Here is a 138,570-nt window from a genome sequence, read left to right on the forward strand (position 1 = left end):
AAGAGCTAAAGTCATTTTATTAACATAAAATGAGATCCGCCTCCAAGTGGAGGTCAATGTCAGCCTTTGTGTCGCACGGGTCAGAAATTACAGATTTTTAATAAATTTTCACTTTTAAACGCAACTTTAGGATTTCAAAGAAATTTAAAAAATCCTATTTAAAGCAAATTCGGCACCAATTTAGCGTCGCGTTGGCCTGGAATTGGATTTTTATCCGATTAACCGATTTGTGTTATTCAAAAGTACCCAACCCTTGCCAATAATTTATTTGTAATTTACAAACATACACAAAATGATGTCATAATCTGCTCGATAAGTGAATATCGAAAATAATCAAACCAATCCCAGCTTTATTACATGCATTTAAATTTATTTATTGCACAGTCCAAAAGAACTAACTCAGAAAATTCACTCCGTTAAGAGTGAGAAGGATAAGAAATCTAACAATAAGAATAACAACAATCCATCCTCCTTCTCATTCGTATTTGTATCTCACACTTAACAGAACCAAAACTTATTCAACTCGACTGTATTTTTCTATATTATTGCAGAATATCTCACAAATAAGAAGAATTTAAATAGTAAAAGAAAGGAAGATGTCTATAAGAAAGCAAAGTCCGTGACTTAATAGGTTGGGTTTTTACTCGTATTTATTATTTTTTTACACTCTCTACCACTACAAGAACACCCTTAATTAGAGAAGGGATGGAAAAGCATTGAAAATATTTTTTCTTCTCATGCGCACTTGCGAGCTTTTTCTGTGCATGTGAATGAGTGAGAGGATATTTTGGTATATAAGGGATAGCTTTTCAGATATGCGCTTTTAACGATGAAAAAAATATATATAACCTTCTTATTCTTCTTATTTTCTTGAGAACGAGCAAATTCATCCGCGCTTCATCTTTATGCTCAATATTCTTCCATCTTGTGCTTTTCTTCATCATTGACTCTAATCAAATAACCATATTTTAAATAGAATAATGTCATTACTTACACAGTTCTGTGTCTGGACTTTTTTTCCCTCTGTGCTTATTCATCTGACACAAATGACAAGCTTTTTTTTTATGCATTTTAATTCCATTCGCTTCCTTTTCATGAATAGTTGTTGGACGATCTTAGATGGTACTAAGATGTGAAGGTAATGAACTTCCTTTTTGTTATTAATACTCTTCAATCTTCTCTCATTAAGGAGGAATGAAATGACCTAATTAGTTGCTGGTTGCTAAGTTTAGAGAAAGATTGTTAAGACGATTTTCTGAGAAGATTTTATGGAAAGTTTTTAAAAATGTCTTTTCTTTTTATAGAATTTGTTGATGGCTGACAGATAAGCAGATTAGGTGGAAATTGTAATTTTCGAATTTGTATTAATTTTGATTGAAATTTTTAGAAATAAACTCAGATTTTTGGAAAATTTTGGTTGTTACCAGAGCTATGTTGGATATCCAAAATGGCAACAAAGATTGTAATTCTTTACATTCATATAAGTCTATTAATGTGGCATTTAAAGCAGATTTTAATATACACTTTTGGAAAAAATCGGGGCACTTCTAAGTTTGTAACTATTGAGGTGTTTTTGGACTAGTTTGAAGTGTTTGTAGTGTTTTCGACTTGTTGAAAAATCTGGACATTTTGAGACTTTGCGGGACACAGCAGCAACGCTGAAAAGTACAGCAGCGTCTCAGCAAAAATACAGCTGATGACGCCCTATTTTAATGGCATTTAATGTTGCTTTTTAATTCTTCTATTCTCGCGATAAGTAGCCTTATTAGTTATTTGTCATTAAGCATCTAAATCCTTAGCATGCTCTAAGAACGCAATTAGGCCATTAGTCATTGAGGACATGGCTCACTTCAAGATATGAAAAAGAACCTGGACCGCTTTGGAACCAAGACTAGAAGAGAATTCGGATGACTCCCTGACATGCTCAAAATAAGCTTCGAGTAAGCTGAGAGCACGTCCGCGAGCATTTTGCAACTAATACATTTAAGTAGGGTAAGCTTTTGAAACCATTGTGATTGCATGTCAGGGACATTGTTCATCATTGCTTCCATATCCATGACACATTAAATCCAGAACATTGAAATCCATCCAGAGGTGTATTTCGAGTCCAAAACTTCTCATTATCTATACTTCAGAATAAAATGTGTCCTCAAATATGACTTGCAATACCTTAAAAGTATCCAATATATATTTACTTAATTGTGCTTCCACAGAGCATGTGTTGAAGATTTATTGTCATTTTTTACACGTACCTGAATCGGAAATCAACCTAATAATTAATTTTCTGTTTCAAGTGCTTATCAATATTTTACTTTACTGATGAATTTAAACACACAAAACTGATAATATCATGTTTTTAGACTATAAAAGTAATTTTGACAACAGGATGACATACCAAGGTGTAAAATATTGATTAAAAATTCAGTACAAATGGAGCATTATTAAACTTACTAAAAAATCACCCAAAAATTAATTACATTAAGATGCAAATTTAAATTGGTAATTAGAAGTTGTTTGTAAAAAAAATTTTGGAAGTAACAAAAAAATTCAATGAGGCTTAAATTTCAATTAAAAAATTTACAAGCTGTACAAGAGTGTACAACAAGTTGTTTTACAATAAGTGTTTAAAGTGCCAAAAATAGCTTCAGTTAAATATAGGCATGCTGAAGGTTTAAAAGAATTTTTGTTAAAAATTTAATTGTTGTTGAATTTTTGTAATTTTATAGATTTTTAAAATTTTTTGTGGCTCCTCTTGGGGGTCCAGATACAATGTAACTAAATACAAGCTGCAAAAACTACTTGGCGCAAAACAGTGGTCAATTAAGGAATGTCAGTTCAACTTGTGGACAGAGAATTTTTACAAAACAGCATTTTATTGGGACCTAAGCTGCACAAAGTAGTATGGTTACTGTTAGTAAGTAAATAATATGCATGGTAAAGCTCGTGGTAGTTTAACACATTAAAATGCAGCATACCATCACTAAAACTTACAACTAGAAAGTATTACTTCAAAATAGCGAATCTGAGTAGAATATTTTCGTAATATTACATCTCGAGGGGACAAAAAACCGTTTAAACTAATCCACTAAATGGAGCTTTAGCTAGTTATAACCTATTTTTATTCACTCAATCATTACAAAGTCACCAGTACAGGTGTACAGGTAAATCACAAATTAATTACGCAGAACTCGACGTGTACTGGGTTTTCGAATGCAAATGTACACTAAAGTCAACTCAACTTCACATAAAATTCAAGTCGATTTTGAGCTCTTTAATTACATATCTAACCCTATCATTTAAAGAGCGTGCTCTCAAGAATAAGCAAAGTAAGGTGGGAGCGATGCTTGCGTGTATGCAAATCTAGTGTAATATTTAAAGATATCTAGAAATTTTTAAAGTGAGCATCCCTTTGTCTGTTAGAGAAAGTTACATTATAAGCATAATAGGAGAATAATTCAGCACTAGAGTTGTGATTTTTCACAGGGAATTCATAAATTCCCAATGTTTAAGCAACACAACACTAGAATAAAATTATACAATTTACAAAATAGCTTGAAATCGGCTCAAATTTCATATGAAGTTGTGCCGCGAATCGACTTTTCCACTCAAATTTCAAATCAAATTCAAGCCTAGCTATTTAAATATGTACAAATAAACCAAAGTTTATCAACACAAAGATCAATTAAAACATTTCCATATACCCAAACATCCCAGCAAAAGCAAAACTTCTTCAGTAATTCATATTATGCTAATTAACTGCAAAGAAAAAAAATTCTCAGTCATTAAACTTTTGAGGAACAAGAAGAAACGAAACAAATTTCCAAAGAGATACAAAAACAGTCTTCAAAATGAACATAAAATAAATCGAACGTTCACTTTTAAGAAAAAAATATAATTTTCATTCCTTTATCTTTGTCAATTCTTATGTCTCTTCTATATAGCATCCAAAAACACTCAAATAGAGACACAAAAGACAAGAACAGGAGGAGGAATAAAAAAAAATCAACTCATTTATTATACTTTGTACAAAATTAATGCAAAAACTTTTTATGTGTCTGTATAACATTAAAAGCTTTAACCAAAAATAATGTAAAGAATGGAGAAGGATGGAAAAATCAGCACGAGAGACGTACAAGAATTTTCAGATGAACACGATGGAGTTTCAAATGAAATTTTAATTGTGCATGAAAATGAATTTATGGCAATTGAAGCTTTTTTTGGTAAAGTGTGGAATAGGACACAAAAAAAAATTTGTGTATTTTGCCATTATTTGTCTCTAAAGTCTCATATCACTATAGTCCCAAGCATAGAAGATGTTCTACTTATTGTGTTAGTACTTGTCATGTACCAGAAGATTCTTGGCTTTTTTTTTGTACTCCCATTTCCAAATGAATGAAAGAAAGAGAAAGAGAAGCAAGTTGATCACACAAAAAGCATTAATAAAACATTAAATTCCTCCAGAAATATTTTTCTTATTTTTGTTATTTGATGATGCTGCTGTTTTCCTGTAGATTAATTTTGGCAGAATTCCTTTTGAGGTTATGATTTGAAGGAGATGATCTCTAATTATGGAATTTGAGAATTGGAGTTTTTGACTGAATTTACAATCCTATATGTACTTTATCTGCAAGTCTCCTCAATACTAGGGCTCGAAGTTGACTAACATTGTATTTGGAGTATCCTAAAGCTTGTTAATCATCTGATGAATCTATTAAATTGGCTTCCGTAATGTTCTTTAATCCTTTTTATTAACTATTTACAAGGACCTATTTAGAATAATTTTCCCACCTACTGTAGATGACAGAGCTCAAACACGAGATTTAGAAATGTTTAAAATACATCCTTATGCCCACTTGACTCTAACTTGAGGCCATATTTCATTTGACCTGGACTAAAGCCACAGTCACACTGATCTGAGTTGAAATTTTAGGTCATTTCTTCCTCGTGTACCTTCCAAGAAATCATCTAAAATTTTTAAGACTTTTTCATATATTACTTAATTAATTCGCTTGCTATACAGATCAAATTTGATCAATGGCCACCCTCTGATACCGCCTAAAGCTGGTTCTATAACTGGCTTCCGATTTAAAATCCCAAGTACATTGCTGTTTCTATCAACAGTCTCCTTCCAAGTGCACAACATATCGTTCATAAATTAAAGAGTAGAAGGCTAAACAAATAATCGTAATTGTGGTATATAATGAGTGAGCAGCTCGTCATATCCCTATGACTAACAAACCTTAGCTTCTATGGAAGAAACCAAACTCAAAAATTATCAGTTTCTCTTCATCAATCAAATCTAAAAATGTAACTCATGATTAATCTTTAAATTGTCCTAAGGTTGCAATGCTGACTAACAAATCTCAAATCCTAATCCCATTTCAACTCCAACACTTTCTTATCAACAATATCCCAAAACACAAAAAAATCATGTAAAACAATCAACATGACATTGATTTGACCTCTCTCATAGCGATTATGTAATCAAGTTTAAATCGTTTCAATTTTCATCAGATTTCCAACTCCAAAATTACCATCCAAAATTAGCCGAAGGGCAGAAGCACTGCTGCTACTGTTGCCTTGTATATATCATTCATTTGCAATGAAACAAGCAAAAAGCGATTACATGAACATAAGAATAATAACAGCACCAACAAAATACACACATTTGTCACATAAAAATGAAAAATGTTTTAAAATATCAAAGCTATAACGTTTAGCACGCAGGCATAAGAAGCAAAAAAAAAGTGAGTGAGAGGGAGCAGAATGAAGTTATGTGGAAGAATAAGAAGGAGCCAAAAATCGAGAAGGAACCAAGCAAATTTATTACACTTTTTTTGTGGCACAGCTTCTTATTCATTTTTCTTAACAACAAATTTTCGTTCAGTTTCATGCAGGATAAAATTGCACGAAGAAGAACATAAATTAATGAAAATAAGTACAAGTGAAGGAACGACAAGAAGAATAAGAATAAGACATAAAGAAATATCGCTTTCCACACACAAAAAAATACACGAATTTTTTTTTTGGCTTTATTTATTGTGCAATTTTAAGCAAAAGCGGCAAGCGGGAGTTTAGTCCAATCGCAATCGCTGTGGGAGATGGGCGGAGATATTTTTATTTAAAAAAATATATGTATGTATATACAGCACAGCGAAAAGAAAAAAAAATGTTGTGTTTTATTTTAATCGAAAATGAGATTTTTGTGTGTTTTGCTTTTTATCGTCTTTCTGCTTCTCTTCTGCTGTGTGCTATGCACAAATGTCTTTATACACAACAACAATATATATCAAGCAGATTGAATGTACGTTAAAAAGAGAATAATGAAGAAAAAAAAAACATTATCATCATGTGACAGGAGTCGGCTTTTGGTGCTTGCCGTAATATTATTGGATAATGATAAAGTATTGGAATTGTCTTGTATCCAAACAGACAGCAATGGGTCCCAATTTTTTTTTTCTTTCATTTCTTAACACACCAAAAAAAACTACTTTTCGTTTCTCATCCGAGGATTTTATACATTTAATGCGCACGTCAAATTCATCAACAAGTCAAAAAGGGAATTGTGATGCGAGAGAGAGAAAATGTTGCGGAATTTGTGTGCTCTGCGCTCAATCTCCTATTTATATACATCTACAACAAAAAAGAGGGTTGATGATTAGAGATAGAAAAAAAAATATATAAACAGCATGAACAGAAGCAGCATGAGATTCTTATCCATATGAGATATAATTTCGGGTTTTTTGTGTCATGTCGCATGTCACATGTTGCAGACACATTTTCTCTCACACAAATACATTGACAAATGAGTGTCACAAAGATATACATACAAGTGCGCACAGAAATGACACAACCGAGTTTATCCGATAATGATACGAGATGAGTTTTCCTTCACGTCTTTACATTTCCTGCATTACTATGCTTTTGTTCTTGCATCTATTGATGATATTTATGATGAACAAATGATAAATGTTGCAGATGAAGTCTTTTGAAATTTTTATGAAGTAGGAAATTGGGACTTATTATTATTTGGAATGGAAAATTTGGAATTTTTTGGAAATTTTGGATAGAGTTTTAATATTTAAAGTTTTGAAATTTGAAATTTTTTTAAATTTATCAATTTTTGAAATTAATTTAAAATTTGAAATTTATTAAATTTTAGGTTAATGTTCATAAAATATATTCAAATCAATAACTTTAATTTTTAAAACTTTAAAGAATTTTCAAAAAAAAAAACTCAAATTTATAGATTTTTAAAATTAAAGTTTTCAAAAATTCAAAATATTAAAAAAATTTGAATTTTCAAAACTTAATTAAATTTTCAAATTTTAAAATTTGAATTTTATTGAATTTCAGGTTATGTTTCATTTTCAAATTTATTAATTTCAAAACAAAAAATTTATAGATTAAATTTTTTTTCAAGTTTTTAAATTTTAAATTTCAAATTATTAAATTTCAAATTTAAAATTTATTAGATTTTTATATTTCAATTTTAAAACTTACTAAATTTTTCAATTTTAAAATTTTAAATTTTTTAAATTTTAAAATTTTTAAATTTTTCAATTTTAAAATTTTTTAAATTTTTCAATTTTAAAATTTGATAAATTTTAAAGTTTTCAAATTTTTTGAAATTTTAATTAAACTTAATTTTAGATTTTTATAAAAAATTAAATTTCAGTTTTCATAAATTTTTGTAAATTCAATAAATTCTAAATAAGCATTTAATTTAATTTAATCAATTATTGTCACTTAAATTCAATTCTAAATTGTATTATCTCCAATATTATTTATTTAAACTAATACAATTTTAACTCAATCTAAAAAATCAATTAAAATAACCTCAAAAAAAAAAATTATTTCTACATTTTTTTAAATTTCCCAGAAAATCAATCATTCATCAAAGGAAAAAATTAAGCCACACCGAGTTGATTGATGAAATTAATTTATTACGATTGATTACCTAAATTTAGGACAGCGATAATCTCATTAGATCATCAGCCACACTCACACGTGTATAATAAATTATCAATAATCAAATAACATTCAGGTATAAAAAAATGTTATCATCAAGCTTTGCATATCTTCCGTCAACTTTCTTAACACATTTTCATAAGCACAGACTCTAATTTTATATCTTAAATCTAATCTCCATAAAGATTTACAATTTTTTTTATTATTTTTTTAAACAATAAAATCGTGCCGTGGATTTAAACTCAAAACTCATCAGAATTTCAATCTATTAATATTTTTAAAAATTCCTGCATTAGATTGTGAAGAACTTATTATCATCGAAGTTATGGCTGACTTAAGACTCTTAACGCTAATAATGTTTAATCAGCTTTGCATTAATTCAAGTTTTAAGTCCTAAAATTTAAGGTGTTAATCATCAGTTTTGCAAGAATTTCTTATGTTTAACGAAGACAAAGATTAACAAAATTTTGAATGTTAAACTTTACTTAAATTTAAAAGAAAAAGTCATCGGGAGCATTAACTTGTGATGTCTGTTGTGTTAGAATGAAGTCATTTCTCGTCAAATCTTCTGATTCTAATAATAAGGCTTAGTAGTCGAAAGGTTAGGCCAAAAACTAACAACCTTTAATTTTTACAGTTGCTGATGTTGTAGGTTCGATTCCTATAGATGTTATGATGGTTATTCTTATGATATTCAATATTTACAGATGTGGATGGTTTACTATAGTCACTGTAAGTTATTTCAATCCTCGATCAAGTTATGACTAACTCGATAAAGTTTAGGCTAACTTAATAAAGGTAAAATTGATTTAATCAAGCTGAATATGCCTCGATCAGCTGAAATTAAGATCTAAGAAACTAGTTCGATCAAGCCGAAATGGCTCGATCAAGCCGCTTCGATCAAGATGAGACTAGCTTGATCAAGTAGAGATTGACTCGATTAGCTTGAAATTGGTTCAATTAACCTTTAGCTGGCTTAGTCAAGTTGAATCTGACTCACAAACATGCTTAAAATGGGATCGATCATACTGAAAATTGTTCAATCAAAAGAAGACTATCTCGATCAAGCTTAGGCTGGTTCGATAAAACTGAAAATGGCTCAATAAGCCTAAGAATGACTCGATTAGCTTTATGTTGATTCAATTAACCTAATGCTGTCATGCAACAGCCTAATCTGATCCTAAATCAGGATTTATATTGAATTGATCAATCTGAGACTGGCTTGATCCAGTATAACTTTAGCAAAATTTTATGAGCTTAATTAAGTCCTGAAACACAAACACTTCCATTCCCAATAAACCTCATTTATAAACAATCTTCAAAAAGCTTTAGAAGAACTAATCGGACAGCGACTTTTAAGGTTACTATACTCCTCAATCATAAAAATCCAGTTCACGAAAAATAAAAATTGTTTTGAAATAAACACAAACACGAATTTTTTCTTGTAAATTTTTTTTTTTATTTGAAGGAAACTGATTTGAAGGTAATGTATGTTAGTCACTAAGTCTACGTATTCAATTTTTTTTTTTTTTTGACAATTTGTTATCATTACTCGATAATGTTGTTTGATAAATGAAAAATAGGTTGATATTGTGGTTGTTTCCAAGAACACCTTAAATTCCCATCAGAATTATTATTAGAAACTTACAAAATCATGTCTAAATTCGATGAGATAGACAGTGTGGAGGTAATGAATGTGCTGTGATTATTGAATTTATTTTTTTTTTTTGGGGAATTCTGAATGTGCATCAAATTTAGTTTATAAGCTGTGATAGCAGAGCATGTGAAGGTTTAATATTGAAAAATTGTTCAATTTTGATGATTTTGCAAATTTAAATCAATGGTGGACAACCTTTTTTTATTTTCGCAACATACCTTAGTGGTAAGCCTTGACCAAAGCCACGTACGACATACGATTTAAGGAATTTACAAAATTTTTGGCGGCATCAAGGTAGCTCGCCACTGAATTAAAAACCCGAACTGTCTTTTACGAATCCAACAGCTGCCCGGAACACTTATTTGATAATTGTTGAAATAAAAGCTCAAAATTGGTTCTATAAGATGGGGTCACTCACTTATAATGTCACTAGAGATCAACCCTCTTGCTATGGCATCAAAAATGATGTCAAATCATTTATTGCTCTCATTACTTAATAAGAAACGTCAAGAAAATTTAAAGCTTTAATTTTTGTGGCTATAAACCGAGTTAACAACACTCCAAAAAGGAGGCGCCTTCATTAAAGGATTTCGTGGAGCCCTGACTCCAAAATAAGAGGATTCCTGACTTCAATAAAGACGCTTTTTTGGATTTTTTGTACTGTAAAGGTATCCAGAAGTCTCAATTTTGACGAATTTACGAGACTAGGACCTAGATCGGGATCGAGATCGAAACTATAAAGAAATTCTTGAAAATTCTTCAAATTCTCGGTCTTGGTCCTAATCTTGGTTACAGCCTTAGTCTCGTAGGTGCGTAGGTACGGTTATAATACTCAATAATATGCAAAGTTAGGAATTAAAATTGAAAAATAAAACTAATATTGAATTTATCAATAATTTACATCATATAACTTTATTTAAAATTCACGGAAAAAGCGTTCCGAATCATCAAAAACAAACCCCTTTAGTAGTCAGTTGAAGTCTCTCACCTAAATTGTATCACAATATATCCAATATTCCTATTGTCACAGTACTTATTAAGAAGCTCTTATATACTCAAAAAATATAAACCTACACCGATTCAAGTACATAGAATCATTTTTATCATCAAGCACATTGCATTTATTTGGATAGATTTTTCAAATCACAGAAGCAAAAAAAAAAAAGAAAAAAGAAAATTTAATTTTTTTTTTCTCTTCTCGTATTTTATTCGAAATCCAACCAGTGAACTGACTGTATCACATTGTGTGTTATACGAAAGAAAATAAAATAAAGCGGAGAAGTGCTTCGGATTTTACTGTGTGTATTTTGTGCTCTGTGTGTTATTTTTTTTTTTTTATTTTCCTAAATTCGTTTGCCGACACAGTTGCACAACAGACGTTGATGTGAACGGACGACTATAGTCGGTTTGATTCACAAGTGCCGAGGCATATGAGCACTTACTTACTATTTTTTCATAATATCTACATTTTATATATTTTTTGCTTTACATTATAAAACCCCAGGTTGTTTGAACAAGATAAAGAAACAATTTTTTTTTATAATAAATAAAGTGTTAATCACAGAGAAATAAGAGTGTAAAAAAAATATGAAAATATAAAGTCATGAACAGATTTACATTGTGTGTGAAGAAATTAAAGAGGAAATAAGTGAATAATATTGTGATTCAGACAAGAAAAGAATATTAGAAGGCGGTAAAAGATAAGACATAAAAAAATAATAATAAAATTATTTTAGTTAATTGGATTTATTGGAGCTAAAGCGATTCTCTAAATGACATCAAGTGAAATGAACGAAACTTAATTAAAACGACATTAAAAAAAATTTCAAATTTTAATTTTATTAACAAAAAAAAAAAAGATTTTTTCGCAAAAGATTTGTGTAATATAAAAGAATTATATATGGTTGATTCACTATCAGCTCTTGGACGTGCTATGGATTTTCAAAGTGCAATGGAGACATTCGCTGAAGCATGGGTTGCAGCTAATGTGACACAGGTGAATATTCATATATATATTTTGTGACTAATTTTAACTATGAGGCAATCGAAGCACTTGAAATTATGTGGAAAATTTTATCTATTTTGTGTGTAATTGAGCAATTTCCAAGGACATAACAAGGCATAAGAAATATGTTAAAGGTGTTCATGCCTTCCACAAAAATGTGCATTAGGCAAAAATATTATTTATTTCTACCTAGTTTACGTCCTTTTTACACCTGAAACAGGCAATTAAGGCAAAAAATACTTTTTTTTTGTTTTCTCTTTTCTTTCTATTTGGACTTCCCGAAAAAATAAAGATGGGAAGCCAAAGATCCTTGTTGAATGCTTCAAAATTTATTGCATCAACATTTTAAATGCAGATTGTGTATGTTTTTCCCAGTCGTCCTTACTTCTTTTAACAGGGGGATTAGATTATAAGGATAAGTTGATTTACGTTTTGTTGAGTTTCATTAAGTTTTATATAGGAAGGGATTCTTTCTATTGAAAAGGGACTAAAAAGGTCTCAAATTTTATTTTCTCTCTTAAGGGTTTGATGAGTTTTGATGAATGAACTACTTTTTTTGAATTAGATGAAGCTGATGAAATGTAATTGATGATTTATTGAAAAATTTAAATAAATTTTTAGTTTTGTGAAATCATTTCAATGTGAATGGAATGGATTATATGATTAATTATGCTCAATTTTATTTAGTTTTGTCAATTTTTTGGTACATCGAATGGCAAAAGTTAGTAAATTAATTCAATAATTTGTAATCATTGAATTTGAATCATTGGCAGAAGAACTTTATAATTTCATGAAATTCAAAATTGTAAAATGATTCATATTTAGCTTTATGTATTAGTATAGTAACTAATTAAATAAATATTGAACTCTACTCCGTAAGAATGAGCTAATATATGATCATATTGTTTGCAAAATGTTTAAATATTTCATACAATTTGGAATTTTAAGTATTATCAAGGCTCAGTAAATTAATTTAATTAATTTGCTAATATTCATTTCTTCAGCATAAACTGCTGATCTCTCACTGATAATAGAGTTATATAAACGAATATCACAAGTCGGTTAATCGGATCCAAACTAGTTGATGGCAAGTTAATGTCCAGTTCTAACTTATTTTTGTTCACTTGAGCAGAACTAAACCAACGTGACTCTAGAATTGTTCAAAATTTAAGCCAAATACAACACCAAGTCTAAAATACAATATACATCACATTGGTGTGCACCTAAGCTTTATTAATTATAAAATTCATAGGAACAAATTCTTCCTAATAAATTCATAATTTATTTAATTTTGTATTATTCTAAATTAGAATTCCAACAATTCATCGCATTTTATCATGAGCTGATTGAACATTGATTTATAATCAGGCTTATACAATGAAACCTTAAAAATCCTTAATATTTATAATGATAGAACAAAAAGTCAAAGCTAAAACTAGATCACTGGTCTAATTTTAAATTGATTTGAGTTTTTCATAAAATTAAATAACTGTGGAAGTTAAAATTTTGGGTTTTTTACAATTTTTAATGAAATTTTATAGATAATATTTAAAATTTTATGAAAATTCTTAAAAAAATTCCAAAATTGTATTAAAATTTTATGAATATTCTCACAAATTTATAAAAATTCTAACAAATTTAATAAAAATTTTTAAAAACTTAAAAATTTGAAAAAGTTCAAAAATTTTAATAACTTTAAAAATATTATTAAAAATTTCACAAAAATTCTAGAAAAATTCAAACATCGATAAATATTCTGATCCAGTACCATTAAAATTCCTCATCAAACTTACTTACTTATTTACTGTAACCATGCTCCTATGTGGAGCTTAGGTTACAGCGAAAGCCTTTTAATCTGACTCTGCTACTAGTTCAAAATTGCACACTCAACACTCAAGAACAAGAAATGCCTCAAGTTGTTGAAAAATTCATAAAAATGTTAAAATCCTTAAAACAGCAATTTTAAACACCTCAGACTGTAAGCATCTAGAAGATGACAGAAATAACCACAATTTTCCTCAATAAAAAAGTAGTCATCAGTTAACTATTAAAACACATTATCTGGCAATAATTTCTTCACAAGCAGTGCTTCCATATATATTTTTAATAAGGTAAATTACCTTATTAAAAGCTAGTCTGATTATGATTATTAAATATATTAAATTAATTTAATTACCGTATAAAGATATTAATAATAGAATAATATATGTCGCATCTTCTCAGCTGCTTGCTACTGTTGATCACTAAATCCTCACAATCATTAATAACCAATTTCCTTTTTTTATTGTTGATCAGCAGCTGAATATTGGCACTAAAAACCTTTTCATTAATTGTGAAAGAAAGTTTAACGATTTTTCGTTATCGCTTCTGCACACATAATTTCAATTTTAATTACCATTATATTTTTAACTGATCATTTTTATGTCCAACAAATTCTTTTACACTGATCATTTATGCAATTTTCTTTTACTTTTTATTGACTCAAAACATACTTTAAGGAAACTTTTTTTAACAATCTTTTAAAGAGGATTTGATGATCACTTGATGGATCAAGAAGAAGTGACAATTTGGATTAAATTAACAATTGAAATTTTAATGCCATTTTATGCTGATATAAAATGTATTTGAATTTGAGTAATTTTTGCGATCGGATAAATAGTTTTTTGATGGCAAATCAGACCATGTGATGGATATTATTGGCAATAAAAATCGGCAATCAATGTTCAGTTCAAAATTTGATTTTTTATTATAATTGAGGGATCAAAAGGGGATTTTAATGAAATTTTTATATAGTTTTTGATAGATTTTGGAGGTTTTTGGAGTTGGTGATCAAGCTGGATCAGCTTATGTTATTTGATGTCGAAATTCCTAATAAAAATTCATTTTTGATTAGTTAGATTGAAATAACTGCACAAAATCGCAATAAAAATCAATAAAAATTCATCAAAATCCTGTCCAGTTCATAAAAGCATCAAAAACTCAACAAAAAGAAATCCAACCACACCCTCCTCCCCACAAAATCACTCACACATCCATACAAAAATGATAATTTAACGTCACTCAAAATGTTCATTATTTACTAGAAAATTGCATTTTATAGCTTTTATGCATTCACAATACATAAAAAAAGAGATTCATACAAAAACAATTATCAGTTTTGTTACGTGACGCGTTCTTTATGAATAGAATAATAGCTACTCAATGGATATGTGTAAAGTAATAATGGCTCTTGTAATAAATTAATTAATCGTATAATTATCATCATAAGTATTTTTTTTTTTTTTTGTTGTAGTTTTATAATGGAACTATTTGTATAGGCTTATGTCTCTTTGGTGTTTTGTTATATTTGTTTTGACATTTTGGCGTCTACGATGAAGTCAAAGTCGAAGTCGAATGGGATTTTGTATGGTCAAGTTGACTTGACTGCGTATATAATCGACATATTAGCCATAAAAGTTAAAAGCTAGCTGTATGCAGGTCTTTTTGATGAGATCATTGCTATTAGCTTGTCTAAAACTTAATTTTGACTTTCCTGGTTTTTCTGGTTGTTCTAATTGACTTCCAGCTTTGATATTAACTATATCTAACTATATTATTCAGATTTCAATGACTCTTAAGATCCTGGGGACTAATTTAAATTCTAAACATTGAAAAATCCCAAAGACTTGACAATCTGTAGATCAGTAACTCAATTAATACAAAAGACGCAACAATGGTCACAATTTATGTTTACAATATTAATTTTGACACATAATATGCGTGATTTAAAGACGTTTTTGTAGATTTTTTGAGAAAATTTGTAGAGTTGTGTGAACTTGAGAAACCCAAGAGTGTCTGAAATGATGCAATGACACGAACATGTTTCTTAAAAATTCAAAATATATGAATTGACATAAGAAATGACACCTGAAAATTAGTAAAGGCAAGATTATGAGGATTATCACATGTAACTAGAATTGGCAGGAGTTCAGACTTCAGTTGAGGCTTCATTGTGGATTTTTGGAGTTCGGACTCCCAGATCTACATCAAAACTCGAAGTCAATTTGAATTTTGTATGGAATCAAGTCGACTTGAGTCGAATTTTCCATATAAAATACGATTCGACCTCGAACTTTGCTGTACATCAAACAATCCAAATTTCATTCTAACTAGGAAATTAATAAAAATGTACATTCATCAAAAAAACTTGTTCCCTACCTCAAAAAACCCAAAACAACTCAAAAATAAGAAAGAAAATTGCATTGACATTGGCATAATAGTTTCACTTCTTACTCTACTTACATATACGCGTTCTTGCATACAAGTTAAAATAATTTTACAGAATATACATGAACAACAACTAAAAAAAATTAATGTTCATGTACACATTGTGCAATTATAAAATGAGAATTTTTTTAACCCTTTTTTATATTCCGTTCCTGCAATGTATAACAAAAAAAAAATAAATATGTCATTCCCCTGTCTCGATTGAATGAACCACTATAACAGAAATTGAGCTATTACCTTCTTAAAGAGAACTGCTGTATGTCGAACGATAAAATTTGAAATAAATAAAGGAATAAAAACAACAAACATGAATATACACACACAGAATGTCACAATTTAATGTTTAAGAGATGAAGTTTATCCCTTTTTTATCCTTCATCCTTTTTCTTCTTCTTCATCGTATGTACGTCTATATATGAAGTAAGTAAATCTCTTGATCTCGAGATAGAAAAGAAAAGAAACAGAAGAGGAAGGAAAAATATTTTTACTTCTTGTCTAAATCCATTGTCGACGTCTTTTTTTCCTTTTTAGCTTAATTTTATGTAATAATTGTGCAATGCCTTCACATTGAGCCTTACAAAAATTTACTTTTTCCCATTTACTTTTTCCACAAATAATGAAATAAATTGTTGCAGATTTTTAAGCAATTATGTCCACTTATAAGGCTGATGTTTTCATCAAGCACAAAAAAACGCTTTTGGCAATTTTGAATTAGTCAAATAATTTTTTGAGCCATTAAAGTAGACAGCCATAACACAATTACATCTTTTTTCGTGTCAAATTCACTAAATATCTAATTTTTTTCAATTTTTGACCATTGGATGGGGTGCCTCAGGGTGACATTCGTACCTTAATATTGAAATGTTAAAGCTTGAAAATTTCAGGAATGTTTAGAGTTAGAATAGAATTGGGAATGACTAAATAGGTAGAAATCGATTTGATATTAGGTAAAACAGATGCAAATTTTGATTATATTTGGATGTTTAATGTTAATTTGAATAGGCTTGAAGGCAGGAGATATTACAATGTAGCTAATAACTGAAAATTAACAACGTTTTGTTATAAAATTGCATATTAGTGGCTAATTTTGATTAGAACCCGTACTTAAGACACAATACTTAGGGAACATAAGGACATAATTGTCATATATAGACAGAATGAAGTAAAGAGCTTTATATAGTCAAATTTTGTACTGCAGGATCAAATTGTGTGATTGAAGGGGTAGGCAACAGCGAAAGGGCTTTGTTCTAGATGTAAAGACATTGGTTCGATTCCTGAAAATAGACTGTTCTCGGAAGCATCAATGTAGAACTTGATATGACTGATTAAAGTCTAAAAATGCTTACATCATGAATTAGTAATCCCTGGATCAAAACGAACATATGGGATTGATTCCGAGAATGCAGCAGTTTTAATCCCGACATTGGAACCCTCTTAAGATATCAAAATTCTTCAGACAAATTAGAAACAAATTCAAATTATCACTCAAAATACCAAGCACCACTACATCCTCCTCAATAAGACTCATCACCCATCCATGATCCACAACCCACCGATAATCAATAAGAAGTCAAGAAATTCATTCCCTGATTACGAAAACCGATTTTTATAGAGTGCTCAAAATGATGTGTATAAAACAGCAATAGTATCAGTAACAGTAGCAAAAGCAATACGATTTTATTTTTCCATAACATAAAAAAAAATATAAAGACGAGATGAAAATGAGAATGAATGAAATAAGTCTACATACAGACGATTCACATAAACTCTATAGCGAATATCGTTGTATTATCAATCAAGTTAATCCTTAATCTGGGGATTATGGATTTATATATTACATTTTATTCCATCTCCACTCACACCATCATCATATAGAGTCGCTTTTGGATATATACGGGATATGCGAAGCTCTGCTATTCTAGAAATCCAACAATCCATTTCTGGTTGTATTTTGTTGTTGTTGTTACTTGCTATATTATAGCGTTACGTTAAGCCAGAGAGAGAGTAGTAGCATTTTCATGTGGAATTTATTTCCCTTCTCGCAATAAATCTATGGATATAGAAATGAATGTTAATGTACAATTTTACGTAAAAACCAAACCAACAGATAGATCTTAATGCTATAAGCCATAAGCGTGTGTATAAAAGCAGGGCTGATGGGTGTATATGGATGTGCGTGTGTATTGTTATTCTTATTACCCGAGAGTGAAATGGGAAACAACAATTATATTTTTTTTTGTTACTACCACACAGCCATTCACAGACATATAATCTTTTAACGGATTAGGGATAATCTGATCTGATTTTAATTAAAATAATGATTTTTTTTTTCTTTCTTCCTCTCTCACTGTCTGTTTATGCTTCCTCTGTTCGTCATTGATGTGTTTAAGTTTTTCCCCCTCAATCTCTCAATTTATTTCTCTCACTCTCACAGTCAATGTATGTTTATATTCATTCTGGCATGTAATGCCTTTTTGCATGGATTACGAGACAAAAAAAAATTTTTTTAGCAGCGATGACGACAACAACGATGATGATGTGAATGGTGGATTTGGATAGCAGATTGAGTAAATTGGTGCTGAATTGAGTCATAGAGAGAAACAAACATTTGAATGTGCCATGTACACACATAATTTAGACGCGCATATACACATAATAACATTAAACAGATGGAAGGGAAATGGAAGAGAAGATGAGAAAGAAACGATAATCCTAAATGAAATAATCCCCATATATAGAGTGATATTGAATTTCCGAGATACGCTTTTTTATATATATATGTATAGTCTAAGGTGCGTAGCTGCCTTTCGTATCTTATGCTCTTAATCTTTGTATAACTTTGATCCTATTCATCCCGTATAAATCCATCTCATGTATCACATCAAATTTATCCATCACTTTGAGTGGGGATTGTTCGTAAGTGACGTCAATAGGAATTTTGGAATCTTGACTTCTCTGCCTTATTTTCAAGTACTTCCTTCATAGCATAAGGACTTAAAGTATCTCAAAAATTTAGACATCATTTACCAACATCCCCACCATCACTTAATGGATTTTTTAGCACATTTTCATAGTCAGATGATCTTGCATCATTATTGATTTGTCTGCTTGAGTGGGTGACTAATTAATTTTGCTTTTATGCTGAATAACACATATTACCAGTAATTCTAGATAATACACAATAATGCATTGAGATAATACTCAATTGACACTCAAATTGTTTGCAACAATAAGCAAGAACAATTACATTGTCAATTAATATGCTGAATATTTTTTAAAAAAAAGATTAAAAAGATTCGATAAAATACTCAACTGGAACGGATTAGAGATTATTTTTTTGAAAAATCACAAATTGGAGATTATTTAACATTCTAGACTGAAAAAAAGGCAGATTTGGAGATTATATAAAGCATGAATATTTTGAAGCAGATTATGAGATTAGCGAATGTAGACCTTGATTTTGTTGGTTTACAGTACTGTCGTGCTAGCGATTTTTGAGGGTTAGCTGAAGTTGAATTTGATTTTTTAGAATTTTTTTGGGCTTTTGCTTCTAGAGTTTGATGAACTTTCAAGCATGCTTCATGCATTTTTGGGGATATGCACACAATTTTCCACTCTATCTCAGCATTTTCTCTTCATATTCACTATAAGCAGCATTCCCGCCATCCTCAACATACCAAAAATTTCTAATTCCTCAAAAACTTTCCTTTTGACATTTTTCTCTCCACTAATCATCCATCTCCATGCCTTAACATACAAATATTTACACGAAAAATACAGCAACATTAAGTATATGTATCCATCCATCTATCCAGATATATAAACTGAAGCAATCGCTAAATCCCCTTTAATTCATTCATTTAGAATTTTATATAGAGACGACGAGATACTTAAATTCATCTTATCTCATCTGAGCTTCATCCCATACCTTTCCATTGCCACCCCAAAAAAAATATTTTATTTCTCTTCTGTTCGTTCAGCCGTCGCCGTTTGTCGAACTATACATCACATTCATTAATGTCGAAAAAGGAACAAAAAAAGAAATAAAGACGAAGAAGAAGACAAAACAGCTTCTGCTGTTGCTGCTACTGCTCGGTGTGTGTTTTTTTTTTTCTTTTCTCTCTTGTCTTGTTTCATAAAGTGGGGATGAGACGGCAAAGAAGAGTAAAAAAGATTAAGCGCAAAGCTACAAATTAATATTTTGAACTCGCTCTTAATCCTTTTTACATTCTTGAAGAGTTTTTGCTACAGGATTTCACTTTCTCTCACTTTAGCAGCAGTGGAGGAGATGAGATGAGGAGGAAAAAAAAATTTTTTTTTTTGAAGAAAACTTGAAATCTCATCGTCGTCGTCGACAGCATATCAGGGCAACAACAAGCAATTTAATATTAATTTGTATTATATTCTCGAAAATCTGGAAAATAAATATAATCTGGAAGGATTTAAAGAACACTCGAAACATGTAGATATAAAATTTTTTTTGGAGCTTGTTTAGTTATGACGTTTAATATTGAGGTGGGTGGGGAGGGGTATGAGGTCAAGGGGGGTGCAAAATTGAGACATAATGATTTGGCAAAGGATGGATGGGATTATAGTCAATATTTAGCTATCCAAGGTCCATTGAAAGATTTGATTATTCATCCACGTAGAAATTACGACCAGAATTCGGTCAAAAATACGCCTGAAATCCGACCCAGTTCCATGAGTCACATTCGATTGTTAAACAAATTAAACCCTAAGGAGTTCTAAAGGTTCAATTATGGCTCAATCTCCTTCCTTTAAAGATGTTCCATTCAGTTGTCTTGGCAAACTGCTTAAAAGCTTCAATTAGGATTCGAACTTTTGTTCTCAAAGACAATATTGCAGGTAGGCTTAAAAACCCTAACCATTTGAACGCTTATGACCACCAAGCCACTTCAATCTACTTGAACTTATGCATACATAAAGCATAAAATCTGAAAAATTAAGGATCACATCCAAATAAATCACAATTTCCATATTCACACCATTTGAGAACAACTCCTTGGATGAAAAGTTCATTCCTTACAGTTATTATTATTATTGTTGGTATTTCTTTTCGCCTTGATATAAAGGAACACATAATACTTACGTATATAGCTTATAGCTTATTGAAGAATGTAACGAACGAGTTGGAATAAAAAAAAAAATGAGAAATAAACGAAAAGAGTAAGAAATAAAAAAAAAATTAATACAGATTTTAGCGAATTAAGTTTAAGACAAAATACTAATTTTTCAGCCTTAACTTAGCGCAACGAAGCCCCTCACATTCGCTGTCTGTCTGTGTGTGAAATTTATAATCCGAAATGTGATTTTCTTCTTTTAACATCGGAATGGCATTATGAATACATTATTTTGCTACCCATATACATGCTATAGCAAACACACATTCTAAGACATAGTCAAAGTGTCTATAATAAGATTAATTTATTTATAAATCGAAAATATATGTGATTTTTGCCACCGCACTTTACCGTAATCTAGTTTTCCAGTCTGTGTTGTAATATTATTTTTTATGGGAAATATTTGTGGAAGCTAAAAATGTGAAGAATTTGAAAAAACAAATAATATAATTTTTTGTTGTATCTTCTAGGCACTAAATAAGTGGTGTCTAATGAAAGATACAAAATTTTTGGTGAAAGAGGTTATAAAGAAAATTAAGTGAAACAGATAAGTCGGATTAAATCTTTACCTTTTCTGTCTTTTGTTTAAAGAGATATAAAAGAGATTGTTAATTGAAATAAAAAAAAAATAATATTAGTTAAGCGATTTAAGATTTTTGTTAGCTGTTTAAAGAAATAGACTGGAGAGAATTTTATAGATGAGCAAAAAAAAATTATTTCTTTTTTTTTGTTGTTTTAACTTTTGTTGATTTTGTAGATTTGTGGCTGGAAAATATGCCCAGTTAAGAACACAATGTTATTGTATGCTGTAATAGTTAGGGGGTTAGGTAGGGTTATGGGTTGGGTAGCTTGATATAGGTTGTTGCAAGGCTCAAAGTGAAGATGACTACAACTTAGTTGAGTTCAAAGTTGATTCGAAGCCAAATCGACTTTAATATACAAAATCGGAGTCGTCTTCGAGCTCTGCTTGAAATTTTGGACTGTTTAAGAGACAAGTCAGTGCTTTTTGACTAAAAGATCGTATATTATAAGGATATAAACCTATAAAAGTATAAAGTGAGTACCAAGTTACCTTATATCAACTACCAAAACCTAGAGCAACACTGCCTTACCCTACAGCCTCTTTAAAAGAGCTCCTTTACCGCCCTCGCATCCCACTGCTCCTCTAACAACTCCTAAACCACATAGTAGCTATAGTAGTGACATCCTACACAACAAATCCAAAATTTCCATAGTTTCATCATAAAAATCCCTCTAATATTCAATTTTTCGCCTCAACTGATTGACATATATCACCATAGTAATTCTAGACATCTTAAACTTTAAGTCATAATCTCATAAAAATATTTCGTTCTTCATCTTTCATTATAAAGAGATTAAAAAGTTTTTTATTCATCATAAAGCTTATTTAAATTTTTTTTTTTCTCGCAAAAATCACTAATCAGTCGTTAATTAGCTGGGATGAATCAGAAAATTCCATCCATAAGAAAGACGTTGCGAAAATTTTTCAATCCTCAATATCGTTCAGTTGATGCTTAATTCCAAGAGAGAGAGAATAAAAATACTCAAAGGTTAAGCTGCTTCAATTCGATTCGTAATTCTCGAAGTAGAAATAAGATAAAGGAACAAAAAAAATTTTTTTTTCTTTAAATAGAGGAGAAAAGACATAAAATTATTACAAAGATCCGGTGAATAAGCGCTATTAAAATCATTTCGTGCATTGTATGCTTGTGTATTAGTTAAGTCGCTAATGAAATATATAAATTAATTATTTAAATCCGATTGGATTATTTTAATTTATTGTATGATTAATACCACGTGAGATTACTGAAAGAAGTCGTTTTACTGAAAAAAATCACTTCTTTCCTTCTTTCTCGCTTCTTCTTCTTCTTGCCTTCGTCTTTTCTTCTCTCCGTTTCTGCATTGAAAGAGATCATGGTCTCTAATCACATCACTCGTATACAATGCGATCATCTTCTACATTCATTTCACTTACCGTGTCTACTGTCTTTTAGTCATTTGTATCAAATCTTGTTCCTTGTAGATGCTTTTGATGTCATTTGATACTTCTGTGTGGTTATTTAATAGTGGCTGTAGGGATGATTAGAGTATAAGGTTTGTTTGGGTATTGTAATGTCTCATCAATAGTCTATAACAGTGTCATTTGAAGGAACTATCCAAAACAGCACAATTTGCTTGCTAGGGAGCTACTAAGTTGCCGTATTAACGAAAAGACGCTGTTTTGCCTTGACGGCACCATGACAGAGGATTTCAGACTAATTTAGGAAGCCAACAACTAGATTAAATTGTCCTGTAATTGATTCTATTGTAGAAAAATCCATGAATCCCCAAACTTAAAGAATCAAACCCCAGAAACTCAAAAAACCTACAAAAAATTCAGTCACAACCCATTCACACGTGGAAGTTCACACTATCATCCCATAATTTGATCACATTCGCATTCTTTATCACATATTTTATGATTTTAATGTCGTTGATGATGACTGGCTTCTATTTACTTACTTACTTACTCACTTACTTACGTACTTACTTATTTAGAGCTGAATGACTACTCTAAGTGCATCTCTTGCCTTCTTTATCTTAATATTTTTTTATTTTCTTCTCTTTTACGGAAAAAAAAATGATGCGAAGTAGGATAAATAATTGCATATTATTAAAATGTGATTAAGACTAAAATCCCTCGGCATCTGTAGCTAACTTTGTTGCTTATTTTTCATTATTCTTAATGAAATCTCATAAGAAATCAAAGATGCTTACGATGAGCATTGTGTAAATGCGAAATAAAGCAAAAGAATGAACGAAAAAAATTCTCTTGACGGATATCTCTCGAAAGACATGCGACTTAAAGAATTAGTAATCTTAAAAAATACTCCCGACAATTCATTCTTGACTCTTTTTTTTTTTTTTGAACAAAATAATACACATCTATATAATTTAACAAGTGTGAAAATTAAATCTCTTTCGCGGATAATATAAAGTTTTTTTTTTTACTTCTCGTCATGAAAATATATTCAAACATGAACAAGTTTAATGAGTTTTGATGAAAAATCAATGAAACTTTAAGCGGCTATTCCAACTAACTGTTGAATATTGAAGAGGGGTTGTGAGCATTTAATGTGATGTTGGAGTTGAATTAAGGACGTAATGTGAGTTAAATATGTAAATTATTTTAGAATTGAGCTTTTGGGCCTTCTATATCCTAATAAGCAAACAACATGCTGTCAAGAATTAGTTCAACTTAATAATACTTGATGAGCATGCTCGTTAACGTTGGTTTCACCTTATACTCACTAGGATACTCACTAGAGTGTACCATAGCTCGAGGTCGACCAGAATTTTGTATGGAAAAGTCGACTTGAGTCGACTCGATCTCATATAAAATATGAATCGATATCAAGCTCTGAACGGTTGTGTCTAGAAGAACGAAGGCAAATGAATTCTAGCTGACTATAACCGGCTTAAGTAAATCATTTTGTAGCCGGTTAAAGCCAGATTTTAGCTGATCTTAGACAACTATAGTCAGCTAAGCTCGGCTTCGCGCTCTGGTTGTATCTTAACTATGGCTAGACTATACTTTAAGATAAACCAAAGTCCGTCTAATTAGCTGAGCCGTAGGCAACTCTAACCTAACTCCCTAACACTAAGCCGCTTCCAAAAGGCTCATTTAAGAGAATATCCTCATTGTTTGCTAACAAATTGAACCCTAGAACACCCTAAAACAATCCTCACCTAACACTTACTCGCCCCCTCCTAAACTAAAATATTTAAAAAATATTATTTCATTTTTTTTACATGAATAATATAAATTATAAATAAACATCTCACACTCAATTGTGAGTGAAATGATCTTTCCTCTCATTTTTTTAATTTACAATTTTTTTTTTTTTAATCTGTTGACATCGAAAAATATTTTTTTTTTCTTCTTTTTTACTATGTGCGGAGATGATATTAATTTCATCTGTGGGATTTCATATGAAAAGTTTTTTAATCCTCACACGGCACAAACAAATAATCATTTCTTTTTTTTTTCTTCTCTATGATTCTACAAAACAGTTTATTTTATTATTTTTGAGAGAAATTAGCTTAGGTGGGAAATTGTTGGAATTGCTTTATGGGTGTGGATGGGAATAGAGCGCATTTTTGAGTTGAAGGAAAGTTGGTTTATGGATGGAATTGAAGTTTTTGGCTTTAATGATCAGAAATTAGTTTCTTGAATGTACTCTTGCCATATATTCTAATATCCCAAAAGTATCCTAGGTATATGACTAGGATACACCTGTAAAACTGATATCAGAAGCGAAAATCAGTCAAGAACGTGGTTAGATGACTAATAAGCCTTCCGTTATTGAGCATATAGTCAGTAGAAGTAGGATAAACCTCCTTAGGGTGAACCTACCTTATTTGGTTTAATTATCAGCTTAAAATAGGGCATAATGTAATTATGTAGGCTCAACTCAAGGTTTCGGAACCGATCAGTTCCGCAATTTTAATTCAACCATCGATTTACACACCAAACTTTCAATTTACCTCATTTAAACAGCAGCCGATAACACCTGCAATCCACTACTTAACACAACAATCTTTCAACTTCTGTCCGGCACATTCCAACATGACTCAAACCTCCGCTAACCCAATTGACTTTCAAAAAAATTAAAATAAAAAAAAAATCCACTTTATAAAGAGCCCTGTCAAAAAAAAAATGAGAAATAAGCATAAAGCGATTTAGGAAAACCCGCTCAAAAAAAAAATTCACAAAGATGATACAAAAAAATGGTGTGTGTATGCGAGTCAGTGAGTGAGATGAGTAGAGTCAAACGAAGAAAACAAAAAAAAAAAGTCGGACTTGAAGAATTAAGAAATATTTATTACATTATGACACTGTTGTAGATCCTCCATCCAATCATCTTAATATCTTTTTGCCATTTCACTCCATCTCACTTACTCACTTATTCTTGATCTGTAGACTTGATTGCCTTAACGCCTTAAGCCCATCAAATTCGATATATTTCGTTATGGGTGTTTAACTCTCCAATATGTATGGTATATACCTCGATATGGAATTAATTTCAGCTTCTTTCTTTCTTTTTTTAATGAAAAATCTTCAAATGACTTTTCTTTCTCACTCACTTACTTTTTTTTTTGCAGCTCAGTATTATTGCTTCTACTGCTCAAAAAAAAAAGTTAATTCCTCACGATAAAATTTATTACACTTATCACGATTTTTTTTTTTTTGCGTTTATTTTTATAGAAGAAGAAATGAAATATAAAAAAAATCGCCGCTAATCCATGATATATGAAACAGAAAATTCGGCCTGTTACGTGTTAACATTTATATAGTCAATTAATAAAATCTTGGCACATGGGATTAGCCTCAAATGTATGTATATACACAACAACGCAGGCTGAAATGAAGGAATGAAATAAAATAATATTTGTTGAGTATTAATTCGCGATATTTTACGTTTTGTTTGCTATAGAAAGACGGTATCGCTTGTGTATGATTTTTTGAGGAATTAAATTCTTAATTTTTTTATAGTTAATCCATCAAAAATGTATATTTCAACTACCACGACGAAAAAAAGAAAATTAATCTTAAGAATTGCTAAATATGGGCAGGGCAGGTGAGGAATTCGAATGAGAGGATTAATTTTTTTTATAAATTCAGGTGATTCGAATATTTGTCCTAGGGTATGAAGATTAGTGGATCGTGAATTAATGCTTTTAAGAATGATTCATGTTGGTTGATGTCTGGGGGATTATTTGGATTAATTTTATGAGTTTTAACGGCTGAATTGACTTTAAAATTGGTAATGTGACTCTGGCTGATGACATTGGATGTCCATAATGTGGATTTTTGGTTGATAAATCAGGAGAAATTCCTGAAATATGGTCAGTAGGGATTTGAGGCTCATTTCTACCTTCCAAGGTCCAAATAACCCAAAATCCTTCTTCTCGCATACCCTAACCCTAAAATCCCACATCATCATCATTAACCCTATCCAAACAAATCATTAATTCTCTAGAAATGTCTTATGAATCACAAAAAACCTGTTCATCCTGTCACCTCGTGTTATAATAACCAACGAGACTTTGTATCCTTCCAATCTCCTCTTTTAAGTCAAAATTAAGCAACCACAAAAATCAAGCATAATTAATTCCATTTGTAGGCGGTAAAAAAACAGCGTAAAAATTCCCTCAAATACAATAATACTAATAGTAATTATCGCATTGAACTTAATGCGGTGATGTCGCAAAATAGCGGTATTATTAAATGATCGATTGATTTACGATTTCGATTTCAATTTTTTTTCTTCTATTTATTTGGATTAAGACTTTTAAAGCTTGAAATAAATTGGGTGAGCGCAAGGTTCACAAAGTAATTAATGCCTTTAATCACTTTGTTGAGGTTTATTGAATTTTTTTGAAGGTATCGGTTTGTTTTGGATAAGAATTCAACGTGATTTGAGGTTGGTGATTGTGCTTGATAAGCAATTTTTGAGGGATTTAATGATTTGGGAATGAGGAGGTAATTTTTTTGGGTGGTCAAAGTTTGGTGTTGTGAGGTAATAATGGGTTGTTGGGGTCTGTAGATCTGTTGATGGTACACAGCAATTCATCAAGTCAAAAATGGACAAATAGCTTCAATTTCTAGCAAAATTGATGTCCTCTAGAGCCTAAAATGACCTAAAAATCAATTCCTCAGTTACTACCTGGCTTTAGTTACTACCTCACCAAAATCCAATTCCCATCAACCCAATTACTTCATCCACAAAACTTTCCAAGCAAAATTTCACTCATTAAAATGCACCCGACTGGATTTTCCCCCAGTAGCATATCAAAAGCCATTCCAATTTTATCGTAAAAGAATTCCATCAAAAATTATAAAATTTATCGCCTTAAAAAAAGTAAAAAAAAATGTTCAACTTCTTTTTAGATCAACAAATTAAAATCCAATAAATCATAAATCATTTATACTCTTTTTCCTAATAATCTGATTGATAGATATTTTTATCATAGTCGTGTGATTTCATTACTTTGGAATTTCCAGCTAGTTGACTCAAAAAAAAAAAAGAATTCTTTCACATTTAGGGAGGGTAAATAAAAATGTGATAAGACATAATGGCTCATCCGATACTACACATGTGTCCCCAAACAGTCTACAACATTGTGAATCATATCTAAGGTATAAAATTGTGATTGAAATTCTAGAAATAATAAATATTTATACAAAGAAGTCGATAAAGAAAATATAAAAAACAAGTTTTGGATGTGCCATCAGAAAGTCATTTTGTGAAATGATAATCAAATTAATGTTTACATTTCAACAGCTATGCCTGCCATACAATAAACACATTACGCATGCAATTTTGTAATTTTTCATTATATGTATATTTGCCAATTCTAGAATTCAATGGTTTAATTAAATATGTGTATAGCTGTTCTGTGCCTCACAATATCTTCTTGTTCATTCTCTTTTCGTCTGCTGTTCTTACAGCTCTTTTTCTATTTGAACAGTGTGCAAATGACCACCATCATTTTGCTTCCTTAAATGGCTCAATTGCACAGATAACTATCATAATAGTATGTAAGCATACTCACTCATGTTGTGTGTATTTTTTGAGTTATTTTTTTCGCTTACCTTTTTACGTTTTTCGAGTTCTCTTTTTTCCGCTTGCTCGCTTGCTGTTCACTTCAAGTGGTGACAATTAAATTTAGACACAAGGACTTGATACTCTTTTGTTACTGCGAAGAGGTTAGGAAAGGGAAATGATGGGAATTTAGAAAATTGGCTTAATGAATGCTTTGGATTGATAGTTACTTACTGGAGCCATGCTCTGATGATGAGACTAGGTATCCACAATATGATGTCTATTTGACTCTATTGCTGGCTTTATCACCAAATTTATACAAATTATCTAATTTTGCATCTAACTGACATTCTCTTAGGACTGTTCTACACCATGTTTCTAGCTTTGGATTAATGATTTGAGGGAATTAACGGGATTTTTGAGTATAAATTGATTGAATCCCTAATAGACAGTGAGGATACTCATCTAAATTAGCATACCCAATCAATATATTTGAGAATGCTTAATTTTGTCAGCATACTCATGAATATGCTCCTTGTCTCCTGTGGAATGATTCAAGTAGAAGCTTGAGAATTGCCCAAATGAAGCATGACCCTTCTCTACATCCACTAAGGCGTTGATCATCAAAAATTACCAAGCATAATAATTTCCAGAGCAGAATTTAACATATTTTGACACATTTCATCATCCCCTCAAGCTAATACCTAATTAACTTAACAATTTTTCATCGGCACATGAATTTTTACCGTCCTTCAAATTCATCCACAACCCGACCAAACAAACAAAAATCCATCATTACATATAACAATTGCATTTTTTTTAACTTTTATTTAACAAAAAATAATTCATTCCTTGAGAAATGAGACAAATGACATTTTCATGTTCATCACTTCCTGCACAATGAAAAGAGACCAAGAGAAATAGAAACAAAAGAGAGTGTAATTTGCACCTGTTTGTAAAAGACTAATGTCTAATTTACTGTATGTATACAGTTCACATTACATGATGAACATTTTTAATGTTATTTTCGGAATATGTCGCGCGAGTCGTCTATTTCAATAATAATTGACAAATTTTTAGCTGTTAACCGTTAAATTCGAACTTAAAAAATATTTCACATGGTTTAATGTGAGTGAGATGGAGATATAAAAGAATTATTTAGATAATAGACATGAGTTATTCATGCACTCAAATGACGACAATAATTTACTCGTAAAAAAAGGGTTAAAAAAATGCAATTGAACTTGAAATATAAAATTTATGTGTTGGAAGCAATGAGTTCATGTTTATTGAAGCGATTCGGGTAATGACGCTATTACCCATTGTTCCTAGTTACCTAAAAAAATATTTTAAATTTTTTTTTTTGTCTTTTCCTTCTTAAAAAAAATTCTTTTTTTTCTCTCCCTTTTATGACGATTATTAAAACCAATCAAATGAATCAGGATGATATTTCATTGTGAAGGGCTTAATAGCTTTACAAGCCTTTTTTTCCTACCTTTCATATGCCATCAAACTGATGGCATTTAATCATCCTTCTAGAAATATAAAAAAAAAACTAAAAATTTAATAATAAAATATCGCATATTTATCCAACTATGACAATATAAATGAACATAACTACTTCCGATTATGCTAAAACCTTTCTATTCTTCTTCTTTAAAATTTATAGTTGTTAGAAAGTCATTTGTTAGTGGGGTTTTGGATGGTTAGAGCGCATTGATTGGGATTTGATGATCATTGATTTACATAAAGTGATTTTAGACCGAATAGTCGTAGAATATGAGGCTATCGGAGCAAAATGTGAGCATGGTCATCGCCAGTCGATAGTAAGAAGACTTAAAATAATCTATAAGCATATTATTTGAGCTGCGCGTAACTTTAAGCTTGTCTAAGTCTAATTTTACGATACCAGTCTGTATTAAACTCAATCCGAACAGTACAAGTCGCTTAATCGATCCAAAATATGGTAAAATGCAAGCGAGTCATTGGTATGTTGCCAGATTTGAATCGAATTCTGTACCAAGTAAGAGTAACGCCCAAGAAAACCTTTCAAAGATGAGAAAAATAATCTAATAACCTTGTGAATTGAAATCTAATGAAATTGAAGCATTTTTCTTAACTAGCAATGAGTATACTCAGATGATACAATGATGGTAAGGCACATGGTACCGTACTGACTACTTATGACAAACCATGTAAGCATACTCATTGTCTATTTAGGCATGGTACTCTTAAATGCCTATATTGTTCTATATCACGACTAAATACACTAATCCACCCAAAATGACACTCAAAACTCCTTCAACTCTACTCAAAGAATGCACCCAAAAAACAAAAAAATAATGCATTGTCGTTGTTGCTCTCAATAAAATAATAATAATATTAACTATAAAAGTAAAATGTGCACCTACAAAAAAAGAATAAAAGAATGAAAAGAAGAAGAAGGAGGAAAAGAAACAACAGAAAAAAATAAAAAGTACAAGAGAAATGTATCGCAGCTACTATGTAGGAAGTTTTCACATATCTACCCCTTTTTTTATAATTCACAACACACAGAATTATCCAACATCTATCTTCATACAATCGTTGGTGTGTAACGAAATGCATTGAGGCTTTATTCTTCTTATTATTATTATTATTACATGCTTATTGCTTACTATTTGTAAAAGTGCCATCCGTATTCAAATTATTTAAGCCTGAAATTAATTCTTAACCCTGTGTTTTTTTTTTTTTGCGGATGTTTCCCATATTACTTACATTAACGAATATTTTTTTATTATTATTTCTTTTAACGGTCAGGAAATAATCGAAGAATTTCTATTTCCATTGTTAGTTCTGTTTAAGGGAGTTGGTCTATCGGAATTTAACATTATTCTTTATTGAGATCATTTTAACGTCTTTTTAAATGAATTAATTTGTTTTTATCGAATATAATCGTTTACTGAAGCGTTAAGTAGCTTTATTGTAATTAGCTTGTACTTATTCATGTTGTTAAAATTTAATGAAACTAACTTCTGCTTCTACCAACAGTTTAAAGTTTAATGCTAATAATTTGCATGCTAAAATGTATCAATATTAATAATAATTTGCGTAAATTAAAAATGAAAGTTTTTTTTTTATATTAAAAAGTTCAACTTTGTAGCTTGGGCTATAAGAATTTATTTTATGTGTTCTTGATAACAGTCGACAGCTGACGATAACGGCACATTTCATAATGTAAGAGAGAAAAAAAATTCATGTGAAGTGTCTTACAGTAATTTTTATTTTTATTTGATAACGACCGATGGATTAAGCTGAATTTATTTTAGCTGGATAACCTAAATCCTTTGAGTGATGTCTTTGTTAATATGGCGGGAAAATGGGTGAGTCAGTGTGGTTGGAATGGCGGTGAATTTTGTTTGAATGCTTTGTGGAAGGTGGTGTGATGGGGAGGCATTTGATGTTGAAATTTAGGTATCGGGAGTGATATTCTAGGTTATGAAGTTGAATTTAACTTAATTTGTAGCTTCTTTAAGCATAATTGGTAGGAATTGGGAAGTTTGAGCTTCAAAAGTCCAAAAAGACGCCTACACTGATATTACTGTCCTTCCAACTCTGTCTTTAAGTGTATAATCCTTATGAGATTCTTTAACAGCACACCGTGTTTGCTCAATTTTCCGTTAAGTCGCCGTATTAACGATAATACTTGAAGTTGCTCAGACAGCACAGTGACGGCATATTTAAACCCAATTTTACCGCATTGTGTCGCTCGAAAGTCCCAAATTCTCTAAATATTAGTCGAAAAATGTCTAAAAATGTTCAAAAAATTAGAAAATCTTGGTCAATTCATACAAAAATCTACAAGTTACACCAGCAATCCACACATTAAACCGATAGCTTCTTCGATAGCTCATTAAAAATCAATCCAAACTTATAATTCGATCAACAAATCTCCAACCTATTCAAATCACAAAATAGCAAACATACATGACTAAATAAGATATCTTAAGTCCTTTTAATATGCCAAAGAAAGAGATTTAAATTAAATTAAAAAAGAGCTTCAACATCTCGCCATCATCATCATCAAGAGATATTAAAAAATTGAATCTAATCTGTTTTGCCTCTCCTCACGAATATATTTGTATATGCCTAGCCGATTATTATTAGTTATATGATTGTCAAGAATTTTTTAACTAAATCTTCTCAAAAATCCATATAAGTTAAATAAAAATCAGTCACAAAAACACCTTGAACGAAGAATTTGAGATTTTATTATGAACAAAAACCGCTTTTGAAGCATTTTTTTTTTCAGCGATTAAAGTATAAGAAGTGTCGGCAAATGTCTCTTGATGTTATTTTTTTTTTATTATTTTATTTACTTCCATTTCTTTTTTTACACGCGAATATATGGAACGATTTTTGGATGTGGATTTTTATTATTATTTTTACAGTTGTGGATTAATATTCTGTCATAAAATCCTTTAATACGTAAATGTTGACTAACCCAACTGTAAATGAAAAATGTTTACAATAACTTTTATCTTTATCAATCAATATCAAATGAACCGAATTGTCGGCATATAAAAGTGAATCGTAGAGATTTATACACCATAGAGATTGCGATTCACTTTCATATCTTGTCTATATCTATCTTTTTTTTTCTATATCTATATCTGTATCCATTCACACAATTTATTTACACACATATTAATGTGAATGTAGATTAAATAAATACTACCAACTTGATCTAATTAATTTCTGCTGCTTTTGTTGGTGGCTACTAGTGCTTTACGTACCGCTTTTAAGTAAAGGTGAGGCATAAGATTCAATAAATCTCTTTAATTTCGTTGCCTAAATCCCATAGGTCATTGGAATATTTTATTTCATTTAACTGTGATGGCTGTGAATGGAGTTTGGATTGGTTGACATTTTGTCTAGTTGCTATACAAGTCTATTAATCGATTCATAATCCTGTAATAGGCCGATGTGACTTTGACATTAACCGATTTGTGCTATTCGGGTGTGAATTTGTATTATAATCGTAAAGCAATAATCAGAACTGTGATTTCAAGTGGTTTATTTTTACTGCCGGGTTTTTATAAAAAGCCTTGTAATCAGCACTTGAAGAATAATCATTTCTAATTGCCGTATCTAATTTAGAAAGCTAAACTCTACAGTGAAGGTGCTAGTATGTGCGAAGGTGCTTCATACAGGGTCCTTTTCAAGATTACCTTAGTTTACATACGCGCTAGATTCTTCTGAAGAACCCTAGGTCTTGGTCTCGGCCTCAAGGTCCCTTATATAGCATAAACTCCCGCTAATCCCCAACAACCCCAAAAAACTGCGCTTCAATCCCTCAATTACCCAACAAATCTCACTCAATATTTGCTCACTGCTTTTATTATTAAACACGCAAATAAAAAATAAAAATAAAAAGGCCGAATAAAGAAGACCATAAGGTAAGGCTATGTAAGGCCCCGCAATAAGCACAACTACATTGAAGACAGAGAGAAGAGAAAAGAGTTATAATCCTTTTGCGAGAAGCTTTATAAAAATAAATTTTATGAATATCTCAGAGAGTTAAGCTGACTGACTGGAGGATTAACTTTTAGCGTTTCGGAATTGGCATTTTGGTTCGGTGTACGGACAGTTTTACACACACGCACATATTCGGGATGGGAATTAATTTTTTTTTTTCTTTTTCTTCTTATAAAGCACCATAAAACATAATATTAAGAAGGTGGATGACTATTTCTTTATATTTTTTATTATTATTTCTTGATGTATTTTTATCACATCAACGTGTGTATAAGTAATTCTATAAAAATTTACCTTTGTTCTTTACCGCATTGTGTGGATTTTGTTTGAATCTTATCACAACCAGAAATATTTTTAACTACACGATTAAATCACACATATGATAAGTGCAAAGTCATTTATCCAACCACAATATTAGGCTTTGCATTTTTAATTTTTATTCCTCATTTTTTTTTTTTTGACTCTCGATTTAATATTGTTGTAAAAATATAATATCATTAATATGAGAAAGAGATAGATTGGACTGATGAGGAGCTTAACGTTATTTTTTATTTTAAAGTTATAATAAATAACTTATGAATTCTTTCGAACGTTTAATCCTAATAATTTAATATACTTTTACTGGGGGATATTGGATGGTGTCAGGGTTGGTGATTTAGGTAGATTCTGGTAGTTTATGTAGGATTTTGACCCTAATAGGTACCTAGGTACCTAATTTCCCATTATGGTACCCAATAGTGGTTATAGCAAGGTTTAAGCGACTCTTGTTGATTTAACCCCATATAAATCGAGCTCTGGGATCAAATAAAGTCCTAGTCTTAGTACCTTAATCACTAATAAGGATTTTAGGGCACATAGTTTGACTGCTACTGCCCTATAAGTTTTGAAACAAGAGTTAAGTCTTAAAAATCGATCGCAAGATTTGACCAAGAAAGACATGATGACAGTCAAGTAAGCAATTTAAAAAATACAAAATAAAAACCCAGAACCCAACAACAAAACCCCACTAACCCCTAACCCCTGACCCCAAAGTAAAACAACACTACAATAAAAAACTTTGCATTAAAAGATTAACTTACTGTTGAAGATGAGTGAAATTAACTTGTGTGCTGTTGATACATCGCTGACTTTAGTAGAATTATAATATTTTTAATCTCACATTTATTTTTGTTTCTTTCATTTCACTTGATTGCCCGAGACACACATAGTCACACATATTTTATTTGAATCAAGTGTTTATAAGGTTGCATTTAAGGTTTAAGGTCGGCGTGACTCTACACCAAAGTTACGGATGTCTAAGTAAACTACTTTTCGGCTTTTCTAGGTCGTGTGTCTTTCAGGGAGCTTGAAGAGGCTTTTGATAGTTGCGTCTTTTTGAATTTTTGTCAATATGGTCGATTCTGCCTAATTGCACGACCCTAGATATCTAGCGCAATGATCCGAACCACAATTCTTGTGGAATAGGCTCAAATAGACTGAATTAAATTGCTAGAATAACGACAAAGCATCCAAATCCAACCAGATAAGCCATCATGCTTGATTTATGTCGAATTCAACTTCATTCTGTTTAAGTGTCGAATTTTTAAGCTTATGCAATTCATCTTCATGCTTCTGATGTCAAGTTATATCCCATAATAAACAAAACCTAACCCAAATCCAAGTCTATGTAAGTCAAAATGCATCTCGGGTTTCTTATTAAATATTTTCATTCCCCACAAAAACTTTTCTTTCTACAAAACAGAAAAGAAAAAAAATCATTTTTTTGCGTCTGCCTCATCGCTGAGATCAGCGAAGGCTATTTGTTTCGAGTCAGTAATATAAATATATATATACAATAAAAAAAAGACAATGTTAATCTCAACTTAAGTGCTTGATTTATTCGTCAGATTCGATTGCTAATCTACCTTTAACATACTTTATAATATGATATTTAAAAATATTAATTTTCATCTTCTTCTTCATCATCATCATCATCAGTTTCTATATGGATTAAGTATATTTATAATGTGAATATAGAATATATTTTTTCTACAGTCTAATGCCTCATTCGAATATATATTTTTTATTGTGTGTTATTTGTGAATATTTTTTTTCGTAGACTTAATCACATATTAAATGACAACTTGATAGACCTAACTTGAATTATGTGTGATTCGTGAGGAAAAAATTGAAAAATTGTTGGAAAAATATTTTCTTTCTGTATCTTGTGGAATTACAGTTGAAGTGTGAATTAATTATAAGTATGAGTATTTTTTTAATAGCCGACGAAAAAAAAAACAAGCATGTAGAAGGAAAATTTTTAGCGGGAATTTATAGCTCATGATAAAAACACGCTGGCGCGTGTGGAGATGCATGATGTATATTTTCTTTTCTATTCTTATCGTAATTTTTTTTTCAATGCTCTAGAGAATGAATGAACATAATTGGATGATAGGTAGGCTAGACATGTTGAAGGTGTGATAACTGATGGTGTTGTGGATTGAATGTGAGATTAATTGCTGATATTATGGCTTGTTGAGGTATTTAATTGATTTTTATGGATGAATATTAATGCTAAAATCATTCAACATGATCAACACGATCATAAGTTGGTCTATGACTTGTCTAAGACTTGATGAGTAATTGCTGATTTTTAAAATAGTAAGATTTAGGGTTTAGAGAGCCATAAGAGCCACTAGAGTGCTGATATGTTGCCGTGTTGACAACAAAACGTTTGGTTGCGTTATTGGCTATCTACTTGCTTATTTGGATGATCGTATAGATTAATTGTGGTCCATGGCCTCTCTTAGTTGACGCTTAAAGCTGGCTTTATCACAGGCAACCGCTTGCCATCGACAGCTTCTTGCTATGAGAATTTTAAACGCCAAAGTGAAGCTTAACCTCAATATTTTAAAACCCAACCGCCAATAATACCAAATTACCCCCAAAAGATTCTAAAACCTCTCAACCGGAACTCTCACATTACCTCATAATCTACCAAAAACCTTTACAACTAATCATTATATCGGAATTTAATTAAATATCAAAAGGAATTTTTTTATTCCTTATCTTAACCTTACACTGCATTATCTACAGCCTATATATAAATACATTCCGAATAACTTGATAAAGAAGATCAAAGAATAATCCAAAAAACCATCACACAAGACATGAAATTCCACAAGAAATTCCATACAAACAAGAACAACACAGAAAAATGTTCAGCCCAAAAAAAAAGTAAGACAGCAACAGAAACAATTTATCTTGTCGTCTAATCCAGAAGCTAAATGCGGCAACTGATCATCGTCACAAAAGCTGTAGAAATTGAATTTTGACATTTTTGCATTGCATGCGGAGGCTGAAAATGTCATTAAGAAGAAAAGTCATCATTTTTTTGAGAATTAAGTCTGGTGCAGCTACAAATTCTTTTACACAAAAAAATATAAATATTTTTGTTAAAAAGGACCAAAAACAAAAACGCAAAGTACAAAAAAAAATGATAATAATGATAAAAAAAATGCATAAAAAAAGCTGTGTAACAGCTACTGGTTCTTGCATTTTTGCCTCGATCCTCATCCCATTTTCGTTTCATTCGCATTTTCATTTTGGCACTGAAATCTGTCTACATCGTCAAAAAATAAAAAGATATATTCTCGCGTACAGGGAGACAGAATGAAATGAGACAAAGATGGAGAGATATTGTAAGTATTTTGTATTTACTTCATGAGACATCATTTGAAGCTATATATGCATGTATACCGGGAGAATTGTTTTTTTGATTAATTTGATTCTCTTACATATCTCTACTGTCTTTCGGTCATGTCCACAAGGAGACGACGATCGTACTTAATTTGTTTCATCAACAATAGTCTTATCTCTTTACTCTTTGTTGCCGTTCCAACCCCGTAAGCTCGTTCTTGATAAAAAGTATAAGAATTCGATTTTTTTTCTCGTATTCCACACATTCATCCAACGCAAGAAGCTTAAAAACGCCAAAAAATTATGATGCATGATATATAACAAATCCAGTTAATAGTCCGCGTCGCATGTTGTAATTACTTACCTTGCTATACATGGCATTTTTTTTCTTCTGTGGCTCTCTCTCGTGCTACTGATTTTTTTTTTGTTCCTTCTTTCTCTTATTATTTTTGTTGCCATTCACTTCTGTGTTTTTCCTACTTCTGCCGTTTCATTCTTGAGTGTCGGGATCGATTCAGGGACAGATCATCACCTTACACAATTATTGAATAATTTTTTTCTTCATCTCTCCTTAGTTTTGCGAATGAACAGAGAAAAGCAGATATAATGCATGTCTGTTGCTCGCAGATTTTGCATTGAGCCTCGGGATTTTCTTTTGAAAATAATAATCTCTTGCTTTTTTGGAAGGATGATGATGGGAATTTTGGGGAATGAAGCGCATTTTTGATAACGGAATGTTGATGATGTCTGCTAATGAGGTGGATGTTGCTGAGTGTCTGTAATGGTCGAAATTAATTATTGGCTTAATCTAAGTTGGTATTTTAATTAGGATGAGGCACAGTAGCTATTTCTAGATATTTTCTGGACTCACATGAGTCAAATCATCAAATATGTCAACTTATATGCTTTATTGTCCCTACTGGTGCCCTAGTAGAGCTGTCTGAAATTAGCTGACCTTATGTCTAGTTAGAATCTTAACATTTGTGGAGCTTGCCACTAATTACAGTCTGTTCTATTCGGTTTAGACAGCGAACAGTCAATTACATCGTCAATTTGACATCAAACATCCATAGCAGTGCCTACAAATTCAAAAAATACCTGAAAACTCTACAAAAACCCAAGATTAATACCAAAACTCCTCAATCAGGTGATTCAGGGACCCAAAATGCAGCATATCACCACCAACATCACCTCCAAAAATTCAGCTCCATCCCAAAAAATTAAGAATATTTTTCTGTCCTCATATGTGTATTCAAACTTATGTATAAAAACATCAAATAACAAAAGGAAGCCAAAATTAAATGAAAAGAGAAAATCGAATTTTTAAGCCCGAAGCTAAAGTGAATTAGTCGTTTGGCTGCAATTTACGTTAGGAACATTCATCCTCACTCGTCCATTCAAAACGACTAAAAATTACTGAATGATTACATGAGTTTCTGTTATCTCTTATTTTTTTTTCTGCCTTCATACGATGTCCAAGACTACCCGAAATTGGCCAGAAAGAATTGCTTATGTTAATTTGCTATTGGGGATTTAGGGTGATCAATTTTTTATAATTGCTGTTGACGTTAAATGCGAGCATTAAAGTAAGCAAATTTGCAGCAATATCCTCAGCCTTGAGACATCTTCATCATATTAACAGTTGATCTACTTGAGATTATGTCTTAATATGTGACTTATTAGAATTTCCCGCGCACAAATTGTGTGTGTCTGCTGTCATCACCCAAATGATACTTTTTTAATGATCTATAATCGTAATGCATCAGACAACACAAAACCGCGAAGAAGAAATGGAAATAAAAAAAATATTTTTTTTTAACGCAACGAGCAAAATTCACTTCTTTTAATATTTAAGAATTAATTTTTTTCTCTGTCTCTGTCTCCATCTCACTCACTCACATTCAGTTTTTTGTGCGTATAACGACACAAAACAGAATACACAACATTAAAAACTCTGCTACCGAATTCCTCATTCAAATTATATTACATTTCTTCCTCTTCTTCTTTCATCATCATCGTCGCTTTTTTTTTTTTTTTGCTGCTTGTCTTGTCTCTTGCTGCACGCTGTTGATGATGTTGCTTACAAAACTCACTACTTGTGTGTTGGCTGCTTGTTTTGTGTCGATGATAAAAATTTATATACACTGCCTGAATGTATGAAAATCCTCCTCAATATAAAATATATGTGTGCATAGTTGTTGTTGTTGTTGGTTTGGGACATCAATAGCCGAAGAGCAAATTCGTAAAATGCAGTGCAGAAGAATGAGATATTATTGAAAAAAAAAACAGAAGGAAAAGGAGAAGATGCTGCTAGCATTTTATATTATAGCGACAACCGACAACACATGATAAAATACAATTTCATTTCGATACGATGCGAATTAAGCACAAAAAAATAATATTAAAAAAAATATTCACCGGGGTAGACTCGAAAGAATGAATTTTTTTCGCGTCATAATTTTGTTCCATTCATCTTCCCATTTTTTTTACTTATTTTCCTTGTGATGAGGATTTTGATGAGCTGCACAGAAGATGATTTAAGAAGGACAGGAAATTGATTGAAAATCCTTAGTTTTTTATGCAAGGTTCTTTTAATTCGTTTTTGTATATTTTTTTATTTTTTGATCGATGATTTATTACGCAATTCCACGCAGCACACATGATCATGAATTATTATGGAAAAGCTACTTGTTTATATATTTTTTGAAAGTTTTTTTAAGTCTCGAATCGATGGTGGAGCACCTTAATGGGATTTATATTAAGTAAATACCTTGATTGTCTTTTACTTTATCCTACTTGGCACCTAGAGATGTTTAATTTATTGCGAGATAATTTAAAGGAGATTTAATAATGACTGTGAGGAATGGGATGAATTGGATTGCGATGTCATGGATTGACAATTGGTTATGTTGTGGATTGTGAAGTCTGATTTATTTGGTTTTGTGATGCAATGATGAAATCAGGGGTTTAAGTTGAATTTGGAGCTGATTTTTCACTTTTGGATGAGTTTTATTGAAGGATATACAGTGTTATCTGGTTTCTGACATAGAGTTGGACTTAGTCATCAAATTTCTTCTCTAAAATTGTCAAATCATGGCTGTAAATTATCAAATTATCAACTTTAACTAAATATATCAACAGACAAGGCATATGACAGCCCTTGTCCACCAAGAAGTCAAAATATAGAAGCCAATCCACAGCACAAAACCAGTTCAACCTCAAAATCTCAAAAATACACTTCATCATGCCTCTAAATTCAACAATTTGTCATCAATCTGCAATATTGTCTCACTATCTTTATTGAATCAGATGTTTTCATAGCCATTTTAATTCATAAGGTCAGAATTTAAAATTCTAAGGTGATCACTCTAGTCAACAACAATCTCATAACTCCCATATCTCTACACCATACACTCATCTTCTTTTAATTTTCATAATAGACTCTGAAGGTTTTTTAATCAGTTGAGTATTATTGTATATTTAAATGATCATTGATTCAATTTATTTAAGTAGATTGAATATTGAGAGCAGTTTACTTTAAATGATGCATGAAACTTGAAAATACCGAGATCATCGGGTCAATTTTCAATTGAAAAATCTATTACGATAATAAAATTCTTGAGTTGAGTTGTGTAGATAAAAATTAGTTTTTTGAAGGAGAAATTAAGATCATTTTATGGCTGATTTGATGAATCTCCCATCCCTTGGCATCTCCTCGATCTCCCCCATCATTCATGAATATATTCGTATTCAAATGCTCGCATAAATCATCAATAAAAATGAGAAAAATCCACAGCACAAAAAAATATTTCATAAATGTCAATACTCATCTCTTTTTATATGCACATACAATGGGCATTAAAGATCATCTTTTTACCAGATCATTCGTCATTAAAATTCGTTTTTAAAAGAAGAAATGTGAAGTGCATCGATACATCTATTACTGATGATGGGGAGTTAGAGAGAGAGAGATGTGAAGACAGGGATGGAGTTAGGGGGATATGACTTCGGGTTATGATGCAAAATCTGAAATTTGAGCTTGAGTGGGCAAAATCTAGTCAATGTCCAATTGTTGTCTAATTCTAACCACCCAGGGAGCATGCGGTAATAAAATTACATGTGCATCTTGAAGTCAGAGCTCTAATTGATCATCCAATGCCATATCATCTAAACAACCTCCCTGCTGATCTCCTTGCACTCCTTCCCTGACCTCTTCATTGCCCCTGCAACTCTCCTCCACTTTATCCTTGAGCTAGTCAACCCCCTTAAGCGATCCCCCCTAGATCAGACCCATTTAAAATCCAAATGGAATATCCAACATATTTTTTAACTTACTTATGCTACATAATGCAATATTGCATAAATGAATAAATAATTTATTGATTCCTCTACATTGATTATGAGCATTTGAGGATGATGGATACGAATGAGAGACACAAAAAAGAGACATGAAGATAACGCTCAACCAAATGAAATATTTCATGTGTACAGTTTTTGGACATCTTTTAATGAAAAAAAAAAAATTATTTTTCTTATCATTGATTGATCATCAAGGAATTAGAAGTGCAGAGACATCAAACTATCAGACAGAATATTGAATGTAAAAAGTGGTCCATTATATCATTAAATTTGTCTCATGTCCACGCCATCGAATAATACAAAAAATAAAAAAAGATATTGTCTTCTTCTTGGTCCTGTTCGATGGCATAATTAGAACTCTTTCGCATCAATATATGATGATACTTTGTTATCTGAGTTTCTGGCTAGAATCCCTCAGGACACTATTTTCATGAAAGGCCTCGAAAGAAATATACATAAGAAAAAATTATATATGCTATTTAATACATGTATGAGACGATCTCAAGAGAGAATCAGTGATGGAGGCCAGAAGGAGACTGATGATGATATTTGCATAAAAATGCAACTTCCAATGAATAAAGCAGCAATTATGTCTTTAGTGATTCCTTTTATGATCGAATTATTTTATCTTTAAATATATATGATTCTAGAAAAGCCAAAAAAAAAAATGTTATTTGAATTTATTTTGATGAAAATATGCAGGTCCTAAAGCTACACAAATTCCTTAATCAATCTGTCACGAAAAACATAAATTCCATTTGCCTTAAATGCATCGTAAAACACACACAAAAAAAATAACTTTTTCATCAATTTTTTTTATTGTTGTTGCATCTCAAATGAGCCAATATACAGCAGAGATTTTGACAAGCGAATGGTTAAGGCAAAAAAAAGACAGCAGCAGCAACAAAAAGTCTTTTTATTTATTATATTATTTTTTTGTTGTTGTTGTCCTTCTCATTCGTGGCTCGAATTGATTTAATTTGTTTTGGTTAAAGAGACATTTTCTCATATAATATATCAAACAAAATAAATATAAACATGTACATCCGTAATAAGTGCAATACATTTATCTTTCAATACCTCATTTTCGATCATCGTTCACAAATAAATGTCCATCCAGTCAACGCTGACGAATGAAATGAGTTTGAAATTTGAAATTATAACAAAAAAAATTGTCTTGTGTGCTTTTTGGGGGTTCATGGTGTGACTGTGGTGAGGTGTATGGAGGAATTTATTGATTGGGAATTTTTTTGTGCATTTTTAAAGAACTCTGGAGTCAGAATTGGTCTTAAATATTGCATCTAGTTTGAGTGATACAAACCAGATCGATACACATTCAAAATCGTCAATTGACTACCATTTAGTTCTTAGCAGGATTCTAAGTTTACTACCTTCTCGGAGTTGTCTCAGAGACTGATTACAACATTTCAGTGTGTACCGATAGGGAATGTAGGAGGAGGAAACCATAAGTAGTCCAAATAAGCTCCCAAATTGCTGCAATAACCGAATAATTTCCAAAAGGCTGTCAAATGGAGTATTTTCCAAGTGAAGCTCCTAAGGAAGTCCATTCGGAGTCAAAATAAATTCCAACTTGACTTCCAAAATCCTAACTTGCTCCCAAATGAAGCCTTGTTCATATGAAGTACCCTATTGTTTCAGATTATTGTTCATTTTACAATTGTTGTCCAACTATGGATAAATAGTCATTTAAGTGAATATGCTTACTGTCTTTTAGGATTCAGTGAAGTATTTTTACAATTTCCTTACAATCTAGAATGTCATCAAAGTCATCCTCAAATGCCAAACTCAAAAATCAACCATATGCCATTTAAAAGGTGTCAACAATCCTCAATTAACCATCAATTTATTCATTACTTCAATATATGTCCCCAAAGCATCCCCATCAATAAATTCTCGACAAAATAAATATTTTGAACACCCCAAAAAATACACAAAAATGACCAAAATGAGCCATGTGTATGAAGAAATATTATTCTTAACAAAAAAAGACAGTCCAACTGCAGTAAAAAATGCCAAAAAAAAGAAATAAGTTTTGTTGCTACATAACAACAAAACATGATGAGGAATTTGTATGATGAAAAACACCCATCGATGTTAATAAATATAAAATAAAATAATGAAATGTATTTATTTAGTATAGAGCACGATCTCTGTCTCCCGATAACATATTTTTCGAGAGCGAGAAAGATAAAGGAGAGACAAGAGGGCAATAACACATTTCTTAACTTATGCCATCGTTTTGGATTCGAATTCATGAAAATCGAGAATAAAAAAAAAATTAAATAAAGAATTTTTTCGCGACAAAATGCAACAAGACAAGGAGCAAAAATATTTTTGTGACGAAAAGGAATTGAAATATTTTGATCAGTCAAACAATTCAAACAGGCAGAGCAAATGATCGAAACACTGCAAGAACGAAATATCATCCGATCATCATAAGTACAAACAATTTATATAAATTTTTTTTCGGTGTACTTACGCATAAAAAGTGATCATCTCGACATGTTTTTTTCGATGGACATAACTTTTTATTGGCATTCTTATTTATTGCTTGATTTTCTTCTTCTTCATTCTTCACATTTGCTATGCTGTACATCGGCTACCAACTTACTTACCAAAAAAAAAAAAATAATATTCTCGTGTAGTTCTTCTCTTCCTTCTTCTGGTCTAACCAATGCATATGTATGCATGAATAAGATGAATTACATTTTCAGATATCTTTCTTTACTTCTTTTGAATTTTTATTAAATCGATGAAGTGGTTTAACTTGATCGGAAATTTTATTTTTTATTTTGTTCCTTCTTGCTTTCTTGTTAACAAAATAATTTTTCGGTTTTGTGATAAGCTGAGGAGATTTTTTGATGGTAATTTTTGTGATGAGGTGAATATGCGATGAGGTAAAAGTGCAATTTAGAGGCAAAGAAGCTTTAAAAGGATTGTGATCCTTAGTGGAACAGTCTGTGATTCGTCAGATGTGCATTTAATTGGAATCTTGCTACTACTTGGTATATGATGATAAGTTCCGCAAATATTAAAATTCTGAGGGACACTTTCCTTACTTTAGTGTCATGTCAGGTCTGCAATCCATGATCCGTCTCAGCTAGCACTTAAAGCTCTGAAACTTAGCTCGTTTTATCTCTGACTGCTACATTGCCAGGTCATGCGATGATAGTTCGTCTTAAAGATTGAATTAAAGGATCTTTTTGAGACTTTCTCATTTGCTACATATTCTATATCTTGTACATTAATACCTGCTAATGATCAGTCAAACACTATTGTGAAAATATCGTGCAGTAGAAAGCACAGCGTAAATAACTCATTAAAATTTTATTCACTGGTCATACAGTAACAGTCTCTTATTCCTGCATAAAGAAAGGGTTCATCCAAAATTGCAGTCTTGGGCTAACTATAAAGTGCAGTCTAGCGCATCATAAATGCAGGAAATGCAGCCCTGCGGCTCTCAGCTTAACCCTAATTATGAGCAATGACTTCATCACCCATAATTAAGTAGCCATCAAGACTACATCAGGCATAAGACTTGCCTAAAAATTCCAAATATTTAAATAAATTTCCAGCAATTCATTCTTTGTCCCAAATATCTCAATTTACATCATCAGACATCATAATGACCACCAATAAGCACTTCCCACAACACAAACAAGAATTGTCAACATTCACAACTTATTCAATCTCAATCCATGAGCAATAAAATGAAGTTTAAATTGCCTGAAGCAAAAGGTGCAAAATTTTTAATCTCAATAATTTGAGCATGATAATATAGCCAGAAAACGCCTATATCCTGTGATTATTATAAATTTTCAAGTCTCTCATAGCACATAAAACTAAATCTCGCTTCTGTAATAATAAATTTTACAAAGGAGTCGAATTTTTTTTCATTAAAAATTGCCAAAAATTAAATCAAATGATGATGCTGAGAAAATAAAATAAATAAATGGACAATGAAGTAATATTATTAAATTTTTATATGAAATTTATGATGGTTGCACATAATTTTTTCAATAACGTACAACACAAAAAAAAATTAATAATAAAAACTCGTCCGATATAAATCACCTCAAACAGCTTCTGTATTCCCCATTAAATGCTGATGAGTGAGTGAGTAAGGCAACAAAAAAAAATAAGACAAAAGGCACAGTGAAAAATTTATTCAATCATTCGTCAATCGAGTCAGTCAGGAAACAGCAGTAGCAACAAGCGTCATCATCATTGTGTTGTTGAAGATATAAGTATATCGTGTAAAACCAGATTTCTTTGCATTATTTTCTCCTTCGTACCTTCTTTTATTTTTGATAAATAATCATCACACAAAAATGAGATTTTTGTTGCTCAAATTCTTTAGTTTTTGCTTTATTTCTCGTCCTTCTGTCTCTTGCTTGGTGATGAGACAGAGGTTTGGTGATGAGGCATTCTTTTGGGGCTATTTATAATTCTTTTAGGGCTATTTGGTGGTTATGTATGCATTTGAAGGCTTAGGATCAAATTTAAGACACCAGAGTGAATTTTAAGGCAGTTGATTGGTCAATCCTAAGGTATTGAGTTATCCTAAGGTGCTATTCATGCTAAAATGTGAGAAAAATTGGAATGCTCTACAATTTACCGGTCTTATGCTGTCTATTAAATTAAAATATGCAATAAAAAGTGCCAAAAAATTGACTATTACAACGAAGCATTAAGAACGTTATCAAAATTCTACTAATGTTATCCCAAATAGGAATCGAACCTCTCTCTAATATAGTCTCTTACATGAGTTACCTTCCAAACTATTTCCTAACCAGAAGCTGTATCAAAATGTTGACAAAATGTTAATATGAACTCTTGTTTTGTTCTTACCACAGCTCGAAGATGATTTCAATTTACTATGAAGTCGAGTCGATTTGAATCGACTTTTTCATACAAAATCCGAGTCGACCTCGAGCTCTGGTTCTGAAATGAGAAGATCCAATCATAAAACCAACCAAAAAACTGCAGAAACCAAGATTTACATGATAACACAGCTCAAAATAGACTCTAATCCCATCTCGAGTCCAGTCGACTTAAGTTTACTTTCCCATAAAAATTCCGAGTCGACTCAATCTCGAGTTCAACATAAAAATTACCACAAAATGCCCAGCCCCCCACTAATCTATCAAAATTCACCAATTATCATCAATTGCATTCCCAAAGATGCGCCATAGCCACCAACCATCAAACTCATGATCATTCCAAATTTTTTTTTTATTTCATATATTTCTCGATCTCAAAAAATAATTTTATATATTTTTTTTTTCACTCAGTTCCATGGTCGATGGGATGATTTGAGATGATGTTTTTTATTGCCAAAATTACTGTCGTCGTATTGATTTAAACTGTTCAATTATGATAAATAATTACGCGTAGAATGAAAAGTTTGAGAAAATTCTTCATTTCATTTGAGAATCAACAAATCAAAATGAAATGAGAAATGAAGTAAGGAAAGGAAATAAAAAAAAAAAAATAAAGGCGCGCGGGGAGATAGATGGCTAAATTCTTATTGTGCTCAGCATTACGAATTGTTTTGCTGTAAGGTACGCGAAATAACAATTTTATGAAGATGACTTCGAATCGATGGACAATTTGAATTTTTTCCAGCCACGCTGCGCAGCTGGTGATTGTATTGAATTTTATAATAACGCTCACTCAATTTCTTACATTTTAACATACATATTTGCACAATTGTATATAATATCATGGGAATTGCATTCTACCATCCAGTATCACTTTAATATGCCACATACATAGATATAACTCAACTATTTCATACATATATTGATTTTGAATGATTCCAATGATATGAAAATTTCCATACTCAAATCATTGACTCGATCGAATTAAGCGCATTCGATTAAATGATAATTTAAATGTGTAACAGATATTGTTCGTGATTCCATTTGACATCGATTGACCTTTTTAATAAAATTTCTTCTGTCTTCTGAGGCAAAAAAATGTGTTTTTTTTTTCTTTATTGTGTATAAGCGAAATATTTTCTGAAGAAACTAAGTCAGGCATGTGTGGGATGATCAGATGATGGAGGTTTTGGTGGGATTTGGATTGGATCTAGTGAATTGGAGTTGCGATGTTTGCAATTTTGCTATAAAATTTCATTAGCTTCTAGAAATTGAATTGCTAAATTTGATAAAGAATTCCTATAAAATCTGCTAAATTAGCTATAAAGTTTGCTAAATTTGATATAAAATTTGATAAATTAGCCTCAAAAACAGCTGAATTTGCTATAGTCTGCTTAAATTGCCATAAAATCTGCTAAAATTGCTATAAAAACAGCTAAATTTACTATAAAATCTGCTAAAATCTCAAATATTGCTATAAATTTGCTATAAAATTTGCTGAAATGGCTATAAAACTACCTAATTAACTTCAAAAACGGCTTAAATTGCTATGAACTCTGCTAAACTTGCTATAAAGTCTGCAAAATTTATCTAAATTCTGTAAAAACTGCTATAAAATCTGCTAAAATGGCAAATCTTGCTATAAAGTTTAGAATTTCTTACAAATTTAATCACAAAATTCATTAATATATTGACTAGTCCCAAACCCTAGCCACCCCAGTCGGCATTACTTCTAATTCACAAACAGAAAAAAAATTAAATCTTTCTTAAAATATGTTCATGTGATAAAAAATTTATTTCATCTTCAACTAGAGAAGAAACAAAAAAAAATTCGTCTTAATTCGTGTGTTGTGTAATCTTCATCATCATCACTCAATAAAATAGAAATGAATATGTATATTCACTATTATTTATGTAGGAGATTAGTATTAAGTGGAGTTATATGTCGCGACAATTATAACACATTCTTTGAAATCAATTAATAAAGAAGAAAAATATTCAGACAATTTCACAATAATTTCTGTTTACGACGCTCTTCTGATGTCATCAAAACTGTGACTATAAAAAATTATTATTCTTAGAAATATTTTTTCTATTTATTTTCAATGTCTTTATTATCGTCATCCCCTCATCATAGATTGATGTCTTTTTATTTATTTATTTAAGTTTTTTTCATTAACTCATTAATTGTTCTCAATGAATTCAGTCTGTGACAATCAGAACAATGCACATTTCTTGATGAACTTCTTCTCACAATTTTTTATGTCACTTTAATTTCCTGAATGTCACATTTTCAGGATAAAATATATGATATTGTCTACAAGAGGGTTTCTTGTCTCATTATCTGCACTTTTCTAGCTCTTTTCATGCTTCATTTGATTTTTTTGAGATTTTTGATAGTGTCAGGAAATGTGATTTTATTTATATTTCGCAATGGTTAATAAGGGATGATTTTTTATTGTTTTTTAAGGGGTCCTTTATGGTTCATTGAATTTTTAAGAGAGACTTTATATACTTTTTAAGATTTAGAGGGAGAATTTGAGTTTAAAATGTTGAATTTAAGCTCTTTATCTATTAAAAATTGTTTGCTGATTCCTAGTGGCACGTTGTGACAATTTGGCTGTAAAAGCATTCATCAGGATGTCTTGATGATGGTCAAAACACCGGCAAATGATGATTTTTTGAAAGAAATTGACACATTTCAGGAATTTCTCTTAAATATTGGACAATTTAAGCATTAATGTAGGAAACATTTAAAAAAAAGACTCTGATTCTTTAGGGACCATTACTAATCCAGAGAATGTGACTACGGTAAACACAACACACTCTAAAGACATTTAAGCATCTAGAAACAGCTCCCCATATCGAACATGATAGATCAATTGCGATCCATGGCTTCCGTCAGATGTCGTCAAAAACTGACCCTCTCCCTGACTACCGCTTGCTAATTTCCAATAAAAAATAGCCAAAATCAACAAATTCCACCATAACCAAAGATAACCCAATCATTTCCACATAAAAAATCTCAAATAGATTCCAATATCACCATAAGATCTTGTTATGATCATACCTTATCTTGTAATCAGTCATAAAAAGAGGCTGCAAACAAGACAACTCATATTTAATGAGTAATTTTTTTCTACAACGAATTAATTAACATAAGTCAATCAACTTGGGTAAGATCAGTTAATTCATTTATACATGATAATATCATTTACAACACGTAATAAATGCACAACCAATAATCTAGTTGTATAACCAGAAGAACACGCCATAAATATCACCGATAGCATTTTTTTTTCTAACTGAATGTCTCTCTCTTTATAAATTTATGCATCAAGCTACATGCTTAAGCAATCGTCAAAAGAATCTTTCATCGATTTGTTCTTCATACGACAATAAATATTCATATAAAGACTAACAAAAAAAAAATGTATGTTAATCTGTGTTAAGGCAGCCAAAAGGAATTTTCAATTTTTTTTTTTACTCCAAATCGTCACCGGAATTTGCGAGAATGCCGAGAAAAGTCATAATAATAAACATTTATGATCTATAAAAGTTTTTTTATTGAGTGCGAAATTATCTTTCTTATTTTATTTTTTTTCGGTTCATCATCTCTCATATTTTGCGCGCGGCATTTTAAAGTTTAATGTAGATGTATATAAATATATATATATTCACGGTTAATCTTTCTTATTTGATCTTCTCACTGTTTGTCATTCAGTCGTGGAGAAAACGATAATTCCAACAAAAAAAAAAATAATGTCATAAAGTTAGAGAAATGAGTTAGGAGACGATGTGAAATGGAAACAAATTTTCTTATTAATAATTTTTTTTTTTTGAGCTACTGATACTCGCGACTGTTTTTATGATTTTTTGTATTTTGTCGTGTTTGGGTTGATTCCTTGTGGATGAATTGTGTGAATTAAATTGGTGATGATATTTTGGGATTTTTGGATGGTTTTTTGACTTAAATGGAAAGACTTCTTCTCTATATCTTATGTCTAGGACAGGATACAATCCCGTCAAGACCCGTCATGACAGTAGAAATTTATACACTCCAAAATTAGGGTTTCTATGGAATTAAATGGAACGAGGCTTAAAAAGTTCAATTTTACCACTGATCTGATAAATTACTGACTAAATAATGTCAAATTCAAATAACATAAATCGGTTAATTAATCAAAAATCCAACCCTAACCGGCATGACTATAACACCACTGAATAGTACAAATCGGTTTAAATCCGGAGCTTTACTAGAGTCACGTTGACCTAGTCCGAGAATTTGGGACGATTAATCAACTTGTGCTATTTAGGAATGATTCTCTTTGGTATCAAAGCATGTTGCCTATCAATTACCACACTTAATTCAAGCCAAATGGCTTAGTACCTACACTACATGAGCACGCAACTGCTTTCTATAGCGATATCTAAAAATTTTTGCTCGGGCAAGAATGGAAGGCCTGGAATTTCATAAATTCAAGAGCAGGACACTCTCTAGAATGTAGGAGAGGTCTGTAGTTTTCGACTGTACCTTATAGTTCGTCCAAGTCTGCAGGCTTGCATTTTTGAATGATCTTCCCTAAATATACCTAAATTCTCACAATTTCATGACAAATTCCAATAAATTCCATCCCAATTCCACCACAAGGGTCCAAAAAATGATATTTACTGACACCCATTCAGCTTCCAGTTATTCTTCTTCACCTCTAAATTCTCAACACAAAAAAAATATTTCTTATGTTAAAACAAAAGAAGCAGCATCAAAACTTTATTTCGCTCTTCGCGAAACGATAAGGAAGTAAAAGAAAAAATTTTCATTTCATACCTTTTGGCTAATCTCTCAATTCAAGGCATCTCATTTTGTTGTGAAAGGCACTGTCAAAACTCTAATGATTTATGGAATTAAATTAAAAAACTAGAAATTTTTTCTCTCCAAATTTTTTTAAAATGTAAATGAAAAGTTCAGATAACAATTTTCCACAGCAGCACAAGTTTTAAAATATGAGAAAGAAGTAAAGCCAGGGCAGAATATTAAATGAACATTAATGAAGTGCGCGCACAATGACACAATAATCTAAATCATAAATTAGAGGAATTTCTCATGAAGTGAAAAAAAAAGAAAGGAAAAAGAAAAAGAAATGAAATAAAATTTTCATAAATCACTCAATTGAAATTTGAAATAAAAAACCATAAATTCAATAAAGCGAAAACCCCAAGCCATGAATCGCGTGCTAGACTTTATTTAAAATACGACTATATAAATTGTTATTTTTTTGTGTACGAGGTTGATACAAAGCAGAAGATATTAGTGATGTTAGTGCAATAACTTGCACTTGTTGTTTCTGTTTCTCCGTACCCTCGAAACACAAAAAACAACTTGACAATTGCTTAAATCCACATAAATTAATCTTCAAATGAAGCACATAAAAAAATCACTCACAAAACGTTGACATTTGACTGAATAAATTTTTTTATATTCTTTTTATACGACATGATGTTCATTAATATTGTGGGTGATGCTTGCTACTTGCCTTGTTAATAACGATTTATTTGCATCACTTTTTATATAAATTGTTACAATTTTCATTAATTTATAATTTTATTTTCATCCCGTTACAGACACAAGCTTTAGCACTAACCCGACCTAAAACACCGAAAAAAGAACAATCGGGATCTCCACCTGGCAATAATCGTGAACGTCAATGTGAAAGTTTAAGAAGTCCAGCAACAGCAGATGGTCAACATTCACATTCGCGATCAAGTTCAAAAACACCAATACATATAAATTCAGGTGATGGAAGTGAAAATCCAAATATAGCAGGTGATATGAATTCATCATTGTCCAGTTCAAAATTTACATCAACACCCGTACCGTCAAATGAGAAATTAAATCATCATATTGGCGATAATCCACATAATAATGGTATGAATAATAATCATAATCAGCAATTCCCGAGTCATATTAATGGTCCAGAGAAAATTCTACCGTCACCATCGATTGAGAGGAAGGATTTTGATGTGTCGAAAATGAACTGTGAGTAGATTTTGATTTTTTGATAGAATTTTTGATGTTATGGATGAATGGTTGGAGATCAATGGTTGATCTTGTATTGAATGAATGGAGGTTTGGATGATTTTATCTGCAAAATTGTACTGAGGATCCTCTTACTGTGATAGTCGTACAGATCAATTGGGGTCAATAATCCCCCATGCCCGTGTCGCCTGAAGCAGGCTCTATCGGTGACATTCACTTGCCAATTGCCTAAGGACATGCAGCAGAGGTGCATATAGGGAGAGATAGGGGGAAGTTTGGGTTGGTCTGTGTTTGGAAGGTCTCCTTCCTTTTTTGAAAATTCTCAATCAAGCTACGCCTCAGACATGCATCCATCGAACATTCCAAAAACAATTAACGAAGCCCATCAATCTTATAAAAATTAATACATCTAACGCTATAATTACATTTAATTAAACTATTAAAAATTCTCCAAAAAAAAACATGAACACAACCTGAATATCAACCATTTTATTTAATGATTAATAATTATCATACTTAAGTGACGTGAAATTGCAATCATTTATCAAACAAAAGAGACCTGAAAAAATAAATTTCAAAAAAAATCTCATTTTACAATTGACATTCGAAACAGCAAGGAATTATCGTCATTATCTATCCCCTCTTGACTAAAACTATGAAATATTTTACAATTACATACACCAAAAAAATGTTAAAAACGCACAAAAATCACAACAGATAGAATAAAAATCACCCTTTCGCATTAAAATTTATCATCCTAAAGTCTCAATCCCTTTTTGTTGTTGCTGCTACTGAATATATATCAATCTGATGATGATGAATAAAAAAAATTCTCTATTCAGTTAGTCTTTATTCTCTCTCGACGAATTGGATTTTCCATTTTTAGGGATTTTAATGTGGAATTTATTCATGCATAATGCTTGAGGGATAATCGTAATCTCCTCGCTTTCGGATCTCATTCGCATTTTTTATGTTACGTCATCTATACATATTTTTATTGGTAATATAATAGCCGACGTTGATCAGTCTTGGATGATGTTTTGGTTTGGGAGTGTGAGTGACTGACTTGCTGTCTGATGATGTCTTTCTGCCGGACTACATGACTGTCTAATTGTTTAACTGTCAGACTGTCTGTCTGCTTTATTCTCTGACTCCCTGACTCCCTGATTTCCTAATTCCCTGATTTCCTGACTCCCTGACTCCCTGACTCCCTGACTCCCTGACTCCCTGAACTCCGTGAAATCCCTGACACCCTGACTCCTTGAGACTCCTATACATCATGACTCCCTGAGACTCCCTGACTCCCTGACTCTCTGACTTCCTGACTCCCTGACTCTCTGACTTCCTGACTATCTTACTCACAGATTCCTAGAATCTCTTACTGCTTGACTGCTTCACTGGCTATAATTCAAATTCTCTGACTTTTGACCATCTGAATGCCAACAATACCAAATCAGTCAATCACCCAGTCTCCGTCAATATGTCATTCTTAACGCGGTATTCATACCAGTATATTTTATATACATATTACTTTAAGATGAGGAAATGAGAGTGAGTGAGTGAGTGAGTGTGAGGTTGAGAGTTTATCATGAAAATACATCTGATTCCGAAATGGATGGATAAATGGATGGATGAAGGAGAAGGAGGGGAAGGAGAGGATTTTTTTGAGTTATTTCCTGAAATCCAAAAAATGGGTTTTATACTCATACAAAATATATACAGACATATATCCCATCCATATATAAGAGACGACTAAAGTGAATGTGCGGGGTATAGCTAATGTTTTGTATTATGTGATGTCAGTAATCCCTTAAATCCAAAGCAAACACAATGGAAAATTGTGAGAGAGACACGTTGATATCAACATACGAATTTATACATATAAAAAAACATGGATAGATATAGAAGACGGCAGCAGCATATATATATACATGTGAAGATTAAAATTCGCACACACACACACGCTTTAAGACATACATACGACACGACACAAAAAAAAACGGCAACAGAAGCACAAACAGTAATGTGAAGCACAAAAAAAAAAACGATTTTCTCGATAGAGATTATGGATTTATTTTGTCCCAGTTTCTCTAATCCGGCATTTTTCCGATCTAAGTTACAATAAATCTTTTCTTCATTCTTCGTCTTCTTAAACTTTTTTTTCCTCCACCCCATCCCTTCCACCATCTTTAGCTCTCTCTCATCTCATCTCAGCTCAGCTCTTTGTCTGTGTTTATTTCATTCCTTTTTCTTAAATTCCAACTCAGTTACACGTTTCCTTTTTCCCATTCATGTCACACTTTTTACACAATGAAACTCATCGATCAAAGAGTTTAGCCTTCGGATAAGAGATGGAAGGGAAATAAAGTGTGTGTTTTCTTGTGTGAGCTTTTGTATGAATTTCGCTTAAATGAATGACAAACTTAAACTTGAATATTACTGCGACTTTGTTGCAGTTTTTTTTCTTTTGGGATGAAGAAAATGTTGAGGAAATTGAAAAGTAGAGCAAGAGGATGTTTTGATTGAGGATGGAGATGTTGTGTAAGATGCAAATGTGTGTTATTGAGAATATGGAGAGAATTGATGCAACAATTTATGCTGGGGATATGGGATTAGTTATATTGTGGTACAATGTAGTGTGATAGTTGTTGTTGTGGACATTTGATAGGAGTTTATGAATTTTATTATTAAATGGAAGGTGTTGAAGGTGTGATGATCATATGGGGAGTTCGGTTGAGGCATGGTGAATAGTTTACTACCTAAGGTCGATCTAAGGTGTCAGGGTAAGATGAAGAATCGCCCTTAATCAGATATAGAACTCATACAACAGCATCAACACCCCTAGAACGCACACATAGTATACAAAGTGTCAAATCTCACCACATCGGCCTGGTGTCAAGTTATTCTACTCCATGTGCCCTCCGGGACCATTTCCTTCAAGCAATTTTATCAAGTCTCTTACCACAAAATTAGAATGTCTAAACAAAATCTTGCCTAAAGGGATTAAAACAATCAGCAAAGTCAAGTCATTCACACACATCTACAGACCCCACCATCCCCCCCATCTCCATTCATTATCCAACATCTTAACTCATTTAACACCATCATTAACAATCACACTACATCCAAGAAAAAATCAAATGCAATCACACTGACAATAATGGAGGCAATAACATCAGATAAAGATTGAGATTCATGTACATAAAAAAGGGGTATTTTGAGTCAAAATAAAGGAAGAAGAAAAATTTTTTCGATATAGCATCTCGTACTTATTCCCAAATGTATATGAAATGGAAATCTTCTAAAAAGACGAGAAGAATAAGAAGGAAAAGCATTTTTCCAAATCCCTCTGAAAAGGATTAGAGAGAAAGAGAAAAAACATTCAGTTGAGTAAATCCATGAAAATCTGCAATCATCGTTCTCAAATACATATAAATATATCCAACAAATACAAATAGACTGTTTGTCAATGCCATGTTGTATGTCACACACAAAAAAAGAATAATAAAAGTTTTTAAAGCAAATTGTTGCAGCTACTCTGAGAAGATGTCGAGTTAAAAAAATATTAAAACAAATTCCTATTTTAAGTATGAAAAGAGGAGGTTGGGGGAGAGGATCAGGATCCTGTTGATATTGCCTGTTTTTATGATATGATAAACATTCATATAAGCATGTGATTGTGATAATAGTTTTGTTGTTGACTGTTGCTTATGCCTTTATTTTTTTTCATATTTGTATACATAGATTCATCACCAACTACAGCAATATGAGTCGTTATAGAGACATTGTGGAAAATTTTCAATCTCTAATTCCATAGAATATGTATATATACGTATGTGACATCGAAACAAAATGCATTTCAATCTGTTGCCTTTTATATTTTACAACAAAAATAATTTTCATAAATTTTATCGTATCCTATTTACATTAGGATTACATATCGGAGAGAAACAAGCTCTTTTTTTTTCTCGCGAATAGCATAAAATTTGAAAATATTTTCGCCGCAGTAGAAACGAAAAATTCCTTTTTTTGTTGTTGTTGTTTCCATCAGCAGCTTATCAAATACATTTGCAACAACACTGATCCTCTAAATTAGATACGATGAAAATATATATATTAAAAACTTTTATGTCGAATATAGTTGTGAGTCCCTCAACTGTTAGACAGACAGACAACACACCATAATGTGATTGATTATACGAAAATCTAAATTGCAATTTGTCCTCGCGCGTTGTCATCAGTACGAATGTGCTGTAGAAAGCAATTTTCCGCGAAAAAAGGATTTAAATCTTCTATAAAAACCTAGAACTCGCGCTGACCACTGAGATCTATGTGATGTTAATTATCAATTTTTGTATGTCCAATGTAGATGTCATTTGTGTGAGGAGGATGTTAGGCCTGTTAAAAGCATTTCACTTTGATTCATTTTTGCACCTTTTTATGGCATCAACATACATACAATATTATTAGAATTTAGAATGAAGCTCCAAAGTGGGAAGGGGGTAGTGCAAAAAAAAAGTCGCGCGACATAAAGCTGATGACAGAAAACTTTATATAGAGGTGTTAAACGCATACGCATAATAAAAAGGTATTGAGCAAATAAATGAAGAGAAGCGGAGCTGATGAAAAAAAAATCAGTTGCTAAAATCGCATTGGCAAAAGTATTCCTAAAGCCTTCATCAATAAATTTTTTACCGTGGAGCAACAACTCGTCCGCAACGCGACAGATTGAAAAATATTCAATAATAAAAAAAAAGCCAGGCAACTACTGATGTGTGCTGCACCAAGCAGTTATCTTCATCGTACGCGTACCAAAAATATATTCATTTACTCACCTCTTTTTAATTCTCAATTTTTGTCTAACAAAATTTAGAGAATATGTAGCATAAATGCATACATAAAAAAAAAATTAAATATTTGTCCACAGTCCAAAAAATACTCAATGACCATTCGCGAATAATTTAGGAATATATATCCAATGTATTATTGTTGTTGTTGCATCATAAAATATGTGTTATTCGCAAATAGATTTATTGTCACAGTCTCAACTCTTAGTCTCCGCTACTCTAACAATTTTTTTTTTTTCCTCCAAAAACCCATTGTTCAATGTCGTTTTAGAAATCCCCCCATAGTCGTTTTTTCCATGCCATTTGAAAAAAAAAAAAATATTTTACTGCTATATTGTGCTACTGGCCCGTTCAAGCCTAAGCCTAATAGTTAAGCATTAAACGGATTTGAATTTGAAATTCAATAGATTAACGAGGAGCGTGTTTGTATACACGCACATATTTTTTTCCACACATACTGAATATGTTGTTTGGCAAAAGCGACAAAAAATTTGCCATTAAGGATTTGCGAGTAGCATATAGCAGTAGAAAAGCATTAGCAGTAAAAAATATATATATATCTATATATATATCGGAAATGCATTTGATGGACAGTCCATAGGCATTGGATTATTGTGTCGTCGTCATCGATTTAGAGCTTTAGAGATACAGCAGCAACAGAGGCAGTCATGAGAAATTATTCGGAACAGGAATATAAAAAATTTTCTTTTTTTTTTTTTGGAGGAGAGATATAAACATTCAATAAATGCATACACGTATGGATTTAACAGTTAGAGGCATTTAATAACAACAAAAATATTTCTCACAACACGCACCCCCCACACATATAAAAAATGTGTATGCACATCACTCATTGAATTGATGGATTACTAATCGTCCTCCACAAATAATTTTCATCATCATCATCATCGTCGTTGTGATCCAAAAATATTCTATATAGATTTAATTTGATAGTTGTGATGGCAATAAATGCTTCTATTGCTGAGGATATTTTAGAATATAAAAAAAAAAATATTATTATTCATCGACATATAGCAATAGATGGTATAAAAAAAAAAAAGATTTAAATTCATTTAATAGAAATCAAAGCGAATAAGGGGATTATATATTATCATGAAGGGATGAATATGCATTTCATTTTCTCTAATTAATTCTATTGCAATAATTATACCCTTCTAATAGTCTCGTGTATATACATTTGTGGATGTAGACGAGAATCGCTATCACTATAAAATTTATCTTTCACTTTTTATGCTGCCTTAATCCCATATTAAATTTATCACAAACAACTACAAAAATTTTTTTATTATTTTTTCAAAAAAATATCATAGATTATTTGAAAATAATAAAGCGATGAGTCTCTTTATAGCGTAAGCAACAATAATAGCAGAAATTTTTATCCTTTATAAAATCCATCCAGGAGTAAAATTCCCTTTATTCTGTGTAATGGATTAAAAATTACTTTTTTTTGAAATTTTATTATATCTTGTATTTGTGTGTGTGTATATGATCGACTGTAGATAACGCAAAGTGGTCGTCATTCAATTTCAGAATTTAGTGAAGATGGGAACGTTTTTTTGATGAATTGATGTCAAGGATGGGATGCTAGAGATAAGCTAGAGAATTTTTTGGATTTTTTTAGAAGAGTATCTAGTTCATTGAGATCTAAGTTGCATGAGAGATCGGGATTTTGGTGAGAATCTAGCTCACTTATTCACAACTTACTACTGACCTACTATACTGCTCGTCGAGTATTAATGTTGATCCATGATCTTCCTTATATGTCTCCTAAAACTGGCTCTATTGCTGGCTTCCGTCTTCCAATTACCAATATCAAATGTAAAGCTTTTCTCTATGAGTTCTTGGCCATTCCTCGAGCTTGTTTGTCATCAATAAAATTTGACTTAAAGATCTTGTTCAAAGGAGCTTGCTCAGGTATCTGAACAACATGTTCTGTCCAGTGGAGCTTGTTAATCTTGATGTCTTACTCATAAACGATTGATTTAATCAGTTAAGCTGTTATTGTCTAACAGGTCGATCACCGAGGTTTTAATCTTATATCAGCAGATTTGCCTACATATGACTCAATACCCATGATTCCACTACACCCAAATCCCCCTAAAAAGACAAGGTGTATGCTTAGAAAATTGAACATGCTCAATAATTTTGGTTATATTTGATTATAATCATTAGTCCGATTTTTTTGGCTGCTTATCATCATGGTCTGTGAGGTTGTCTGTTAAGGCACCATTCTATCCTTTAACCACCAACCAACCCAGTGTCTACACCTTGATCATTTCATCAACATCTCACTCATCTTTTATAATCATCTCCCTTCTTCCTTCTCATTAGAATCATCATGATTCTTTCCATTGTTTAAATCACATGCTCATATTGAATCATTCTTCATCCGACTCTAGTGTCAAAGAAAATAAAGACAGACTTTTTATAAGAAATCAAAAAAAATATAAAAAGTTGCGGGGATCTGCACTCTTACTCACAAAACAACAATGAGTGTGCGAACGACAATGAAACGGAAACTCTATCTAATAAATAAATGTATGAGGGAACCGATTTTTTTTTAACAAGCTGCTGCCACTGTTGTTATTATTATTTTGAAAATATACAGCTACATATACACATATACACACGCTTGTGTGCATTGGGAACGAAGGGAATTCTTTTATCCCTTTATCTGGATTTATTCTAATCCCATCAGTTGAACGATTCAATGGATTTATTTTAATGTGCTACGAATATGTTTATTGTGAAATATATTTTATATATTTTTCTATGGATATTCAGCATGTGTGTGTGTGTGTGTAGATGTGAATGAATGAAATTTGTTGTATGCGAATGTAGATTTTGGGTCGCGTGAACAATTCTTTTAATGCTATTTTTTGTGGATTTATGTGTTTTATTCTCTTGTTGTGCAAATCTTCTGAGTTGCCTGATTTGAATTGAATTAGATTTGGGAAATGTTGGGTAATAGGTTTTTGGTAATTAGGGCGGTTTTTTGGGGTGTGATGAGGTGTGTTGAGATGGTTGGTCGGGGACTAAGGGTTAACCAGAACTGGAAGTTGAGTTGGGCTTTGTATGGAGTCGAGTTGACTTCGAGCTCTCAAACTTAAGTCGACTTTGAGCTTTTTGACTTGAATCGATTGTCAATACAAAATTTGAGTCCATTTCGAGCTCTGGGATTAGCAACTAGAGATTTTGACTGAAATTCACACAATTTTGTAGATTTAGTTCCTTAAAATTTCCTAAAATCCTTAAATTACTGAATAAATTTCCCTCAATTCAGCACAAAATGAAGCCAAAATTAATATTAAAAATCCACACCTACTAAATGTACTAATTACCAAATCTATACCAATAATAACATCAAAAATTGAAGAGATTTATCCACCACGCTAATAACCGTCCATCAAATATGAAATGAACATCGAATTATATTGATAATTTTTAATTAATTTAAATAGCCAAAAAATAATAATAATGAAGTGGACATGAATATAAAAAAAAAATTGAGTTTATGTCCATAATAAGCTCATTAAATGAACTCTTTCTAGCTCACAAAAATTGAAATTTTCAGTAGCTGAATATAAATCAACATTTGAATTAAAATAATGTAGTGAAAAAAATATATTAAACTTTATTTGGATGGAGATGATTAAAAATTACTGAAAATTAATATAATGTGCTTAATTCTTAATTCTAAAAATTGTCGGAGGGATTAAAAATTGATGCATTTACACCAACACATATGAAAAAATATTTTGAAAATTTTACTTCAATGAAAAATTATTTTGTCAATCGTAAAAATAGTTGGATTTGTTGATAAACTTCAAGCTTATTTATTAATGAATAAGTGATAATTGAAAGGAACTAATTAGCTTAATTTTCACAATAATTATCAAAATATTAAGAATGTAAATTCCATGAAATATTTAATTAAGGCACTTCAAAATCAAAATCATTAAGGAATTTGCTATTGATACAAAAAAAGGATTAAGCTTCGCATACGTTTTGTGACTTTTCAATATATTTTATCGGATTTGTGTCTCAATATACAGCATAACAAAATTTTACCTCCTCAAATCTCATTTCATTTCTTAAAATATATTAAAAAAAAAATTTCTTCGATAATATTCAAATACAAATTATGCACACATGTGAACTCATTTTAAAGTCACAGCACTGTAAAACTGCAACGTTAAGCTCTCGCGTTTTTCTTTAATCCTCTTATACTTATTAAAGAAAATTTTCTTCTCTTTACAATATTTTACAATTTTACTTCCTTAATCAAATAAATCACTTTTATTGCTATATGCTGTACACACATACATATGTACAAAGATTTTCGAGCACATTTGGTTGATGGATTAAAAAAAAATTGATGTAAATATGAAAACTAGGGAGCAAACTTAGTCTCACAATTCAAACTTAAAATTATAATAAATATATTTAATGTAATTGCATCAAGCATGGAACGAATGGATTTTAAAATAAAATTTTTGTTAACCCTTTTTTTCTTTTGTTTGTTGTTGTTGCTAGCTACTGCTGTTGTTGTCGAGTTGAAGCAAGATTCAAGATTTTGAGGATTTTCTGATGGTTTATGAGATTATTGTTGAGTGTAGATTTTAATGAATAAGAAATATTCTTATTTGGTTATTGCTGAAGGAAACAAAATTTTAAGGGTGAAATGAATGATTTTGGATTAAAATTGGGATTTATTTGGCAGTTTTGTGACTGATTAGGATGAATTTTTGGTGATCGGTGCTTAGAGATCTGTTGAAGCTAATTTTGAGACCTATGAGCTATTTCACCATTATAGTCCCATTCCTTCTACTTATCACAAAATCATCCAAATCCAAGAATACCTCCCATGCCAAGCCACAGCTAATTTCACCCCCATCACATCATCAGTAATGTAATTTACCTCGATACATGATTTTTCAATATAAAAAAATCAAGACTAATAGAGATCATGAGACTGTCTATAAGAAAATTGTCTTTTATGAATGAAACATTTTCTGTTGTTTCTCTCTGCTGCTGTATCTCCTAATCCTTTTCCTTACACCCACTCACACCATCCTCTTCATCTCTTCCTCATGCAATAAGACATTTATTTTCATCTTGAATTTCTGTATATTTTCACAATCAAAATCAAGTTTTGAAGTTAAAGTGAAATGTTTTAAGGTTTTACTCAATACAAATATGGGGAATTGGGGGGGTTGGATGGATGTTGAGTGACGGTGGAGAAGGTCTAGTCTACTTGGACTGAACAGCTGGACTAGAACAGTTGGTATGACTGCCCATAAAGTGTAAGTTTGGATGACCTCCGAAAGACACACTGAATTTGAGTAGAATTTGGCAAAATCCAGTCTGACGTTTGAGTCACAAAGACTGAGACACACCATTGACCCCATGTGTATTTCCGGATTGATCCCCCGAAGGAGGGGCCCCATCAAGTCGACACAACCCATTAACAATCCCCCAAGAAATAATGTGTGATATTTACATACATATGTAGATTTTAAAAGGAAATATATCTATGAAAAGTGTGAGTTGATAAATAATCCTGTTCAACTTAATTCCTCTCCATATTCCAGTCTCTTCCTTTAAATTTCTTTATGCAAGATTCATGTGTGTGTTTTTACGTCTTAGCATGTTGTTTCTGCCTTCAACAAGATTTCGAAAGATTTTCAAAACCATTAAGATATACAATACAATATGGCAATGATGATATATTGTTGTATATACATTGAGCCAGCAACCGAGACGAGATGGAGAGATGAGAATGTAAAGAAAAAAAAAGAAGGAGTTAAGAAAATTATAAGAAATGGCTATCCGATATAGAGCAGCATATATCAGCTTTACGAAAACATAAATATTCAAAAAGTTTTAAAATTTTCCACTGTTGTTGGCTGGCTGGCTGCTGCTGCTGATGCTGATGCTCAAGTACAACAATAAGAAGAGGAAAAATAAAGAGATTTAGTGTATTGAAGATGTGTGTATAGCATTTGAAGAAAAAGAGAGAGAGAGAGAAAGAGTAATATGATGATACATTTATGTATGCTGAGCAGCAGCAATGAGATTGTAAGATTTTCACAAGATAGCTCTTAGCCATCGAAATATTGTGTAGATGGAAGTGAGCATATAGTTCGAGGAGGAGTAGAAGGAGTAGAAATAGTATCAAAGTCTAACAGGATTAAAGCATCCAAGCAGGCGGATTTGTTTCGAGAAGCAAAAGCCCTTCTTAAGTATAAAACATGCTACTTCAATTCACATGTTCCCTTCCATTTTACTCCCTTTCCTTCCATTTCCCATCAACATCATCTCTGTAGCTAGTTAGCCTTAAAAACTTCACACATTCAACCATCTTTTTGCTTGCTGAATATGTATATGAAGAATGTGAATAAACTGGATGATGTTGAGGGTGATTGAACTTCCTGGTTGGTAGAGTATATGCAGAGACATTCGAAGAGCTCCAAAGGGCTTCAATGAAGTCAAAAGGGCTTCAATGAAGTCTAAAGGGCTTCAGTGAAGTCTAAAGGGCTTCAGTGAAGTCTAAAGGGCTTCAGTGAAGTCTAAAGGGCTTCAGTGAAGTCTAAAGGGCTTCAGTGAAGTCTAAAGGGCTTCAGTGAAGTCTAAAGGGCTTCAGTGAAGTCTAAAGGGCTTCAGTGAAGTCTAAAGGGCTTCAGTGAAGTCTAAAGGGCTTCAGTGAAGTCTAAAGGGCTTCAGTGAAGTCTAAAGGGCTTCAGTGAAGTCTAAAAGTGAAGTCTAAAGGGCTTCAGTGAAGTCTAAAGGGCTTCAGTGAAGTCTAAAGGGCTTCAGTGAAGTCTAAAGGGCTTCAGTGAAGTCTAAAAGGCTTCAGTGAAGTCTAAAGGGCTTCAGTGAAGTCTAAAGGGCTTCAGTGAAGTCCAAAAGGGACCAGTTATATCAAAAGAGTTAAATCAAGCTAAAATAAGACTTCATGATTCCAATCAAGCCTGTGAAATCCAAACGATCAAACCCTAACCAGCGCGGAAGTCAATATTCAAACATTTTTTGGATTGCCATAAATAAATTAAATAAACAAAGAATAAATCTTATCTGAGGCATTTTTCACTTGATGTCTTCTTGAAATCTCCTTACAACATAGCAAGACTTTCCCATCCACAAATGATCATTTCCCATCAAAATGAGCACATGAATTATGAAAAATAAAAGTATAAGAGGATGGGCATTACGGTCGTCCATAATCCTTCTATGCACACACATGTTATTTGTATATTTTTGGGAGCAAAAAGGTGAATTTTAATCATCAGAAAAGTCCGAGAAGGGAGAGATATTAATTAGAGGTTCCTTAAGACATTTTGTAAAGTGGGGGATGGGGGAAGGGGTTCAAAAAAAGGTTATTATTATTTTCTTGACCAATCTTCATATACCATTCTCAATCATAATCATCATTATTGTTATGGAAAATAATTTTCCTTCCTTTTCGGACAGTATGGAAATTTTCTTGAACCTAAAATACTTTTAATACCTTTAGGAAATGAGTAAACACCTATCATCTCCTCATCTATCTCTAACAAAATTTCCCCCTCCCTTATTTTCTACTTCTTACCAATAATCTCTTATCAGAGTTTGAGAGAAAATTTCTCAACTTGAGATCTTCTTATAATGAATATTTTAAAATATAATATTGGTATGTTTACGTATGTGTGCGTGTGTGTCTTATGATATAAATCTTGATATAATCATCAATATGTATTTATATTAAGTATAAGAATTTTCTCTTTATTTATTATACAACAAAAACTACCTGAAAATAATCATTTTGATGATTAAAATTAATAAAATTATTTCCTAAATATGTGTGTATGTGTGTGTGTGTAAGATTACAGTAAGAAAACTAAAGGGATTGATCGGATGTTAGGTGACATAAGTGAGGTATTTGGTAGTACAGAAAATATTGGGTGTCTTAGGCTACAAAATGGCTATTTTGGTCATTTTTAAGGTTTTTTGGGTTGACATTTAGGAGGTCCTAACTAAATCATGCCTTACTACACGTCCATAGCCTCAAATCCCTTAAAAACAGCTAATTTCGAACCAATGATCAAGCATTCAATGCGTATCGATGTCTTACACTTCCCTTACCCCCTCAACCGTCCCATAACATCCAAATGACCCCTCCGAGATATCTCCAACATTGTATTTCAAAGAACCAAAATTCCTCATCTGTGTTTACGTAAAAGAATAAAGTCGAGAGAAGAGATTAAGTTTTTTGGAAATGAAAATCTTCTTAAAAAAAATTTTTTTTTATAATAAAAAATCGAAAAGGAATTAAGGGTATGATGGTAATGCTTGATGATGAAAAACTTCCTTCGATTGCCGTCTTATAAATGAAACTTTACATACGTATACAGAAATTCAATCTACTGTTAACAACATGTAGGATTTAGCAGATTGTTTAATGAACTTTAACCTTTCTTTTCCTACTTTATTTTATATTTTATTTCTCAGCGTCATTATTGCTACTTTTTTCTTTCCGATGAATTGATATGAGGAGGTACTTACGCATATAGGCATTATCATTATCTGTGGTCTTATTTTTTTCTCGGTGGAATTCCAAGAGTAACTTGTGAGGAATTGTAATAAAATTTATATTTCTCGATAATCGCTGTATTGTTGCTGGGTTAAGATGAAAAGTTTGTGAAATTTGACTTTATGCTTAGTGGAATTAGAGTGAAAATTTCGGAGGGAAAATTGGATATGTCCATGTTTGATTGATGAGCTGACAATGACGATAGATAAATTCTCCAACTATACACATTGCATGACCCAGGGTATATCAATATTGTGCAACTAATCACAATTTTTTTGTCGCGAATCACACAAATCAGGTTAATTTGGCTAGAACAGTGAAAAGGCACCCAAATTCAATTAGACTATCACTGTAATTGACCCCGGGTCGGTCTAAAAACTAAGCCATTGCTGCTTTTTCGTTACCCATAGACTGGCATCATTTTGGCTTTAACGGATCGGAATTGGATAAGATCAAAGAGAATTGGATCAATTTTTAAATCATCAGGGGCAAAGAACTAGAATTTGGCATTCAGTAGAGTCAGCTTGAGTCACCAACTTGACTTAAAGCTCTGAATTCATCAATCTTCCAAAATTTACTCTACAAAACTTCAAGCTTCAACTACAAAATATTTCAAAAAATCACAAAAATTCCTCCCAATAACTCACAAATCTCATTCACAGCACACAAATACAGTAAAATCAAGCAGCATTTCCATCGAAAAAAAAATTTATGTGGAAATAATGCGGATTAATTTTCTGGTTTAACTTAAGTGATTTCAGGGAACATATACACATACATGCATACACGAGATGTTTAGGATTTTCGGAATAAAAATTCTTCATTTGTTTTTCCAATCATCATCGCAATATGATGACGCATTTCCTACATTAAAGGATGTGAAATAAGAAAAAATTGTTTTAAAAGCAATTTAGGATTTAAAAAAAATTGAGAAATTTTATTACATCTTTTTTTTGTGCTGAATAATGTGAAAAAATTTCTCATATTTCTCCTTACTCGGCTTATGATTGAGACATAAGTCGTTCGAGAATTTAATGAGTTTGATAAGAATTTAATCGGTTTGTCTTTGGGAAGAAAACTTAAGAAGTTTTCTATTCCAAGAATATTCTTCTTTGTCTTGTAAATTGTGATGAGACATGCTCAGACATACGAACTAATTAGAATGGATAAGCTTCTCCTGACACTTTGTGAACAATTTTCATAAATTTTCTCTCAGGTGAATATTATGGAAAATTTTCAATCAATTTTTCTTCATAAGACACAGAGCAGCTTATTGAAGGAAATGTTGCAGATAAAACTTAAAATCATCAGTTCAATGCATAGCTTACAATTGGAAGAATTTCATGAGAATTCTATAAGTTTATATCAATCATTTGCATGCTGATGCAGAATGTAGATATTTTAGAAAGATTTTCTGCATGTCCAAAAATGTGTGAAAATCATTTAAGGTGAAGTGTGAATGGTTTTTGTTGATGTTGTGGAGTCAGAGTTGAGATTGGAGTGATTTTGGTGATTTTTTGGGGAGGAATTTGGCTTTGGGAGATTCAATGTTGAGTTTGCAGGGGTACAACATGCTTTAAGAAGCACTGAGGATGCTATATGCCTGGTATGGCCTTAATTTAGCTTGGTAAACTGAATAAAGTCCATAGAATAGAGCATTAGGCATTGACTGATATTTTGTAAAGCAGCAAGTCTATTAATGAATATTTAATGCTTATTGAGCTGGAATACCATCAATAACCTCCAAATTAAACCACAAAACTCAATTATTCCCCCCTAACTGGTGAATAACATGCTTACAAGGCACCTTAAAGCCACCATGACACCATGTGATGTCGAGTCAATTGCATGCCCTTTCCCTATCACAGCTCAACTCACCCAACCCTGTCACAATTCAATGACCAAAAAAAAATCCTAATTTTCATCATCATTTTCCATATTTCACCCCTCCTTCCATTTCCATCCAACCTTAAATTTTCTCGAAAATGTTTCAACTTTTCGGTCAAAATATCGATCAGAAGAGATTAAAAAATATTTTTTTTTTATTATTTCATTCGACTCTGTAAGAATCTTCTTATGCATCGAGATAGATAGATAGATAAATACACTGACTGACTAATAGATAGACAGATAGCTCAGAATAAAAAAAAAAGCAAGAGAAAGAGAAGAAAATCCTCACAAATTGTTTCAAATTATCAGTTGATAAGTGAAGCACGAGCGACGTTCAAAGATTAGAGTTCATAAAATTTAATAAGGATGGGTTTTCGTGGCTCATTAGATTTTCATCGTACGCATAGACATGCTATAGAGAGAGACATTGTTATCTGTGTGTGTGTTGCGGTGGGGATGAAAATGTTCCTACTGCTCATCTAAATAATCAAACGAAAATCTTCTCTCATAATACTTTGGGTAAAATCGACTTAGTACACTGTAGATATATATTGTGATGTCAGCATCATTATGATGGGCTAAAAAAGAACTTAGTTAATAGATAAAGGCAATAAGATGAGAATTTCATAAAGCAGGCATTAAATTAATACACTCAACAATTTTTTTCTGATGCCTCCTGCCTCCTTTTTTTCTGCTGCCATGATAAGTAACCACATACAATTGAATGTAATAAAATTCGACATTCCATGTTACCCATGGCAGAGTCTTATTCATTGTCTGTTCAAGAGACGAATAATCCACAATAACCAAGCAACTCGCACACTCGTCAATCCTCATCATTCTTATTCATTATCGTTATCGTTATTATTATTAAATGCCAACAATAACATAAAAAAAAAGTTCAGCTGAGAAAAGTCGTTTCTTCGTTCTTGACAAGCATGAAATTATTTTAAGAAGGCAAGTAGCTTTGACTTGATAGAATCGACAGTTTAATGAAGAAAAAAGAGATTTTTTTTGCTTTTCTTTGATGAATCTAATCAACATGAAAATGCTGAGGGATAGAGGATAATTTTGGGGATTTTATTGGATGGGGTGGGGGTAATGAAGTGCAGTGATGGTCAAAATTGAGCAATGGACATGGCACTAGATGAGATTTGGGGATTTATAATGTATATTGAGTAATAATTGAATATATTTCTATCGAATTAGCATTTAAAGTGTTCTTAGTCATCTTAGTGAGATTCTGGAACATTCTCAGTATATTCAGCAGTAAGATAGGAGGCATACTAAGAGCCATAACAGCTCAAATCGGTTAATAGATCAAAAATCTGATCCCAGGCCGTTGTGATTCTGATTAGTTCTAGATTCTATTTGAATCCTGCGTCATGCTAGAGTCCCAACTATGTTGTAAGGAATTTTGGATCGATTAACTGACTTGTGCCCTTCAGACATCAAGTATAACACCCAGAATCATCAACAACACTTCCAACAGCCTTCATCCTAAACGAACCACAACTCAATGAACTTTCATCTCCTCAAAAAGTCAACAAACTATTAAAAACCTCCAATCACTAAAATATAAATTCCTTACCAAATAATCTCAATGATTAACAATCGAAAATAAATTTCAGCATTATCTTTAAAACCAGTTAGAACCTCTACCAGTCGATGATGTCTCATTACAACAAAGTCTCATATTATTATTTTTTGTTTGATGATGAAAGATGCCGCACTTCGGATTATTTTCTGTCTCGCTCACTCATTCATTATCATTGTCATTTCAATCTCTCTAATCCGCTACTGTGTTAAGTTATGCTTACTTATTAGAGAGTCAGAGACATTCGAGAATATGAAAAAAAAAATTTATCGTCTTTAATATGAAGTGAATTGACAGATAATAAAATTATAGCGGAATATTTCAATTTTTTTTTTATATTATCAGCGCCTTAACAGCATTTCAATTGAAATTCATTAGAGAGAATTTTTTATATTCTTCCCCATACTCTATGACAGTGTGGCGTCTTTGCCTTTTATCCTTGCGCGACAATTTTTCATACTTTTTAATCTCTTCAAGACATTTCAGAAGAAAATCGCGATCAATAATCTCCAATTAGCTTTCTTTCTACAAAAAAAGTCTGGTTTTGCTCGACTGCTTCCAACTACTTAGCTATGTACACACACATATCTCATGTCTCTATGTTGGTTTTTTAGTCACAAATAAAACGTACACAAGTGTATATGTAAGAAATCACGACATTACGCTTATAGGATTAGTGAGAGAAAGGCAACGGCAAGGTGTACTTTATTGGATTAAAGCAAAAAAAAAAAATCTCAGCTTTACATTATTTTTTCTTTTTTTCCTCCTCACTCACTCTCATTCGCTCTTAAAAAATTCTTCGTTGTAACTCTTTACGGTGCCTACTTAATGTCTTATTGTGTCTTTTGACTTTTTATATTTTTTTTTTCTCTCTCTTCTTCGTCTTTTTCGCTTCAACTTTGTATTATAAGTCACTATATTTGCTTATAGAAGAGAACTAATGGAATTATCCAACAACTCCTTACTCGTACCCGAAAAAAATTAGCTTGAGTTGGGATGGGAATGGGATTGGTGTGTGGATGAAGCGCTTTTGGAAGGATTGGGGGGATTCAATTTGGAAATGCTCATTAGATTTGTGTTAATGCCTGTCATTGCTACTAGAGTTTTCAATTTAGAAGTAGAAATGTACTGAATTCTGGGATTAGATACACTTCAATCCCAGGATGGGAAAGCCTAATTGCTACTGCTATTATCACTGAGACTAGCACTTGTCTATGATGAAGATGGGGATTCGAACAAATTCTGATGTCTGTCGCACTATAGAATACAATATAATGTTGGGCTTGCTTATAGCAACGAAACTGCGATCGATGATCTGTTGTACCATCGCGCAGTAAGTAGTTGAACATTCTAATGTTGTAATTTCACATACTGTGCATCAAGAATGTAACCAGGGAAGCTGGTGTAAGCCTAAATACAGCTTCAAGCTTCGTAGTTTGTTGCTTAAGAACTGATCCAAGCTCAGAATGACTTAGCGCAAAAGCTCCTCGGTACCGTAGACTATTTCAGATACTTCTCGTCATTTGACTGAACCAGATACTCTGTTTAGGTCTCAAAACACTGACTTTTAGACAAAATATCCCCAAACCCCCTCAAAAAACCAGCTAAAGATTCCAACAAATGAGCAAAATTTCCATTTAGAATATTCCAACAGTGATTTTCGCAATAAATATGGCTTCAACATTAGCTCATATTATAATATTGAGCCTTCTTCATAAAACATATAAGAAGCACACAAACATGAAGAGTCCTCAAATCAAAAATAATAAATTCATAGGTAAAATAGGCTGAGTGAGATTAAGACAATAAATGAAAATGGTCAATACAATTATTGTCTTATGGAAAATGAATTAAATTGTAAATGACATGTGATTTTCACAATCTTAAGGCTTCAACATACATTCTTAAGTAGGTAGGTAAAGCAATTTGAATACCTATTGATTAAAATATAATGACAAAGCTATTTTAATGAGATTACAATTTCTGCTTATAACCCATTCGACTACAACATCATGAGACTTCTCTGTCTTGAGCGTGGAGTTCCTTAATAATCAAAAATGATGATTGCAAAATTTTTTTGTTTTGTGTCTTTAAACAATTTTTTTCGTCTTTTATTTTAGTCGCTAGCAGTTACGGTAGAATAAATCTCATCACAACCCTCTTAATCCTTTTAAACTTCTTTCCATTTCTTTTACGACAGATTTTGATTCGATTTTATACTCAGCTCTTGTGTATATGCGCTTATTTGTGTGTATGTATGTGTGAGTGAGCGACTCAACAACCCCTTTTTTAGATTTAATTCTTAATAATATCATTTTATGCGTTATGAAATATTGAAAGATTTTTTGCAGCTATCGCTAATGTGCTGTGCGCGGTTTTCTCACTCTTTTTTATAATATAATTTAAATGTATTAACAGTCAGGGGTGGTGAAGCTGGGAATTGTGAGAGATTTGGGATATTGGAGTTAATTTTTATGAAATTTTCTTTAATGGACAATAAGGATGCTTTCAAGTTGTATGATTTCATGCATTATTATCATTACGGTACCTAAAAGCGTTCTTTTAATCTGTTAGGGTTTGTTGCTTTGATGGGAGGTAAAACTGAAGATTTTGGACATTTTAGGAATCACTTAATGGTGAATTAGTGTCAAGTCACTAAAATGAAGCAGAAGTAACTCAAAAAGCTAGGTTAAATAGCTCAACAGGCTCATTAAGCTCTTTGGTACATTCATGCTAAGTCAAGGAACAGATATATGAGATTCAAGACAATTTCAAGACTAATCAGCTCAATTTTGTTACTTTTTCGGATACTAACCCTGAGAATCAGTAAAATTCTGTCTCAGACTTCACTCATGCTGACCTGAGGCCAGGTTTTCCGTCTTTTCTACATCGTATGCCTTCTGGATAAGTACATGAATGACTAAGACTTGCAATTGACAATGCTTGTAATTGCAAACTTTATCCGCGAAGCGAAAATCGTTACAAATTCACATCAGATCGTTCAGATTAAGAATGAAGACAGTACCAACTCGGTTCAATGCTATATTAATGCCTTATCCAAGTTAATGTAACATTAGCACCTAAACATGGTAGTTTAAAAATCCGTCAGTTCCCAAAATTCATCAAATCCATCAAAAATCAAAATCGCAAATGCAAAAAATTATTCCCACATTCATCAACAAAAGTTTGATCACCCCTGGATCACATCTCACAGGAGGAGACATTTAAAAATAATTCCACAATCTTTTGTCTCAGTATGAGAATGGGGTTAAGTCATTGATGTTGTAATTTTTCTATTAAAAAAATTTCATATTTTTCAACTATAATTCATTATTGTATTCCATCCCTTTTAACGAACATACATATCTCATTGTCTTGAGTCTCAAAGTCATTGAGGATGAAAAATTGTACTTGAAAAGAAGTCGAGATGATGAAGAATGAGCATAAAGTCTGCTAGCTACAAATCCTTAATCCTTTATTCTCCTCTTCTTTATTCGTTATTATACACATTTTAACCCCTTTTTACGTTCCTCATTATGCGATTTACTTTTTTACGCAAATTCATTTCGTCTTCCTGAAGTACCGAACAATTTCTAAGAATATTTTAAACGATTTTAAGTATTTAGCGTGTCTGAATAATCATTGCGAAAAAGATTTGCAAAATGAGGCATGAGACATAAGGCAGGAGCAGATTGCATAACATTGAACCCCTTTATTTTACTACATGCTTAATTCTTTGTAAAGAGAATAGAGAGATCTGGATATGAGCAGATCTTTGAGACTGTTATTTACATATGGAATATTAATATGTATGTGTGTTTATGGATAGATTCTATAGACACTGTGCATGCTTTCTCGGACTTTAAGTGCTCCACTTTAAAAAATATTTGTCTTGTAAAATATGTATCATGTGAAGGGAGAATGAGGATGTTACATGAATGAGTTGAGATATAAATCGTGCAGTTAATCTGTTGAGATTACCAAGTTGTGGATACTTTCGAGATTGTGGACTTAATTTAAAAATTTAAAAATTTTTAAAATTTGAAATTTGATTTAAAATTTCAAATTTGATTTAAAATTTGAAATTTGATTTAAAATTTCAAATTTAAAATTTCAAATTTAAAATTTCAAATTTGATTTAAAATTTCAAATTTGATTTAAAATTTCAAATTTGATTTAAAATTCCAAATTTGATTTAAAATTTCAAATTTGATTTAAAATTTCAAATTTGATTTAAAATTTCAAATTTGATTTAAAATTTCAAATTTGATTTAAAATTTTAAATTTGATTTAAAATTTCAAATTTGATTTAAAATTTCAAATTTGATTTAAAATTTTAAAATTTAAAATTTGATTTAAAATTTCAAATTTGATTTAAAATTTCAAATTTGATTTAAAATTTCAAATTTGATTAAAATTTCAAATTTGATTTAAAATTTCAAAATTTCAAATTTCTTTAAAATTTCAAAATTGTCAAAAATGCAACAATTTCGTCACTTACTCTCTCTGTGGCTCTGAGTAGCATTCCCCAGCCCAGCACAAACATCAATGAATATCCTCCTCCTTATTCACAATTTACCCTTTATTGTCTCTATCCAGCCTGATCCATTAAGAGAGCAAAAAAAGAGAAAAAACGCATTTTAATGTTTAAAATAGACTCACTTCAAAGAAAAAAAAGACAAAAAAGTATTTTTTTGTGCATATAAAATGTCAATTCAGATTGAAAAAGTATGAAAAAAAAAGATAAAATCAAAATGATCAAAGAGAGCAAAAAGATTTAAGCACGTACCTAAGATAAGCTTTTTGCAATTTGCTTCACTATTGTTTCTTAGCCTCTTTGACATTTCGTATTTAAGTGCTTGAATTATCCCTTTTATATATTCATTCGTGAGAGATATAAAAAAGTAGAACAGAAGCAACAACAACAGTTAGTAACAATGTGGAAATGGCAAAGGATTTAAAAGAAAAAGGAGGAAAAATGAGGGAAAAAAGTCAAATCTTTAATCCCTTAAAGTCTTCATCCAAATATTGAGACTGAAAGATTTAAGTTCATTGATGAAATCCAGCATGCATTATATTCAAACCTAAAGTCCTTTATTTCGTCATCATCGTCTCATTCTCTTCATAATTGATGATAGAAAAGTCGAATGAACAAAAGGAAAAATGTAGGAAGGATGTTATAAGTTGGGGAGTAATTTGAGTTGTGGAATGGAGCGCATTTTCTAGAAAATTGTTGATTATTGTGGATTAATGTTATGGTTTCTTGGAAAATGTTAGACTAGGCTGATGTACCCAGTTGCGTACCAAAAGAGGGAGATTCTGGCTACTTCCTTGGATCCAGCAATCTCACCTAATTCCCACTCCGACTATGATACAACATGAGTTCGAGTTTCTCTCACTTTAAGTCAGTCAAGCTTAATTTCTTATCATTAAGTCGGCTTATTAATTAACTTGTCACTTCCTAAATAAACCACTCATTTCTCAAGCCTCAGCAACCACTAAACCTCCTTACAATCTCAATGTCTAGTCCACTTACAGACAAAGGACATGCTCTTGAGAGCTTGTTCACATAATTGCATTAGATGAGCATGTTCCTTAGTATTGCTCACTTTACTGCAATCTTGACAACTTGTTCCTTGCATGCTAGAGATCACAATAGTATTCATCACCAAGTCAGCCACCTGGACGATCCAGATATCCTCACAAAAAACTTTCACATCCTCTATCCTCAAATAAACGACTTAAAAGTTTCAGAAAAAGGATAAAAAAGAGAGAATTTCCTCTGCTAGATATAACAAAAGCTTGTACGAAGATGAAGAAAGAAAAAAAAGCAGCACAAAAAAAAACTGTTTAAATTTCGTCTTATGTGAATGTTGTCAAAGAGATTTTGAAGGATAAAGAGGAAAAGGCTAATCCTTTAAAAGCAAAATCTCCTTGAATCTATCGGAAGGAACGGAGTAGAAGAACTGATGACGATGAATGCTAAGACTGAGGTTAGGAAGGAGGGGATAAGTTTGTAAGGAAGGAGAATAAGTTCATAAGAATAATGCGAAATCCACTTGTAAAAAAACCCGCAAATCGTGTGTATGATGAAAAACTTTTACTACTACTTCCTGCTTTCCGTACACAAACATTAAAGTACTTATGTTGTGTTTATTTTTTTTATAGTTCTTTTTTTTCGTACTCAAGATAATAACAATCACTTGCTGAACCAAAAACTTTGTCATGACACAAAAAAAAAGAAAACTTCCTTAATCATAAACACTTGCTTGTAAATTCCCAATTTTTTTATGCTGCTTATTCATAAAATGACGAACTTTAAAGCGCTAATGAGAAAATTGTCATTTGATGATGTTGCGATCGAGTAAAAGTTTTACACACCCCAAAAAATACCCCATTCCATAAATCTTAAAAATATATAATTTTTCTTTATCGGAAAAAGGAGTATACAGCACAAGCAGGCATCGAGCTAGCTGATGATTTTTTGTAGGAGAAGGATTATTTTAAGAACAAAATTTTAACCTTAATTCGAGCAGAAATGTGGAAAATCTTAATCTCCTCAACCTAAAGAGAATTATTATTAGGAAGTGGTATATAAAGGAATTGGAATGAGTTGCCGGGATGGAGTTTTTAAAAGGTTTCTCCTTACTTTTACTTACACACTTTAGATTTATTCCGTTCTGATTCTCCCTCAGCCTTTCACTTCCACAATTGAGTTTGTGTCTCTCTCAAAAATCAATTCCGATTACTTATTTGTGACATTTTTTTTCCACTGTCTTTCCGTTTCGATTTTTTTCATTCTGTTTGCTTGGATTATTTTTTTTTAAGGAGCATAAGTGAAATGTGATTGCCTGCTGTGATCGATAAATGTTGTGTAATAATTTGTTAGGTAATAAATTGTAACTGAGGTGGGCTTGTTGTTGGATAATAAATGGTATTTAAATTGTAAAATGAGTTCTAAAGCTTCTGTGGACTCACTATTGCGTTGTAGTGTCTGAATATTGTTTGATTGTGAATATTAAGGCAAATATAGGCGAATTTGGTAAGGCATGAGAAGAGTCTCTATGGTCAAATGGTGAAACAGCAGATTAAAAATCTGAAACCTTCTTTTGACAGTATCAAGGGTTCAAATCTCAAATTTTACAACCTTTTTAACAGTTCCCAGAATAAATCAGGTTAATCGATCGAATATGCGGTCTTTGGATCGGTATAATTGTGATTTGATGCTAGATTCAATTTAAATCCGACACCTTGCCAAAGTCTTGCTGGCCTAGTAACGGATTTCAGATCGATTAGCCGGCTTGTGTTGTTATTCGGGTTCCATATCCCAAATTCCTACCAAAATGTATAAAAAGCATTCAATATGACAGTAATCAACGTCATATCACAACTGCACTGCATCCATCAACCCCTTCATCCCACATTCTGCATCCACAAAACTCATTCACACCTCCAAAACCCACAGAAACCCTAACATCATCAACACCCATCCATTAAACAAAGCAAAAAAAAAGTTGAAAACACACAAAAAAGTGACAACAGCAACAAAAAAAAAATAATAATATTTGAGAGCAACAGATTAAATGTGTAACATCAACACATCGCGACATTGAGCTTTTCGCATACATCCGTGAAAAGCTTCATCTTCTTCATGCTTTTATTTCCTCTCTCTTTCCAACTAACTAACTCTCTCTCGAATTTTTATTTTCACTTCTTCTTCTTTGTGCATGAGTACACACATGATTGTTGCTTCCTCTCTGTGGCTTCTGTTAAAACAAAAAAAGAAATATGAAGAAAAAATTAGCAGCCATGTGTGTGTCTTTATTTATCTAAATCAGATTGACGATGTGAAAAAAAGAAGGCAGAAGAAGCAGTCAATCTACACATATGAGATGCTGTTTAAATGATTTTAATGAAAAAAAATTGTTGATGCTTTTGAAAATCTTTCTTAATTCCTATTTCAGCACATAGATGTGCTGTTGATGGCAATAGTCATTTATGAGGATTTTTTGCTCATTTTAAATGAGTTGATTGATGTAAAAGTGAGGTTTGCAGAACTTTGAGGATGCTTACTTACTTTGGGGCGAACGAGGGCCCATTACTTCCTTGAAACCTTCTGCCGGGATATTAAGGACTCTAGCGTCCTTTTCAACTCATCCAATCCAGGAATTCTTCGGTCTTCTTCGCGATCTTTTGCCATTCACAAAGTCTGAAGTAGTTTGAGGCTTCTGCTGCATGTCATGTAGCTTCAAAATCACTTCTCGTACCTGATGCCCTTAATATTAGACATCATAAGAGGAACAGTCCCCAAAAAATAAGATAAAATCCTTTCTTTTAATTTTAATAAATCGAAAAGCTAGTTTAGTCCTCTGACCATTGTTTCTATCTCCCACACCCCGCAAAAATCCCTTTCAGTTTCTAAAAATTTCAAATCTTATGTCCTTTTTGTCGGAAAAGCCATTGGAATGAGAAGAAATTTTTCATCTGCATTTATACCAGTTCCTCTATCGGAACTTTTGTGCACAAAAACACTTTTCATAACACACAATTAAGAATAGTTTGTGATGGATTTGCATAAATTTCAATTTCTTTTTTTGTGTGTTTTTATTTAAATTTTTGCTGTGAACGGACACAAACGACGAAGATGATGAGTTGAGGGGATGAAGGAAAAAAAGAAAGTTTTGTTTCTTGTTTCGGAAAAACTTATGGAAACATTCTGTTATCAATATTATTAGGTCTTAAGGATTTTCATCTCTTTTCGGACGTTTAACCCCTTTTTCATGACTAAATAACTAACTAACTTCAAGACAGGACTTGTCTTGTCTCGTCTTTTTCTACTTCTTTCAAATCCTGACTTAGTTATGTAAATGATTTTATTTTCTTTTTGAGGGATGTAGAGATGGGCAGGTAGGAGTGGAGTATTTTGGATGGGGAATTTGAGTTTTATGGTTTTACCAAGTTTGGACGTAAGGGACTAGAAGTAGAAGCGACAAGAAATGAAACTGAAGGTTAAAATATTAAAGCTCGAAGTTTGAGACTTGAATTTTGTATGGAAAAGTTAAATCGACTTCATATCAAATTTGAGTCAACTCTGAGCTCCGGGTAATATTCATAACTTGTTATCACTTGAATAGCACAAGTCGATCATTTGATTCCAAAACCGGAAATAGGTTAGCGTAATTCTGGATGGATCGAAATCGAATCCGACACAAATTTAGAGCAACGTTGGCAAGAGGTTGGATTTTTGATAGATCAACCGATTTGTGCAATTCGGGTCAACTCATTATCAACAATCATGTTTTCTAGCAATCTCAGATTGTGATCATGTGATCGAAAACCGAGTTGACATTGGTTCTAGCCTTAAGTATCAAAATTATAATTCAAAAGCATTTAAATAGCGTTAATTCGATCAAGAACATAGGAATTTTGTAGATAGTATTAGATGGTACAACAGATCATCGATCACATGCTCTATTTACTTACTTACTTACTTACTTCGCTGGCCGTACAGATCAAGTGTGATCCATGGCTTCCCTCAGTCGGTTCCTGAAGCTGGCTCTATCGCTGGCTACCGCTTGCTAATTACCAATGCTCTAACAATCACATTATCATATTTTATGCTTTAAGCATCCAAAAGAATTCCATCTTTTGCCCATCTCCCAACAAACTCATTTATTTATGTAAAGTTATGAAAAATATCTACAAAATTGTTATAGTTTTTAACTCAACAATTTGGTCAGCAATCTTCGTTGAGCACTTTTACCGAAAAAGAGTGTGGAAAAGAAAGGGAAAAGGTTAAAATATTCAGAAGAGTAAAATTATTATGCGAAAAAATACTTTTTTCTTCATCCTCTCAACAAGCCAAAAACTAAATAATATGTAGATATAGAAAGAGTATGGAACATAATAACAATAAGAGATTTCACAAGAAGAAATTTAACAATTTTATTTGAAAAATAGAAGAAGAAAAAAAAAATTGGACATTCATAGATTTCCATTCCATAAGTAAAAGAGCTTAAGCTAGCATAAGCCCGATATGTTTTACAATCTGCTTGCTTTTTTCCTTTTCATGGCAAGGATAAAAAAGTTTTTTTTCATATGTATTTCAACATATTATAAAGTTGATGAGAATGAGGAAGGAAAGTGGACAATCAAGGATTTTCTAAGTTTTTAGGGGATATGAGGATGGAGATGACTAGAAAAAAAAAATTATTATTTTATTCCTTCTGATGAAGAATTTATTAAAAGGACGTCATGGTTTTAAGAGAGAATGGACAAGAAAAAATTTTTATATTCTTATTGTAGAAGCCAAATGTTCATGCATAAAAGAGTATTATCGAGTTAACATGTAGGATTATGAAAAGGAAAATTATTAAAATTTTTTATCATAAGCTTGAGAATTGGAACTGAATGAATGCATGATGTGTGGATGTTTGTGATTGTTGGAATGTAAATAACCGAGTGACATACGATAGAGATGTTTAGTTACAGTTGGATCAGGAAAAGTCTAGGAAAATTCACTCAATTTAAATGTAACTAAGATGTGAACTTTTGCAAACATTTATTAAATTTTGCTATTCAGCATTAGCAACAGCATATTATGTAGACAAATTATGTCTATCGATTGTAAATACAGAAAGAAATTGGCGGTTGTCATGGCTGATAAATCATTGATCAGATATTAATTTATCTAATTAGATTCGCTTCTAATAAGTACGCTTATCGTATGTCACTCGGTACCTAAAACTCTCATACCTAACATGCAACAATTTAACACAAAACAATCCTCATAATTCCTTTCTTCTTTTTTCTATTTTTACAGCAAAATCATTGCCACTACATTGTGTCGTTGAATCAGTGCCATCACTACAGGCATCATTCCAAGTGGATGCACGCAGTCCATGGAGACGACGACCAAATATTGAGATGGATAGTTACATTATAATTCCAGCAACAACACCTTTTTGTGATATTGTGACCATCGCATTACAACGACTTGGATATTCGTCTGACATTTCAAATACAGCTAAAGGTTAGTTTGTCATGCTTATTATTAATATTTGTTATTTGACTGGCTACTGGTTGACTGTTTCATCCCACCGTAGCAAATGGCGACACAGAGCGACAATCCGGCAATATACAAAAGTATCTTAAGACTTAATCAGATTAACTCAATCACATATAAATTGCATCATATTTATGTATGAAAATCCTCACATTCATTTCTTTTCTTTTTTATTTCATCTGTATAGGAGCAATAATAATCAAAAACTGGAAGCCACTTCCACTCGATAAAATCACCGACAACACATTAATATCAGTCAGTGAGATACTTGGCGAATTAACATCGAGTGTGACATTAAAAATTACAATAATACGTACAAAACCCACACAGCTGGCTGAAATAAAAGACAAACTGTTGAAATTGTTGATCCTACAATCCCACACTGTATTGCGATCGAGTGGATGTCCATTAGATGAGGTAAGCACATACACATTGTTCGTAAAAAAAAGAATAATAATGTCGGGAGTAGATACAGCGGTAGTTATACAAATGGAAATGAAAATCTGCTTTCATGAGAATTTCCATAAATCACACAAAAATCTCTGTCCCCAAAAAAAAGAAATGAAAATTCTTTGCGGGAGGTGTTTGTAAATGATGTTCAAGTTTATGAGGTTGAGGGGGGTTTGGGGGTCTGTACTTACTTGGCTGGACGTACAGATCAATTGTGATCCATGGCATCTCATAGATGTACCCTAAAACTAGGTCTATTGCTGGCTACGGCTTGCCAATTCCCGATTCCAAGTGCAATACTGTCTCGATAGACTGTTGAGCTCTATACCTAATATAAAATAGAATTTTGAGGCTAAAGAACGCCAAATAATTCTGAAAAATCCCAATTTAATTGCCCTCACTTCCGAATGACTCAACAGTCATAGGAAAAAGTAAGTAAGTAACAAAGGCTAAAGAGATTTTTAAGAGAAAAAAAATTCTTTATGCTTAAATAAATAGCTTGTAACTGTGAGGGATAGCTTCGCATAAATTTTCCTCTTCTTAATGCCACAGCACTTGCTATGTTGAGCTCTGATTCCATTTAATTAAACCCAAAAGAATTTCTTACTTAAAAGAAAGTAAAGACTTTCTTGGTGACATGGAAAATGGCAGAGATTTGTTGTTTATGTTAAATCTATTTTTATTAGGGACGAATTTAAAAATTACGAAAAAGTTAAAATGGAATTACAATTTTTTTCGTTAATCTTCATGACAGAAATGGAAAAAGGAATGAATTTTTTTGTTAGAATTTTAATGAAGGAAATTTTATGATGATTTTTAATCCTCGATTTGTGTTTGATATCTGAGACTCGCGAGATATTTTGGATATTTTAAATGCGCGGGGAAAATTTATTGTTAGAATTTTTTGGGAATGTTTCGGTGAGGGTTAAATTTGAGGGTAATTTTGGAATTTTAATTGGATGTCTTTTGAGATTTTGAAGCCACATAAATGTTAAAGAGTATCGAGGTCCTCTAATATTGTGATTGTTACTGTAAACTACAAGAAAATGACGGAAAATCCGACGACAGGCCAGTATATCGCTGATTACGGGCTAGATTTAGTGACATACGGCTTCAAGCTATCCTAATGCCGGTCTAAGTCTGATTTTCCACTTTTGCTACACTTTGTGCATTCCGGGATCTTAGAATATTGCTTAAAAGTGCCAATTCAAAATGACAATCTGCCTACATTAGAAAATACACTCAATTAAATTGCCAAATTTCAATTTATTCTCAAAAAATCACAAAACTCTCTCAAAATGGACCTTAAAAATTAACAAATTCTCCTCAACAATCACAAAATCTCCAGCATCAACTCAAAATCTCTAAACAAAGAAATTCAATCCCAAAAAAATTTCAATTTTCAACATAATATTTTGTTATAATTTTAAATACACAACAAAGAAAAAAAGAACTGTAAAGTGATTCAGAATAATGAAAGGAGATTGGCCGATGCCGAAGAAAAGGAGATTTATTTATCATAATTAATTCATTCAATGTCTCACTCACTCACATCCATAGTTCTTGAAACATAATAATAATAATGATAATAAAGAAGTCTCTTTGAATATGTTCGTCATTATTAGCATTAAATTAATCCATAATCATTAACATATTTTCTTCTTTCCATCTTGGTCGTGACTATCGTTCCATCTAAAAACTGATGATTTTATGTAGATTTTCATCCTCAAAAAGAGAGAGTCTCCATCTTTAGCTTGTAAAATCACATCGGGGAGGGCTTTATGGAATTGGAAACATTTTAAAATTGTACAACAATAGACTAAGAGACACGATGGATGATGAGAGTGTCTTATACGTTTGATGGCATTAATGATAATTATAGTTGAAAGCTTCTTCAATCTCTAAAGTCTTAAATATTCTTATTAATAATTTCTTTGTAAAATTCTTTTTTATTTTTCGTGTGTCGCTAAGCTATAATCTTACTACATGACTTCTTTGCCATTGAAAATATAATCAATTGAGACGCACACATACAGTTGTGATGCTTAATGTAGGAAGATATTGCTAAACAAACATGTTTGTCGTTTGATAAATCTTGATTAATATATTGAGACACAATATCAGATCAATTTAAACGATTTAAATTATTTCTCTTGCTTTTGATTCTTCTTATTTACTTAGTTTCATTTAATTCAATGCGATCAGTATCGTAAAAGATGAATTTTTGGGAGTTTTAGAATTTTCTTGGAATGTTTCTTAGTTTTTTGAGTTTAGAAGCTAGTTTGTGATTACACTGAGCTATTTTGAGTAAATCTTATTCTTAAATGTTGATAAATTAAGGGTTCTTAGGGGGTCTAGACGTTCTTAGGGGGTCTTAAGTCTAGACTCTCTTAAGAGTAGCTTACGAACTAGCAAGTGGCCAAGAACTAGTTAAACGAAGAACTAGGCAATGGCAAGCTAATGTTTAGTTGATGTCTAGTTCTAGCGTATTTTTGTCCATTCAGGAACCATTTTGCAGCAAATAACAAAGAAATTTTGATAACAAACCACGAACAAATTAATAAAAACTAAGTTTAAAATCATGCGAATTTGAAGTAGGAACTAGAATCTAATAATAAGTAACTAGTAAGCCAAAACCCAGCAACAATCTCAATTGAACATAAAAATCCAAAATTGAGTCTAAATTTGCCAATTCTACCCGATCTATGCAAACTGATAAAACTCCAAAATCCCACACCATGTCATCCCTTACAACGTCCCACTTCCTAGTAAATTAATCATCAATATCATATCAATATTAAAAAACCCACAATTCAAACAATCCAAGTGCGATAAATCGCTCGATTCAAACAAACAGCGATCACAATCAATGAGACATAATACTTCAATTAATTGAAACTTTCCATGATACTCATCGGACTAAGACAGTCGCGCAAGCTCAATTTACATTTGTACTTCTGACGAAGTCACTGCATAATCGATAAATTAATAAAATAAATATTTAATAGAGATTGATACTCAAGTGCTATGTGTGTGTATGTCGGGCATGAAATAAAAAAAAGAGAGAAAAAAATAATAAAAAAAGTAAAAAACAACCTCAAGCGATTGAAAAGAATGTGAAGAGGTGGATTTTTTTTATGTCAATTTAATTGAAATTAATTTATCTGATTTTATTTTTATGTTTGCGATAAACAAGAGATTTTTATTATTATGGATGTAGTGGTTTTTGTGGAGATGTTATTTATTGGAAATTGAAAAATTGTTTGAAGATGTTGTGAGATATGATTGGGAGACCCAAGCCGTGAAATGCTGGAAATTTGAGTTTTTGTCATGATTTCAGCATTAATCAGCTGTCATTTAGTCATTAGAGCACTCTATTAGAGGCACATGACTGTAGCACTGCCCTATTGACTTCATGATCTAATTCGGGAAAACAAGTAACTGGTTTAAGGAAGATTGTGGTCAATTTTGTAAGAATTTGTCTGAATCGTGGATTTAGATACAGCAAAATGTCTCATATTGCTACTTTTACATTGCCAAACTCAGCATTTAACTCAGATTTTCCTTAAAAACAACGAATTTTCAACTAAAACTCCCCAAAAATCCAGACTTGGCAACCCAAAAATATTCTAAAGCATGCTCGATATTCAAAACTAAATCCAGTCACACAAACTAAGCCATTTTCATTTCTTATCACAATTAATATCCCCATATATGTAATAAAACAGCACTCATAGTATTATTTTTAGTCACAATCTAATAAAGCTTAAACAAACATCTTATGTAGATATTAAACAATTAAAACCCGTGATTCACTTTTATTATAGTGAAAATTTTCATATAAAATAACCCGAAAAATAATTTTTTAATAAAAAAATTAGACTTTATAAAGTCAACATACTTAATGGGGTGTGTTAGGGATTGATGTCTATTGAAGTTGGGGGTTTTTGGATGTCTTTTGGGTGTAGTTACACAAAATGCGTGCAAATTGGTACTTTAGAATGCCACAGGCATCCTACAAATTAGATTAGTACTTGATATGCTGGATGAAAGCTAATTCAGAGTCTTAGAGTTGCTAATCCACTTCTTTTGGCATTCTGAGGCTTTCTTTGTATATTTAGGGTTTAGGGATAGTAGGTAGTACCTCACTATTCCTATCCTGACTGTGGGACTTCCACTCTTCAGGCAGGGTTGTTTGGAAAGGCTTTATATCATCCTTTCAAGTAGGCATAGGCCTTGGTCACTAGAGGTGCATTTAATGGGGATAAAATCAAGAACTTGACATTTGGTCAGCCTCAAAGTCAGACTTAGACTTCATCATTACCTCCAATTTTATTGAACATCATTTAAGAACAACCCCCATTCATGAGTTCATACGAAAAGGCAATAGAAATTAAGATAAAATAGAACGAAAGCCATGTACATAAAACACAATTTTTTGTTTTCCTTTCTTTATCTTTCATGTCGAATAACCGAAAAAAGAGTTACAGTAATTAATTTATTTTGTACTTAGAACTGATGAAATTTTTAAAGCATTCTCGTGTACAACATGTTGTTGGCCTCATAAATATTTTTTTTTTTTTGTTTTCATGACACAAAAAAATATATAATTTTGTCGTTATCTTTTGTTATCTCTAACATAATCAACGAACCTACTTAATACATTGTCTTACTATATTTTCATCTTAATTGCAACACATTTTCTAGCTTATCAGCTCATCATCGTCATTATCATGAGATTTAAGAAGATGAAGAAATTTATTTTAATATTTATTTTCCTTCTTTATTACTTCACAGATTACATTATCACAGATATGCCGCAGTCCATTGCAAAATAATTTTCCATTTCCTGAGATATCCGATGAGATTCGAAGGAAATTTGATCAATGGTGGGCAAGTCAATTGACACCGCAGGCTAATCCAATTGCACATAAAATTTTGCCATTTATAAATCCACAATCAGCTGAATTGGACTTTGCAGCACCAAATTTACACAATTTACAGCAATCAAGAGAATCATTGATTGAAAATCATCATCCAACTCATCCCGGTATGATGGTACATCCAGCATTACAAACCGTACATTCACAATATCCAAATCAAAAGACAAGAATGCGAACGAGTTTTGATCCAGAAATGGAATTACCAAAATTACAACGTTGGTTTCAAGAGAATCCACATCCGTCACGTCAACAAATTCAAGCATATGTTGTACAATTAAATTCACTTGAGTCACGACGCGGTCGTAAGCCACTTGATGTCAATAATGTTGTTTATTGGTTTAAAAATGCCCGTGCAGCACAAAAGCGAGCTGAAAATCGTGGTAGTGTTCATAATTTGAGTAATGGCTATAATACACCAACTGGCTTAATGATGCCACAACATCCAGATTACATGAAAAGTTCGCCAAGTGCACCATCCGAAGATATTGATAATATATCACAACATTCCGATGATATGGATGATGATGATCGTCCAATGTCACCACAACTTCCATTACAATTGACCGTACATGAGAGACATCGTTCGTCCTCATCACCGCCACATATTGAATGTGAAACGAGAATTAAATTAGAGGATGAAAAGACAATGAGTCCATTGAGGAAGGCAAATAGTGGCGATGAGGATGAGACAAAACACAGTAACAGCAATCGTATGGAAATTAGTGGTGTTGTTGGTGGTAAAATGTCCGATGACAATGGAAATGAAAATGTTCAAAATTTTAGCAATAAAACGAGCAGCAACAACAACAATGATGATTCTGTAAAATCAAATAATTCAATTGATCATAGTTCAAATTCACCGCAACCACGTTCACCGTCACCATCGGAAGATTTGGATATTGATGACCCGGAAATGTCACAAATGGACGAATATCGTTCACCATCGCCATTGGACTCAAAACGTGATTTATTGTTGCCAATGATGAATCCAAATTCTATGTTTTCAGCACATTCAATTATGTACATGAGTCATTACATTCCAGCTATGCAAAATGCCCACCAATCAATGCATGGACAAAGTCCATCATTGAATGCATCAGGCTTAAATTTATCAAATTCATTCAACAGCAGCGATGAGAGACGTAAACGTAATAGAACCTTTATTGATCCCGTAACGGAAGTTCCCAAATTGGAACAATGGTTCTCGATGAATACACATCCATCACATAATTTGATTTTAAAATATACGGAAGATTTAAACCGGATGCCATATAGGTAAGGACATAAATTTTTGTTAAATTGATTAATTATTGTTCATTAATTGAGTGACTGTCTATTCAACAGGCAAAAGTTTCCACGTCTCGAGAGTAAAAATGTGCAATTTTGGTTCAAAAATCGTCGTGCAAAGTGTAAACGCTTAAAAATGTCCCTTTATGATTCACCATCGCAATTGTCCGGTCTTAATCCATTCCATAGTAGTTCGGATCGTGAATAATATTTAATGAACAATTTCAATCAATTTTATCAGCCTAAACAGAAGTATGGAGGTGAGACACCATGAAACGATGATGATTTTACTTCCGGCATGCAATATGATATGACAGCTAGACACCAATAGAGGCATGCATTGATAAAATAATAAATTGATTGAAATTTTATTGTTTTTAATTGTTCAATTCTTTTTTATACGTATTAAAAGTAATTACTATGACTACTACACAGTTCATTGTGGGTGATTTAGGTTATTAAGATGTTCACGCTGATTTCTTACTTTTTTTAAAGTTTTTAGTTTTTGACACACCTCAGTTGACTTTTATTTAATAGATTTTTTCTGTTTTTCCTTTTTTATCACGTTGAGTTTTATAGTTTCTTTGAGTTAAAGTTGATGAAAAACTCTAAATCACAAATAAGTTTATATGAAGATTTTCTGTTTTAAATTGAATGTGTTGCAATTTTTGAATTATTTTAAAAAATTGTAAATTTCAGATAAAGTTAAAAAAAACTTTTTCAATTCTTTTGAATTTTTAAAAATTTTAGAAATTGAAATTGAAATGTTTTAAAAATTGAATTTTGATGTTTTTAAATTTTGAAAAACTTAATTTTAAATTATTAGAAATTTAGCTCTAAATGTTTTGAACACTAAATTCTAAAATTCTCAAAATTAAGATTTCTAAATTTTCAAAAATTTAGAGCCAAAGCTTTTAGAATTTAACTTCAAATGTTTGAAAATTGATATTGAAATATATTATTTTAATAGTTGGATAAGAATTTTAAAATTTAGAATTTCAATTTTCATAATTCATATTCAAATTTTAAAAAATCGAATTCTTTAAATTTTTAAAATTTCTCAAAATTAAAATTCGAAAAATTTAAGTTTTAAAATTTTTCAAAATTAATATTTAAATCGAAATTTAAAATTAAAATTAAAATTTAAAGTTCAAAATTCAAAATTATTAAATTTTCAAACTTTGAAAAAATATTGAAAATTTATTTGAAATTTACAAATTTTTAAGAAATTTCAAATCGTAACACATTTAAAGTTTTATTCTTTAAATTAAAAAATTATTCATCACAAAAAAATGCAAATGCAAAAATTGTAAAATACACATTTTAAGCAGATTTACTTCGCCATTAGTTAAGTTTTGATGGACATAGAAATTTGTGATTTAAATTTAAAGTTTAAAAAAATTTCTAAAATTTTGAGGTTTTTATTACAAAATTTAAATCGACAATTTTCTCGTCCAAAAAAAAAATGCAAATTTTGTAAATAAAAAATACATTTGCCCACCTTAAATTTAATAAATTAATATTACAAAAATGAAAAAATTTAAAATGAGCACTCCACAATAAATAAAATTAATTAAGAGATAAAAAAAAAAAACATTTCAAAAAAATTTCAAATTCACAAAAAAAAAAATGTTCTGGTCATGTAAACATAAATTAATTAATTATATTAGTTGAAATGCATATCGAATAATTCAAAAAAAAATTAATAATAATTATCAATAAATGAATTAGAATTGATATTTTATTCCTTAATTATAAATAAATAAAAAAAACTTAGATGTAGACATCGAAAAAAATTATGATAAAAAGTAATTAAAGAGAACACAACAGACACTTATTCCTTTTTAGGAGCGATAGAGTAGAACGAGTAACTCCACTTTTTGCTCAATTTTAAGAGAATCAGAAACAAAAAATAAAAAAATATTTAAATGCTTAAAAAAAATCTACTTTTTAATTAAATTAAAAGAAAATTTATAGCGATGATGTTTCATGCCAAAGATTTTTCTGCAATGAAGAACTTTACTAAACAAAAAGAGTGAAAGAAGAAAAGTTGATGAGAATAATTTAAGATGTAGTCATGTGTGGAAATTTTAGTGATGAAAATTTTGTGAAAAATTGAATTTAAATTTTATTAAAATTTAGTTTTTAATTTGGAATTGATGATTTAAATACAAGCTTTAATCTAATAATTATTGAAGGATTAACAAACTATAATCTGAGATATGCTTAAACAAGTTTTATGGATTAATTCAGCTTAGTGGGAATAACCGTAAAGCAAAAGCATATGGCATAAAAATGACTGAAAATTCGGATAGCTTCAGGCCATTTTGACTCAGGCTCCAAACCAGATTTAATGAAATTCGGGCTCAGGCTAGTGTCACGGTAGAAATTTAGGGCAGCTCCAAGATCAGACACTTCCTTGAAAATCGCAAAACAATCAAATTGTGATTTTCACCAAATTGCAAAAATTGTCAAATTTACGATTTTTGACTCAAAGGATGTATTTGATTCTTAAGGTAGCATTTTAGCTTCATTTTTTTTAAATTTTCTTTCAAGAGCGATAGCTCTCAAATGCTAAAGGCTCTTGATTGCTGTTAATGAATGAATCCATGACGTCTCCGAGGTGGAGCCTTCTTCATTTATGCCATTCAGGATCGAAACATCAATTTAAAAAATCTGCTTCAATTCAATTCAAATTAATTGAAATTGTTCCACAAGAGCTACCTTAAACGATTCTTTTTGGGAACATGTTAGAAATTCACAAATATTGATCAACAAAATTTGGTTCTTTGAGCATCCAAATTAGCTCGATTGACAAATTTTTGTAAATTTCTTCATTTTTATTTCAATTTAAATGATCAAATAGCATCGAAAAAAGCATTAAGACATCATTAAAAGTCCCTAAAATTCCTTAAATTTTCCCAAATATTTTCATCATCATTAAAATTTTCACAAGAAATCACAAAAAGGCTATAGCAAAATATGAAAAAAAAAGAATGATTAAATGTAAATTTTACAAGCAACAACTACAACAAAGGCTATATTAATTAATTAATTAATCAATTAAATTAATTTTTTTTCTTTCGATAAGTTAAAAACACTCAACAAATTTAAATAATAAAAAAAAATGCTAGAAATTTCACAATTTTTTTGTATTTCAAGAGCATCCAGCAAATATTTGTAAATCACTTAAAATGATATTCATGAAATATTTAAACAATTTAAAAAATGGATTTTGTATAAAAAAATGAGGCAAAAATTGCAGAATTGAATAAAATTTATTTGGCATATTTCTTTGATGGTATCAAATACCGAATTTTATTGGAAATTAAATGAAAGATTTTAGTGACATTTTAAAGCTATAAATATAGAATAAAAAACATAGATTTAATTCCGCTTAGTTCATCACAAGAATCAACTACAAAATATGCTATAAATTATATGAATAATTATTGATAAATTAATGAAAAAAATGAATGATAAATAATGATAGACATTTAAATATTAATTATTAAAGTAAATAAATCATAATGAATAGAACTATTAAATATTGATTAAAATTAGTGAAAGAACATTGTAAAAGCTTCATATGAAGGAACAAAAATAATAAAATGAAAAATTTCAAACATTTCAATTAAAAATTTTTGGTTTTTAATTCTTTAATAAATTTAAATTTTCAGCAGGAAACTCAAATTTCTTTGTGATTTTAAAAAATTTCAAAATTTTTTAAAGAAAAATTGACAATTTAAAACATTTGATCGATCCATATTTGGCATGTCACTCACTAAATTCATTCCAGAGCTACATAAAGGAGGAACAGGAGTCTAAATGAAGTCGATACAAATTAAATTAGATAAATTGCTTTATTAAATCGAAAAATGTATCCAAATTGCACTCCGATAGGCTCACATAAATGCCAACCAAGTGGCTGCTTTTTGACCTCCAAATGGTATTTTTAACTTGCTACTTGGATGCTGTGTGACCGCCATATAAATATGAAAAAACTTGTGCCATGACTTATTTGGTTCTGATTCAGATCCATACATGATTCGCTCGGGTCTGTAGCCAGATTTTTGACCAATTAACCAATTTGGTCTTTTCAGGGTATTACTAAAAATGAAAAATGGTAATTAAATGCTCAGAGTATGCCCTAACATTCGAAGTAACAGTATCAGAATTTATGAAAGGAAAGCAATTACGAGAATATTTTTAAATTGAATTTGTAGAAAAGGACGTTAATATCTCAAACCCTTGAAAGGATTGAGCTGATTTCAAATGTTCTCTATTCGCGGCTATGGAGTCCTCAGTCGAATTTCAATTAAATTGTGTTTTAGTCAAGTAAGCACTAAATCGCCAAAATGTAATTCTTTCAATAATTTCAAGACCATTTCTCTCAAAATCCCCAATCAAACCGTAGAAAATTTCCTAAATTCCATTTCAAATAAAACAAAAGAAAAATAATCCACACAATACACATAATCCCTATCACGAAAATCTCATAAAAAGAAAGAAAAGAATATAAAAGATTCAAATGAATGTATTTACAGATAAAAAATATCCAAAAGGGGTTAAATGCCTTACAATACTCATTTCCACCCCACAGTTAGCACTAAGAAAAAATTATTTTAATTCCTCACAAAAATTTCAAGATTTTTTAATCCTCCAGAACTGCAACATTCATCAGAATGGAACAGAAATCTTCAATTTTCTCAAAAAAATCCTTTACAGACTCATAAAAAATAAAAAAAAAATTTCTACTTCCCTTCCATTCCAACATAATCTCTCCATTTGTTTTCGCATAAAGATTTAAGATTTTGAAATGATTGCGTCTGTATCTCTCTCAATGTGTGCCTTAATACAAATTATAATGTGAAAAGTTATCAACTCATACATAAATGGCATGTAGGAAATATACATACATGACACACATGATGATGATGTTGATGATAAAAAAAAGATCTTCTTAATTTTCTTCTTTCCGGAGAGAGGATTGAGTCGAATGTGAGGGGTGGTGAAATTGCGGCAACAAGAATCACTTGAACCGCAAACAATGTGAATGAAAAAATATTTTCTTCACAATTCGTAAATAAGTCGTTGAAACATTCATGAAATAAATACTTTACATTATTTGAAGTATAAATTTTATTCTACTGAGAAGATACATCGGAAGGAAGGAATTGATGTGATGTGTGTGAGGATGGGACGCATATTGTTGTATGTGAATTGAGAATTTTTATGCTAAATTGAGTGGATCTTTATAATGATGGTTCTATTCATGTGAATAACGTAGGTATGGATGATCCTTTTTCCAACCCAGCCCTCAACCATGGCCATGTCTCTTGGTACCACATTAGTATGATAAAGGACATGTTAAACTTAAGTATTGCTTCATAATCTGGCTCAAAATAATTTAAAATCCCCGATCAGCTAGGGTATTTGCAATGGCACTGGTATATCGCCTTGTTAATGGCAAGTAGCAAAATAGCCTTGATGGCACCATAACGGCTGATTTCGAGCAATTTTCACATCGTGTCGCTCAGAATGTCTAAAGCTGTAGCAATCCTAAATGTTACACGGCATCAAAATAGCTAAAAATGTGGTTTCGAGCCACAGTGTTGTTGTACCTTGAATCTGAATTTATAATGACCGAACACTGACCTGGCGCAGGAATTCTCCATCTATACATGTCTGGGATGATACTAACCTATGTATAAACAGATTATCCTCTGAATAACATTTTTATTTGGCTGAATCATGTCCATAATCACCTTTTATGATTTATATTCATGTATATACATCGGTCCTACCACACAAATACCCAAAAATTCAAATTGACCTCTTATCCCATCCAACACTAAGACAAAGTGTCAATCATTCAAAATATCTTCCAAAATTTCCCTTAAAAACATGGCAAGAGATGTCTCCGAATTAAAATAAATACATTCTTTCTCCTCTCATCAACAATTTTTATTTCCACAACAGAGCATTGAGTTAAGCCAAATACAATAGATATATGGCAGTATCAAAAGTCGTCACACAGATTAAGAATCACATAGAATTCTCATTCCAGACAGTGATTTTCTTTTCCATTGTTAATATATCACAGAAAATCCTTACTTCATTTAAATGAATAATGACTGTAAAAAAAATTTACATTTGTTCCTTAAAAATCGCTCATCATTTTGTGTACTTCTTATTTTTTTATCGCTGTCATTATTGTTAAGGAGGTGTTTATGCCTCCATCCTTAATATATTTGTGTCGCTAAGTAAGGAAGATATTAATGACAACATCACAGCTAATGTTAATTCCCATACAAATGTCATCATTTTCACAATTTGAATTCATTTCTAGCTGCTTTCTATTCAATGAGTTTTCCTGCGTGATTTTTTTTTTGTCGTGGGTTTTTTTGTGGTTTATTTAATTTTGCAGTGGGTGGAAACCAGAGTTGGCAGGACTCAAAAGTGAGACTTATTTTAAGACGAACTCCAATGTAGGCTCAATTTTGAACTTTTGAAATCCAAAATCTCAGAAACCGGTCAATTCTGGTGAAAATCCTAACAGGCTAACTCTGGTGGAAACCTAGCTAATGATGGGCTAATTGCTGTTGAATGTCTACACAAAAGAGCACCAGGGCGTAGTAAGTAGACCAAAGTACACCTGAAAAGAAGTTGTTGATAGATACAGTGTAGCATTTGGAATTGACGGTTGGAATAGGGCAACCAGGGATAAAGCCAGCTTCAGACGCCTACCAAGAGTAGCCATGGATCACTGTTGATCTGTAAAGCTAGAGAATTAAGTGAAATTGTCCATATTTGAATGATTTTCATATAATTGTTGAATATTCAGTAAATCAGGTCTGTCTGGTTTTCAAATTGTGGTATGCATATCAAATGACTAGGTCACTATCTGTAGAATCCAATTCAAATTTGCTGCAATTTTTGGCGTCGAAATTGACTTAGAAATACAATTCCTCTGCAAACTCAAAACTTCACCTCCAAAATCAACGTCCTCTACAAAAATAACTACCAAACTCCCCAAATCACGTGCAAGTATACCATCCCTCGCATCACAAGAATTATGAGGATTTAAAATATGCGCTAAACTGAAAAAAATATTTGAAATAATAATTCATTCTATCACAAGAAAATAAATTAAAGAATCCAGTGAGTAAAAGGGAAAATTCTTAAATTTATCAAAAAGAAATCTGAACGACGACGATGGAAAAAAAAGTGATGAAGCAGAAGCGCAGCATGAAAGGTGAAAATTCCACTCACTCTTAATAAATTCATAAGAAATAACATTATAATAAAGCAGAAAAAAATAAGAAATAAGAAAGAGATGAGAGAGTGTATATGTAAGGAATTAGGGCCAATAAATCATAAAATGTTATCCTGTTAATGTAGAAAAATCTTAATACTTTTCATAATTTGCATCAGCAATGAAAGAAAGGAAAGGAATTGTATATATGTGTGTGCGCATTAAGTTACGAATGAAGGAAGGAGAATAAAAAAAAGAAATTTCATGAAACAAAATTCCCATAAATCTTAAGAGTTTATCAAGTTGAAGTCAGAAGCGCTGAAGCTAAATTGAAAAAAAAAATGCCGTAAGAATGAAATTTCCATAAGTCGTAATGCTCTTAATAAAGTCAAGATAATAATTTCATTGAAAGAGAAAGGTATGAAAGTAATTCTGGCTACATTCTCGACACACTTAAATGCGTGGCTGTGGTTATCTGATCTGGCAGGTCTAAGATAAATTGCACTTGAGAAGGCGATGATTTGGAGAGCAAAAAAAAGGCTCAACAAGTTGAAGGACGGCGAAGAGAAAGAAGGAAGAAATTATTTACAGGAAATTTAAAGTCCGTTTACACCTCGTCCATCGTTGATTCTCATCGTAAATTCCGTTCATCCCTTGTTTTCTTTTCCTTGTTTTTCCTTCGTTTCTATTACAACCCTTCAATTTTTTTCCTGAATTTTTTTTCCACGGTATTTCCCTTGTTGCATTTTTCCTTAGTTGTTTCAGGTGTTTAAAGATGAGAATTTATGAGATTTTTATTATTTTTTTTAATTCTTTAGATTTTTTATTCTTCCTTTATTTAATTTAGTGGGAAACATTGACCTGTGTATTCTACTAAGTGGTTGCAGAAGATGATGAGTTTGATCTTAACATTAAATTCAGGTGTTTAGCCAGAAGCAAATCATGAGGTCGACTCGAATTGTATATAGAGTTGGATTGATTTAAGCTGATATTTCTATGGAAAATTCGAGAAGTTTTCGAGTTCTGGAATAAAAATTAGATGAACAATTTAAGAATTTTGATTTATTTCCCCTGTAACCTGACCATTATAATTATAAACTGATTTTGCATATTGTAGATTGAAGTTTGTTTAAATCAAGCTGGATGATCTGAGAAGTTTTCATTATTTACTAAATGAGAACCTCATTCTGGCAACAATACTGCAATTAACATGTGAACCTTTCCCTATAAAACAAGCTGAATTGCAAAACAAGATTGGGAGTGAAATTAGCTCAAATAGGACAAGACAATGACTCAGCGTCATAACTTCAGCATCTTGAGCGACATTACACTTAGTTTTTGAGTGATACAATTCGGCGAATCGCAGTTTGACATAAAAGTTGATCGAAATCAGCCTCCATGGTGCCGTCAGAATAACTTCTCGTGTTAATAAGGCGATTTAGCGTTGTCCATGTGAGTTCATTGACCTATTCGAGTGTTTAGCAACAATAAAGAATATAAAATATTCATTAACTTCATAATTAGACACATAGTCATATTAATAATTCAAAAATTTTGTCACTTTCAGGTGTGTTAAGAAGATTTGATCATTAAAACGCGATTATATGTGAATAATAGGTGACAGGAATTTCCATCACTTTCCGAAAACGACAAAATTAAGAAAAAATCTTTTAAAAATCTAGTAAATTAGACAAAAATTCACTTAATTAAGAATTATATAAATTCCTCATCCCCAACCATCTGCATCTCTCAGCTGAATCTAATAAATATAATTCATTTAAAGGATTTTCCGTGGAATTTTCTTTTTTTTCTCATTTCCAACCACATGAATTACACATAACATTAAACTCAGCAAGGAAATCACCTTACCCGAGTGTGTATAAAAATTTATTTATGCGGTTTGGTGAGAGAAGTAAAAAAAAAAGAGAATTAAGAATGATTTATTTATCATTAGATAACTTAGAAGTCTCTTACTTATTTCTTGTGCTTCATATACATGCACACATTTTATTTTTAATATTCCTTGTTAAATTCTTTCTTGTGCCTGTACATTAACGCTAAAAGGTATATAAACATATACGTCATGCCGCACATAATATTGTTTAAGCCGCAAGGAATGTGAAAATGCTGCTATTTCTATTATTGACGCTACTGCTGTTGCTATAATTCTCCATATGAGGCCCAATATATTCTTATACTTCTTGCGACCGCGTTGCCTTCCTCATATAACCGAGAAGATCTTAGATCATTTCATTTTTACTTTATCTAAAAACTTTTAAATCATGACTGATAACATTTATGCTTTCTGCTGTTATTATGATTTTATTACATTCTTTTTTTTCCTTCGTGTTTTTCCTTTCGAGATTTTCTTTTCAGTTTTCTTCCTATATGAAAAATTATAAATCAACTTTCGCTGTGTTGTTGCTCATAAATTATCTTTTATTTTAATTTTTTTGCTTTTTGCTTCTTATTTCTTTTGTTTTTGTGGATTCTAAAATTTATTCTGATTTTTATTTAGGATTTCATAATGTATTGTAGCAATTTTTTGGGATTTCTTCAAAGAAAATTTGGTGTTAGATTAGAAAGAATTTCAATGGAAATTCTTAATGGTGATGCATTTATTTGTCAAAATTGACAGTAAATTGGTGAAATGGGACGGTATTAGTTCAAAGGATTTGAACCGATCACCGATCTTAGAGATCGTAGGCCGGTTAACCTCAATTATACAGCTCATAATCTTGTCTGAGTGAATGTTTTCGTAGCTGAAAATACCTGAATCTTTCTGATAGGCACACGACATGAACAATTTTGAAAATAGTATCGTCAAGTCATTGTGACTCTTGCGTGGGACTCGATATTGCCGAATCTGACTCGGAGCTTGATTCACATTAGGATTAGGTTCAGAATTAACGTTAACTCTCGTTTCGATTATCAATCAATTACAGTATATCTAGGAGTTTTCGATAAACCGCTCTAAGATAGATTTTCAAATTTCGTTTGTATTCTGATTCTAGCTCTTACATCGATTATCAATCCCAGATAAAATCCTTTCCATAAAATTTATAAATTTCGAGCTCATTTATATTCTACATTCTAGAATACATCACATCATATATTCAGACTAATCCCTGGCTGATATTAGGATTGAAACATAGTTTCATAGCTTAGTGAGCTATCAAGACATTTTTGGTTATTTTTGGAATCATGTAGATTTTTACTAAATTTTAAATTTAACCAGAAATTTCACATCATTTACAAAATATTGATATGTTCTCTAATAAGGCCACTAATGTACACACCAGTTCCCACTATTATTATGTATATTCAAACGATAAATCATTTTATTTTCATTCCAAGCCTTTGAAATCGTTTTTCTCAGAAACATATCCCTTACCCCCATCAAAACTTGTCATAACAAAACTCCCAAGACAGTAACACATAACCAAAAATGATTCCTAATTAAATCTAATGACCCAATTAGCATTAACTCTTCTCTAAAATCTTCAAATAAATATTAATATCAATTTCAACTGCAAAAACCCACACAAAATGTGCCACAATCAGTAAATTTTACACTTCATAAAAGCAATTACAACCCTCAAGCAAGCAAGCAAGCAAGCAGCAGCACAAAAAAAAGAAGGAAAAGGAATTTTTCACACTCATAACTGATTTTTAATTATTCTCAAGAGTATTATCATTTTTTATTGCTGAATATGTGTAATTCATATTTAGATGGAACTTATATGTGGGAAATTTTGCACACATGCTTCCAATTTCCAATTGAGAAAATTCGAATAAATTTTTCAACTTTTTTGCTTCATTTGAGACAGCAATAAATAATTATTTTTAATTACATGATAAGTCTTAAGACTTTTTTACTCTATTTTTTACGCAGCTACGCAACGCGCACAGTGTTATTACGCCGTAAGCCAAGAAGGAGGAAAATTTCTCGTGCTCGTATGCTTATTATACAATAATTGTTGTGTATATTTACCGAAGGTATTTAGACAGCGTATCAATATGAATCTGATTACACGAACCACACTCAATTCTTAAATAGAAAGGGTTGCTTCTTCCTTCTTGTGTCTTCCTTAAACATTGATAATTCATTATCATTTTTTTTATTTTTGCTGCTTGTCTCCGCGTGTGCCTTGGAAAAATACTTTTATAATTTATGTACTTTTTTTCTAAGCCGTGTGCACATAAATTAAGATAAAAATAAATTCAAAGTCAAAGATTTCTCATTCTATACTCGTGTGTATCGCTTTGTTGGCTGTTTATGGCCCCCATCGTAATATCTTGTCACTTTTTCTTACTCTTGTTTTACATTCCGAGAGGAGAACAAACTTAATCTTCACGCACTTTGGAAAATTTTTTGGGAGTTATGGTGTTTTTAGGGAGTGATTGGAGTTAAGGCGCATTTAAGGACTAGAGTTAATTCATTATCTAGAGATTTTGCATATTATCGTTAAAACGACGATGCAGTGGTTCTCAAGAAAACATGATGTGCATTTCGGGTAGCTTACTTTATTCACTGACCGGACAAATCAATTGAGATCCTTGGTTATCCATAGATGTCGCCTATGGCTTGCTTGATCACTGTCTTTCGCTTGAAAATTCATGATTCCAAAAAAAATTAATCGCTTATATAAGAAGAGACTCCTTTTCAAAGTTTAAGAATTTTTGGTCAATTTACAAACTTTTTTCATAGCAATTGTAAGTAGATTTAGATCGATTATTCGCAGATTTTTATATATAATCAAGCATAAATCCTTCTAAATAGATGACCCGAAATAGTGCAAAAATCGGTTAATCAATCCAAAATTCGACACCAAATATGGCGTAACAATAATTTAATTGAACCCAACACCAACTCAGAGTCACGCTGGCCTGAGACAGGATTTTTGATCGATTTATGCTGTTCGGATGGTTCAATCAAATTGACTCGATGTTTTTTCCAATTAACCTATCTGAATATTTTGAATTATTTCATAAATCATTTGATAGACCTGAGCTCGAAGTCAAATTAGATTTTACGTGAAATTGAGTAAAATCGTGTCAATCAGAGCTCAATCTCGATATGGTTGAAGTCAACTCGAGTCGACCCGGTTTTTTTTTTGAGACGACTCAACTCGACTTCGAGCTCTGGTGTCAACTCTTACTTACAAAATTCGACTTGACTTCGAGCTCTATGATAAATTAAAAAACAAATGGATCTTTATTACTATGGAGCTCCACAGACATTTTGCCACAATAACACCCACATCTCTCTCAAAAAATCCAACACTTCAACTCGAAAAAGAAAATAAATTTTTCTCATCATCTCCCAAAAAAAAAACACACCAGATAAATTTCCATTGGTGCTTCTTCTCACGCAAGTAATAATGAAAAGCCATTAAGAAAACATAAATTAAGAAATATTATATTTAAGGATGATATCTTCTTATTGCTACAATTTTTTTAATTGCCATTTACTCGCATAATTTATTAATAGCTTATTACGGGTTTGTTGTTGTACTTACATGTATATACGTGGCATATATTTAGCATTATTTGGTGATTAATGAATTTGATTTACTGCCTGACTCGTGAGGTGAAAGTCTTCCCTCAACCGCCCTCAAAAAACATGCAAATTACTTCCACTGCTTCTTATCCGAAAAGGAAAATCTTATTTTGAGAAAAAAAACTGAAAAACTTTTTCCTACTTAAAATTAATTGATTTATGATCTGATTAGGGCTCTTTTGGCATGCAGCATCGCAACCGATAAACAGAAATGGAATAAAGAGGGGTGATGATGGCCATGCAATTAAAATACTTCATAATCTTCATATAGTTTCTTATGATGATACATAAAAAGTATTATAGACACAACCACATCTTATTGTCCACTTCAATACACAAAATCACAATTTTCCACCCAACCTCAATATCATTATCATCATCATCATAACTTTCTATTATTATCCTGTATTAATTGACACATTTAATAAAATATTATTATGAAATAGCCATAATCAGCCTTTTGGTATTTAGTTCTCATGATGAACCTAAGACATTTTTAATAGCCATTATGTGTTATGCTGCTTACTAATAAGATATGAGTGAGACCCAAGTCTATTCTGATTCTTAATATCTTTCCATATTCATAAACTAATATCGTATGAGAACCCTTAGTTTTTATTTATATGCTTCTTTCTTTTTCTGTAGCTTGAAATGGCAGGGAAGATGAAGAAGGAGCACGAATTATTATTTATGAGTAGTTTAATATACATGAAGATAGGATTATTTCATTAGATGTGCTACTGTGAGTTTTTCTGAGCAGTTTTTCTTGAGATACTGGAATGAATGTTGAAGGTTCTGAGGAATTATTGGGTAAATGAGATTTTTAATGCTGCTTTAGGGAACTAAGATTGGGAAATTATTTAAAAAATTATGTAAAATTTTTAATTAAACTTAAGAAATTATTTAAAACATTATTAACAATTTTTGGATCTTAACCATTGGATATTGTATTATTCATTCATTACTGATATTTAAGGAAATCGTCTTAATAATTTAATTTCGGACTGGACCCTTTCCAGTCTTTTTGAGCTTGAGGCATTATGATTACAAATTTATGATGACCCATATACAGATTATAGTGGGATTTGAATCATTTGCAAGCTCTGTGATGCTCTAAGATTGAGTTCAGAAACTATGGAATGTATGACCAACACTCAACCATTTAGGCCGCTGATTCCGTTTCATTTGTTTTATTTGGCAACAATTTTCAAGTTCGTTGTTCAATAAAGCAAAGCGTGTTCGATAACTAGCTGCAGGGTGTATAAGCGTCTAATATATGATCACTTTGGCGTTTCTTTTGATCCTTTTTCAAGTCGGTATATGTCTAACTGCGAAATACACCGAAATCCTTCACTTGACCTCGAGTTTATAATTAAAATTGTTACTTTTGATGGATCTTAGGTCATCAAATGCATTGACCCGCTCGAATCTCTTATAATCTATGCTCAGATAAGATCTGAAATGATTTCTCAACCAATTCACAGACATTTATCTAAAAATTTCAAAAACATGGTAAAAATTGTCCAGAAAAATAGTATAGACTACATTACCCTAACAGACAATGAGCATACTCACCTAAATAATCATTCTCACATTCAATCAAAATAATTGAGGATGCTCAATTTGGTACACATATATATTCATACAATTTATTTGTGCGTATATGATTCATGAGTATGGTCCTTGTCTGTTCCTGTTACTGACAGATGAGTCAATGAATTTGAGTGTACCTAGCATTTGGTTCCTGATTTACGCTAAAAGAAGATGTCAAGAACGTTCTACTCTTTGAACAAAAATTAAGATTGAACAAAAAAGTAAGACATTATCATATTCTTTTGAGAGGTTTATTCCTTCAATCTTCTCCTATTTATTTTTTTTTCTTCCTTTAAAAACTCAAACTACTTAAAAAATCTCACAAAAAAAATTAAGAACAAAAGAAAAAAACTAGCAAATAACAAAAAAAAAACTGTGCATAATAAAGAGCATTAAATGTGGAAAGAAAATGCATGAAAAACATTATTGTAAATTAAAATACATCATCAGAATATAAAGAAGTCTTAAGCATACGTTAATATGCTTTCATGCAATTTTTTTTTTCTTCTTCTACTCCTCATCATCATCGCAGAACCGCGCACATGTGCAAATTCTTCTTATTCTTCAAAGAACTTTTCTTTTAATTTTTATATTTTTTCCTTTTAAGTTTCTCTTATATTTAAAAGATATATCATTCATTTAATGTGAAGTTCATAAAAGCTTCTGAGCTCTATGCATTGTCTTTAAATGCATGCTAATGGGATGGAGGAAAGAGTATTCTCTGCAGTTGTTGCTATTTTTATTGTTATATCCATCACATCTTTGAGAGCTACTTTTCATATTATTCATTCACAAACGACTATGTAGATGATTTAATTTGATTTTTTTGGAGGGGTTTGGAAGGTTTTGGGTTGGAATGTTGTTGCGATTGAGTAAATTTACAGAGTTTGAAGTCAAATCATATTTTGTGTGAAAAAATCGGCTTGAGTCAAATTAACTGCTTGCAAAATACGGTCGACTTCAAGTTCTGCACATGCAAACCCTTTGGTGTTCAGGTTTATACTATCCTACTTAACACGGAAAGGACACTGGATAAAATCTCTGATAAGGTCAGCTTCAGGTCATACATTCTTGATTCAGCATTGAAATGACACTTTGTCAACATGTGATACCTCAATGTGTAGTTCATCAACGGTTAGAATCAAATATTTTAATAATAGGGCTACATATCACTAAATAATCCCAAAATCAACTGACTGTTAGTAAATTCATACTTTTTTGACTTTTTTGATGCCGTTAACCTTCAGATTGGAACGGAAGCCAGCAATAAAGTCATTTTTTAGACGAAATCTTGTTATGAATCACAATTGATCAGTACGATTAGCGAAGTTACTGAGTATGTTGTCTTCAGGGTGAATTTTATAACAACTATTTTTGCATATTTGGTTAACTCAGCTGCAGCGTCCTTCGCCTTCTATCACTATCATTGGAATCTCTGGCAACCATTGAGTGATTCTTAAGAATATTCTCAGATAATTTAAATTGAATAATCTTCCTAATATGACAGAAATATCAAAGTTTAGAGGAGTTTTTGGAAATTTCCTAAGTGCAGCAACTACCTCACGTACTCCTCAAAAATGAGCTAATCAAGTAAGTGTGCAAATTTCATAAATAATCTACAACATAAGAATTAGTCCATAAGAAGTGAAATTGCTGTCAATAATCCAAAATTCTTAAAATTCACACCCCTAATACCTCAATTCTTCATCAACACCAAACCATCCAAAGAAAAATAAAGAATAAAACTATTTCTATTCACGATGATATGCGATGAGAGCTTCTGCTGCCATGCATTAGTATATTCACATCTCATACAGTCATCGTACGTTTCACCCTCCCATCTAAAAATTGTAGGAGGAAAATTAAGATGGAAAAGAACAAACTAAAAGTATTAGCAACAAAAGTATGCTTTAATTATTATTTATAGTCAAAAAATGTAATTAAAAATCTTCTTCGTTTTTATTTCATTTATATTGTTCAGTTCCTTCCTCCTTATAACAATTTATTTTAAGGATGAAGAACTCACTTAATTTTCATACATACATACGTAGTATATAGCACATGAAGAAGAGAGAAAAAATTAACGATAAAACACCGTCCCACACGCTTCATGCTCATAATTTTCCATCGAAAGCGTTATTATGAGATTCTTTGTGCTGCCTTTTTCTTCCATTCTTCCTTCAAAAAGATGTAATTAAATTTATAGCTTTTTTATTAATACCGAAAAGGAAAGAAAAAGGAGCATTATAATTGGCTAAACGTTATGATGACTGTTATTTATTTGCCGACTTTGCCATTTTTCTTTTACGTACTTCATATTTTCATTTTACTTATACTTACTATTATGGTTTCATTTATTCATATGAGTTTGCGAGATATTAAGAGAGTATTTGGCATATATGAGCATTTATGGTGGTCTCATGTGTGTGATATAATATCATTTTTTGTAATATACATAGAAATTATGAAGAACGAAGGAGATTTTCTTGGGAGGTAATTTAGATTCTGATTTGAAATTTATTGGTAAGGATCGAAATTGCTGCTTACTTGCATACTTTGCTTGTGATCGATGGCTATCCTCAGATGACGAATTAATCTGCCAATTTCCAACAGCAATTGCAACACTGTCATGCAGCTAATTCTTACTTACTTACTTCGCTGGTCGTACAGATCAACTGTGATCCATGGTCTCCCTTAGATGTCACCTAAAGCTGATTCTATCGCCGGCTTCCGCCTGCAAATTGCCAATACCAAATGCAATACTGTCTCTATCGACAGCTTCCTTCCAGGAGTTCTTCGGTCTACCACGAGTTCTCTTACCATCCACAAAGTCTGATTTAAAGACCTTATTTAGTGGAGCTTCTACAGGTCTTTTAATAACATGTCCAGCCCATCGGAGCTTGTTTATTTTGACTGTTCTTGTAATATCAGCCTCTGCATATATGCAGCTACTTCACTGGTTGAATAAATCAATTGTAATCCATGGCTTCCCTCAGATGGCGCTTTAACTTGCCTATTTCTAATAACAATTGCAACATTGTCATGCAGCTACTTTACTTATTGTACGGATAAATTGTGATCTATGGCTCTTCTCACATAATGCGTTAAATTGTCGATTTCTAATAACAATTGCAACATTGTCATGCAGCTTGCTAAACTGGCGTGACTCTGGCATGATGCCGAAACGAATCCAGCACAAAGTCAAAATTGCGCCGGTCTGAGGACGGATTTTGAATCTATTCTATATCTAGATTCTTAAAATTTACAAAATGAAGAACTTTCTCTAAAAAGGGGAGATGGTGGATGGGGGATGTGATTAGTTTGACTGTTAACTCCCCTTACCTCTAAATGTGTCCCTCATAAAAACCTTCCCAATTCACTCAATTCCAACAGATTCATAATCAGACATTTCCGATTATTTACCACAAAATCAACAACTTTATGAGATACTCTAAAGACATGACCAGATACAAGCTCATGATTACAACTGTCTACACTGTCAGATAAAACAATAAGACATGTCAGTTCTGCTTCAAAAATCACTTTGCTTTATCTCAACAAAAAAAAATTCAATTCTGCTAAAAATAAAACGTTTCCGTACATTTTTCACTTTCAGCAGTTCCTCTTCAAGATAATTTCATCTTTTTTTTTCCTTTCCTCAATCATCCAAGTGAAGCATAGAAAAAAATTCCATCCCATCATAATTACTTTATCAATCATTTCACCAACCAATGAATTGAATTGAAAAAGAAGCAAGCAATAGCAGCCGTTGAGCAAGAAACCTTCATCGTTAACTGATAATACACCCAAAAATAAGATACAGGCAATAACAAGAAAAGGAAGAAGAATTTCAGGAAATTAACTTTTCCCATCTTTTCTTTGATTAAATAAAAAATTTTCCATGTTGCCTTGCCGTCATCAACGCATTGAAATGATGATTCCGTGTAGCTATGCTGTTGCTATTTGCCTTTTCTTTTTCTTCAATTCTTTAAAGCAGGGGTGAGCAACCTTTTGTTTTTTGTGGTATATCTTGGTGGTAAGTGTCGATCGAAACTGAATATGGCATACGGTTAGTCGATGTAGCTTGCCCACCACAGTAATGAGCCACGGGAAACAGATTGCCCACAAGATTATTGAACCGTTGCTCACAGATTGTCCACAAACTAGTGTGCCACGGCACTCAAAATATCCACTACACTAGTATACCACAGCACACAGATTGCCCACCACAAGATTGTGTCGCGATACACAGATTGTCAATCATAATAGTGTGCCACGGTACACAGATTGCCATCACACTAGTTGTGCCACGGCACACAGATTGCCCACCACACTAGCGTACCGCGGCACACAGATTGCCAACCACGCTAGAATGCTTCGGCACATAGATTACCAACCACACTAGCATGCCGCGGCACATATATTGCCAACTAAACTAGTGTACCACAGCACATAGGTTACTCACGACACTAGTGTATCGCGGCACACAGGTTGCCTACCAGATTGTTTTGTTGCACACAGATGCAGCATACAACACTAGTGTGATGAACAATCTGTGTCGCGGCACACTACTACCCCACCACTGCACTTTAGAGCATTCGAAAAGATTAATGATAAAAAATATATTCATTTTTTTGTATACATGTCAAATCAGCATGAAGATGGCATTATGCTCATTTTGATGGCTTCATGAAATGACTTTTCTATATCTCTAAGTCAATTCTATTGATGATGATGAAAAAAATGGTATAATTAAATTAAAATTCTTTTTTTTTTGACATTTATTATGTAGGAAATCATAAAAAATTGTGAATTTGATATCAATGGCATTAGAAATATGATATTAATGTGAATAGACATAAAATTAGCATATTTGTCGCTTTATTGAAATTATGGATAGATAAAAAAAATGTCGATCCCTCCTTCGTACTTACTGTGTAGCCCATCATTGAAATTTTTCATATCTTCATATAGACAAAACTATGCACATAATAACTTATTCTTTGTTCTGGTTAAATGTAAAATATGAAATTTCTTCGCTATCATAAGCTATATTTTCTTATCATCCATTAGTGAATATTTATTGCTGTATGAAATAAGACTTCGGTACTACCGCAGAACATTATGCAAAGTTTCAAATTTTTTTATGAGAAATTATGCGAGATCCTTTTTTTGTTTCGTTTTTTTCTCTATTTTCCTTTATGTGAAGTGCAATAATAATTTTTTGTGTGCATGATAAGAGTTAAATAATGGCATTAAATGTGCAACATAAAATATTGAAATTATTTCGCTGTCTAACTATTCAGAAAATAACTATTTTCTGGTTCTAAATAAATGAAAATTGAAGGGGTTGATGAATAGGAATGAACTCTTTTTGAGGAAGTTTTGAAATCAGTTGGTTTTGTGACTGGTTATCTGCATTTATTGGGTTAGCATAGAGATTAAAGATAGTCAAGAAAGGCAAGGATGTCAATGAGTCTGTTTTTAAAATCTGTGTTTGACTTCATATTAGATTCATATCGTCAAAAAACTCCCATAGTCGAATTCTTATTTTACCAGCTTCTACAGCTTCTATCTAGTTCTACGAGCGAATTATGCTTGAGCGATACAAAGGAGATTGCGCATATAAAGTCAATAAAGATTTCAAAAGCATTCCAAACTCCGGATAGAAAATGGAAACTTGAGTCCCTCTAGATATTAAATATATGTGATTAGTTGTTAAATCACATTGTGCTAAATCAAAAATAATACCAGAATAATACAAATCGGTTAATCGATCAAAAATTCTACCATAGGTCGGCGTAGCTATCGCATCATCCGAATTCGGGTTAAATCCGAAAGAGAGACATGACTTCACGCTGGTATAACGGATTTTAGATCAATTCTACCAATTAAAACATTCTAAAAAATGACAAATCGGGTTATTTTGACTAGACAATAACTTGTCAATAACTAGATTTAACATATTCTTGTCCACTTGAATGGAACAATTACTCTTTTACATACAAAATATTTAGATTCAATAATTCAAAAATTGTAGAATTTATTCCAAAAATCACAGTTTCTACACCTTTCTCTATAATTTATGATGCATTTCTCCATTTGCAACTAAATAAATGATGATTGCACTCAGAATATTTTTTTATGTCTTAAAATTATCATATTCCTTAACTGAAAATTTTATTAATAAATTGTATACATTTTAAATTTAAAGAATAAAATTTGTAAAATTGAATAAAATTTTCCACATTTTAAAAATCAAAACCTTTTCATTTCACGTATTGCCACATCAGGTTTCAGAATTTCAGCCAAAGTACTCTTTATCTCAATTGCTTTTTGGATGGCAATCGGCGCATTGAGAAATTCTTTGGGAATCTCAAAATTATTTTTCTGAAATGTCCTGGAAATTTTTTAAAGACACTATCGATTAATTTTAAAGTAAATCTCCATCAACAGTCAATAAATTACCCTTGAATTAACTTAAATGCAGCTACTTTCAAGTCATCATCGCATCTATATCGATGAGCATATTGAAACACAAATGGTGCATTTTCTTCTGTCAATCCCGTTTGCAGTTGTGCTTTACAAATTGCCTTTAAGTCCTCGACTTGATAGAGGTCGGCAATTGCAAGGAGTTCGAGGACATGCTGGTCGATGTTTTCTATTGTTTCAGTGTAAAGGAACCGAAGGAATTCTTGAAAAGCTTCTTTGCTGATGTCCTTGATTGTTCCTTCGGATGAGTGACTTTCATGGAAGCTGCTTGTAAACATTTTCATGAAGATTGGACTTCGGGCTAGAATGGAAGATAAGGAATTGGAATTATTAATCAAATTTGTGGATATTCAAAGCTTATAAATTCATATTTAATGATTTTATTTGCAAAAGTTAGATTTTATGAGTAGACAGGTGCTTTTTGAACTAATTCAAGATCTCATACCATGGAATATGCTCCTTGTCTGCTTGAGGATGACAAGACTTAACCAAATACCTATTCATTTGGATCTAAAGATAAGTAAAATCCCCAAATTCCAACCAGATTCCAAATTCCCTCAATCTTAACAAAGCCTAGACAAAGGTCAATGTAATTTCAGCTCCATTCACTACCTAGTTACCACATTATATGATCTATATAACAATCACATAGCAATAAGCCTCAAATTAATGAAAAGACATATCATATCATTCACATTACTACTCCTATTTGCCCTTACATTTATTTATAGAAAGCAGAAGTGCAAATTGTCAATATTTGATCATTTAATTTACTTTAAATGCTCCACAAAGAAGGTCAAATGCATCAAAACTATCAATTTTTGACCTTGGAAAATATTTTTTGATTAAATAATTATTGTTGTTTGGTGTAAAATGTGATTGGATATATGGGAACAAGCTGTATTTTGAAACTGGAACTATAATTTTTGATTGATTGTGCTAATTAGTGCTAATTATCATAAATATCTGTTTCAATATTATCTAATTTGTCACTTTATACCCATTTACACCTGAGAGACACTCGACTGACCCCCGAGAGGTACCAAAGTGGCCCTAAAGTGGCAATAGAGCGACACTCGAGCAGCACCTGAGTGTTCCAATCCATCAAATTACATTTTTTGCTCAAAAAAGGACCAAAAACAGTAGCTAGAGTGAAATCAAGGCAACTCCACGACTTGCCTTCAATATGGCAATGCTATAGCCTAACGACTACTTTGTGCAGCTCAGTATATAAATCTATAGCAACTAGACGACTCTTAAATTCTACCCAACACAAAATAAATATTTATAAACCTCAAAAATTGATATTTTTGCCACAATCACAAACTTCTTAAAGTCAAAATTCATCATCTATCCAAACATCAAAATCACAAAACTTCACTTTATACGATTAGTTCCAAAATTTCATACTCAAATGCTTCAGTTATAATAATCATTAACAATTTATCTAAAATGAACACTTACCAGCCAATAAAACCTTATGAACATAAAACTCCTTTCCTTCTACAATGAACTTAAAATCTGATATTTGTTGATTCGAAATTAGAGAATGAAAATCTCTTAGAATTTTCCCTTTTGTGTCCAATAATTCATTTCCAATTGAGAAATTATCAAATACTTCCTTTATTGTGACCTGTTTTTGAAGAAAATTAAAGTTTAAGATGTTGATGATTTTTGTGTGAGCTTAAGATGCTTTAGTGTTGTGATGTTATGGAAATAAGGTATTGGATCATTTGTAGGTGAATTTATAAATATAACAGTAAGATTGCTTTGACTAACTGCCCTAACAGGCAAAGAGCATGGTCATATGGTACAGTAATGCCAGTATTGTGATGGAATGACGGAGTGACCATGTTCTTTATATGTTGGGACTGGTAACGTGAGATAGAAATATATCAACCTTTTGTCAGAACATCAATCCTGAACAGGAAAAGAGCTCATAAGTATGTTCACAAAAATGAGTATCCTCATTTTCTGTAATGAATTTGATTCCTGTTTTTATTTGACTAGTTGTATGTCTTGTTCTATGATCGGGATAACAGTGGCACCCGACTAGTATTTTTAACTTCTCACAACTCTATGATGCGATTTGTCATCCCTAGAATTACGTGGAAAGCACACGACATCAAAATAGCCGAAAATCAGGCACCCCAGGCCTAAGCACTTTTTACTCTGACCTGAGGCCAAATTTCATCGAATCTGATATGAGGTCAGAACTACGCTGTCCTGGGGTCGTATTTTTGACATTTTTTCCGTCTTGTGTCTTCCGGGTCAGACATACAATTCGTCAAATATAATTAAGTCTCCTCAGGTTAAAGTTTAAATCTTGACAAAGATATGAATTGATCCAAAATTCATTGCTACCCACTGATAAAGATGCTTGTCATTTTGACAGAAATTCACACAAATTCCATAACATTTCATCCACATTAATTCAATACTCACCCTTATCCTAAGCACCAAATTAGTCTTCTCCATATACTTATTAATATTGCACTGTGTCATGAAATTATTCAATTGATTAATTCCACAATATTCTCGATTCAGATGAGAAAAGTCACGAAAAACATTTGCAGCACCACGAGACGTATTAATTTGTAATTTGATGAGCTTCTTTGAATCATGTTTAGCACATTCATATTTAACATACGGATTAATACAATAATAACTGGATCCATAGTAGTATTCACTTCCTGAATAGAAATTTTGATTTGGTCGAAGTTCAAGAAACCTGAAAAACGAATTTAAAATGTTTTCTCACTCACAAAATTTGTACAGTTGAATGATCGAAATAAAGTTCAGTGCACTAAATACTGAATCATCATAATGAAAAGACTTTTATTTACATTTTAATAGTATCGGTGAGATTAAATTCACATTGTGAACTCTTTGATGTTGTAAAATTTTCAATTTTCCATGACAACTCGATGCTCATGAATCTTGTCAAGTCACAACATGCTGATTTATTAAGCATTTCAACTGATTCTGTCATTTTAACTAAAACTTTTTCTTCTCAGACCTTAATCTTTATTCCACAAAAGACGATAAACGACTGAGACAATTTTAATCGCACGTTCAATAATTCCTTTAAACTTTATTTAAATCCATAAATATTGCGCTGTATTTGTCAAAAGCATTCAAAAATGATTATAAGATTGTGAAGATGATGAATGCATACAACTGCATGTGAAATCTTGTCGTATTGACGTTCTGTAAATATTTGACAATGAGATTATCTTGTTGTGATTAAGAGTGTGATGTAAGGAGAATGACTTGAAAGAGAACTTTTTTATAATACTGAAGAGAATTTTCTAAGTGGATGTGATTTTCTCTGTAATATTGAGATGAATCTGAGTTATCTACTTTGGATAGAATTATAAATCTAAATATTTTTATTTTTAATAAAAATGCACTTATGTAATATTCAAATTGGTTATTGTTTTAGTAACGTGACACAGCTGAGTTACCTGAAAACAGATGTGTCTTTATGAAAATGACAATCATAAAAACTAGGATGTGAGTCTAGAATCGTTTCCCGAGCGACAAAATACAGCAAATTAAATTTATCGCCGCAAAAATGGGCAGACAGTATTGCATTTGATATTGACAATTAGCAGGCGAAAGTTGGCGAACAAAACAGCTTTAGAGGACATCTGAGGAAGGCCATGGATCCCAGTTGATCTGAACGGTCATCGAAGTAAAGTATGTAAGACAAAGATAGGAAAATTATTATGATTGGGGACTAAACATCAAAAACTATGAATTAGTTAAGATTTTTATAGCAAAATTCTGCCTGAATTCTTCACAATTTTTACTAAAAAATAATCAAAAATTTACAATTGTACAATAATTTATTAAAATTCTTCCATATTTTCTTGGAATTTAACTACAAATTTGATGTTCTTTGAATTAAATAAAAACTATCAAAAATTTCCAAAAATGCTCATTTCAAAGATATTCTTTCAATTCAACATTAACAACATTCACAAAGCAACACAATTCAAAGAAAATATTTGTGGACGAATAAAAAAATACAGAAAATCTCAAAAGGCAAAAAAGTAAGCACGTGGAATTTAATTTGAATATTTCGTCAATTATTTATGAAATTTTATTTCTCTTTTTATCATAAAAATGGAAATAATTTCGACAATAAATTTTCTATAAAATTATTTCAAAAGGAATGCTTGAATTGTTAGAAAGAAGCATCAAGATATCTTTTCCGCCAAAACGTCGATCCGCGAGAAAATCTCCATCTCGTGTCGCATAATGCGATGGCAAATAAAAATGTTTTTGAGCCATTAGCAATGAATGAATATTGTGACACATTACGCCAAACAAACCATAATCATAAATAAGAAAGAGAACTTTTTTTTCTTATCATAAGCGATTTTTTTCTCTTCTGATGCTTGCTGCTGCTGCTATGATTCACAATTTTTATTGGTTTAAATGTTTTGTCGAGCAAGGGAAAAAAATGCGAGGAAAAATAAAAATATTATCTAAATAATAATATGAAAGCAATAAAAAAATCGCGAGGAGATATAGAAGCAAATTTTTCTCTTATTTCCATCTTAAGTGGCTCAGAGGGATGGGAATGAATGTCTTGAGATGATTTTTGAATGCTTAAATGCTTGAAATTTTTAGAGTTCTTGAAATATTGTTGATGATTGATGGCATGTGTGTTTCTTAATGATGATTAGATGGTTCATTTGATTTGATTGAAGGCTGTTGATGCTGTGCAGTACTAACAGACAAAGAGTATATATTCATGGAACAGAAATACTACTACGGTACCTAAAATCGGTCTCTTTGCCTGTTAGAGTGATTATATGCAATCATTCGAATGAACCAGGCTAGTAAGCAAATGTTGAAAGACATGTAGAGTGGAAAAGTCGGAAAATATATCCCCTTGTCAGTCTTACTCTGGCTTCTAGTCGGATTTGGGAAAGTCTGGCTCCACGCTAGAGATCTACTGGCTCTCGATTGCAACACGCTTTAAGCAGAGGTCACAATCTCAGGAATTAATCCTCAGATTATATACAATTCACATCCTCTATCGAAAGTCTAAGATGCAAGGAGGAACCCATCAAAAAATTAAATTTTAGGAGATTGAGTGGCACAAAATAGTCTTAAAAAGGAAATATCGTGAAAATTCTGAAAAAGTGTTCACAGCCTGACATGATTCTCTAATTCCAGCCCTACGCTTGAATCTCTAACAGGCAAAGAGACATGATTTCAAGAATTTGCTCTACTAGCTAAGCATACTCACTCTGAACTTACTCAGACCTTTAGATAACGCTCTTAGCTTGCTAGCGAATATCATTGACTTTTTCACGTTATGTGCCTCTTGGATATGATTCATAATGTATGAAATTTGCATTTATCATCATCAACATCTTCAGAATGCAGCTTGACATTATGTTTGAATATTAATTCATGAACCATGCAATTTAATTTGAAGAAAAACTCAAATTTCGGTCCATAAGTTGATAAGTAATCTCTTAAATGTCCTTAAATAATTTAAAATTCATTACATTCAGCATAGTCATCCAATAAATCACCTCATTACCCTGCTCATTACCCAAGAACAACTCCATAACAGTCAATTTCTCTCCCCAAATCTAAATAAAGAAATCAACGCAAAGACAATAAAGAAGTCACAAAATTTACCCAACCACCTTTTTATCCATAAACATTTCAATTACCTTAATGTATATTAGAGAAGAGAATATCCACCGACAAAAACGAGATCAACAGGTCGCTGCTTTTATATTCATCAACAACACACAAAAAAAATAGCAAACACGCCAATAAATGGCAAGCCTCAGAGCAACACACAACACGAGAAAAAAAAATACTTTTTTTCCTGTATACACAAGAGCATTATGTACATAAAGAGGGGTTGGATTTCACTAGATTTTTATTATCCCTCGCATAACCGAGACTTTTTTTTTGTGCTACTCTCTCCGGAAAAATGTTTTTTTGCTGTGGCAGGAAGAGAAGAATAAACGAATAACACGAATGAGAATGTTAAACCGAGTAGAATTTTTTTTTATTCATCCTACACACATATTTTCCCCTGAATAGAAGCGAATAATAACAAATTGTCGGTAATTTGGCGAATAAAAAAAAAATAGGGAAAAAAAACCCTTTTATGTGAATGTGATTTATTCGTCTTCCTTGATGCTTCAATTTGGCTGATGTTTAACCCCAAAAAAGAATCATGTCTCAATCATAAAAGTCAATATTGTGAATATTTGACGTAAATTCGCATAAATATACAAATAAGTAGAGAATATAATAGACAGATAATAACATTTTACAGCTAATGGACAAAGGAGAGGATGTTGATTGAAAAATGAGCAGGGAAAAAGATTGTAAAGAGGTCAATTTGTTTATTTCAGCATTTTTAAGAAGGATTTTCTCGAGTGATACAAGAAAAAACTCACAAATCCCATAAAGTGGACATAAAGGTTGATTCATAAATGATGTCAGTTAAACAATGAGGCTATGAGCTCTTCAATTTCCTATGGATATTAAGAATTGTTTCACAAAAAGCTATGAAGTATCAATTTTATAATTGACAGCATTTTATGTCTAACAAAGCTATTGAGTTATCAGCCCGGAAGGCATATGGCTTAGAATTGACTGAAAATTTGCCCCTAGATCAGCATGACCTTGCCACCAGTTAAGGCCAGACCAGATTTTAGTCTCAGGCCTGAATTAAGTCGTCTTGTGGAAGTATGTATATCCAAATAGTAAATGTACCGGCTTATCGATCTTTATCCACCATACCAGAGTCACACTGGCTGTGCAATCATGTCAGAGTCACACCAGCCTGCTGTTGGATTCCGTTTTAATTAATCTTGCACATATTGGTAAGTCGATTCGAAATCCGGCTCCAATCTGGCGATCTAGAATGATGACGGGTTTAAACCGAATCCAGCACCATGTCATAGTCATGTCAACCTTGTTCTAGATTTTATATCGATTAATCAACTTGTCCAACTTACACTATCCTGTAAAAATTGACATCATTTACAAACTATCCCAAAAAAATAAACTTTATTGTCTCTTTTGTTTCAATTTTCTTATAAAATTCATAATAAATTGATAGATTTATGATTGTCTACTACTTATGGTGAGTGGAAATGCAGTCAAGAAAAGCAGCTTTGGCTGTATAAATTCTGTTTGATATTGATCCCTCAAAAGAAGATGAGACGGATGGAAATTGCATGAAAAAAAAATAGCTGATGGAATTTTTTGTGCTGATTCTGGGATCAAAATTGTCCAGCAGATTGAAGGATGAGGTACAATTTGGACTTGAATTTGAATTATTGGGGATTTGTGTCCTGAAAAAAGGAATTGAATTTGTAGAATAAATTAAAATGCAAATTGGAAAAATTGAAGAATTTAGATGAAAAAAATTGGCAATTTTCCTGAATTTTTAGTCAAAATTATTCATAAATTTCCCAAAAAGACATCGAAAAGCCAACAAAAATCCACATTCCGTCCATCCAATCCCTTCCAAAACTCAACAAAACAACAACAACACAAAAAAGTATCAAAATAATCTCTCAGACCCAAAATACTTTCAATTCCTTTTTTATTCCCAACTGTCCAATGGCAAACATCTCAATTTCTCCTTCATATCATCCTCCTCAAAACGAAATAAATGCCATAAGATCTCCAAAAATGTAAAAAAAAGAAGGAAAAATAAATATGAATAAAAACAGAAATATACAAATAAATTCCTTTTAATTGGGCATAATGCAAGAGAAAATACAGTTAATTATTGGAATTATGAAGCAGAAGATGAAACGAGAAGACGATGATGATGATATTTGTCCTTTTTTTTGCAAACACAAGTCGGATTCCTTCTTCCGTTTTTCTATCTCATTGAGTTTTTCATGTTTATTTTCTGGTTGAGAGATTTTCCTTATGTACTTTTTCGGAAACATTTTCTGTGGCTGTGGTTGGGTTTTTTTTTGGGGGGGATCAGTGGTGGTCGAAATGAATGATTTTGGTAGTATTTTTTGGGGGTATTTGAATATGGAGCATGGGCTTGGAGGGACTTGAGAGAGACAATATCAATATATGGGAAAATAAGCTTGATGTGCCTTGGAACAGGGTCAGATACTGTAGTATAGATTGTTATAAACTCCAATTTCTACACATTTTATACGAAAAATTCGTCAAATTTGTCAAATTTTGATTTGAAAAGATTGAAAAATTAACAATTTCTAAGAAAGTGTATAACCTTTGCGTGAATATCACAAATTGGTTAATCGATCAAAAATCCGAATAGTAGAATCCTGCACTAGGTCAAAGTCACGCAAACCTGGTGTCTGATTTCAGATTGATTAACCGACTTATGCTGTTAGGCTTGCGTTTTAATAACCCCGAAAGGACAAGGCATAAAAATTCGAAAAATAGGCATCAGGCAAGCTTAAATATGGTTTCAAGGCAGATTTGATGATATCAAAATGTGGTATATCTGGATATCTGGTCAGGGGCTGAACTATCAAAATTCTAAGTCAGTACTGAAGATTTCGGCAATTTTGAATACCAGGTCTAGATCATTATAGATTAGGGTTGTCTTTTTGAAGAACCTAAGGATATTAATTACATTCCTTCATATCAGTGATGACCAGCATGCAGATTTAACTCAAATTCAGCCAAAAACGTTTTGAGATCCCAATACTGATCCTTTACTGATACAGAATAGTTACAGGTCTTGTCATAAGCATCAATATACCATGGTACAACTGATCATCGATTTGTTCTTCTTGTTTTGTATTATATTCTATTCTAATATACCATCAAACTATCAAGAATATCCAACCCTACTTCCGATTAATTCTGCTTCATTCTTTTCACCATCATCTACCATCCGCAAACATGACATGCTTATACACATCACAATAATGACGAAATTCACCATCCATAATACAAAAGTATTAAATAAATATGAAAACAACTTAGAATTAATTCTTAATTTTGATGATTATGTTCATCATATGAGTAATTATAACTCTCATGCATGCATGCATACTTCAGAAAGTAAAAGTTATCAAAAGTAAACAAGAGACTGATTCGGTCACAAATCTCTGTCTCCGGACAAGCTTCAGAATGATATCTTTGAATTGGTAATAATGTCAACCCCTCGAAATAAGACATAAGAAATTAAAGGACACAGTAAGAACATTTATTTATCATTTACGAAAGCATAAAACCATATAAGCATTAAATACTCAAACCTCCCTAACATTCTTCTACACAGTTGAAATAGAAAGAAGCTGCGAGGGGATGAAACAGGATGAAAAGAGAAAGGCGATGATTTTTGAAATCACATGCCATTGAGTGTCGTTTTCCTTCCTTCACAATTTTTCCTTTTGATGCTTTTCATGATTTTTGTATCATCCCTCCGCAACCGTGTCGATGCTTAACAAATATTGTCCATTTTTATATCACATTCAATTTAATTTATGAATATTTACCGAATATCTTTTTGATCTGCCTTTTTATGGTCGGTAACGGTAAAAATTATTACTTTTAATATGCATGATATTCTTAATAATAATAAAAATAATACTAACGACTCTTCACAGAAAAATGATGATGATGATGATGATGATGTTGGTTGATATTAATGCTGCCTTACTTCTGCTCTTTTGATAACTTTTTTTTTTGCTGGCTATTTTATGATTTTATTTAGTCTATTTAATGCGAATTAATTAAGTTAATGAATTGAATGTTGATATTTTTTTGTTGAGGATAAAGGCAAGTTTGTGATGATGTTAAGGGGATGTGGAAGGTTATAAATATAATTAGTCAGATTTAATTAGTTTTTTTCTGGTTAATAAGGATTTTGGGGTGGGGAAATGTTGGGAAATATTTAAATGATGATGAGAAGTTTAAATTGCTGTGGTTAACCTGTGACTGGTCGGCAGTAATTTTTATTAAATTAGGACATTTTAAATTTAATTGTTTGTAATCAAGACTGGTCAAGACAATTTTGAGGATTTTTTTGCAGAAACACATTCAAATGTTGTCTCTTTAGCCTGGGACTGAGAAGGTCAAAATGTGTTTTGATTCAATTTTCCTCCATACCGACAAAATTCTTTAACTTATATCCATTTTCTTGCATACTTACTTACTTCGCTGGCAGTACAGATAAATTGTTATCCATGGCCTCCCTCAGATGTCGCCTATAACTGGTTCTATCGCTAGCTTCCACCTGCTAATTGCCAATACCAAATGCAATGCTGTCTCTATCGACAGATTTCTTCCAGAAGTTCTTCGGTCTACCACGAGCCATTTTTGTGCAATTGAGTCAAATAAGGAGGCATTCAAGATGTGTTTAACAATTTTTCCGACAAAATCACGAAAAAATTCTTCAATTTGATAGGATTGGTTTCGTTGATAAAAAATTTCACAATTCTCAAAAGGCAATGTTTGCCATACATAGGGCTGTTTACGGATGTTCTATACGGAAACAGCAGCGCCTCATTTCTAGAAAGTCAAGAAGAAAATCTTACTCAGTAAGGAAATTGTAGCTGCAAAACTGTAAAATTGTAAAACTGCAAAAACTCGAATGTTTCTATTTTGTTTCTTAGCCTGGCTATGTATTTGACTCTAGTTGCGTTCAACCCTATTACAGTCAAATACATTGCTTAGTCCGCTCACTGCGTATTATTTTGCTTATCTACATTGCTATGCACTCTTAGAAAAATTCTAAAATTTAAAGATTTGTATGAAAAAATCTAAAATTTAGTTTTTAACATAGCACTAAAACTAAATTTTAGATTTTAAAACTAAAATTTTAAAATTTAAAAACTAAAATTTTTAATTTTAAAATTTTAATATTAAAAATTTTCCTTAGAAAAACTAAAATTAAAGTTTTAAAATCAAAAATTAAAATTTTAAAATTCAAAAATTTTAGTATTAAAATCAAAAATAAAGTTTTAGGTGCTATGTTGAAAACTAAATTTTAGAATTAAAAATTAAATTTTAGATTTTTGATTTTTATTTTCTGTTAGAAAGAGCACAAAAATTTCAAAGTAGCCATTTATTGTGACTAATAACTAACACGAATGAGTAAAGAAGTGGAAACATGCTTCATATGTTGATATTTTGATATCAAGTTTTTAATAATTTTTCATACAAAGTTGGCTAATACTTCATTAAGTGATTTCTGCATGCTCTTGTGAAGTTTTATGAGAAAATTTTTCTAAAAGATTAGTTTTACAATTTAAAACTTCGGGTTTTAGATGGTTAAAAATTAAAATTTGAATCTAAAATTAAGTTGGTGTTAAAATTTTAAAATTAAGCATTAAAATTAAAAATTTAATTTTTAAACTAAACAAAAATTTAGTCTACTCACTGTGTATTATTTTAGAATTATTCAATCTATATTGATATGGGAAAATAATGAAAAGCATAAATCATCAAATGCTTCTACAATCCAACAACATCCACCTCAATCATTCTCATCATGAAAAGCAGTATGCAAAGGTATTTTCACCCATAAACACATTCAAATAAACATTGTCTTATCTATTATATCACAATTCTTTATCTTAGCTGATAAGCGTAAAGTGAAATTCTTTTTTCACAATTACTTTGACAGTTACGTGCGAAACTCCGTTGCATTAAGACTTTTGTCGTGTTAAAAATCAATTAAATTTGTGAATAAATTTAATTAGAATTGATTAGAAAGTTGTCGGTTCCATTGGTGCAGATAAAAGTGAAGAAAAATTGATAAAAAATTGTCAAAAAAATCTATAAAAATTACTCAAAATCGTGAAATTAAAAATTGTAAACCTAACACACCCAAAAATTTGTTATTTCAACAATACCCAAACATTGTGATAAAAAGGCAATAAAAGCTCATGAAACAAATATGATTGCGCATCTAGTTGATGTATTTCGAATCGTGATAGCATTTTAAAGGCAATTTTTTGTGACTTAATTTGAATTAAATCCTTTCGGCAAAAATTTAACAGCCTTAGACGAAATAGAAAGTGTATGTGACCATTTTGTTTTCTGCATATCAACCTGCCTGTGACTGATAAGAAGTAATCACTGTTTACGTTATATGCCATGCGATATACGTTTATTTGCAGCCTGACTTAATCATCAGATATTTATTTAGAAATTTGTTCATATCAATAAATTCACTTTTTTTTTTGTTGTCGTAATCTGTTGCTCAACCTTTATATTATTTGAGTAAGATGCAACGAATATTGACTTTTGTGTTACTGCACGTGCTTTTGGTGAATACTTTTGAGTCAGAGAATTGTCCAGGTGAGAAAGTTTTATTCATTAATTTGCAAATTGTTTGATAAAATGCTATAAACTATTGATAATACTGAAATTGGACATTGATTAATGCATAAATGTCTATTTATTGCTTATTATCCAATAAATAATTGATAAAGTTGAAAGAAAATTATCCAATAAATTTTATTAAATCATAAATTTTAGGTGACTGTCATTGCACAATGGATGGATCGCTGATGCTTGTGGATTGTTCAAGTTTGGAGTTGTCGGAGCTTCCAGATTTTGAGGATAATCAGGTATGAAGTACTATCGACTCATCGTTAGTCTGCTTATGAAACGGTTTTAGAATCAAAAAATTAGCAAGCTTCATTGATATTTAATTACTTACTTTGCTGGCCTTATAGATCATCTGAGATTCATGGCCTCTCTCTGTTGGCACCTTAAGCTAGCACTATCATTGGCTGCCCTTTGTCAATTACCAATACCAAAAGCTTCATTGATAAATTCTTCAAATTTTCTAGCAAATTAAAGAATTATTCCAAAAATTTTGGGAAGATTGACCCCCAAAATCATCCCTACCTCCTTAAATACACTTTTGCAAGTTGAATCTGGAACGAATTTTGAAGGAACTTATAAAGAAAATAGGCCAGAAGTTGCTCTAAATTGCAAGTTTCCATCAGAATCTCTTGTCATTGACATGAAAGCTTCAAAACTTCTCTGATATAAATATCAATCATAAAATAATCTCATAGAAATTGCGAGACTATAACATTGATAAACTAGTCTAAAAATTCACAAAAATGATATTTGTGTAAAATAGACACCGTTGATTGTGTTCTTATCAGTCCTTAGAACTGATTCATTCGAGTAATCCCTCGCTCATATCTTTTTACACATTAAATAATTATTCACATTTTTTTCTTGGCTGCTACTTACATATGTACATACCTTTGAATCTTCTTTATCTTAATCATCGTTATTGTTAAAGTAAATAAACTTTTCCGGTGAAAAGGTACACACCTACTTGCTTTAGATATTTTAGGAATTTCGGTGAATTAATTATGTGAATTTTTAGAAATTTCTGTCACTTGCTAGTTCTCTTACAAACTTAATTGCCGTGCAGATCAACTGTGATCCATGGCCTCCCTCAGACGTCACTTAATGCTGATTCTATCGTCGGTTTCCGCCTACCAATTGCCAACACCAAATGTTAGTTCTCAGTCTAGATTAATTGCATGGAAGATATGACTCTATAGTTCGTTAACAGACCTGAATGACACAAATTAGTTAATCGATCCAAAATCCAGCAACAGTCTGGCTTGACTCTCACTTGGTTTAGAGTCAGGTACTTGACTCACACTATTTCAGAGTCAGGCACTATGTCAGAGTCAGACACGATGTCAGTGTCAAGATTTAAATCGTATCAGACACCAAATCAGAGTAACCTCGTCCTGAAATCCGACTTTTAATAGATTAACCGATATTGGCTATTCGGGAGAGTCAACGAACCCATATCTAGTTACAAGATCATTTTGCTTTGTTCCAAAATCACAGATCCCCCTAAAATAGAGCTTAACATATAAACGACCTTACCTTATGAGATAATTTCCAAAAATAAAAGCTTGAGAGCGTGCCACTTAATGTATATCTCTAAAATCTCAACGTCATCAATGAGCAATTCCTATTTTTGTGTTATATCTCATGTTATACCACTTATAATCTACATTTACAACCATTACTCACTAAACTAACTCTTAAATTTTAGGTTCACATTCTTGATCTCTCCAAAAATCAATTCACCATGATACCGCCACAACTTGAGAAATTTGAATACCTGCAATACTTAGATTTATCAGAAAATCAGATCCAAAAACTCAAACCAAATTCATTAAAAGGATTAGTGACGCTTGGGATGCTTAACTTGTCCAAAAATAATATCAGCAGTTGGGCTGGTATCAATCCAAACACATTGTTGGCACCGGCTGTGAGTTTACGAGAATTAAGCTTGTCTGGAAATCCACTGACAAGCTTCTCGTCAAATGATGAGAATTTATTGATTGTTTCCAAAAGTTTACAACTTCTTGACTTGAGTTACTGTAAAATATCGAAAATTATGGGTCAGCAAGTGCTGCGTGGAATGAGTGAACTTAATCACTTGATTTTGGCGGGAAATCAAATCAGAAGTATTTCAGACATCGAGTCAGACAGCTTAATGACACTAGATTTGAGCAATAATCGATTAACAAACTTGATGCCAACTATGTTGACTGGATTGCCAGCATTGACGTCATTAAATCTAGCAAGGAACTACAGATTGTCGCTAGAAAATAAGAATGGAGAATTTGTCCATTCAGTGTCGTTAAGGAGAATTGACTTGTCATTTTGCAACATGGATAAAATTGAAATTGATGGATTTCCAGCATTGACAACAGCAATTTTGAAAGGAAATATGCTGAGACAATTAACAACAGACAGTTTTGTGAACAATCAAATGATAGAGAACCTCGACTTGTCACAAAATTCAATAAATTCAGTCGATTCCAATACTTTTAAACTCATGAAAAGACTCAAAACTTTAAACTTATCATATAACATGATTCCAAGAATCGAACGTGAAGCTTTCAAAGAAAATGAACTTTTAACTAAACTTGACATTAGTCGCAACTATCTAAGTCGATTCAATAGAATTACAGCACCATCATTGACACATTTGAACATGACATGGTGTGAAATCATGACAATTGAACATGATGCGCTGTCTGGATTCCAGGAACTCATTTCTTTGGACTTATCAAATAATTTAATATCAGAACTGCCAGACTTTCTAGCATCAAGCTCACTACAAGTCCTTGACTTATCAATGAACAGAATGGTAACAGTCAGGAACTTTACATTTGCTGGATTTCCAGAACTACAAACTTTAAAACTTGCTGGAAATCGCTTCACAACGCCATTCAGAAGAGAATTATTCTCAGAAAATCCATACCTAGCTGAGATATCATTGAGTGACAATCCATGGCAATGCAACTGCAATGACCTCTATGGCTTCTACACATTTATCACCGATCCACCAGCTAAGGTTTGGGAGAAGCAATCACTAAAGTGTCAAAGTCCTGAGAATGTCGCTGGACGAACTTGGGAGAAAGCCTGTTTCTTCACATGGTATCCACAATCGACAATGGGAAGAACGGAGAAAATTTGGACATTCTTTATGGTTTCTGTTATTGGTATGTAGTGTAGATTTATTGATTTTTAAGCTTTGTGGGGTTGAATGCTCGGTGTGCACTAGAATATGTCCTGAAATTTGAGTCGAGTGCCGTCAGCTTCCTTAGCGAATGGACTCGACATCACTAGACTTGGAGCTATGGTTGCTATACATTTCGAGACACACATGAATCCCTAGTGGACCAAAATACTTTAGAACTTGACATCAACTGGACATTGACTAATTATACCATATTCATGTCTATCCCGGGAACGTTTTGACTCAAGTGTGTCGCGGAGCATAGTTTGAGATGCACAGTATCATTCCAATAGAAGTGACCAACACCAAACCTAGCAACACCTCCTAACTCAACTTCCAATAACTTCAAATCACTTCCTCAAATTCCACGAAACACTAACAATTATTCACTCACCTTTTAATTCTTCTTTATAGCATTTTCATGCTGTATGTGCCTCATAATGTCAGTAAGAAGAGCCATTGAAGGAAGAGCACAAACACTCAGAGAACAAGAACGTGAAAGAAATCTTGAGGAAGGTCGTGAAATGTAAATAACATAAACTTTATTTTTCATCACAAGCAGCAATGCCTTCAGCTTTAATGACTCTTTAAAATTTATTTATATTTTTTCAGTATACGTCAAAATCGAGTGAGGATGCAGCAAGAAGCACAACGAGACGCGCCAGATCCAAGAGAAACAAGACCGCCATGTTATTCAGATGCAATTCGAATGCCAAGACTTGATGCTAGTTTCGCGTCATTGAATGATTATGGACGAGCAAAGAATAAGGCAAGAAGAAAGGATGAAGATGAAGAAATTGATGAGGATGTTCCATTGAGAAGGAATCGATGCAGAAGTGAAGAAATTTTGTCAATGAGATCCACAGTTAATGACAATAATGGACGTGCACCACTTCGAGTACATCCATTTGAAGGAGAAATGAGAGATTCTCGTCCAGTGACAACGCAATCAGGACATGGAAGTTATGAGGAAATTCGAAATTTTAATGAACAAAGTGTGACAACTTTAAATGACAGAAGTCCATATGCTGCACGAAGACAGACTGGTGGTGCTCAACAGACAAGAAGTAACAATGCGCAGTCAAGTAGAAGCAACAACAGTCAGCAATCCACAAGTCAATCCCCAGGACCATCAAATCAGCCATTAGAACTGACAGAAAATCATTTTGAATCACCAAAACATGACGACACAACGATTGAGGAACGTGAAGGCAGCAATGAGTTTATTACATTTGAGATTCGACGACAGACAGATTACATCGTTCCACCAACAAATGCAGACACAGATGAGAGTGGAAGTCGACCTACTAGTTTTTAGAATTTATTTTTATTTATTCAAGCTTAGTTAAATTTGCTTAAAAATTGGGGATTGTCGATGTCTGAATATTATGGTGTCTATAGCTTATTCAGACCTAAATCTAAAGGACACTCATGGATTATACTCTAAATTATTACAAAATCCAATGACATCGAGAATTTTCAATTTAATTCCTTCAATATTAGAATTAATTTTAATCTTATTTAGTCACAATAAAGTATATGATACCTTTTAGCAGCTAACGCCATCTGTTGATGAATGGAGAAGATAATTTTGAGATAAGCTTTACTGTTACAGAGAATTTTAAGTTTGACTCTAAATATTTTACAGATTTACAGTCTTTGAAGAGCACAAGAACAGAAATTATGGCAGCCAAGTGGTGTCAAGTCGGTATAAAGTAGGATATGATATGAAACTAGAACCAAGTTGGCATTACGGAGTTCCTGCGCTATATTTTTTACTTGTTTTGTAGAGTGTGACATCCGGAAGTCGTAATGTGAGCATGGAATTGTAAACCTCAATCTTAGCACTGTCAGGAATTCAAACAGAACTGGAGCTTAACTTTGATGATGCCAAAATTCACAACCATTCAAAAACTTGCTATAAAAATCAAAAATTTCCTATAAAAATCCAAATTTTCCCAAATTTTCATCCCAGCAATCTTTGAATTTCACAAAATCATCATTACAAATTTTTCTTTCGACCAGTTCAGTCGACAAATTTAAAAGTTCTTCCAAATTTATCACCGTTTTCCAAAAATTTCATCATGATTCGCATCGCAGCATCAAGAATCTTAAGCTTTGGAACATTAGGACGACGACAATTATCAACAAAAGGCTTCCAAAATTGGCTATTAACAACAAGTGCTGATGAACAAAAATCAGAAGAAATTGAAATTCCACAAACTGGAATTTCAAAGCCATCTGAGAGAACAAGTTCAACTATTAAAGGTGGAAGTGCTGGTGCTGGAGTTCAGAAAGATGGAAGCAGTAACAGTACAAGTCAATTAGTGAAAATTGACAATTTCAGTCCTGATTCATTGGACAATCCGTACTCTTACAAGTTAAAGTCAGATAAGAAGGATGAAAAGCAGAATATTCAGAATAAATCATCATCACCGCCATCAGCAAGCCATGACAGATCAAAGAACAACGAAAAGTCACAAACCAAATCCAAAAAGCAATCAAAAGACCACAAAAAGAAGCCAAAAGATGAAAAACCACCCAGCGATGGAAATAACAACTCAAAAGAACAAATGTGCAGTAGTCACAACTCTATGGTACCACCTTCGGACGTTCTCGAACAGCTTAAGACTTTTGAGTTACAGTCCAAATGTACATCGTTTCATATGAAGAGTGCCGGTCATGACAGATGAACTTGATGTTGTGTTATGGATAGAATTTAATGTATATTGGAAATAAAGATTTAGTTTTTGGATGTTTTAGAGTAAATTGTTGTGTATTTTTTGAATTTGATGGGATTTTTATGGAATTGAGGTCTTGGAGAGAGGTTGATAGAGACCAGTGATCAGAGCTCAAAGCCGTCTGAAATTTTGTATGGAGTCGACTCGACTTTAAATAAGTTTTGAGTAGACTTCGAACTCTGTTATTGGTAAAGACAGCATTTGGTGTTAGTAATTGGCAAATGACATCCAGCTATAGATCCAGTTTTAGACGCTAACTTAGAGACACCATGAAACGCAGATGATCGGCTCATCCAGCGAAGTAACTAAGTAAGTGTATGAAATAAAAGCATTATAAGGCAGCACAAGCGCTATTGTGGTGAATTTTACTGGTGTCTTGGATAAGTAATTCGCATGCATGCAACTCTCAACATGCCTTTGAGGGACCTTTTATTGGTTTACATGCAAATTGCATTCATACCTTAAGCATGTTCTTAAAGTAAAAGAAATAAACAGTTTAGTTCCTATGAAACTATTCTTTTAATAATCCAAATTATCATATAATCCCAGAAAGTAGTGTACCTTCTATGTGTGACTTCCGGGAATATAAAATACATCCATAGATTTGTTGACAAAGAAAAAAAAAACGTTATGTACCTGAATGTGATGTAATTGAGTACCTGATGCTAGTTTTTACAGCAACTGTCCAACTGACAAAACTTTGTGCTCAAAACATATTCAACGACTTCTTGAGATTCAAGTTTGCTTTAAATAACAACCAATAGAGCAAAAATTAGTCATACAAAATAAGAAGTTTTACGATAAAACATTTGAACGTTTATTTTCTTCATCATCAGTGTTCAAAACAGCGTCTGACCGAATATTTGTTTTAATGGTGAGTAATGGAGCATGAAAATTTTTTTCTGTGAAACACAAGAAGAAGTGATTTTTGAACATTCAAAGTATATTGTTTTGTTGAGAATTTCAAAAGAATTTCAGTCAGTATCAGAAATTTGTGATAAAATGTAGAAGACTATCTAATCGTGTATCAATGGCTATAAGTGTTCTAGGAAAAATATTGTCAAAACAGCAACAAAACACAGAAATGACTAGTGTTGCCCATTAAACTCCGAGTAACACAACTGAAGAAGACTCCGTCACGGAGCTGTTAAGGCTCTACTAAACCTTTCTAAGTACTATCAAATGGTAGCCTCTGTTTGGCGTCTATATGACTGCCAAAAATAGACGGCTTCCATTGAGTGTTAGCTTAGGAGGTTTAGTGAAGCCATAAATGCACCGTATCGGAACCTTCTTCATTTGCGTCGCTCAGGAACGTAAATAAGCTCCAAAATTCAGAAAACATGACAAACTAGTTTAGAATCTCGTCAAAAATGACGAATATCAAGTCATACAAACTCCGTAAAGACCAGAAACATTAAACTTTTATTCTATAATTTTAGGGCAGCTCACTTTCATGCACATTTCATCTCAACGATCAAGACTACAGCTGTCATGTCGAAGACCAAATTATTCCTGAAAATGACGATCTTAATCTCAGTGGCAAGCATGTAGACAAAATGAAGGATAAAGATGTGACAACAGTTTTGTTCAACAACTGCACAATCACAAAAATACCGAAAGGACTTACAAAATTGTATCCAAAACTTGAAAGTTTGGTCATTCATAACTCAAAAATTACAGAAATTACTAAAGATCATTTGACTGAATATAAGAGCTTGAAGAAGCTTGATTTATCAGGACAAGAAATTGAGTTCCTGCCTGCTGACTTGTTTGAAGGTTTTGAGAATTTAGAGCATGTTGATTTCAGTAAGAACAAGTTGAAGCTGATTGAACCGAAAATTTTTGATGGACTTAACAAGCTTAAATTTGTGAATTTAGAGTTCAATACACATTACTTCCTGCTGTACTCAAAAGACTCTGACAATCCATTAAATACAAATCTTCAAGAATTTAAGAAGAAACTTGTCATAAAATATCCATCAAGTCTAGTTATGACAAATAAGGAAATAGAAATGCGAGATTTAACTGACAATCCAAATGATGAGGATGAGCAGCATATAGCAGTCAAAATCTCAGAATCAGTGCTAATTGCCAACCTTAAAGCCTTTTATGAACATGACAAAGACTTTCGAGACTTTACAATCACAATTTATGATCGATTTTTTCGAGTCCATAAGTCAATCATAGCAGCACGAAGTCCAACGCTGGCTGAAATTTTGAGGAACAATCCAGATGCTGAAAATTTAAATTTAGTTGACATTCCAGTGGGCATTTTTGAAAAAATATTGAAATTTATTTACACTGCTGAACTTCCACAAGATGAAGGAACTAACTACCTGCATCTTTTTGCTGCTGCTGGAAAACTGAAAATTGAGGATTTGAAAAATTATGCAGCCTCAAAAGTAAAGAAAGAAATTAACACAGAAAATGCACTTGACATTATAAAATTAAGCAACAAGTATGAGCATTATGGATTGAGACAGAATGTCTTTGATATGCTTAAGAAAAAATATTCAGAAATTAAGTTTAAGGACGAGTGGGCAAATGATGTTGAAAAGCTGAGGGAAGTTATGAATTTTGTCAAAAAGAAGGAAGAAATTATTCTAAAATTAGGAACAGAATTTGAGAATTTGATGAGCTGAAAATTGAAATTTTGGATATTGACATTTGCATGCCATATCAATTTATGTACCTACATACCTGCATCAAAAATAAATTTTATGTATTCCTTAAAAATAATCGTTTGAAGTTTGAATTATTTTTTCATGTCGTATGTAGTTTGTGTCCAGAATAAGATGTTAGTTAGTGAAGCTACAAGCATGCGATTTCGCATGCATACGAATGTATGTGAATTATTTTGTTCCGTATTTCTTTTTGTTCCTTAACATTATTAGCTTATATTATCTACCAAAAAGTGAAGAATTAAGATCAAACTCAGTGAATCCTGAAAAATGTTCTATTGATTGTTTATGATCCTTTTAAATCTCGAACCCTAACAGGCAAAGAGCATGATCTCAAGAGTACGTTGCTCTCAGTTCACTCTACTCCTAAGAACAAACTTATTGTCTGCTAGTTGAAGTCATCAAGTGAATCAGAGGTTCATTGGGATCTCACTATAAATCCTACATATTTGCCATTGACATAAATAGCAAGTACATTAAAGGATAGAATAAAAGTCTTTCCAAAGCACCTCGACTGAAGGATGGTAGATCCACATTCAAGCTAGGAATGGAAAGGCAATCGTTTATTTCCGAAATCAACTTATAAAAGGACAGCAACTTAAAGAGTTCTCCTCGAGCGACACAAATGAAGAAAGCTCCACTAAACCTCTTTCACCGCCAAATATTAGCGACTTTCATATCGTGTTAATAAATGAAGATTATTGGAGCCTTCTTCATTTGTACCTCTCGTGCTCGATACCGAGATCAAGACTTTCCATTCTTGGATTCATTCTTGGAGATTTCTTTAAAACAAGACTGCTCGAAACTCCAGTCAGCTGCAAAGCAATAAAAAATTGTAATACCCTGAAAAATAAGTCAGTCTAATAAATCCTAAACAATTCTCCATAAAGCTTATCAATAAAAGGAAACGTCTTTTAAATTATTTCTTGTATTAAGTCATACTCAATTTCATCATATCAAATTTTAAAGAAAGTTTTTATGTAATACATTTTAATTGCTCCTAGCTGACTTTAAAGTTGTTAGTCATTCAGATTCCTAAGTTGATAAATCCACTGAAACATAAAAATCATCTGAAATGGAAATGCAAAAGTCTATTAAAATGACGCGGCGAATGAGTCAAAAAACAGCAATTAGATAAATTTTTTTATTATTTTTCGATTTATTTTAACTTATCATTTTTGATCATTTTTTTTTATATTATAATTTTTCTCATTTTTAAATGTTTCAAATTGACTTATATCGATATGTGTTTAATTGATTTCTTCTTCATATTTTTTTAAAACATTTCTTCTCTCATTTTTTTGATTTACTTTTTTAAATTAAGATGAAGCTATAACATTGTTTGTTTTCACTTTATAAGCTATATTTTATCATTTTCACTCTGACTCTATAAATCAAATAGTAATGTGTGTATGTAAAGTTTTTTTTAAATATACAATTGTTTTTATTCTCTGGTTTTGTTTATTGAATGGAAATTGGTCAGGTCTTGGTTGTGGACTATTATAAATTGGAGCTGTGGTGGCTTAATTGTGGCTAAGAACTTCCTTTCGGTTATCATGTTCCAATGTAGACAACTGAGAATTTGTACAAGGCTTGTGATTTAGTCAGCAGTAAAGTCTGATGGAAAGTCTTTTGTAGCAATCTATGTTCCAAGTTGAAGTATGGTTCCAGTAAGTAAGTGAGTGTAAAGACCTTGGACTTGCAAAAGAGATCCTCTAGTTTATCATACTATATTTTCCCGAGCGGCTCATATTTAGTCGGCTTTCTTCATTTATTATTTCATAGTAAATGAGCTTTTGCTGAGTCTTAACCCAACAGACGAAGAGCATGCTCTCGAATGCTGGGTTATACCAATTTAGCATGCTCAGGAGGGTTTCTCTCTGTTTGCTCTGTTAGGGTCAAAAGCTCCACGACAGGGCCTTCTTAATTTGCACAATTCGAAGTTAACTTCTATGGACTGGTTAACTATAGACTCATTTTAAAGCTCGAGTCAATTTCGAGCTCTGTTCATTTCCTCAAATCAAAAAGTAAATCTTCAAAACCAAACATCAATCATGCAAAATTACTTTCTTTACAAAAATTTTGAACACATTTGTTTAAGTTGTTTATCAAATTAAATCACATTACTAAAATTCTACCTTACTTTTACTTTAATTTCCTCAAGAACACATTGAATTATTTCATTTTGAATATTGATGTTTGGTTACTGATGACCACAGAACATAATAAATTAGGATTATCGATTGCTCAAGCAGGCAGAGAGTAGAGTAAGCATAGAATACACTCGCGAGCATGCTTAACTTGTATATTCAAGTAAAGCACGCTCTTTGCCTGCTAGGGTTGATAACATTTTTGAAAATTAATTTACTTTTAAGATTGCTGACATAATTTATCTAATTGATGAATATGCATGGTAAAACCAATGAAATCACCATATGGTGTAAATAAGATCCTCAATCGATTTGCATTTATAAATTGTTTTGTAAAGTAACAAAAGGAATTGAATAGCCACCAAATGAGCTGATCTCTAAAACAATGCGTCAAATAGGATTCAGAAAATAATGAACCCCAAGACCAGCGTGATTCCGGCTTTGGGTCAGATTAGACACAATCCGTATATTTAAATCATTTTTAGTATCGCCATACTGTCTCAATTCCGCAAAACTTAAAACTGGTTAAAAACCATCAGCATTATGACATTTGACTTAAAAATCGATGCACAATCCAAATGTTACGATGCCATATATCTTCAAAAGTATTATATTTTGAATTTTTTCAAAAATACAGGTTCTTGGCTGACAAATCATTTTTAAATTTGTGAAAGAGTGACATCATAAATGACATTTAATGGAACAAAAGCTCTCAAAGTCCATATTTGGGATTATTTTGTAAACGATTTAGACTGAACAGTGCAAAATTGAAGAAGACTAGTGTTAGTCATTTGTGTGACGCTCGATATGGCTGAACTAAACATCATTTGCTTCTATAAAATTGTGAAAATTGAGGTACAGACTAAGGTGAATATTTCTTTATAATTTCGATGCCGGACTCGATGCTGGTCTCAGACTCCGTCTCTGTACCGGTTCTATTCTCGGTCTCAATTCTCGGCTCGGTCTCAATGCCCGGTTCGGTCTCAATGCCCGGTTCGGTCTCAATGCTCGGTTCGGTCTCAATGCCCGGTTCAGTCTCAATGCTCGGTTCGGTCTCCATGCCCATTTTGGTCTCGGTGCCACTCAGAGACCCAGACCAATTCTTAGACTAGAGAATAAGGATGTGATTGTCATACGAAGCTTCATGAATTTCCTTAATAGTTTCATATCCTCAGACACTTCAAACTAGCCACATTGCTCCAACATTGACCTCCGTACTCAAAAACTGACCAATTCCTACAACAAACACTTCTATTTACTTTTCTAATAGAAACTTTCAAGAAAAATTAATATTCATTTACTTTAAATAATTTTTTATTTATTTAATGTTTCTCTTTCTATTCTCGACAGCCGAATAAGGATGCTCACTAGCTACCTTAATACAAAACTATTAAAATTCCTAATGAGAATCCTCATCCACTGCCAAATTTAAAATAATGTGTTTTTTGTTGTGATTATTAATAAGAAATCTAGGTTTTTTTTCATCGAAATATTTTCCATCCCATCGAACATCCATTCATACACCATCCATTACATACTTTTCTATCGTCTCCACAAAAAAATTATTAACTTTTTTTATTGTTTGCCCTAATTAAAATTTTTTAGTTTTTCTCGTCATTCATTCAAAAAAAAAATAATTAAAATATTAATAAAAATTCAAAATAAAACAAAAAACTAGTAATGAAGCGGATCACGCTTCATGAGAATATTCACACAATACGTAGATCAGAAAACTGTACAGAAAAGTAAAAAATATAAATAAAACAACTTGAACAAAATAAGAGATTTATGAAATAAATAATGATTACTTGCACATTAACTAAAATTATTTACATGGAGTATAACATGTACAGTTCGTACTACGTTCGAACTTTTAATGTCGCTCGAACTGTTTTTCTACTCACGGCAACATATTTTCATAGATATGTAGTTTCTAATGTTTGGGAAAATTTTCACGCCTTCACTCGCTTCGCTCCGTTCAGGTCGCAAAAATTTGTGAGCTTCGCTCAACCAAGTCCGAACTGCGTTCGAACTATTAATGTTCGAGCTTCGCTCGAACTGTTTTTCTACTCACGGCAACATATTTTCATAGATATGTAGTTTCTAATGTTTGGGAAAATTTTCACGCCTTCACTCGCTTCGCTCCGTTCAGGTCGCAAAAATTTGTGAGCTTCGCTCAACCAAGTCCGAACTGCGTTCGAACTATTAATGTTCGAGCTTCGCTCGAACTGTTTTTCTACTCGCGGCAACATATTTTCATAGATATGTAGTTTCTAATGTTTGTGAAAATTTTCACGCCTTCACTCGCTTCGCTCCGTTCAGGTCGCAAAATTTGTGAGCTTCGCTCAACCAAGTCCGAACTGCGTTCGAACTATTAATGTTCGAGCTTCGCTCGAACTGTTTTTCTACTCGCGGCAACATATTTTCATAGATATGTAGTTTCTAATGTTTGGGAAAATTTTCACGCCTTCACTCGCTTCGCTCCGTTCAGGTCGCAAAATTTGTGAGCTTCGCTCAACCAAGTCCGAACTGCGTTCGAACTATTAATGTTCGAGCTTCGCTCGAACTGTTTTTCTAATCACTGCAACATATTTTCATAGATATGCAGTTTCTAATGTTTGAGAAAATACAGTATTTATATAGATCACTATACGAACCGGGTTGAGCTTCGCTCGCCCGACTTGGATAGATTATAGTACTTATATAGATCACTATACGAGCCGGGCTGAGCTTCGCTCGCCCGACTTGGGTAGATTGCAGTACTTATATAGATCACTATACGAGCCGGGCTGAGCTTCGCTCGCCCGACTTGGGTAGATTACAGTACTAATATAGATCACTATACGAGCCGGGCTGAGCTTCGCTCGCCCGACTTGGGTAGATTACAGTACTTATATAGATCACTATACGAGCCGGGCTGAGCTTCGCTCGCCCGACTTGGGTAGATTGCAGTACTTATATAGATCACTATACGAGCCGGGCTGAGCTTCGCTCGCCCGACTTGGGTAGATTACAGTACTAATATAGATCACTATACGAGCCGGGCTGAGCTTCGCTCGCCCGACTTGGGTAGATTACAGTACTTATATAGATCACTATACGAGCCGGGCTGAGCTTCGCTCGCCCGACTTGGGTAGATTACAGTACTTATATAGATCACTATACGAGCCGGGCTGAGCTTCGCTCGCCCGACTTGGGTAGATTGCAGTACTTATATAGATCACTATACGAGCTGGGCTGAGTACTTATATTCGTATTGTGATCTATACGAACTATGCTAAATGTATTGATTCTTAAGAAGTATTTTGATTTAACCTTGTTCACTTCGATTTTGTTTACTAAATAAATTTATATAAAAAAAAACTTTTTTAAAAAGTACACGCTTTTATTCATGAGTGAACTAAAAAGAAGAAAATAATTTTTTTCCGGACACACAAATATAAAACAAAATTTTTAACTAAAAATAAAAGCGTGGGGCGCTCATAATAGACATAAGGTTATACATTCTTAGTTACTTGGACATAGTCTTGAAATTGTATAAATGTCAGCGTTTACCATTTACAGTAGTCGACAGAGCAGGCAATGAATATTCTCATTTTCATGAGCTTGCTTATATGTATACTCAATTAATGTAATTGAACATGCTCAACTATATGAGCATACTCATGAGCATGCATCTTGTCTGTTCGGGATGCTTGACTACAATTTCCTAATTCTCTTTATGCACTAATTTAACTTTTCTTTTTAGTGCTAAAATAGAATCTTATCAATTTACATATTAATATCTATTGGAGTAAATCTGCTTGTTATATCTTGTTGAGTAGTGGGCTTGAATGTACAAGTAACTAAGAATGTATAACATTATGTATATTATGAGCGCCCCAAGCTTTTATTTTTAGTTAAAAATTTTGTTTTATATTTGTGTGTCCGGAAAAAAATTATTTTCTTCTTTTTAGTTCACTCATGAATAAAAGCGTGTACTTTTTAAAAAAGTTTTTTTTTATATAAATTTATTTTATTCTTTTTAGTCATATCAAGTAAGAGATTTTTCGACCCATGTGTATTCAATTCGTTTACGTAAATACTTAAAATATTTCGGTGACGGTTCAATTCGCTTCGTTTCGTTCTTCAGACTGTGTATAGGTCACAGTAATGTCGGACTCCACTTCGCTTCGCTTCGTTCGTCCGACTGTGTATAGATCACAGTAATGTCGGACTCCACTTCGCTTCGCTTCGTTCGTCCGACTGTGTATAGATCACAGTAATGTCGGACTCCACTTCGCTCCGCTTCGTTCGTCCGACTGTGTATAGATTACAGTAATGTCGGACTCCACTTCGCTTCGCTTCGTTCGTCCGACTGTGTATAGATCACAGTAATGTCGGACTCCACTTCGCTTCGCTTCGTTCGTCCGACTGTGTATAGATCACAGTAACGTCGGACTCCACTTCGCTTCGCTTCGTTCGTCCGACTGTGTACAGGTCACAGTAATGTCGGACTCCACTTCGCTTCGCTTCGTTCGTCCGACTGTGTATAGATCACAGTAACGTCGGACTCCACTTCGCTTCGCTTCGTTCGTCCGACTGTGTATAGGTCACAGTAATGTCGGACTCCACTTCGCTTCGCTTCGTTCGTCCGACTGTGTATAGATCACAAAAATGTCGGACTCCACTTCGCTCCGCTTCGTTCGTCCGACTGTGTATAGATCACAGTAATGTCGGACTCCACTTCGCTTCGCTTCGTTCGTCCGACTGTGTATAGATCACAGTAATGTCGGACTCCACTTCGCTTCGCTTCGTTCGTCCGACTGTGTATAGATCACAGTAATGTCGGACTCCACTTCGCTTCGCTTCGTTCGTCCGACTGTGTATAGATCACAGTAATGTCCGACTCCACTTCGCTCCGCTTCGTTCGTCCGACTGTGTATAGATCACAGTAATGTCGGACTCCACTTCGCTTCGCTTCCGACTATGTATAGATATAATTATTAAATTATTCGTTTTCACATTGAGACCTCAACAACATTAACATTTTACTGTAAAGTAAGATCCAGTAACATCCAGGACCATATTTATACAATATAACAAAATCCAGTAACATCCAGGACTATATTTATACTGTATATCAAGATCCAGTAACATCCAGGACCATATTTATACAGTTTAGTAAGATCCAGTAACATCCAGAGCCATATTTATACAATATAGCAAGATCCAGTAACATCCAGAACCGTATTTATACAGTTTAGTAAGATCCAGTAACATCCAGAACCATATTTTAACACTATAGCAAGATCCAGTAACATCCAGAACCGTATTTATACAGTTTAGCAAGATCCAGTAACATCCAGCACCATATTTATACAGTTTAGTAAGAACCAGTAACATCCAGAGCCATATTTATTCAATATAACAAGATCCAGGAACATTCAGAACCGTATTTATACAGTTTAGTAAGATCCAGTAACATCCAGAACCGTATTTATACACTATAGCAAGATCCAGTAACATCCAGAACCGTATTTTTACAGTTTAGTAAGATCCAGTAACATCCAGAGCCATATTTATACAATATAGCAAGATCCAGTAACATCCAGAGCCATATTAATACACTATATCAAGATCCAGTAACATCCAGCACCATATTTATACAGTTTAGTAAGATCCAGTAACATCCAGAACCATATTTTTACACTATAGCAAGATCCAGTAACATTCAGAATCATATTTATACAGTTTAGCAAGATCCAGTAACATCCAGAACCATATTTATACAGTTTAGGAAGATCCAGTAACATTCAGAATCATATTTATACAGTTTAGCAAGATCCAGTAACATCCAGAACCATATTTATACAGTTTAGGAAGATCCAGTAATATCCAGGACCATATTTATACAATGTAGCAAGATCCAGTAACATCCAGAACCATATTTATACAATGTAGCAAGATCCAGTAACATCCAGAACCGTATTTAGAACCCTGTTAACATCCTGACACAATATGTCCATAATATCAAGATCCAGACACATTATGTCCAGATTCAATATGCATAAATAAATTTTAATGGAAATTTCATTTTAATTAAACGGTTGTTTGAGATTCAAACTTTAACGGTTTTTTGAATTTTAAATATTCCATGAGAAAAATACTTATCTTTGTTTTTTCTCTTCCAAAAATACTTTAAACAAATAGTATATTTAATATAATTAATAGCTGGTATTATTAACGAATGCACAGTAAATCATATAAACTGGATTTTAGCTCTATTAATAGTCTAATTCATGTACATTGAGAATATACTTGATTGACTTCGGATTTTTTTCCCATATCAAATAATTTTTAATTAATTATAGCATAATTAAGCATTTTTGTGTTTTCAAAAAGCCTAAATATTGTATTGTCATCGGGAATACATATGTAGAAAAAATTTGAGCTCAATTGGAGCAACAGAAGTGGTCGAAAAATCGATTGCAAGATTTGACGCATACAAACAGAGTGACTTGAATAAAAGCGTGTAAAATTAAGCACATTTATGGATAGATAAATATCATTTAATATTTACATTTATTTTTGTATACTTCAAGTATTCAAAAAAAAACTCAAAAAAAATGGAAAAAAAAATTTCGGAATTTCATAGGATTCGATCTCACGACCTTAAGATTTCAATTCCTTGTATCCAAATGCAATCAGCCAAATATCAATAAAAAGTACTAACAGTAATTTGGATAAAACATGTATATAAATTAATG

The 138,570-nt window shown here is 32.0% G+C and overlaps 5 protein-coding genes across 5 annotated transcripts; 4 read left to right on the plus strand and 1 right to left on the minus strand.

Moving 5' to 3' along the window:
* Positions 1–11,007: 11,007 nt before the first annotated feature.
* On the plus strand, positions 11,008–88,446 carry dve (SATB1_N and homeodomain domain-containing protein dve). The gene is made up of 6 exons (XM_070645201.1): positions 11,008–11,624; positions 52,731–53,145; positions 80,895–81,104; positions 81,325–81,554; positions 86,385–87,805; positions 87,875–88,446. Exons 1-6 carry the CDS (start codon positions 11,529–11,531, stop codon positions 88,023–88,025), a joined length of 2,523 nt encoding a protein of 840 aa, XP_070501302.1. The 5' UTR covers positions 11,008–11,528; the 3' UTR covers positions 88,026–88,446.
* A 15,171-nt stretch (positions 88,447–103,617) lies between these two features.
* LOC139094240 (speckle-type POZ protein-like) lies at positions 103,618–111,715 on the minus strand. The gene is made up of 6 exons (XM_070645214.1): positions 111,570–111,715; positions 111,169–111,454; positions 110,188–110,356; positions 108,700–109,024; positions 108,497–108,631; positions 103,618–103,726 (listed from the first exon to the last, which is right to left on the minus strand). Exons 1-6 carry the CDS (start codon positions 111,713–111,715, stop codon positions 103,618–103,620), a joined length of 1,170 nt encoding a protein of 389 aa, XP_070501315.1.
* An 8,649-nt stretch (positions 111,716–120,364) lies between these two features.
* Positions 120,365–125,809, plus strand: LOC139094228 (insulin-like growth factor-binding protein complex acid labile subunit). The gene is made up of 5 exons (XM_070645203.1): positions 120,365–121,029; positions 121,210–121,301; positions 122,771–124,232; positions 124,664–124,775; positions 124,862–125,809. Exons 1-5 carry the CDS (start codon positions 120,957–120,959, stop codon positions 125,565–125,567), a joined length of 2,445 nt encoding a protein of 814 aa, XP_070501304.1. The 5' UTR covers positions 120,365–120,956; the 3' UTR covers positions 125,568–125,809.
* Positions 125,810–126,333: 524 nt separating this feature from the next.
* Positions 126,334–126,942, plus strand: LOC139094241 (uncharacterized G-patch domain protein DDB_G0278987-like). The gene has a single exon (XM_070645215.1). The coding sequence runs from the start codon at positions 126,334–126,336 to the stop codon at positions 126,940–126,942; it is 609 nt and encodes a 202-aa protein (XP_070501316.1).
* An 816-nt stretch (positions 126,943–127,758) lies between these two features.
* On the plus strand, positions 127,759–129,688 carry LOC139094229 (protein maternal effect lethal 26-like). Its single transcript, XM_070645204.1, has 2 exons — positions 127,759–127,864; positions 128,430–129,688. Exons 1-2 carry the CDS (start codon positions 127,862–127,864, stop codon positions 129,630–129,632), a joined length of 1,206 nt encoding a protein of 401 aa, XP_070501305.1. The 5' UTR covers positions 127,759–127,861; the 3' UTR covers positions 129,633–129,688.
* Positions 129,689–138,570: the final 8,882 nt, after the last annotated feature.

Source organism: Chironomus tepperi, unplaced genomic scaffold (genome assembly GCF_022539635.2).
Source record: "Chironomus tepperi strain 1889 unplaced genomic scaffold, CSIRO-AGI_Ctep_v1 contig_353, whole genome shotgun sequence".
Lineage (NCBI taxonomy): Eukaryota > Metazoa > Arthropoda > Insecta > Diptera > Chironomidae > Chironomus > Chironomus tepperi.

Coding starts and splice junctions, on each gene's coding strand:
- dve (XM_070645201.1), top strand. CDS start 11,529: ATGGTTGATTCACTATCAGCTCTTGGACGTGCTATGGATTTTCAAAGT. Junction 81,105..81,324: donor CATTTCAAATACAGCTAAAG/GTTAGTTTGTCA, acceptor TCATCTGTATAG/GAGCAATAATAATCAAAAAC. Junction 87,806..87,874: donor TTAAACCGGATGCCATATAG/GTAAGGACATAA, acceptor TCTATTCAACAG/GCAAAAGTTTCCACGTCTCG.
- LOC139094240 (XM_070645214.1), bottom strand. CDS start 111,715: ATGACAGAATCAGTTGAAATGCTTAATAAATCAGCATGTTGTGACTTG. Junction 109,025..110,187: donor TCATAAGGTTTTATTGGCTG/GTAAGTGTTCAT, acceptor CTTCCATTCTAG/CCCGAAGTCCAATCTTCATG. Junction 108,632..108,699: donor GCATTTAAGTTAATTCAAGG/GTAATTTATTGA, acceptor AAAAATTTCCAG/GACATTTCAGAAAAATAATT.
- LOC139094228 (XM_070645203.1), top strand. CDS start 120,957: ATGCAACGAATATTGACTTTTGTGTTACTGCACGTGCTTTTGGTGAAT. Junction 124,233..124,663: donor CTTTATGGTTTCTGTTATTG/GTATGTAGTGTA, acceptor TCTTCTTTATAG/CATTTTCATGCTGTATGTGC. Junction 124,776..124,861: donor CTTGAGGAAGGTCGTGAAAT/GTAAATAACATA, acceptor ATATTTTTTCAG/TATACGTCAAAATCGAGTGA.
- LOC139094241 (XM_070645215.1), top strand. CDS start 126,334: ATGATTCGCATCGCAGCATCAAGAATCTTAAGCTTTGGAACATTAGGA.